Raw genomic sequence first — 122,469 nt, forward strand, 5'->3', positions numbered from 1 at the left:
GACTTTCTTCAATTAAAAATTTCTTCCCTTTTATTGATCCTAGAGAATATAGTAATATATTCTGTAGTAATATAATTAACAGGGAGGGAGAAAGAGAAAGGGAGAGAAACATGGACATGAGAGAGAAACATCAATTGGTTGCCTCCTGCATGCACCCAGACCAGGATCCGAACCTGCAAACCAGGCACGTGCCCTGCACAGGCATCAAACCTAACCAGCTGAGCCACATGGGCCCGCACTCCTTTAGGTTTTTGCTCAATGTCCACCTCTCAGTGAATGATTCGCTGACCATGCAATTTTAACTGCAAACCTTACACATTCTAACACTCCCCCATCTCCCTTCTTTAAAACTATTTTATTTTTTTCTACAGAATTTATCACCACCTAATTACCATAAATTTTACTTATTTTGTTTGTCTGAATGCCTCACTGGACCGTAAACTCCATGAGATTAGGAATGCTGTCTGTTTTGTTCAATATTGTATTTCCATGGTTAGCACATAAGAGATGTTCAATAAATGCTTGTTGAGAGAAAGAGTACCCTCCACAAATCCTCTGGTAACCAGTGTCCGGAACTAGAGGTCTATATAGGTGACCCAGACACTTTCCTCTAAGGACAACAGAAAAATGGCTTCATGGAAGTTTTCTCATTCACTCTGGGGGTTTTAACCCAACTAAAAATAGAGGCATTAAGCATTCCCATAGGACCATCATTCCCCTTACCTCTTTCCTGTCTTATGCCTGATGCCATCACTTTACTCAGAAAGGAATGGTTCCTAAGTACTCTGCAGGAGGAAGCAAAGAAATGTTGAGATGTTTGGCTCTACATTTGTGCAGTCTTTCCTCAGAAAGTTGATAAAATCCACACCCCTCCATCAGGAATTTAAGAAGGGAGATAATAGCCTTTTTCTTCCCCAACTTAAGGAAATGCTTTAACCAAAATTAAAGAATGAATGAATGATCATCATTACCAAACCCTCTATTATATGAAATGTTAAAGGGACTTATTTAAGAAAGAGGAGATCAAAAACTATGAACAGTAAATGACAACAAACTCAAAACTATCAACAGCTGAATCTAAAAAACAAAACAAAAAAAATGAAAACGAAAACAAAAACTAAGCAAACAACTAGAACAGGAACAGAATCAGAAAAATGGACATCACATGGAGGATTTTCAGTGGGGAGGGGAAGGCACAGGGAATAAAAAGCATAATTGGTAGGCATTAAATAGACAGGGAGAGGTTAAGAATAGTATAGGAAACCGAGAAGTCAAAGAACTTATATGTACAACCCATGGACATGAACTATGGGGAGGAAGGCTGAGGAGTTACGAGTGCAGGGTGGAGGGGGGATGAAGGGGAGAAAATTGGGAAAACTATAATAGAAAAATCAATAAAATATACTAAGAAAGAATCAACCAATGAATACATAGATAAGTGAAAGAACAAATCAATGTCTCTCTCTCCACTTCCTCTCTCTCTAAAATCAGTCAATTTAAATAAATAAATAAAGAATGAATGAATGAATGAATACGCTATCCCCAGGAACCTATTTATGGGTAGAGAGAAAATGAGAGCATGTCCTAAGAAATGACAAAGACAAATGACTCTGGACCTTATACCACTTTGGGGGCTCCATGCCAGTGCTAAAGCAGATCATGATATTGTTAGCTTTATATATTAACAGGCTGCTCCCAGAAATTGAACAAGGCTTGTATAGTATGCAGATATAAAACAAAGAGAATGAATTCTCTATGCCAGAAACAACACTCACAGATTTGTGAACTGTCGTTTTCCAGTCCATTTCCTTCATTTGAAAGGCAAAGTACTAGGAGCTTAAATCATTTCTGAAGCTTATCCAGGTACTAGTAGTAAAATATACTATAAATATTACCTGGCTCTCAATTTACCATTCTTTCTTTTCTTTTCTTTTTTATTGTATTTTATTGATTATACTATTACAGTTGTCCTGATTTTTCCCCCTTTGCGCCCTCCCACCCAGCACCCCCACTCCCTCAGGCAATCCCCCCACCATTGTTCATGTCCACGGGTCATGCATGTAAGGTTTTTGGCTCCTCCATTTCCCATACTGTACTTTACATGCCCATGGCTATTCTGTAACTACCTATTTGTACTTCCTAACCCCCTCACCTCTTCACCCCTTCCCCCATACCCCCCTCTCATCTGGCAACCATCATAACCTTCTCTGTATCCATGGTTCTGTCTCTGTTCTTGTTTGCTTAGTTTGTTTTTTAGATTCAATTGTTGATAGATATGTATTTTTGCCTTTTTATTGTTCATAGTTTTTATCTTTTTCTTAAATGTCTCTTTAACATTTTATATAATAATAGTTTGGTGATGACAAAGTCCTTTATTTTTTACTTGTCTGGGAAATTCTTTATTTGCCCTTCAATTTTAAATGATACCTTTGCTGGACAGAGAAATCTTGTCTGTAGGACCCTGCTTTTCATGACTTTGAATATTTCTTGCCAATCCTTTCCAGCCTGCAAAGTTTCTTTTGAGAAATCAGCCGACAGTCTTATGGGAACTTCTTTTCTCTTGCTGCTTTAAGATTCTCTCTTTATCTTTAACCTCTGTCATTTCAGTTATAATGTGTTTTGGAGTGGGCCTCTTTGCATCCATCTTGCTTGGGACTGTCTGTGCTTCCTTGACTTGCATGTCTATTTCCTTCACCAAATTACAGAAGTTTTCTTTCATTATTTTTTCAAATATATTTCCATTTCCTTGCTCTTGCTGTTCTCTTTCTGGCACCCCTATGACGCAAATATTGGACCTCTTGAAGTTGTCCCAGAGGCTGTTATACCATCTTCATTTTGGGGGGTTCTTTTTCTTCTTGTTGTTCTCTGTGGTTGTTTTTTGCTTCCTTATGTTCCAAATCATTGATTTGATTCTCAGCTTCATCCACTCTCCTGTTGTTTCCCTATAAATTGTTCTTTATTTCAATTAGCGTACCTTTCATTTCTGACTGGAGTTTTTTTTATGTTGCTGAGGTCCTCACTAAGTTCCTTGAGCATCTTTATTATCAGTGTTTTGAACTCTGCATCTGATAGATTGCTTATGTCCATTTAATTTAGCTCCTTTTCTGGAGTTTTGACCTGTTTTTTCATTTGGGCCATGTTTCTTTGTCTCCTTATTTTGGCAGCCTCCCTGTGTTTGTTTCTATGTATTAGGTAGAGCTACTTTGATTCCATGTCTTGGTAGTATAGTCTCATGTAGTAGGTGTCCTATAGGGTCCAGTGGCACAGCCTCCCCTATCACCCAAGCTGGGTATTCAGGGAGTACCCTTCATGGGGACTGAGTACATCCTTGTCTTATAGTTGAGTCTTGGTTGCTGTTGGCAGATCAATGAGAGGGATTTACCCAGGCTAGTCAGCTGCAAGGATGGGCTATGACCCACTTACCACCAATCTCCGCCCTCCGTGCATGGGCAGGGTGGCGGTGATCTGACATGGTCTGTAGCTGTCCACTGAGTGCACTGGCCCTGGGGTATCCCAGGTGGTACAGGCCAAGGTCAGCCTCCACCTATGTTTTGCCTGCCTGAGCTATGAAGCAATCTGAGATGGATGCTACTTGTGCTGGGCTTGGAGATTCCCAGGTGAAGCCAAGCTGTGACTCTAGACTGGCTGCCACTAGTGCTGGGCCTGGGGCTCACTGAGGTCAGCTGTTGCTTGTTAGAGAGGATTTAGGAAATTGTGAAGCATGAAACAAGACCAGCCATTCATATGGAAAAACAGCTTGGGTGGGCCCAAAAGTTGGGTGGGGTGGAGTCTTCTGGAGATCTTGAAGGCAAGTCAAACAGTGTTAGCCAGGTTGATGGGAGTCTCAGATATGGCACCAGCTTCCTGGCTCTGTGGGTATAGGGTTTAGAAAAGGGACAATGACCTCTGCTCACCTCGGTGCTAGACACTTCAGTTTCTCCTAGTGTGCCACTGGTGCCTTTCAAGCTCCTACCCTGATGCTGGACCTAAGAGGGAGTGAGTCTGAGTAGGTGAGTCCATGTGTGGGTTCTTTAAGAGGAACTGCTTGGAGCTCCAGCCGTTTCTTCTACCGATAATCACTAACTACATAATTGTCAGACTTCCATTCAATTAAATGTCTGCTAGTTTTGAGTGATGGTTGTTCCATATTTTAGTTGTAATTTTGATATGGTTGTGCAAAGAGGTGAGCCATGTCTGCCTACACCTCCATATTGACCCTTGATTCACTGTTCTTTCATTCAAGCAAGGTCCTCTATAAACTTGAGGGGTCCTCTGACCAGGAATTGAGTCATTCTGTAGCATCTGAGTTTAAATTACTATGTCGCCAAGAAATAAAAAATCTAATTTTCCAATATTATTCCTAAATTAAGTTGTGATGAGTCTGGATGTTATTTTATCCTTTCAATAGTAACTGGAATTAAAGGGAGGAAAGACATTTCATTATTATTTTTATATTTTGTGTTACAAACAGAGAAAACACATTTGCTCCTGAGTATAAGGATGGATTCTGGTGATCAAACCTCCAGGTTTAAGTCCCAGCTTTGTCACTTATTAGTGGAAGTCTTTTTATTCTCTGTAAGCTTTGATTTTCCTCATTTTTAAAAAGTAGGTAACAGCGCTACTTACGTCATTGAGCTGTTGTGAGAATAATGCCCGAAAGCACTCAGCACACGGCCCATCACGTGCACGTATTCGTACTGACAGACCTATTGTCAACACTATGGATTGCAGCCACTCTTACATAGGAGTTACAATCAAACTCCCACCCTTCAGATTTTAGATATGACTTTCTACTTACTAAACTAACCTCCCAACTCAGAGCGCTTGATGATTTGCACCTTACAGCAATTCCTTCTGTCTAGTTCCTCAAGAAATGAAAAAATTGTAACACAGTCGCTTTATGCAATAATTCAATAAGATTTAAAGCCATGAACAGATTAAACTCGACATTAAACAAACATTTTGTAATCTATTTTGGCCAAAACTGTTTATTTTCCCTTACTCCTGTCACCATTACTCAGCGAGCCCGCACCAACCTTACCAAGAGTTCTGGGTGATGCAAGGGCGCCCTCTGTCTGCGTGCTGAAAACAAATTCACAGGTAAATTAAATACTTTTAAAAACTGATGTATTCTCAAGTACATTCTTCATCAACAACTCTAGGAAGTTAACCCTCTCTTTAATCACTGCCATCAGATAATCAGGAAAACGAAAGCCACGTAATTTTTTACAAGAGTGACAGAATGGTCAAGCCTACACCTCTGTCATTTTACCTGGGAATTTGGAAAGGAAATCCACCATATGTCCCTAGAATTTATTCCATATTATTCAATACAATTATAGATGTGAAGCACCTAGATAAGTATATTGATATCTTTGTTTGTCCTGTGCATGTAAAACTCTATACTTTATTCAACGTGCCATTGTAGCAGTCTGCCCAGGAAGGAGTTTCACCAACATTAAATATTTATTGGGTATCTTCTGTGTGCAGGCTCTGCACTATTAAAATGGATGGAAAAAATAAACACATTCTTTATCCTCAAAGAAATAACAATGTACTTTCTCAAGTATTAAAAACAATGTGTACAAAGAAACACAGCAAAATGCCCACTGAAAAAGACATTCTTTTCTCTGTTTGCTGTTTTCTGTGTCACCTCAGGAAAGTTCTTCAACTTCTCGGAACCTCAGTCCCATAGTAAGGAATAAGGACATAACACAGACCTCCAAGGAAAGTCACAGAAGTTAATCGAGAGGCTTGTAAAGGGCTCGACACATAGTAAAAGCTCAGTAATAGGTGGCTCTTTTTATTTATTAATATCATTAAGAGAATAATAGCATCTTACATTCAATTTCACTTGCTTGGAATGGAAAGATGTAAACAAAATATTTTGTATCTTATATTTTCAACAGTAAACATTCATTCTAGTGAAGAAAAATAAGTGATATTGATCAAACTATTGATCAGGTCAATAATAAGCCATTTTATATTAAAATAATCCCTTCATTATTATAATGAAGACTCCTTTATCACTAATGAAATTTAAGAATGTATAAGAATGTGCATTTTTAGTACTTCATATAGCTTGCCTATTTCTCAAAACACCTAAAGCGTTAAAAATAATTTCATCACACTAGAGAGTCATCTACATTTCTAACACAATGAGCAGCCCAAGAACAGAACCATGAACATAAAAAGTATCTTAGTAATATTCTAGTTCTACTTTGGGGTGGTTTTTTTTTGGGGGGTGGGGAATAAGAACTTATGTATCTCTTTAATGTTACAAAGAACTTTAAACTCCATTGGCAAATATAAATAAGAACACAAGCACAGTACAAAATATTTGCTAATAAAAATAATTAAAGCTAGGCTAAAGAACTATATGTAGTACCTCACTTAATTTTCACATCAACTTGAGATAGAGGTTATTTTCTCCATTTACCAGTGAGGAAACTAAGGCACAGAGAGGCTTTGTAACTTGATGAGGTCCTGCAACCAGTACACAGCAGAATCAAATCCAGGCTGCCGCATTCCAGAGCCTACAGCTCAGCCTTTATACATGCTCCCCATTACCTAACAGTAGTAATTTTCTTAAATATCTATGAGTCTATACTGACATAAAAGATTGAAAAATAAATAAATAAATGTGTGTGGGGGAGATTACCTCGTTTTTACAGAAGAACTCCAAATAATAACTGTAGGAACAATGAGGAAAATAACTACCATTCAGTAAACATCAGTTGTTGCAGGCAAGAACCATCAGTGGATTCCAATTTAAATTAGGTGAAAATATGATGAGAAATAGAATATTAGCAACACATGAAGGCATCGCTCCATCTGATATGTATTAATTACAATGAAAAAAAACTAGTAATTTTAAAATGGAGAAACCCAGCAGACCACTTAAAACCAAATAATCGAAGCTGACATCACCACCAGAAAGGTGGAATCACTGAAATTATTGAACATGCACACAGAACCCTTCTTGCAAATAATCTTTACTTAATGACTTAAAGCTATTCAATGCTTTTGCTACCGTCAAGTTCAGTAGTAAACCACCAACTGTGACAAAAATTTAACAAATTGTTTGATTTGAGACTGGGTGCACAGTACACATTTATTTCTAAAACCACTGGAAGCATATTTTTGCCTCTGCAAAAACTGTATGCTTAACAAGTTATGATGAAGCAGGACAAATTTAACTGCTAATATTTCTACTATTGTATAGTAATGCGAGATAAAGTTGTTAGGGAAATTGTATTTAGAGGCTATAGTTTACAAATCCTGAAATTGATTCTTTTTAACTTTTTTTATCAAGGGGAATATGCCATGAGTAAATAAATAAATACCCCAAAAAGTATGTCTACCTTTTTTTAATTTTAAATAATTAAAACTGATATTTTTAAGCACTTACTATGTGCCAGGCACATTTTTTCCTGCACATTATTTCATAACACTCACAATTTCATAAAGTAGACTATATGTATTAGCATCTATCAGAGAAGGAAATGGTTGGAGACATTAAGAACATTGCACAAGGACTAGTTGTCTGACACCATCAATACTATCATTCTTTGTCTAAATAATTTTTCAATTGTTAACAAGTAGGAAATCTAATCTGAGTTTCATTGAAATTCATCTTTACTTCCCTCCTATCCAAGACTTGTTGGAGAAAGATTAACACACAGCAACAAGGCAAATGGTAGATAATTAGTCATCTAAGGTAACTAAGAGTTGGCCATATTGTTTTTATAATTATACTAAATCTTATTTATATATCCTGGCTTTATATCAATTTGAATTCTTATGGTAGTAAACCATGATTTTGATTAAATATAAAACAGGTAGTTAAACTTCTAAATATATGTTTTATAGGAAGCTGAAGCACGTGGAATTACTCAGGTATTCACTCCTGATTTTTTTCTTTTACACACATAAGTCTAGGCAAAATGTATAAATGTAAATATGGTATTTTTAACTTCCTGTTTTCTATCCTTAAAGCACAGATTTCTTGGACCTAGTGAAAATAAATTTTCAAGGAACTGCATTAGAAACTTTTATAACTGATGTAACCATGTATACTGGAAGAATGTCATAATTTTTTTAAAGTTTTTATTATTGAAAATAGTTTTTAAAATTCTTTAAATATGTTTATTGATATGAGAGAGGAAGGTGGGGGGAGAGAGAGAGAAAGAGAAAGAAACATCCATGTGAGAGAGAAACATCAGTTGGTTGCCTCCCACATTCATCCTGACTGGATCAAACACGAAACCTAGGTATGTGCCCTGACAGGGAATCGAACTCCCAGCTTTTGGTATACCAGATGATACTCCACCCAAGTGAGCCACACCAGCCAGGGGCTTAAAAATATTTCTTATTACAGTTTATTTGCATCCTAAATAAAAATAAGTTACTTCATATTGTCTTCTGAATTCCCTATACCTTACCTACAACAAAACAAGCTACTCTGGGTGTCTACTGGATGAGCCACCAAGCCAGAGTTTGGACTTTATCATTGGTTTCAGTGTTATTTTTAGAGGTGGGGGGATACAAAAGAAGTTCTTAATCTGGAGACATTTAAAATGGCTTTTATTTTCTTCAGAAAGAAAATAGGCTGTCAAACTTCCCGACCATCACAGCATCCTTTAAATACAAAATAACTATTTTGTACAAAATGTTTACATTCCTTATCTTAATGATGTATAAAATAACACAGCCCTGGCATCAGTGGAATTTCATGGGCAATGGAATGCTTTAGTAAGCCTTGTCAAAATAGGCGTTTTCCTCCTTCTCTAAAATGTTATAAAGTATACATAATCAAAAGAAAGCAGTTTCTTTCCATGTGTTACTTACAGATAAACTATCATCTAAAAAGCACAAATTTCCTGGGCAAGCCTTTCTCTCCTTATTCTTATGCAAAAAATGGAAAAATATCTTATACTGAAGTCCAAATTACAGGTAAGAAGAAACAAAAACCAAGTGACAGGTGAATGGGGGTGAATTTTCAAATGCCAGTAACTTAAAGAATTTGCAGGTGTTCCATTTTTCATTAGCATTGAGATTTTCTGTTTTCTATAATATATGAACATATTAAATTGAGAACAGTTTTCTTTTCAATTTAAATAAAATACAATAAAATGTAACATTAGATTTTTCTCATTTGTATCCATTTAAAATTCACATTTTCATTTTACCTTAACTTCTCTTTCAAAACAAATCTCAAAAATTAAAAAAAGGCCCAATGGGAAGTTTTATTTACTTGGTAGGAAAATTGAAAGGACAGAAAATGAACACATTCTTTACAATCCCAGAGATGACAAAAATCTGTATTTCAAGTGGCTTCTAGTCTCCCTTAAAAATTTGAAAGTTGTATATAACATTTTATAAAGTAATCTTAACAGCCAGATTAATGTTACTGTGCTCTGGATCTAGTTTTAATTGTATATGTCTTATAATACAATGTAAGGATGATTGATTTGGTCATTTTGAACCTATTGATTAAACTGACCCCAACAAACACTGGTCATTATTTTGGTGGAGATATTTACAAGCATTTACAGTCACTGACTTCTTGGAGTTGTTTCTTGTTATTTTCCTGGTCTTACAATTCCCCAGTTTAAAGGTGTGAGAAAATGAACACCCTTCTTTTCGGGAAATGGCGTGGAGAGAAGACCTGTGGAGTATAAACACAAATGCGAGGTTTTTTAAGTCGACGTCTATAAGATTTTGCTGCTAAGTTTTTGTCGTTTCTCTCATCAAAACTTGTCAGCTTTCCCTTAAAAACTCCACGCTACTTAGCTTTAACCCCACCGGATACGTGCCCACTACCCACTTCTGGCCCCTTTAACTGGCTACTGCGCAGTTTCAGCATCGCAGGTCCCCTTCACCCTCCGCGAGATGGAGCCCGCGGAGTCCAATTGCCCGGGCTGTCGAACCCGGGGTAGCTCGGGACTCCACTGAACCCGCGGGTTGTGAGTCTGGACTGCCGACCCTAGCTAGCTCCAGGCCCTTCTGCGAGATCTGAGGCCTCTCCCAAAACATCCCTACAGGGTTTTCCCTTTGTTCATTCATTCAGCGAACATCTGTTCAATTTCAGATGCTCAGTCCTCCCCTTGTTAGTGACCCAGTGAAGCCAGGGAGAAGGAATCACTACCACTTAGCAAGTACCGCGTAGGATTTACCAAGTGCCGTCCCTCCGAGCTTCAAGCGCCCGGGAGCAGGAGGGTCTTTAGGCCTCGGCCCAGGCATTCTGGACCAAGGGCTGGGAGCGGTCTGGGAGCCAGGTCTCCAGCAGGGGAGGTGGGAGGGCAACCAGATCTCCGCGGGGCGGCTCAAGAGGTGTCTCCGCGGGTTTTCCCAACCGGGTCCTCCCGACCGCACGGCGGAACTACAACTCCCAGCAGCTCGGCTGCCCGGACTTCCGGAAGCCACAGCTGGGTGGGGAGGAAACGCGGAGACTTGGCCAAGAAGCCGGGGGTTCATTTAGCAAGAAAAAGGGGGGCGGGAAGGGCGGTGGGAATAACCTGTCAATTCGCCACCATGAACGTGGTTTTTGCTGTGAAGCAGTACGTTTCCAAAATGATAGAGGACAGCGGACCGGGTATGAAAGTACTTGTCATGGATAAAGAGACGGTGAGTTTGCTTTTGCTCAGCATTTGTGAGGGAACCCTCCTTCTTTTACAATAGCTGGTCCCATTGCACTCTAGGATTTAATATTTAATTAAAGATTTTTAAATGAGGGTCAGCTCTGTACGGAACTGAAAGACTGTATAAAGCTTGCCCAGTAGGTTTTCAGACTAAAGGGCTTTAACCACTGCCAGAGATTTTGTTCTTGTACCTGGAACAATTTCTTGGAATCAGAAATCCTTTTCTAAATGTTTCTTCCAAAAATATGTGAGACAGAGCATCTGAGATGGTCCTGTTATTTCTACTCAGCATTGTGTTTTTAAAGTAAAGCTGTGGGGCTCAAGCTGAGATGACAGATTATTTATTATTTGTTGATCACAGAATTTAAAAAAAACTCTTTAAGGAGATAGAAAAATTTGGCGGGGAGTGGTAGTGGGAGGAATGTATGGATTGTCCATGTTTAGAGAGAGCATCTGGTACATTACCTACAAGTTTTGGATGGTCAGTAAATGTTATTACATATGTCAAATATTTAAGATGCCCAATTAAGAATTGGGCATATTAATGAAATTTTAAGTTTTAGGTATTGTGGCTTGTTTTTATTATTCTGGATCATCATAATATTAGTAATTCTTTTCCTTTACAGACTGGTATAGTGAGTATGGTATACACACAATCGGAGATTCTTCAGAAGGAAGTGTACCTTTTTGAACGCATTGATTCTCCAAACCGGGAGATCATGAAACACCTGAAAGCAATTTGTTTTCTTCGACCAACGAAGGTACTGCATAAACTGAACTGCCATCTGCTCAGGCAGATACAGAACGCTGTGATCTGAAAGCATTAAACAGGCAAAATAAATTTGTATTATCATCATTTGTGGCATCATAATTATCCTGGTTTATCAGAGTTACAACCTTGACTCTCCTTCCCATATTTCAGTTCCCTTCTTACAGCCATTTTTTTCCTTTAAAATGTCTTTTAGGTTTTCAATTACTTCCAAAGACACTAACTACCCTGACAGAAACCCACATCACTTTATTCCTGGATTAACCTCCTCACACTGAACACCAACGCCACTTAATCTTATGTACTATATCAGTGTCTTGAGTCTTTATCATTTCATTCATGTCTATGCTGAGAAACCTATAAAGGCTCAATTTTACTTCTATGATTAAATCTATTCTTAGCAGCCTGGCCCCTCAAGATGCTCCTTTAGCTGGTCTTGTCTGCCCTTATGTATCCAACTCCACTGTCCTACCTCTTCGCCTTCACTACAGCCAACTAGGCCTTTTTATCATCCCTCTGTGTCCTCGTTCCAGCCCTCTATTTGTTTGTCCCTTTATCCTAATTGAGATTCTTTAGCCTTCTGTCAGTTTTTGTCCAACATCCAAATCTTGTTTGAATCCTCCTTTAAAAGTCCTTAACTATTTCAATCTTATTTTGTATATTCTGTTGTTCTTCAACTCCAATGTACTCTTAACACACTTGTACATTGTGCACTTTCCAAAATACAAATCTGATCATGTTACCTCTGCTTGGAATCCTTGAATGACTTCTCATTATTTTTATGATAAAGACAAAACTCCTTAATTGTGCCTGCAAGGCCCCATGTGGTCTAGGTCCTATCATTTCTACAGCCTCATTTCAAACCATTTCCACTTTTTTGCTCTTAGCCACATCAGTGTTTTAGTCCACTATATTCCATCATGCTACAGGACATTTGCATAGGTTCTTTTCTCTGTTTGAAACTTCTTCACTGCAAGCAAATCCCTGACCTTGCTGACCAGGTCAAACCTTCCTGGTATAAGCACTGACAGCACCATCTTCCTTTCTCTATTGCTTGTCACATTTGAAATTTCATATGATTTGTGTGATTAATTAATATCTATCTCACGTACCAGCAGTAAGTTCCATAAGAAGAGAGATGGTCTGTTTTTTCACAGTATTATGTCCCCAGTGCCTGCCACATGGTGGACACTTGATAAACAGTCCCTGAATTAATGAATGCATTAATTCTGTTATAGAAGTTTCTGATTTTTTCACATATATACCTCTTAGAAATGAAGTTCTGGTCTGAGAGGGATCCCAGAGATCATGTAGTGCATTTCCTAACTTGTTTATTAGAGAACCTCTTTCATATAAATATATGTGAGGGTATATACACACACACACAAATGTGTATATGTGTATATGTACACATATATATTCTCAAAATAATGTTTTTAAAAACATTTTCCTTAAGATTGTATGATAAAATTAATTTTAATCTATTTTAATCTAAATGACAATTAAAAAAATTTTTCCCATTTAACAAGCAATGTACATTGCTTACACTACTTTTAATTCTGTAAGAAACTTATGTTTTTTTAACATTCAAATATGCTATTTTATGTCATGTATTGTTTGAGGACCAACTTTATACTGAAATTTAACCCTGTGTTATAGTATCAAAAATAGGTAAGACCTGCATTGTGATCTAATATAACTGAATTCATATGTTTTGACTATATAAAAATCAACTGTTTTTACTTCTAAACTGTATATTTTACTTCAAAATAATGCAATTATAGAAAGGTCTTAGCCTGCTCGTTGCAAATATTTCACAAACACTGCAGTTGTGCAGGCTTAGGTCCCAGTAAGTCAAAAACCAAGGTGAATATAATTAACTATATTTTACCTTTACTCTTGGTGTTTTTTAATATTAAATTTGTTGCAGTGATGTTGGTTCATAGGGTCATAAAGGTTTCAGGGGCACATTTCTGTGATGCTTGATCTGTATGTTATGTTGTATGACTGTTGGTTTTTAAAAGGACTAGACATATTTTGATATCCTATATAATAATTTTCATCAGGTAAATATTTGTAGATAAGCAGCTTGAGGCAGATTTATAGAATTATCAGTTTTATGTTATATTTCAGCATCTGTGTTCTTCGTATATTTTTAATCTTTATTTGGCCAACATAACACAGCTAGTTAATATTGCATATGATTCTTGATCATTATGTTTAATGTATTTCTCTTTCAGCCTGAGGTCTCACCCTCCCCAACAAACACACACTTAAATCTAGACCTCAGCACACAGTAGTAGACTCTTGGTAAACACTTAAATAAACCAATGGATGATATTTATTACTTCTTCACCTAAGCAATTCTCCTATTTTGTTTGTTTGTTCCTTTCTAGGAGAATGTGGATTATCTGATTCAGGAGCTCCGAAGACCCAAGTACAGTATATATTTTATTTGTAAGTATGTTACTTTACCTATTCAGTTATGTAACTATATGCTAGCTAGCTATGTTCTGTTGGCCACTTCGTATCATCAAGAAGTTCACTGAATCCTTCACTAAAAGAGTGTTTTCTTTTTTAATGTCCTTTCAAAGTTTTAAAAGTCTTACAGCCAACATTCTATTTCAGAAAGCTGAATGTAGTTTCCATTCTTCATTAATCACATAGGTAAAAAATTGTTTTTTGTTTAACTATGCCTATCAAATTTTTTTGTAAGTCAAAAGTTGTAAGTAGCCTAGTTTCACAATGGGTATTCTTATTCCTATTTTATGCTTTTGTGAACTGAAGCATAGAAACTGATTTATTTGCTTGGAGGGAAGATATACTTGAGTTTGTTGGAAAGGCAGAGCTTTACTTCACCTACCAAATGAAAATATTCCACTTCTCTTTGCTACTTTATGTAGTGCTTGAAAGTACAAATCATCAGATAGCTGTCTCTTTCTTGTCTAACTTGGCAGGGGGAGTGCAGTGGGGAACAGGGAAGATGGGGGGCAGAGGCCTGGAAATAAACCAGCTTTGTGGTTACTATACGATTACACAGATTTTTTTTTTAATGAAATACCTTCTGCTTTGGAAGTTACATCTGTTCTCCTCTAGATGTCATTACTGATCTTTATAGGTTAGTATAGTTTATTTGGTACCATTTCCAAAACCAAGGACAAAACTTAGTACCCAGTATGTACTGTATTTGAGAAGTTTTAAAGCTTTCTTGAGGCTTTGGAGTCTTAGTGTTTAGACTGTATGTACTTTCTTCAGGATATGCTACAATTTAATAATGGTACCAAAAATTAACAGTTGTGATAAAACTTTGTATTTTATAAAGAACTTTCTTAGATATTATTTCATTTGGCCTCTACAACAACCCCAAGGGGTAAAAATAGAAATTTTATTAATTTCATTATTTTTTGGTTTGGTTAGATTAGGTTTGGTTTGGTTGGTTGATTGTTTTGGCTTGTAGCCACAGGCCTTCTTTTTAATTAAACATCTTATTTTGAAATAATTGTAGATTCACATGTAGTTGTGAGAATAATGCAGAGACCCATGCACCCCTGGCACAGTCTCCCCCAGTGTAGCATCTTGTACAGCTGTAGTACAGCATCGCATCCCGGGTGTTGACATCGATGCGGTTGGGATACAGAACACTTCCATCTCCACGAGGATCCCTGGTATTGTCCTTTTTCTAGCCATACCCACTTCCCTCCCGCCCCGGCCCTCTCATTAATCCCCGGCAACCACAACTGTTCTCCATTTCTGTAATTTTGTCATTTCAAGAAGGTTATGTAAGTGGAATCATATAGCATACAACCTTTAGGAATTGTTTTTTGGTTTTGTTTTTTTTTACTCAGCATAACTCTCTAGAGAGTAATCCAAGTTATCCATCTGTCAATAATTTATTCCTTTTTATTATTGAGAAGTATTCTGTGGTATAGATGTGCCACACTTTAACTCTTTTACTTCTTGAAGGACATCTGAGTTGTTTCCAGTTTTGGCTGCTACAGATAAAGCTGTTAAAATCATTTGTGTGAATATAAGTTTCATTTCTCTGTAATAACTAATGCCCAGGAGAGCAATTGCTGGGTTATGTGGTAGTTACATGTTTAATGTCCTAAGATACTGCCAAATATTCTTTAGAGTAACTGCACCATTTTACATTTCCACTAGCAATGTATAGGTAGTACAGTTTCTCTGAATTCTCACAAGCATTTGGTGTTGTCCCTATTTTTTATTTTTGCTATTCCAGTAAGTGTGCAGTTATTCCAGTATTTTTTAGTCTTATCACAAGCTAGGTATTTAGGAAAATGTAGTTACTTGTGTACTCAGCGGTTGGTAGATAGGTGGGGGGGAGGGGGCGGAGAGAGGCAGAGACAGAGACTGATTCCCTGTGCTTCCACATTTAAATGTAAGTGAACATCCAACAGAATCATTCTTTTGCTGTATCTCTTAGCTAAAAATTGAATAGGCCATGAGGTAAAAGCCTCCTTTCTCCTCCAAAGAGAGTTCATTGATGCAGCAATTAAGATTAATAATGAATAATTACATCCATGTGCAGACTTCCAGCCAAGATGGAGGCATAGTTAGACACACTGTGCCTCCTTGCACAACCAAAAGGACAACAGTTTAAAAACAAAAAACAACCAGAACTGACAGAAAAAAATCAAGCTGTATGGAAGTTCAACAACCAAGGAGTTAATGAATAAACATTCATCCAGACCGGTAGGAGGGGTGGAGATGGGCAGCCGGGCGGAGAGGTCTCACGGCAAGTTGGCAGCTGGCGGACCAGGTGGCCCCACAGTCACCTGCAGATGAACCAGGAAGAACAACTGGGGAGCGAGACAGACTGCACAACCCAGGGCTCCAGGGTTGCAGGGAAATAAAGCCTCAAACATCTGACTAAAAAAACCTGTGGGGGTTGCCATGGTGGGAGAAACTCCCAGCCTCACAGGAGAATTCGTTGGAGAGACCCACAGGGTCCTAGAATGTACACAAACCCACCCATCCAGGAATCAGCACCAGAAGGGGCCAATTTGCTTGTGGGTAGCAGCCGGAGTGACTAACAACTGGCAGACAGCAGAGCAAGTGGCACAGCTCCCGCTCTGACCCCTCCCCCACATACGGCGGCGCCACAACGTAGGTTGCCCCACCCTGCAGAATACCCGAGGCTCTGCCCCAACTACCTAACAGGCACGCCAAAAGAAAAAAATGGCCCAAATGAAAGAACAGATCAAAGCTCCAGAACAAATACAACTAAGTAATGAAGAGATAGCCAACCTATCAGATGCACTAGTAATCAGGATGCTCACAGAATTGGTAGAATATGGTCGCAAAATAGAGGGAAAAGTGAAGGCTCTGGAAAGAGAAATAAAGGAAAAATGTACAGGGAACCAATAGTGAAGGGAAGGAAACCAGGACTCAAATCAATGGTTTGGACCACAAGGAAGAAATAGTCAACAAGAACAGAATGAAGAAACAAGAATTCAAAAATATGAGGAGAGGCTTAGGAACCTCCAGGACAACTCTAAATGTTTCAATATCTGAATGTAGGGATGCCAGAAGGAGAAGAGGAAGAGCAACAAATGGAAAACTCATTTGAAAACATAAGGAAGGAGAACTTCCCCAATCTGGCAAAGGAAATAAGACTTCCAGGAAGTCCAGGAAGCTCAGAGAGTTCCAAAGAAGCTGGACCCAAGGAGGAACACCCCAGGCACATCATAATTACATTAGCCAAGATTAAAGATAAGGAGAAAACCTTAAAAGCAGCAAGAGAAAAAGAGACAGTTACTTACAAAGGAGTTCCCATAAGACCTTCAGCTGATTTCTCAAAAGAAACCTTGCACGCAGGAAGGGCCTGGAAAGAAGTATTCCAAGTCATGAAAGGCAAGGACCTATATCTGAGATTACTCTACCCAGCAAAATTATCATTTAGAATGGAAGGGCAGAGAAAGTGCTTTCCAGATAAGGTCAAGTTAAAGGAGTTCATCATCACCAAGCCCTTACTATATGAAATGTTAAAGGGACTTATCTAAGAAAAAGAAAATAAAAAATATGAATAAAATGATAACAAACTCACAACTATCAACAACCAAACCTAAAAAAAAAAAGCAAACAATTAAAACAAGAACAGAAATGGAGATCACATGGAGGGTTATCAGCAGGGGGATGGAAGGGGAAAAAGGTACAGAGAATAAGTAGCATAAAGGGTAGGTGGAAAATAGACAGGGGGAAGCTAAGAATAGTATAGGAAATATAGAAGCCAAGGAACTTATATGTACAACCCATGGACATGAACTAAAGGGATTCGAATGCAGGTAGGAGGAGGTGTTCAGGATGGAGGGGAATAAAGGGGGGGAAATGGGACAACTGTAATAGCATAATCAATAAAATATATTTTTTAAAATTCAAAAAATAATGAATAATTAATATTTTCTGGTTCTAAAGATTGTTTGATATGAGCTATAACTATGATGTAGAAGGAAAACGTGTGTATATATATGTATACACACACACACACACACACACACACACATACACAATGTAGTTCACACTAAAGCCTGTGAAAAATAGAGTTGAAATTTCTTGGGTGGATCAATCAATTTCACAATTTTATTTAGTTATTTGGATTAAAATAAACTAAAATGTGATTGTATATAGTAATTTTATTTATTACAATACAAACTTTCAGCACGGTTTATTTTAGCACTAAACTTGCCTTCTGCTCATATCATTTTTTTGAATCCTCACCCAAGGGTGCATGTTTTACTATTGATTTTACAGGAGAAGTGAGAGAGAGAAACATAAATATGAGAGAAACACCAGTTGGTTGCCTCCCATATGCGCCCCAGCGCCCCAACTGGGGATCAAACCCACAACTTTTTGGTGTTAGGGGATGACACTTGAACCAATTGAGCCACCCAGTCAGGACTCATATCATTTTTTTTCATAATTTTATTTTTTTATATTCTTATACCTGCTGAGTATTATATGTGCCTTTCAAAGACTATATAAAAGTAGACAGAATAGTATAACAAATTCCAATGTACCCATCACCCAGTTTCAACAATTACTGTACTATGGCCAAACTTGTTTTAGCCATACTGCCACCTATTCCCCCACCAATATGATTTTGAAGGATATCTAAGATATCCCACAATTTTACCCATAGTACTTCAGTATGCATCTCTAAAAGATAAGGACTCATTTTTAAAAATACTATTACCATACCCAAATCAGAAAAAAATAATTCCTATTTTAAAATACTCATTCAGTGTTCAAATTCTCTCATGTCTTTTGGGGTTTTTTTTCCCCACAGTTTGTTTTAATCAGGATCATAGTAAGGTCCACACATTACTATTGGTTGATGTGTTGTTTAACCTTTTCTTTTCTTCTCTTGCTTATCTCTTCTGTGCAATTTATTTGTTGAAGAAACCACATTGTTCTGTTCAAGTTTCCTACAGCCCGGATCTTACCAATTGCATCCCTGTGAGGTATTTTAACATGTTCTTTGCAGTTTAAAATGTTCTCCTGTCTTTCAGTTTCTGTAAGTTGGTACCTGGATACAGAGGCCTAATTAGATTCAGGTTTGATTTCTTTTTGGCAGAAAACTTCATCGGTAGTGTGGTGTGCTTCTGTTGGCCATCTCTTATTGTGACGTTAGCTGCGGTTGATGCTCGATGCCTAGGTCCTTCCGCCGGTTCATTAGGGGTTGAAAAAAATGGTGTTTTAATTCTATCATTATCATTCCTTCTTTATTTTTTTAGCTGGGATGGTTCTATAAAGAGAAATTTCCCTTTACCTACTATTTGCTTGTCTGGTAGTACAGTTTGTGTATAAAAGCATAAAAGCTTACTCCTTTCCCTTTGCTATTTTCAGCATAAGATTTGATTCCCTGGAATCCTTCAATATGTACAGTGGTGGTCCTTTTATAAAAAGTATTATTATGAATTTATGGGTTTAAACATACTTGTGCTACTCCTTCCAGTTTGAAGGTGTTCAACTCTGACATATACTACGGTGTATACTAAACTCCCCTTAGTTATTAGGCTTTAACCGCCAGGCCCACTTATGTCTAATTGCAGCAAAGATGATCTCCTTTTAGTCAACAACAACTCATGTGTCTGTTTCAGATTTCAGTAATGTGATCAGCAAGAGTGATGTGAAGTCATTAGCTGAAGCTGATGAACAGGAAGTTGTGGCTGAGGTTCAGGTAAACATCTTGGTCCTGTAACTCATTTCTTACATTGGCCCTTTTTAAAGATTTGAGTCTAAAAATAGGGAAGGTGCTGTTCACCAGACACGGTAAGTGTGCACTGCACCAGGCTATACTCATATTTAGAAAGTTTGGAAGACACATCAAACTGGATGGGGACGAATTAAAGGTGTCAGTGGGAATAAGGAGACTGGACTGGTGCTGGATCCTACTAGACTGGTAGGAAGAGTTTCACTTCACCGGGTTGGGGACAGAGTCAGGTATGTCCTATGATAGCCGTATGAGCTGCCCTATAAGAATGTTCATCTATAGAACTATGTCTGATTGGGAGAGAATAGAAAGTAAAGCATGTGAATGAGGTTTTTTAAAGTTCTGTTTGTGGTTATCTTGCTTGGGGAATAATAAGCAGATATTGTCATTAGGTTAAAACTTGGAAACTCCTAAACATTTATTCTGCATGCTATATAATACATCGCATTAGAACATACCATGTTACCCCTTCCTTCTTAAACAGATTAGTGTTCTTGAATACATTTATCACAAACGTTTGAATACGTTGATCACCCAACTGAAGAATATTGTCTTCAGGGCTGCAAATAAACAAGTGCTGGCTATTCAGAAGGATGTTCTAAATGAAAATGAATAAGAAAGAATGACCTGTTTTGAACCATGTTCTCCCTCATGAGAGTGCACTGAAAAGCAAAGTTCTTTTGCACCTGAGTAGAACATTGTATATCCCGTAGCAGTGTTTTGTTTTTCACTAATTGATAAGTGTGCATAGAGGTCTCCAGTATGTATGGTATGTATACTTCCACAATTTTTGTTTTATGTGTTTTTAAGATTTATTATTGGTGCTACTGTTTTACAATTATGCTATTAATTCCCCACATTGGCTTTTGTTCATTGATCAATTTTTAGATCTTTCACATTTGCATGTCCTCAAATTGGACCACATCACGTAGTATCACAGCGCATATGAAAACACTACTGCATGATACAGTTGTGGTTTACAGAGTGACTAACCGATCTTGGTGCTTTGCTTGCAGGAATTTTACGGGGATTACATTGCTGTGAATCCACATTTGTTTTCCCTCAATATTTTGGGTTGCTGCCAGGTATGGAAGGAAAGGATTTTTTTTTAAGTTTATTTATCAGGTGAGAGTTAATTCAGCAAGCAAGAAAAAATTTAAATATTTTCTCTGAATATTTAAAAGGGTCGAAATTGGGATCCAGCCCAGCTATCCAGAACAACTCAAGGACTGACAGCTGTCCTTTTGTCCCTGAAGAAATGTCCCATGATTCGTTACCAGCTTTCATCAGAGGCAGCAAAGAGGCTTGCAGAATGTGTTAAGGTACAGCCTTCCCTATCACCACTCGTCCCAAAACATCAAGGTCATTCACTTTCTTATCACATTTCAGAACTAAAGGAATATTTTATCAACAACCAAGGAGATGATGTGTTAGGTTTACTGGTAAAGAGGTAGGTCTTCATAATTCAAAACCAAAAGCAACAAATTAAAGTTAAAATTTTTACATTTAACCTAAGAAACATTTCCAAGCTATTTAACTTCTTTTGATCCAATCAAACCACTTGTAAAATACTTCCAAATGCTATCCTCTTAAACAGAATACTACTAAACTTTTGAATCCTTTTATGGAAGGTCTATGAAGGTGCAAAGAACTTTTGTTAAATATGATTTGCATATATTAATTTCCTGGTTATATCATCTCTATTTGCAACTAATTGGTTGACCAAACCACCTTTCTCTCTCACCTACAGCAAGTGATAACTAAAGAATACGAACTGTTTGAATTCCGGCGGACTGAGGTTCCTCCATTGCTACTTATTTTAGATCGCTGCGATGATGCCATCACCCCGTTGCTAAACCAGGTGCAGAACCCTCTGTTAGCATAACAGAAGGATGATTTCAAGTGCTACTCATCAAAATGCAGATGTGGAAATGAACAGCGTGATCCGTTTATTTGCCTCCTTGTTTTCAGTTATTCTTGTTTTTGCCTTGTATTTCCTGGTACTTTAGTATCACTATTCTTCCAGCCACAGTAATCTTCGACTCTTTCTTTGCTTCATCCTTCCTGTCCCTTTCTACTGCCATTCCCACACCTATCAGGGCAACTTCTAGGTTCTGTAGACTTTACTTTAACAGTGTCTGTTCTTTTCCATTCTGCTGTTACCTTGTTGTAGACCCTAATCACTTGTGGTAATGCTGAAATAGTCATCTACTTCATCCCTACTTTTCATTCCTTCTCACTCTAATATATTTAACAAACACAATGTTGTTACATTAATTTTTCCAAAGCACTGTTCTGATCCTGATTACTCCTGGCTTAAAAATCTTCATTGGCCCTGGCCAGGTGGCTCAGTTGGTTAGAGCGTTGCCTTGTACACCAAATGGTTGCAGGTTCATTCCCCTGTTGGGGTACACATAGGAGACAACCAGTAGATTGATGTTTCTCTCTCTCTCTCTCCCCCCCCACACCTCACTTCCTCTCTCTAAAAAATTAATAAACATGTCCTCGGGTGAGGATTTTAAAAAAAGACCTTCATTGGTTCCCATTTGCCTAATGAGTTAAGCACAGACTCCTGATCTTGGCATCCAAGAGCCTTCACAGCGTGGGCCCAACCTTGCATAACACCTGCAGCTCACAGCGGTCCAGATACGGCACATGGTTTCCTGCCATCATTTTATTCATGTTATAACCTCTGTCTAAACCCGGGAACATTTGGAATACCTTCTCTTCCCAATCCACCTATCAAAATTCTACCTTAAAATCACTCTTAGAACAGCTTTAAGCCATGTTTCTTTTCATCAGGCATGTTCTTTTTTCCTAAAAGTACCAGGGAACTTTGTGTCTTTCTTAGGTATCATGCTGCACTTGCCATGGTAAACCTTTGTTTCCAACTGCCTAGGTTACACATTCCTTCAAGCAGACTGTGTCTTACCATTGTTTGTTCTTTTGTTTTTATTTTACTGCTTTTTAGAGAGAGAGAGAAAAAACATTAATTTGTTATTCCAGTTATTTATGCATTTCATTGGTTGATTCTTGTATGTGCCCTGATTGGGGATCAAACATGAAACCTTGACATACTGGGATGATGCTCTGACCAACTGAGCTACCTAGCCAGGGCTTCCAGGTTTCTTCTTCTGCAAGTACAGGCGCAGAGCTTTATTAGCATTGACTTTAAATTGGTAGGGAAAGGCACAGTCTGCATTTCAGTTCCTTCCCAGCTTATAATAATGTTAGTGCTGGGAAAATCTGTGGCTGTGGAATGTAACTTCTCTATGGTACAATAAGCTTATATTTCTAAAATTCAAAGTAATATTTACTCACTAAAGAAATTTTGATAATATTAGCCCTGGCTGGCGTAGCTCAGTGGATTGAGCGCGGGCTGCAAACCAAAGTGTCGCAGGTTCGATTCCCAGTCAGGGCACATGCCTGGGTTGCACGCCACAGCCCCCAGCAACCACACATTAATGTTTCTCTCTCTTTCTCCCTCCCTTCCCTCTCTAAAAATAAATAAATAAATAAAATCTTTAAAAAAAAGAAATTTTGATAATATTAAAAAATTAGAAAGAGAAATGATTGCCTATACTTCTGTTTCCCAAAGAAAAGCAACCATTCATTCAAATTTCACAAAGGACCTTTTATGTGCCAGATAATGTGATAAGTCCTGGAGATAAAAGGTTAAAAGATACAGTCTCTGCTCTCAAGGAGCTCATGGTCCAATGGGGAGAGAAGCAAACAGATAATTTAATTATAGAGAAAGTGCTGATGGCAGAAGCACGCACAGCATGCTGTCTGTGGAAGCATAAAACATTTTGTTGTGCTTCTTTTAAATCCCCTAATGAAACTTGCTATTTCCAGGATTCATTTGGAAAGTATTTTAGGAAATAAAACATCTTTTATACCTCAAATCATTTCTTAATAAATGTATATATTTTTAAAGATGAAGTATACATACACAAATATTTCTAGCACCAGATTCTAAGTAATTTGCTGGAAAATACTTAGTTTTGTCCAATGGGCCTATGATTAAAAGTAACCATTCTCCGTAAATGGTGAGAAGGCAAAATTTGGGGTTTGTCCTTTCCAGTTTTGCCAAATAAGTTCACATTAGTAAGACTGGAAACCAGTCCTTCTTCACAATTCATATTAAGTAAAAATATAAAGCTTCTGAGTATGTGTTTTCATCAACTCACAAGGCTTTTTCTGATAATATTAGTGTTCCCAGGTTAAATATAGCTCCACTGAGATCTGCAAGAACACACTTCTCATGCTGCAGAAAACCACAGAAGCGTACAGGAAATGGTACAGCTTGTAACTGCAGTACCGATATAGCCCTGTGCGCGAAGCCAAAAATATACTCTTAATTCACAGGCCAAAATTGGAGCTAATGGTAGATATCATTTGTTTTCTTTTTATCAGGAATATTGATCCTGCTGCCCTTCCAAAAGTGTGAAAAATAAACATATTTTGACTTTTGCATGTTTAACCAATTAAGATGACAATCTTAATGCTTAGTATAACACAAAGTATTAATAAAAATTGAACTAAATAGAGAACCTCTGTATAAAGAAGGCTAGTTACAAAGAATGTTACTAGTTTTTGGTTTTCTGAAAATTTACTATTTCCATGTTTTGTCAGTTACCAAAGCTTTTGTCATAATTCTTTATTTAGTGGACATACCAGGCCATGGTCCATGAACTACTTGGCATAAACAACAATCGGATTGATCTTTCCAGAGTGCCAGGGATCAGTAAAGACTTACGAGAAGTGGTCCTATCTGCCGAAAACGATGAATTCTACGCTAATGTAAGTGCTTTTAATTTTTTAAATTGAGTTTAGCTGTTTTATGTAAGAAGGTCAACACTGACTTGTGAGAATTCACATGGAAGGATGGTAGCAGTATCTGTGGATAAACTGCATCTCAAGGAAAGGCAGAAGGTTTGGATTCTGACCTGCTCTAACAACACTTTTTTCATAGGAATCACATACTCTGTTTTCTACTTTTAAAATTAGAACCCAATTTACTTACTTCCCCCCCTTCTGTAGCCCTTTGTGAGAATAATAATGGTATTCATTACCAGTATCCTGACCGATGTCCAGATTTGGTAATTATAGTGGAATTTTCTTGCCCTTTCATTCTAACTGTATTCAGAATTCTTTTCCTCTTCAGTTACATTGTCTAAAAGTCAACCAGTTGAGAGAACTGTGTTTCCAACTTTCATTCTCACAGAATATGTACCTGAATTTTGCTGAGATTGGTAGCAATATAAAGAATCTCATGGAAGACTTTCAGAAGAGGAAACCCAAAGAACAGCAGAAACTAGAATCCATAGCAGACATGAAGGTAAATTGAACGTGTGCGTGGATGACTAACGTACAAGTTTTGGAGCTATTTATATGTAAGCAGTATTTCTGGTCTATTCGGATTCCTACCTGAATTCATTTTGTTTGATTTGAGGTATTTTCTGTAATATTTCTCTGCAGGAAAAGCATAATAAAAACTTCATAATAAGCCCTAAGCTTCTTTCCCATTCTTCAGTCACATTTGGATCATTAAAGGGCTCAGTCTACCGGTTCCTCTCTTCCTAGGCATAGCAAATGCCATGGGGCTGAGCTCTGTAGGTGTCCTTTTCTGAGCAGAACAGTCCCTGCTTTTCCCTTCATACATGCCTCTCCTTGGTCAAGAAATAACAGGACCCCCAACTGATGTTTTCCCCATGGCAGGCCTTTGTTGAGAATTACCCACAGTTCAAGAAAATGTCTGGGACCGTATCAAAGCACGTGACGGTGGTCGGAGAGCTGTCTCGGTTGGTCGGTGAGCGGAACCTGCTGGAAGTGTCAGAGGTTGAACAAGAACTGGCCTGTCAAAATGACCATTCTAGCGCGCTCCAGGTATCTATCTATTCAGTCCAATGTGATGCGCACCTACTACATGTCAGGCACTGTGCCAGGCAGAGCAAGAGCTACAATGGCAAGTAGTCCTTCTTCACCAATATGGAACTTACAGTCTAACAAGGGGTTGAGACAAGAACACAATTTTTATTAAGACAAATACATGATAAGGGCTGTAGAATAATAATGTATAGTCCCAAAGGGTTAAGGCAATTAATGGAGTATTTAGGAGGGCAACCTGGTCTACTAGAAAGAATACTAGACCAAAATCAGAAGATGGGGAATTTTGTGTTTGGTTTGCCACTTGCTGGCTTTGTGACCTGGAGCTGTTGGCTTAATCTCTGAACTAATTTCCTCATTTGAAAAATAGGTATAATGGTAGTTATCTCACAGGTTGTTGGGAATATTTTTAAAGATAAAATATATATTAAAATACAATATCTAAGGTTTTTTATTGCTGAACATCAGTTTTTCATTCCACAAACATGTGAGTGCCCCCTACGTGTGCGTGGTACTGTGAGCATCTAGATGCACAGAGATCAACAGGACACCACGCTTTCTCTCAGAGAGCTCACGTGACTGGGGAGGAAGAAATCCAAACCAGGGTTTATAATGCCGTGCAATGAGTGCTGTTCTGGAGGTATTTCCAAAGGGATATGGAAACACTTAGAAAGGACAACAGTTTTCCCTAAGGTTGAGGCTTCTTAGAGCTGCTTAGAGAAGATGACACTAGGTGTGGTTCTAGACAAGTAAATAAGTAGGGGGAGTGCACCAGCCAGAGAAAAGGGGGGAGATTCTCAGCAGAAAAAATGCAGACCTGGAGGTGTAAAAAATGCATAAGTAAATAAGGGAACAGAATAATTCAGTGTAGCTATGGCAGTCTAGAAGGTGAGAAGTGGTCTTAGACAAGCCAAAAAGACATATAGGGGCCAGGTTATGGCTTTGAAAGGATGTTGGGCTTTAATCTTAAAATGATGGGAGCCAGCCCTGGTTAGTGTAGCTTGGTTGGATGGAGCATCATCCTGTAAACCAAAAGGTCATGGGTTCACTTCCTGGTCAGGGCACCAGTCTAGGTTGTGGGTTCAGTCCCTAGTTGGCACATATGGGAGGCACCTGATCGATGTTTCACTCTCACATCAGTGATTCTCTCCCCCCTCTTTCCCTCCCATCCCCTATCTCTAAAATCAATAAGCATGTCCTTGGGTGAGGATAGAAAACAATGATGAGAGCCAACAGAGAATTTTAGAAGTGACATAATCAGGCTGTGGCCTCAAGAAATTTACAGTCTAGTTAAAGGGACAAGACTGAAGCCCAAGAAACAGTTAAATAGTGTTTTAACGTAATGTTTAATTAAACCACAGTCGTGGTACTATGATACTATAAGACTGGAGGTTGTTAGGAACAGTTTCTGATAGAAGGTGCCACTAAGGTAAATCATAAAGAACAGCAGAGTCTGGGGGCGGGTTTCAGTCAGGCACAGCAGCAAAAGCAAAGACGCGGGAGTACACAGAAAATAGCACCAGTCTGGCCTGTTGAGAATGGGTGTGGGAGAGAATAAGGAGATAACATTGACTCGGTAAGCAGGAACCATTTAAGAAGAAGCTTGAAGCGGTATTTGTACTTACAGAGAAAGGCAAAGAGGTCCAGTGTAAGGTCTTATGTAGAAAGTTGATTATGTTGAAAGCAGTATTTTCGGAAATTTAATCTAGTTGAGATACTTCGGCCATGAAAAACTGAAGTCAGAAAGGCTAGTAGTTTCATAGCAAGAGTAGTAAAAAATGTACAATAAGGGAACATACAAGAGGCATTTCAAGGGAGAAAACAACAATTTAGTGACAGATTGGATGTAAGGATAATAAGACAGAACAAATCAGAGGTAATTCCAAGGTTCCCAAGAAGTGACACCATGTGGCATCACCCACAATAGGGAATAAGAGTTCTTTGGGAAATAGTCATTTCTAAGCCACTTGGTTTAAGAAGTACATTTCCTCATTGATAAGGACCCAATATTCTAAAATTCAGTTTCTTTTTTTCCCTGCTGCGATTTTACCTTGTAAAATAAAGCCAGCGTGGTAAAATGAAAACCAGAAGGCTTTGGAGCCAGGCTCTCCTGGTGAACAGCCTGTCTCTGCTTACCAAAGTCTCTTTGGGAAGATTACTTACTTTTCCAAGCCTCAGGGATAATGATTTCAGACTTTTAGACTGAGGATTCAGGGACATATGTAAAATTATTCATATATGATAGATGCTTTGTAAATGTTCGTTCCCATCCTGTAAGCATAAATTTTTAAATGTATGGCACAACCAGAAGAAAGAAATACATCCACTGGTGGTTGCTCTGGTTATACCAAGGTCTTTACTGGTGTCTATGGTTGTTGGTTTTTAATTTTTTTAAATGCTTATCAAAATTTCCTCTGAAAACACCAGGATCTTGAAAATCATAAAGATGCCGTTTGCTTTATATTTATGAAAAGTATCTTTTTCATCCCTTTTAATTTTATCCCTATGCTCTGAAATCTTCACAAAAACCACACTGCCTTTATTATTTTTTAGTTGTCTTAAATTCTGATTCTTAAATAGATAAGTTCTTGGTGAAAGAGATATATACTAAAAGCTGAGTCTGTTACTAGTTTCACATGCTTCCTTACACTTATTCTGTGTATGTGCAAGCCCTTTTGAATGTCTTTCTCTCTCTTTTTAAGTTCAAATGATACCACACTGTACACATAGTTCTGCATTTACTTTATCACTTAACCACGTACCTCAGAGATGGTATGAGATCAAACCTTAAAGACTAGTCTTTTAAATCACCGAATAGTATTCCTTTGTAAAAATGTGTCACAATCCATTTAACTTGACCAACTTACTTTTACAACAGTACTGAACACAGTTTATAGAAATAAACTAATAGAAATATTTGTATAAAACCTTTTTTTCTCAATAAAACAAATTTTCTTCTCTTACTAAATAAAAACAAAGTTTGGCCTTATAATTAAATTTAAATTTCCTTATCTTTCTTTATCATTTTTTCCCTTTAAAGCAATAGAACCAAATTTAATCACTGGCCAGTTTTAATATCTTTATTTGTATCTCTTTACAATATGGTAAAGAGCTGGAAAAAATTACTATAATTCCTTGCATGATATCTTTTTTCTGTGGGCAGGTAGGGGAATGTTGGAGTCACTTTAAAAGAAAGATAGTACTTTTAAAATATGAATTCCATTTGTGATCCACTTAATATTTTTAAATTATCTTCTCAAGGTTTTCTTGCCTGTGGTACTAGGGTTTTACAGTGAGCAGTTGATTTGTACTCCCCCATCATAGAGAATTTCTCTGGCAACATGATTTAAATAGAGTACAAAGGGCACTTTTGTTAGATAATGAGTGGGTTCCGGCGCCTGACCCCTAGACGGGTATAGCACCCCTGGGCTTGACCTTAGGTGATAATACGTCACAAAGCACCAAGTTGAGGATTTTGAGTAGAGATGGGGTCTGCTTTATTGAATAGTAGCTATAACATGGTGAGGGGGAAAAAAGGTCATATATTGCCAAAATCAACCTATAAATTGCTGCCACTTCTAACCAGTTATTCTACAGGCTAACCAAAATTTGATTTAGAATTTTACTAGAACCAGATTGCCATCTAGTACCACTGAAACATATCCATCGCCTCAGAAAAGACTCATTTGATTAGTAAGGAAGACTTTTTTCTGTACCATGGAGAGAAACATCTTCAGAAAGCGAACAGCTCCCCACCCCACCCCTGCATTGTCGTACCACAACTTTCTATTTGGAAGGAGAAACTAGTCTATTTTATGTCCTCCTTTCCTGGCTTGGGTAAAAGATCTCAAATCAACCTGTTAATGGAGTAGTGGCTAAGAGCTTGGGCCACTTTAATGGCTTGGATTTGAAAATGATTCTTTTTTTTTTTTTTTTTAAATCCTCACCCGAGGACACTTTTTCATTGCTTTTAGAGAGAGAGGAAAGGAGAGAGAGAAACATCGATGCAAGAGGGAAACATCGATGCACATCAATACAAGAGAGAAGCATCTATTGGTTGCCTCCCGTACGAGCCCGGCCCCGGGATGGTAGCACCCGGACCGGACCAGGAAAGATCCCGCAGCCCAGGCATGTGTCCTGACCAGGAATCAAACCTGCGACCCTTTGGTTTGGGGACAACACTCCAACCAATGAGAGCCACACTGGCCAGGGCTAAAGATGATTCTTAGCCACTTAAGTTTTATTCTTTTTGTCTGTAAAATGAGGGAAAATAATAGTACTTTAAAGGTTTTTGTGAGGGTGCAATGAACTAATACATGTAAAGCACTTCTCACGGTGCCTGGTTTGTAACCTTCAACAAGTATTAACTGTCACCATTATCGGTATTATTATTTGATGGTACGTTCTATTTTTTTATGGCATCCAGGTACGTTCTCTTTTTAGCTCAGTCATAACCTTGGATCGCTCCCTGATTTCAGAAGGGTTTTTGTTGTTGTTGTGGTTCTCTTTTGCTTTGCTTTTCATTAAAAGCATAAGGAAATTGTTTGGAACACACAGAACTGGCAATTTTACTTCCATTATTAAGAGTAAAAATGATCCTTTCTAACCCAGTGTTTGACCAGTGTTTCAGAAAGAGTATTGCCCAGGAGATCTAGAGCAAAGCTAAGCTTTATGTGGACTGTTTACCAGTCAGTGGAATTGGGCTCTGCCTACTTTCTGTCATTTTTCCTAGATAAGCTCTTTATAGTCCCCAAATACTGTTCTCTCAAACTGTTAGATTCATTTTTTACCATGTCAGCATGTTGAAGGCTTCTGCCAATTCCATCTTGCTGTTCTAATCTGTTCAATGAATAATGCTATTCATTGACTGTTTTACTACATTGATGTGATTGTAGAAAAAAGGTAGAGCTCCTGTCCTTTCTCTTAAATTAATGCAAAAAATGGAGCATTCTTTATTATAATCTTCATCTATAATTTGTGCAATGGTTTCAATCATAGTATGTCATTATTTTTTCCTGCAGTGCTTCATCATAGTTTTGATAGAAGAAGTCATAAAAGTAATCATCCTAAAACAATGGGAGTATCTCTAAATATCAGAAAAGAATTGTTTTTTTGTCTTCTAAGTGACTATTAGCTCTTTTTTGAAACTTGACCTCTGAAGACAGTGTTTTTGCTTTTCCTATTCCTTGATATGGCCTATACAAATGTTAGAATTCAGTGAAAGATTTTTGAATCTTGTCTCCTTAAGCAAACAATAGTTTTGTTTAGTCCTGTACTCTGCCACTGTTACTATGACAGTGTGTCTCCTGATAGTCTCAAGGCATATGGAAATTTTAATAAGAAAAGGGGAATCAACAAGTTTATTACAAAATTCAGTCATATTTCCAATGTATAAATGCCACCATGTAGCAAGCACCTGCCTTCTATGTAATTAGAAATCTCTCCAATTCCTTCTTCCCTCTTCTCTGATTAGTACCCTGGAATCTCACTATAATGCATGCCACTGTGAGTAAAGTTAATGGGTCAAGTAGCCGTGAGGGAAATACGTAGTTCCAAAGTAAGTCAAAGAATAATGAGATCCAGGCAGACAGAAATGCCTTACTTCTTTAAGGACTTGCATAGCTGAAAAAGCAGAAGGAACTCAGCTTGTCCCCACAGGCTTCTCTCCATGGTGAAGCAGATAAGTCTAGCGAGAACATTACCTGGGCCATGGGTTGGGTTCTGAGGGCTCAAAAGTAAGCAAAGTAGTCTGCTCAAAGTAATCTTAGATCAGCTCTGGGCCAGGTCCTCGAGGGAGAGCTGAGAGTCCAGCCAGGGACTGGAAATACCACTGTCACATCTCAAGGAGCAGAAGTGTGTTCTTCAGTGGGAAACAGCCCAGTGAAATCCAAGGGAACGCGATTAGAAAGGAGGAAGGGTAAAACCTGATCACTGCAAATAGTCTCTGACTGTCCCCATGCCAGTCTTGTGGGTCTGTGGTTACTTCAGTATCTCAGATTTGTCTAAAAGTACAGAGACAGGTCAGCCAGAAATTGAGTAGAATTGAGGTAAAAAGAGTGACTGCAAGGGCAGAAAATGCACCGTTGTACCTGCAGGAAAAATGACAACAGAGATCCTAGATAGGTGTTTTAACTTAGGCCAAGTTAATCGAAATACATGTGAAATTGGGTATTTTACTCGATAATAATTTATACCCTGAAACTTCATTTTGTAGTAAAAACTAGTGGAACATTTCAACCGATGTTCTAAATAGGTTCTATTCAGTGACTGTCCTGTGGAAAAGTTACCACAAAACAAAAAAAAAAAAAATAAGGGACTTCTTATACTGCAAGGTTTAAATCTATAGAAGAGAAATTTCTTCCTTTGTGATCCCTTAAGAATCATGGTAGTGGAAAGTTCGCCCTTAGAGAAGCAGCAATAGGAACCCTCCTCAGAGCACTTTCTACTTGAGAGTTGTCTGGGGGGCTCCTGGGAGGGTTCTTAGATGCTCGACCTGGTTGCTGTTAAGTACTGAGAAGGTAACCTGTGTGAAAGCATCTCATAAGTTGTAAAGTGCCATACAGATGTTAGTTCTTACGTCCTCAGAATCCGGTGCCCTCCGGACTCTTACCAGTCTTCCAACCCCACCCATTTCTTTCTCTGATTTCCATATTTCATTAATAGTGTCTCCTTCAGTCTCTCAGACTAATTCTAACATTCTTTAGGGCATTTTGCAAATGTTGTCTCCTTCATGAAGTTTTTCTTGATTATTCAGCAACCAGACACACTTCACTTTAGGTCCCCTTCCCCCCGTTGCACTGATTTTCAGTTTTTCACTTTTGTTTTGTTTTTTGCATACATGTGTTTCTGCTGTAATGCCACATTTGTGTTCTGTACGCGTCACATTCTGCAAAGTCATGCACTAAAAACAAGCAAGGGTTATGAGAAAATTGGGTTATAAGCAGATCTGTTGAAGTCTATATAATTAAAAAAAGAAAGAAAGAAATTTATGTAACTTTGTAAGCAGAGTCCAATAAAAATAATAACAACCCTAGTAAAAATACTAGCACTGTTAAATCTCCACTGGCATTTGCACCTAGAAACATAGTCAGTCCATCCTTGGAGGCCTTAGTCATGGGGCTCATGTTTTATTCTTCAAAATATAAGGTCTCAGAAACTTCTACTTCTCATAGAGGCTATTTTTTCTCCTTAACATATTGGTAAAATATGTTAAAGAAAAAACATTTCCTTAAATGTTTTAAGGGAGCTTGTCCCCAGTTTCTTTGAAATATTAACATGCTGGAAAAATTACATATAAACCAATATGCCTTCTGAGTTAAACTGACACTATTTCCATATTTACCAATCTCATTGAGCTGAAGACCCACGCTTTGTAGCAGAAGGAGCTATGCTTTTTTTATCCCCTGCATCCCATTATCTGGGAATTCACTGAGGACAGAAACTGTGTGTAACTCACCCCTGTATCCATCCCCTCCAGTGCCCCGCATAGTGTCTTACACTTAAAAGGGCTCAAGCAGTATTTGTTGGCTTGAATTAATTTGTTCTACATAATAAATATAAATCTACATGTATCTCTTAGTGTGAGGATTGCCAAAACCTAAACATGACTTTATCTAGCTTTCTCTGCTGTCAGTACCTGCCCATTTGAGATCATAAGTATTTGATTTAAAGATTACATGCTGTTTACGCATTCATATCCCTGTAAACTATGTTGAGACATTTTGTTACAGCTGATGCTTCTTGGAGGTTAAGCCCAGTTCTTCTTTGTAAAGTGCTACAAATTTGTCTCCATCTCACTAGTCAGTCACTAAGAAAAAACTACAATTTTGCAAATCAGCTGGTTAGTTCTGTTGTGTTCTGTAGTGATCGAAGCAGTAGAAATAGTATATGTTGTTCCTTGTTTCAGCAAGGATATCACAACCTCTCCTACGTGAAGCCTTAGGCCGTCTCGTTCAACAAAAGAAAAGAACTATCCACAGTTACTTCATGTTTGTCCTAAAGCAATCAGCATGGGGATTTATTGCCTTATTTAATTAAAAAAAAGTTTTAATTTATTATTAGAGAGAGGGGAAGGGAGGAAGAAAGAGGAGAGAAAGATCATTGCATGGTTGCCTCTTATGTGCCCCCTACTGGGGACCTGGCCTGCTACCGAGACATACACCCTGACTGGGAATCAAACTAGTGACCCTTTGCTTCACAGTCCTGCACTCATTCCATTGAGCTACAGCAGCCAGGGCTCCTTATTTAATTCTTATCTTAGGCAAAAGGCATCTCATTTTCTGTAGTTGCGTTGCTAAACCTGAACCCTGTACATTGACAGCAGTAGTAACCTTAGTCATGAACTCAGATGCATCACTGCCATTCAATAATTATCACATCCGAGATCTTACACATCGCTCAAGTGAGGGGAGATAAATATCAGTTCTCTCTCTCTTCAGAATGTGAAGAGGCTCCTGCAGAACCCCAGAGTGACCGAGTTTGACGCTGCCCGCCTGGTGATGCTCTACGCCTTGCATTATGAGCGACACAGCAGCAATAGCCTGCCAGGACTGATGATGGACCTCAGGAATAAAGGTGTTTCTGAGAAATACCGAAAGGTAACCAAATTTATACATTAATCCCACCAAACAGGAGCCAACTTTATTATTGTAGGTTTTCTCTGGCAAATGATACCATACTGTTTTATTCACAGAAATGTATAATTCTGTTCTCTCATATCTTCATTTCCTTAATAAAGTTATTTTCTTGTGAAATGAGTTTCCTGATCCCTAAGCAATAAGAGGTGATTTCTCTGTTTTTCTATAGCTTGTGTCTGCAGTTGTTGAATATGGTGGTAAACGGGTCAGGGGAAGTGACCTCTTCAGCCCCAAAGATGCTGTGGCTATCACCAAACAGTTCCTCAAAGGACTGAAGGTAGGCATCTCTGTGCTGTCCTGCGTGAACAGCAGTGGAAACCCCTGAGGCCGAGAGTGAATGCTTATGATCAAAGTAACTCCAGGATCGCTGCTGATTTAGTGAAATTAAAGCAGACAGCCTCCTGAAAGCTTTTTTAAAAAATGCATTCTATATTGGAGCAGCGTCAGCACCGGACCAAATAGCTGAGCAGAGAATAACGAGATATTTCCAGGAAATACCCAGGAGTAAAAAGACAAAAAAGACAGCTCTGTTAGTCATTGCTATTTTACCCCATTTGTTTATCATGTGAGATTTGTTAGGTAGTTTTTCTCTGAAGGAAAGTAAAAATGAAGCAAACAGTTTTTAGATCTTTTAAAAATATGGACCTATCTTCTTAAAATTATCAAAAATTAGTTCTAATCTGCTAGCCTGTTTTATGTTACCTGAAATTTTTCCATTTTCCTGATACGTCTAGTCTCCTGTACTATGTAATTCTTTCCCTTTATTTTTTTTTTACCTATCATGTAATACTTTCACAAAAAAGATGAGAGTCAGTGAATACATGATAAAGGATTTAGCAAGTCCATTTTTAAAACTCCTTTATATAGCTAGCCTTAAATTACAGAATGTTATTATGAGATTTCTAATTGATGAATATAATTTTTAAATTATTTAACCATAAAATTCTCCTAAAATTCCTATTTGAATCCATCTCGTGATCTCTATCAAGTACATGTCCTTTTCGGGAAAGCCATTATATTATGAGTTTCCTAACAATGACATAAGAACTATTTTCCCCTGTCTTAGGGAATAGAAAATGTATATACTCAGCATCAACCTTTCCTGCACGAGACCCTGGACCATCTCATCAAAGGAAAGCTTAAAGAAAACCTGTACCCTTACGTAGGCCCCAGCACACTCAGAGACAGGTAAGATGTAAAGATATTAATCATAAAAACCAGAAACACTAAGGAAGTAGAAAATTTAGAGTAATGTGAGGGACTACAACTCCAATTATATTATTCTACTCCTCCTTCCCCCGTTGTTTCAGTTCTAAGACTGTTTTGGTTTCACATGTGTCAAGTTTAGATATGAATTCACCTGCTAAACCTGAAACATTACTTCTTTTGGAATAAAGAAGCAGGTGTTTGGAACAACCCAAATACTTACATTCTGTCCTTTGGTACCAGACCAGTTTGCTTATGCCATTTAAGGTTCAGTTCCATGGCATCTAACATTTGGAGTTTCAAACATTAAAGCCAAAAATAGATCTGCTGCTTGATTGCCAGCCGGAGCAGGTTGTTACTATTTTAGGTAAGGGCCGGACTTTGCCAAATGTGGCCAGCATACAAACCGAGACCTAATTAACGAAGACCATTTGTTACACAGAAGAAAAGGATGGCTTTCTTTGGGGGTATTAACTGAGGGAAGCAATTAATTTTTATTTTAACCCAGTGTTCTATTAGTTTTAATAAAAACAAAACTTGTCCAGAACAACTTACTTAGGCCACCCTGAAATGTTAAGTATATACTCTACCTAGTTTTAAATTATATTTTTGTGTAACTTTTATTGGAACCACATGTTATAAAGAACCTAATATATGTTGCTGGGTCCTGTTGGATAAATTGCTGTAAGAATTTTCACCGTTGGTATACAACTTCCATAATTTCAGCTAATCATAATCTAAAAGCCTTGGAGGAATAGAATTTTAAAATATAATTAATTTCTGAGAGGAGAAAAATGTTTTAAGGTACCTAGATGACTGTTTTATATATTTTTTCACTTTATTTCTTTTAGTAAAAAACTCCATAATTTGGTAATAGAACAGAGAACAAATCTTTTTAAAAAGGCAAGGTCGAGAGGCAGAACATCTGGAGTTCAGTTCAGAGAGTGCACTCACTTCAGTAAAATGTCTAAGGATCTTGGCATCAAGGTGCAGAAATGCAGGCTGAGTGGGAAGAATCAAAACCAGTCCAGAGCTATTGACCTATCTTAAAGGCTTTTTGTAAAGCATCATAACTCCATTAAATAGTCTTCTGATTGCTGTGATAAAAGTACAAATATTAATTTTCTTATGAATTTTATATGAGAATCGCTGAACCAGAATTTAGCTATTATTGCTAAAGGGCTACCAGAGACCACCAGAAGAGTATGTCGCATACGATTAGTTCATGACAGCAGACCTTTCTAATCTGGCTGATTCCTTTTTCCAGACAAAGCTCAAATGCACATTTGTTGTCAGCATCTGTTAGCCTTTGTCATTATTGCATAAATACATTTGTAGTTAATCATTCAATTGCTTCATCCCTTTATATAACAAATATTTATTGAGTGCCTTCAGTATGTCAAGAACTGTTGTAGATGCTGGTGAAGTAGAAGTGACAGGAAAGACCCGTACCTGTCCCCAAGGAACTTACACGATGGAGACAGACAGTAAACTAGGGAGCAAGTAAAGGATATCATTTGAATGAGATACTGAGGAAATAAATAGGGTAATAAGTTACAAAGTAACTTTGTAGAGGCAGGGAAATCTACTTTAGATGGAAAGAACCTCTCTGAGGAAGTGATCATTAAGACGAGTTTTGAATTAAAAGGAAGAATCAATTACATAACGATGATGAGAGAAAGCATCCCAAGCAGAGGGAACACCAGAGCAAGGGCTTTCAAGAAAGAGAGAGCCCAGCAAGTTCATGGAACAGGAAGAACCCAGTGTGGATGGAGTGTAGTGAGTAAGGAGGAAAATAAGAATTCTAAACAGTAAGTATGGGCTAGATCACATAGAGACATACAGGCCTTAGTAAAGAAGTTTGTTTTAAAGTCATAGGAAGCCATTGAAGAGCTTTAAGCATGCAAGTGACATGAACTGAATTACATATTAAAAGATTACCTTGTGGGGAGACTCTGTTATTGAAGGCAAAAATAGAAGCAGGGAGACTACTTAGGAGGCGGCTGCAATAGTCCAGGTAAGAGATGGAAGTGGTTTGGATAAGGAGCCTGGGAGAGAAGGTAGAATCAATGGACTCATTTAATGGAGTAGATTGATGGGACAAAGTTAAAAGAGAAGACAAGAATAACTCTCAGGTCTTGGGGGGAAATCAGGAGTTCTGTTGTTAAGTTGCAGATATCTGTTAGATAACCAAGGGAAATGTTAGGTACTAAATTAGGAGTCAACAAGATTTCGGTGATATTTAAAGCCATGGCGCCAGATGAGATCACTTAGGAAGAGAACGTAGAAGAGAAGAGGAGAGAGCCCAGGACCAGGCATTGAAAAGCCAATGTGGAGCCAGAAATGAGACTGAGGAGGAGACAGAAAGGTGGGAGGAAGGCCAGGAGAATAAAGACCCAGGAGCAAGCAGTAGCTGGACTCCAGTCTTCTGAGATGTGGATAAAGCGAAGACCGTGAAGAATCCCTCAGACTTGGCAGCATGAAGGTCTTTGTGGGTCTTATTCTTCCCCAGCTTCAGTGCAGCTGGACACCAAATTGGAAAGGGTTACAGTACACAAGATAAAATAGAGGTAACAGATGTGTATAACACTTTTTAAGAAGTTTTTCATGAAGGGGTTAAAGAAGAGGAATGATAGCTGGCAGAGATTATGAGCTCCAGGGAAAGAGACTCAAGAGCACATATGTAACCTGATGAGAATTACCCTAAAGGAGAAATAGGCAATGCAGAGGAGGAGGAAGAGCTGCGGGAGTGAAGTCTTAGAGGGCCCAGAGCACAGCAGGGGTTCCGTCGGGAGGAGCAGAGGTACCACTTTCATTTTACTTTTTGGGTTTTTTTTACTTTTTTTTTAAATTTTATTTTAATCATTGTTCAAGTACAGTTTTCTGTCCTTTACTCCCATTCCAGCCCATCCACCCATCCCCCCCACCTCCCTCCCATTTCCACCCCCCCCCCAGTTTTTGTCCATGTGTCCTTTATATTTGTTCCTGTAAACCCTTCCCATTTTATGTTTTGATGGTGAGAACATGGGGGCCATCGTGTCTGATTTTTCTCAGTCCAGTATGTCAAGTTAGCAACTAAGGTTGAGGGGGGAAGAGAAAACATCACAGAACTGTCATCTTGTAGGTTAGAATCAGATTTACTAGGGGAATGTAAGTAGGACTTATAGGAAAGTTTGAGTGCCCATTTTGAATTTGTGGTCATTAATTTAAAGTATAACCCATGAGCCTAGTTGCATGATTTTCTCCAGCAACTGTTAGCTACACTAGCTTAAATGAGAAGGCCGATAGTTGAATTCAGCCAAAACTTGGGGAAATGAAACAGGAGGAGGGTATTTGATAGTGAAAAGAGTATTGGAGGTCTTGATGAGGCCCAAGAGTTAGTGCAGTAGGAGTGTGACTGTAAGTGAATCAGATGAAGTAGTTGTTGGAGAGCAGATCTTGAAGTCAAAATTTCTTAGTGCAGATTTACTTGTAATAAGAAAGTTTGTTATAACCACAGTGATTATGAAGGATGGAAGAACAAAGCAGTGTGGGTGGGGAGAGCCGGATAGGCGATGGGTAGTGCACATCGATGTTAAAGTCGCTGAAAATCTTGAAAGGAGCAGGAGTGAAAAGGAGAACAGTAGACAAGAGCTGAAGTCTCCAGGGAGTGAGAGTGACCAGGAAAGGAGGTCAAGGGAAAACAGTGCAGCTACATCATGAGCTTCTAAGATAATGGAGCTTTTAAAGAAGGCAGAGAGAGGTTAGGGATTAGAGTGGGGGCCCACCTCCGGGCCCTGCCTACCAGAAGGGACAGACCTACTGAGCAATTCTGCCTCTAAAACTTTGCCGTATGGATGAACTCGTACATGCACACATATAAACAAAGCTATTTATCAAAACATTATTTGTAATAGTGAAAAATGGAAAGAAGCAATATATCCATCAATGGAGGCTGGTTACCTAAATTACAGTACAATACTATGCCTTCTCATTTAAAAAGTGGCATAACTCTCATGGGGTGATATCAAAACTTTGTAAGAAAAGCAAGATATGATAATACCCCTTTTGTGCAAAAAATTGTATATAACCATAAATGTGATTTTGTGTGTTTAAATAAATCTGCTTGACTAGACATATATGCATATGTATATAGCATGTGCATGCATATGTATGCTTCTGTATTCAGTAAATAGTTCTGAAAGAGGAAACAAGAAATTGTTCATAGTGGTTACCTCTGGCTATTGAGATAGTAGTTGTATGCATATCTATCCTTCCCATTAAGTATTGTAATCTTGAAGTAAAAAACTATGGTAATATTTGGATTTTTCACAATATTCCACACAGTGCTTAACAAATAGTTATTCAATAGATATTTGTCAAATTTATTATGTAGGCATCAGTAACAGTTGATATGACAAGATTTACATTGGAAAATTTAAACTAAAGAATACATTTGGTTGACGTTACCAGGAAATTCAGATTTTTGCAGTTTGCCGGTAACCCTGTGCCGTGTTTTGGTTCTGCATCCTCCTGCCCCCCTGTCAGCTCTCGCCACTGCCTGGGCTCTAGATAACCCCACTGAGAAGGGTCGTTATTTTCGTCGTCTTTATGATAATTTAAGTCTTTGTGTTGTTATCATTATAATATTAGAAAGTATCAAAGCAGAAGTGGCAAGAACACAATTTTGCAAAACCAGGACACTTCTAGCAATGTTTTAGCCCTTAGCCATTAAGTTAGTGGTTAACTGTTTGGTTGTGTAGCTATGTCCACAAATCGGATTTGAGCTTTCCCTGCGGATGGGTCTCCCACATACCCTATTTGTCAGGTTAATTTTCTTTTCCCACTCCAGAATTGCTTCTTGTCCCTGATAGAAACAAGCAACTTAAACGTTTGGTAATAAAGTGGAACTATCTGGTCATGCATTCCACAATCAGTTAATTCAAGTAGAAGTACTATACTTTTTCACATTTACACAGATTTGGTAGAATCTTGTTACAGCAGCTCATTTCGTTTCTGTAAAAGCAGCAGCCCTTTTTTATTGGCCCTTTTTCCTATGGTCAGTGCTCATAAAGTCTTTACAATCTGCAAATATATTAAAGAATTTGAATTCCAGTCATAAGAGTCATAGGGGACGCCCTGGCTGGCGTTGCTCAGTGGATTGAGTGCGGGCTGGGAACCAAAGTGTCTCAAGTTCGATTCCCAGTCAGAGCACATGCCTGAGTTGCAGGCCACAGCCCCCAGCAACCGCACATAGATGTTTCTCTCTCTCTCTCCCTCCCTTCCCTCTCTAAAAATAAAATCTTTAAAAAAAAGAGTCATAGGGGATAAATGGTGATGGAGGGAGACCTGACCGGGGGTGGTGAACACACAATGCAGTGTACAGATGATGTGTGATACAGCTGTACACCTGACACCTATGTCATTTTATTGACCAGTGTCACCCCAGTAAATTCAATTTTTAAAAGTTTAAATTTTTCCATTTAACTTACCCATGTACAGAAGAAATAATTTCCAGAAATATGAAAACATTTTATTTTTCTAACAAAATAAGATGTAAAATGGTTGGGTTCTGAAGATGTCCTTGCATCTGTATACAGCCTGAACTGTCCGCTGTTTTCTAACGTTGGCTGTCTGCATTAATTAATGCTTTTGGTTGCTATGGTGAATCACAGGGCACAGGAAGATGTGTACAAAGAATTGAACTTGCGTGTTCCACTTAGCTGCAACCATCATAAAAACGTTTTGCTATATATTTTACTGTTGACCTCATCAGAACATCTGCTTTTATAATTAATTGGGGAAAGGAAGGAAAAGAATAAATGTCAGGGATTTTTTAAATAGTTTTCATCAATGCTCTTCCTTAAGCCAGCTGGAGTAAGTGGTAGGAGGCTCAGGAAAACATGTATTAATGTTTTCATAACCCAGTGTGACACGGTCGTATTCGTTAGGTGCACAGTTGAGCCAACCTCTGAGAGCCTATCCCTGTAGCCAGGCTTTGCCCTTTCATGGAGGCAGCCCACATGCAGTTACCATCCATGACATTTTCTTCCCTCTCTCGTCATACTCTGGCACCCTCAAATTATCAGACTGGGGGATAGTGTTCTCTGGCTGTGCCAGAGACCCACTTGAGCTTATTCCCCCCCAGTTCTGGCCTTTCTTTCCTATAAGAGCCAGATGTACTCTCAAGGCAGGTAACAGGCAGAGGGCAACTGTGGAGAAGCAACCTCATTTTCCAGGATGATCCTTATTAGTCTGTCCAATTGTTCAATCGACTTATCAGATAAGGAGCTCAGAACTAAAGTGTTACTGTCTGTTTCTTCTCATCAGTCACTGCCCCCCGGCAGGGAAGAAGCTTCCCTCCCTTCTTAATGAAGTCATCCTCGCAATCCGTGAGTGTTTAGTTTACTGGAGATAAACTTCGTAAAGGGTGTCAGGCCAGAGTTGTCCCTCAGTGTAAAGAGCATTGCACATGGAATCTTTCTGTAAAAAAAATACTCATTTTCTGAAAATATAGTTTCATTTCAGTTTTGAGGATTGTATTATTTCTGAGCACTGTAACTGCTTTTTTCCCTATTTTCCACCTAGGCTGACCCTTAGATAGTTACACCATAAACCAAACTATTGGTAGAATATCCTCTATCTCCTTGATGACACATTCTTATAACATTGGATTTTTTTCCCCACAGAACTCGTTCTTTATACCCTTTAATGAATGTCAAACCAATTATGACTGTTTTTGAGACGCCATTAATTATCTCAGATCATTGGTACATATAGAACTAATATAGTGGAAAGAATAAAAAATGTACTTCCTTATAAACTTAGTGTTAAAAAGAAGTTGTGTATATCAATGAGGGTAATACTATGATAAAAGTTACAGGGTTTTCATTAGTTCTCAAAATTACAGCCAGCTGTAGCTTATTCAGTCCCCTTCCTTATGAAATATGTCCCTCTACATTTTGACAAGAACTGAACTTGAGTATTAGCTGTTCATATTTCTCTCTGCCTTCTATGGTAAGAATTGAAACAACTCATATCAGTTGGAGAAAAAGAAGAGACTGTGTATTTTGCCTTAATATTCAGTCCCTGAATAATTGAGAGTTCCCCATACTTGGTAGAAAAATATTACTATCATAATCATACAACTCTTCCTAAGCACATGACCTTTCACAGGAAGAAAAAAGTTGGCCAGTAACTGGAGGCAAGGACTTGAAGGGAAAAAACTTGATAGTGTAGAAAATTTTAGTATTCTTGGACAGTGGTGGTAATGCTTTCCTCTAAGTTTGAGAAGAACCTTGGGTGTGTAAAGCACCAGATTAATATTGGATTAATAACTTAGACTTAACGCTCGTATCTACCTCTTTGTGCTACTAGAGGAAATCGAACTATAGATTAGAGAAGTCTAATTGCAATAGATAGATAGATAACATCTCTGAAAGGAAACTGGGGTACAGGAAGACCGAGGTGAGAGGGAAACTTACTTTTTTTGGCAATATACTCTTTTGTATTTTATACCATGTGCAAATATTTATCTAGTCAAAACCAAGATATTTTAAAATAACAAAAAATAATTGTAACATATAAAATAGTGTGTAACCCTTAAAGCATTGTGGTGCCAAGTACATTGTTTCAGGTGGGTAGTCTTGAATATAGCTTATTTTGTCTTTTAAAAAAAGTAAATTTAGTGTTTCAGAGGCATGATTTTATGTTCCAGGTTCACATAGAAATGTCATAATTGACTCATCTAATTAATTGCAAAATACCATCTCCTCTGTATTGAGAGGCTTCTCCTGGGCATCTGCAATCTAGAAATTATCCGAACATTTTTCAATAGACAGAATATCTGATTCTGTTTCCGAAATGTCCAACAAGAACAAATACTCTTTCGGTTAATTCCTTCAAGGATTTTTAAGAAAGGGACAGAGAAACAAAAAGAAAAGAAATGTAAACAAACATGATTTATATGTAAGCCTGTATATATATCCTCTAGTTAAAGCTGTTTCTATTTAGTTTTGTGCTATAACCTCCAACATGGTTGCCTCTGCTTGATATAGTTTTAAATAATGTCCAGTAAGTGATTTAACAAAATTAGTTGCCTGGTAAGGTTAAGTAATTGTATCTTCTTTTGATGGCATAAAAGAAGAAAAACAAGACAAATTTATCAGTTTTGAAAATATGATCTCCTTCTTGTTGGTATCTATAGAAGGAGCTTTAGGAGGACCTGTCATTTTTGTCATGAAACCGTTGTGGTAAAGACTGACACACTGAAACCACGCGGTGCTGCCCACGTGGGGCTAGTGACTGAGCTGGCGTGTCAGCATGTCTGGTATCAAAACGACACCCCCAGGGCTTTTGTTTGTTTGTTTCCATGGTTTCTTTTTCCTGGTATATCACAGGATTCAGGAACAGAGATTTTAAAAAGAGGTGGAGTTCCTAGAAACGTCATTATTTTCTGTGTCCCATTCTTTTTTTACACTCAAAGTACTAAATGTTTCTAGTTCCCGTGTTATGGGACATCCAAATATACCAGTACTTTCCAAAACATGCTGAGGTCCCTAGACAGAGGCCATCGTAGTGACACTGAACTAAACATTTGACAAAGGTCTCACACATGAAAAGAGATGTGTAGTACAAGCACAAGTTACTGCTACATTGATATGTCACAGTGAAGTACTCTGCAGCCTCTTAAATAAAAAAGAATGTTTCTACATTTGGTTCCAGCAAACGCTATTGTGCTATTCTGAAATCCACAGCACAGAAATTATAAGACATCCGCTCATAAACTGAAAGCAAATCACTGTTCAGCATTTCTTGCTCTGTTTCCTGCCAATTTCAGATAATTAAAACTTTTTTAAACCTTTTATTCTATTTTGCTTTAATTTTGCTTCCTCCACGAAAAAAGACGGACTCAGAAGTTAAAACTACATATATAACAGTAACAACAAATGTTTGCCTCTTTCCCCTTGCCCTGCGATACTAAATGTCGTCATTATTGCAGACCCCAGGACATCATTGTGTTTGTGATTGGAGGAGCCACCTATGAAGAAGCTCTAACAGTCTATAACCTCAACCGCACCACTCCCGGGGTGAGGATTGTCCTGGGAGGAACCACGGTGCACAACACAAAAAGGTAGGGGAAAACAGCGGTCCTACGACTCTGTCCCCTTCCCAGGGAGAAAGCTTAAATCCCCTTTCTGTGGGAAAAGTCAGGTCAGTGCTGACCAAACTGCTCAAGACCAACATGCATCAGTTCATAGAATAAATTTGAGTTTGTGTGAGATGAAAGATCTGTACTCCATGAGGTTCATAAATTACTTAATTAGGTCAAAAACTTAAAGAGTAAGGACCTGCCTGCACTTGTTAACAATATACATTTCCTTTCTATGTTCAGAGAAGGAGAAATCTAATTGCCATATTACTGGCACTTTGAAAATAGCTAAACATAATGGTATTAAATTCTGCGAGTTTTTCTATTTTGTTGATTAATTACATTCACCCAATAAGTATTTAGAAAGAAGAATACAAAGATGAATAAGGTAAAGATGCTATCTCAATTAAGTCATTGTCTATTAGGAAAAAAAGAACATTAAAAAAGCAGAAAATAAGTACCTGGAGTGACAGATAAAAGAGCCATAGCTTCTCAGAGTGGCTAAAAGAAATGACCAGTGTTTCGTGGCGAAGATGGTTTGTAAGGTGAGCCTCGGGGAGAACATGGGGAACGCATTCTGGGCAGAGGTGATGACTGTGAACAGGCTATAGAAAGCCGTAGGCAACGTCCGTGGGCAAAGAACAGCAAGTGCTCATGTCTCCATTACGTTTGCTGTGTCTGTAGTTGGCTGTGCGTAAATCTGCCCTGTCCTGTTGGGGAAGATGGCCTTTCAGCTGTATAGCCAAGGACATTTGGCATCTTCTGGTTTCTTAAGGTGTTATCATACCGTTTTTGTAAGAGGAGTGTTATTTTTTTTAATTGTTTGGTAAACATTTTGACAAATTACCTTCTGAAGCAGCCACAACTTAGATAGATAATATCAAAACGAAGGTGATCTTTTCGGTTTTTAAAAAGATCCAGCCAAAATAAGGTGTGAATTTGTCATGCTGTTAAATTGAAATTGGTAACAAAATGTATGTATCCCCTTCCAGTTTGCCTTTTTCAGTTTTAGAGAAATTGAAAATTTTATATTATTATACAGAGTCCAGCACAAATAATGCCCCTTTTTCTTACAAAATCATAAGCATGTAACTCTGTAACATAACAATATCACACTCAAGCACACCATATGACATTTTAGGTGAAATGTTCAAATTAAAACTATAAATTATTACAGCCATATTATCACCCTACCAACCACACTCAAGAAGGCCTTACTTCTGCTGGACCCGTATTTTAAAATAATTTCTAAACATGAGCAGCAAGACTGACTGTAATTCCAGTTTTTGATTTTCTAAGGACAGACTTGACCAACTGGAGACCCTGCAGCAGGATTTCCCAAGTTGTAGAGTGAGGATGTTAGCTGTGCCAGAGGCCTGTATGTGCTGCACATAATTCGTACATCAAGTTTTGTCTGTGTAAATTGGGTACATGAACAGTTCTCCACTTTTCTAGGGGAATGCAATAAATGTAGCATTGTGAATAAATATAACTTTTATTATTAAAAAAAACCAGCGAGCCGTCAGCTAGCTGGAATGTGCGTAAGAAGTGGAAGGTTGATTGTGACAGCAGTGTGCTGGTCACCAGAGGGATGGGGGTGGGGGAGGTAGAACAGGGTAAATGGGGTCAAGTACGTGCCAACGGGGGCAGACTTGACGGGGTGGTGAGCACACAATGCAGTGTACAGATGATGTATTATAGAACTGTGCACTTGAAATCTATATAATCTTATTAACCCATGTCACCCCAATGAAATTAATTTAAAAAATGTTTTAAGGTTAAATTGAATGTCATAATTGTAGAAAGCCTTGAATCCCAGGCTGAGGAATTTCTATAGAAAATGAGGAAGGATTGAAAGTTTAAGCAGTAAAAGTACAAGCGGACCACAGGCTCTTTAATCTAACTACCATTACATTCTGATCCTTTCAGACCTTTTCCTGAGCCTGTGTAAACGTTTACGTGAGTGTGTGGGCAGAAGGGGGTCTCATTGTGCATTGTTTTATAATGTGCATTTTGCAATCTATGATGCAAACATCTTTTAGTGTTGAATATATAATCTTCATTCTTCAAGTATTCATTGAAGGGTAAGATTGCCTGGATTTGAATCCTGACTTTCCCTCTTACTGTTTTTGTGACTTTAAGCAAATTATTTCACCTGTTTTTTTTAACATTCAACTATTACTTTATTTATATTACTATGCTCAAGTTACATGGAAAGAACAAGCAAGCAGTTCTGCCCCATTTCAGGAAAAGTTTCCAATCAACACCAATTACTTGGTGACAAATAACTAGGAATGGTGACATCTTTGGGTCAAGACTGACAAGGAAGAACGGGCTCTGGTGCCCTGGCTCATCTGCAGCGAGAACCTGGCACAGCGGCCAGCACGAGCCATGCTAACACTGAGCCTTCAGTGCTGGTCGCATGTTTGGATGCCTTTTGAAGCTAGCAAACCAAGTAAAATAACTGGGTTTTTAAAAAGTTATTTAAACTGAAGCCCAAAGAAGTTTAAAGTATGCTTCTATACACTATTGGATGGAAAATAGAAAATTTAGAAAGAAAAGTATATAAATGATAAGCAAATAGCTCAGTGTAATATCACAAAGTGAATATATCTCTATAACCATCACCCAAGTCAAGTAATATTGTACAGCATTACCAGCAGGTCCAGAAGCCTCCCTTATGACTCATAGCCCCTTCTTGTCACAAGTGATTGCTACTCTTTCTGTTACCATAGTTTTACCTGTCCTTAAAAGTGACTTGTTGAGTGAATGAAGAAATAGAGGTTAAAACTAATCCATTTCTACCTTCCTCACAAATAAGACATGAATCCTAGAATGACCTTCAGAAGGATTTCTAAACACCTTTCTCCCAACTTCCAAGTATCATTATTCAGCATTTTGGGTCCACCTGGTTTTTATAAGCCCCAAATTAATCGTTATTATTATTTTCAATAGTCTGTTTAGATTTATTCACGTATTTGCTCTCCCCCTGTCTCTCATGTGACCCTTTTTTGTGATCCAGTTTTCTTCTTACTAAAGAACTCTTTGGTAGTTCTTTCAATTACTGGTCAACTTGATGTTTTTTATCTAAAAATATCTTAGTTTAGCCATGTTTAGAATTCCAGGTTGATAGCTTTTTCTCAGCATTTAAAAGTCAGAAGACAACGGAATACTATTTTCTATTGCTTTTAAGAAGTCTATTCTCAATATAATTGTTTTTCATTTGTAGGCAATGATTTGTTCTCTGATTCTTACTAAGATTCTCTTTTTGCCTTTTCATTATTTATTTCAGTATTATGTATCTAAATGTGGAATTATTTTTATTTATACTAGTTGGTGTGAAAATTCATATTTGGCACAATTTCTGGAAATTTTTCAGTCAATATTTCTTTGACTATTTATTGCCTCTTTTCCATTTCCCCTGTCTTCTCCTTCTGGAACTCCTATATGTTAGGCCTTCCTTCATTTATTCTTCATGTCTTTTAACCTCCCTTTTATATATATTATCCATCAGTTATCTCTCTGTGCTGCCTTCTGTGTAATTTTTTCAGATCAGTATTCCACTCCAATAATTCTCTCTTCAGCTATGTCTAAATCTGTGTTTAATTTGTCATTTGGTTTTTAATTTTAAAGATTATATTTACATGTGTTCTGTAATTTTGGATTATGAGTTGTCTTAAATAAGTTTTTACCTATGGGACTTATTAGGGACCTAAGTTGAAGATATATCTCTTTTGCATAGTTTTCCTTTCATTTAGGCCAGGTACCCAAAACGTATCATTAGTTTGGAATTATTTTTTAATGTTAATCTCTATCCTACAGTGTTCAAGTTCACTTGTTATCTCTCCATTCAGATAGAAGATTTTTGGCCTTCTGGTCTACCTTTTCAGTGAGGGCCTTTACATTAGGTAGGAGTCTCCAGTCTGATTCCCTTTCTTACTGAGGCCTAAGCCCCCTGACCTTCTGTGGCTGTTAAATATAGTGCCCTTGTTCATGAAAACTGGCACATACCTATTGGGCAGTCACAGCATCAGTCTATGCTTATGAACCTGAGTTTTGGTTTTCTTTTTGCAATGACTCTTGCAGATTTCTCTTACTTTCTTAAGAGGTTAGCTATTCATTTAAAAGGATGTTTGTCATTTTTTTTATCCAGAATTTCCGTGTGTTTTATTGTAAGAGAATTTTCACTTAATCTAGTCTTCCTTTTCTCCAGAAATGGAAGTGTCCGTGTGGTTATCATATCTGGAGAGGAAAAAATGGTACCGACATTCTGTGACCTTTACTCTCAATTGAAAACTATTAGCTGATACTATTTTGAAGAATAGCCCTGTATCCTAAAAGGTCAAACTGAGGTTTTTGTACCTCATTCAATAGTCAGTGGGTTGTCATTGAATATTTTTGAGCACAGGAATGACATAATACTATCACAACCATTTTATTCAGGTTTCTCCCTTTGTACCTGCTGCTGCTAATAAAAATTATATTCATATTTAATATTTATTGAGCATCTATTATATGCTAAGCACTCACTGTACTGAGTACTTTATATTTATGTATATTAAGTCATTTTTTATTGTTGTTCAGTTACAATTGTCCTACCTTTTTCCCCATTGCTCTCCCCTGCCCCAACTTTCCACCCCTACCCCTGCTCCCACAGTCAATCCCCACCCCATTGTCTGTTTCCATGAGTCCTCTACTCATGTTCCTTGATTTGTCCCTCCCCCCTTCCCCTATAATCCCCCTCCCCCCTTCCCTCTAATCACTGTCAGTTTGTTCTTTATTTTCATGTCTCTGGTTCTGTTTTGCTCATTTGTTTGTTTTGTTGATTAGGTTCTACTTATAGGTGAGGTCATATGGTATTTGTCTTTCACTACCTGGCTTATTTCACTTAGCATAATGCTCTCCAGGTCCATCCATGCTGTGGTGAAAGGTAGGAGTTCCTTCTTTCTCTCTGCTGCATAGTATTCCATTGTGTAAATGTACCACAGTTTTTTGATCCACTCATTTACTGATGGGCACTTAGGCTGTTTCTGCACTTGGCTATTATAAATAACACTGCTATGAACATTAGGGTGCTTAGGTTCTTTTGAATGGGGGATTCAGAATTCTTAGGGTACAATCCCAGCAGTGAGATCGCTGGGTGAAAAGGCAGTTTCATCTTTAGTTTTTTGAGGAAATTCTATACTGTTTTCCACAGTGGCTGTACCAGTCTGCATTCCCACCAACAGTGCACTGGGGTTCCCTTTTCTCCTCATCATTGACAGCACTTCTTTGTTGATTTGTTAATGATGGCCAGTCTGACCGGTGTGAAGTGGTATCTCATTGTGGTTTTAATTTACATCTCTCTAATAGCTAGTGATGTTGAGCTTTTTTGCATGTGTCTATGGGCCCTCTGTATGTCCTCCTTGGAGAAGTGTTTATTCAGGTCCTTTGCCCATTTTGAATCAGATTGTTTGTCTTCTGGTGTGGAGCCATGTGAGGTCTTTATATGTTTTGGAGATCAAACCCGTGTCTGAGGTATTATTGTCAATTATGTTTTCCCATACAATTGGTTCCCTTTGCATTTTGTTGATGTTTTCTTTAGCCATGCAGAAGCTTTTTAATTTGATGCCGTCCCATTTGTTTATTTTTTCCTTTATGTCCCTTGCTTTAGGGAATATGCTGGTAGAAATATTGCTGTGTGGAATATCTGACATTTTACTGCCTATGTTTTCCTCTAGGACGTTTATGGTGTCATGACTTATATTTAAGTCTTTTATCCATCTTGAGTTTATTCTGGTGTGTGGTGTAAGTTGGTGATCTAGTTTCATTTTTTTTTTTTTTTGCATGTACCTGTTCAGATCCCCTAGCGCCATTTATTGAAGAGGCTGTTTTTACCCCATTATTTTAAATCATCTCAATTCTCGTTTAAGGTACGAACAGCTATATATGTGGAAACTAAGACACAGATAAGTTAAATAATTTACTCAAGTAAATATGGCTGGTAAGAGATTGAGCCAAGACTTGAAGTCAGAGTCCATGCATTTCCTTCATAAATACTACTGGAGTGCCCAACACTATAGTGCTCTCTATGTAATATTTAATAATTCAGGGTTCAAAAGGTTTTCTTTGTTACCTTATTATTTTCCTTATTACTTATGTAGAATTTTATTTTCTTAATCTTAATGAGTCCCCTCATGGATGTATGTATAATTACATACATGGTGGGTTTTTTGTTTGTTTTTATTGTTGTTCAAGTAATAATTACATACATGTGTTTAAATAGGCTTTGATTTGAGAATTCAAAAAGACTAGCTGACCCTTAAAGAATCCTTCTGAGAGTTAATGTTTCCCACTGAGTATTTGTAGCCAGATGGCCAGTGCCTAAGGACTGTAGCCTCTTCTCTTTAATTTGAGACATTAGAAGTTGCAACATCTAAATCTCAATTTTAAAAATTTGGGGGGACCCCTGGCTGGGTAACTCAGTTGGTTGGAGTATCACCCTGTACACTAAAAGGTTGCAGGTTCGATCCCTGTTTGGGGTACATTAGGGAAACAACTGATCGATTTTTCTCACTTCAATGTTTCTCCCTCTTTATCTTTCTGTCCCCTCCTCCCTCTCTCCCCCTCTCTTTTTCTCCCTTCCTTTCTCTCTAAAAATCAATAAACATATCCTCAGGTGTGAAGATTAATAAAAAAATTTTAAATATGTTGGATTTAGGCAGAAAAATAGATTAGCAAAGATTTTTATATATTTCTTTGTAACTTAGTCACATTACATTCAAACAAAAAATGCATATATTTTTAGATGTGTTTGGCTAATTAATACTACTGTGAATAACACTGTATTTTGCTATTTAAAAAATGGAAAAAAGAATCCTAAACATCTAGGTTTTTCCTTAAACTAATGCCCCAGTTTCTGAGAAAATCTTTGGTGTAAAAATCAGAAAGTACAGCAGTTTTGCAAAATCTTTAGACTAGATTCGTCTAACTAGCCAGCTTTGGTATCTCTTTGTATTTATTGTCAATGAGATCTTGAGTGAATCATTCACTGGCTCCTGACCAAGGAAACTTTTAGGAAGAGGGAGTTGCCATCCTGGAAAAAATTAAAAATTTGATGTTTGCAATACATAAATGATCCAATATAAGGTTTTTATAGTTTACTTTCATAAATATATCACCTCCACCCAATAAGTAAATAAAGAAATGAATCACTGTCAGTAAAAATATTGTGGAATTTGTATTTCAGAGGTCAGTTATTTTAAAGGCTTAAGTATAATTGGAAACAACATAGTTTCAGCTTTTAATGGAAATGCTCAGTTAGGCTACCTTGGGTATTAATGTATTGAGTAAGTTCACAACTCTTAATACATATTGAAATCTTAGATTCTTGGTAAGTAGAAAAGTTAGGACTTCCGGCAAGATGGAGGAATAGGTGGACGCACCGTACCTCCTCGCACAACCAAGAACAGAACAACAATAATTTACAACAATGATTTGCAGTCATAATATCAGAACTGTCAGAGGATTTATCTAAATGGAAGTCGGACAGCCAAGAAGTTGAAGTAGACCCGTACATCCAGACTGGTAGGGGACGACGAGCTGAGCGGGCGCAGGTCGCAGGCACGCGAAGGTCGGGGGAAATTTGGCGCAAAATCGGCGCGACAGCCATCCAGGGCGCAGGAGCGCAGCGGTGATCCCTGAGTACGCAAGCAGCAGCTGGGGGAATCAGTGGGGCAGCGATTATGGACCAGGGCGGAGCTCACGGCCCAGAAGCCCAGGGAAATGTCTGGCTCCAGGAGTACGGAACAGTCGCCATTGATCCCTCCTGTCCCCGCTCCCGCCCCTGCCCCCACATATAACGTCACAATCTAGTGACTGGGGCGCCCAGCCCCAGTGAACACCTAAGGCTCCGCCCCCTACCATAACAAGAGCGACCAGACCGGAGAAAAAATAAATAAATAAATAAATAAATAAATAGGAGAGATAGGGAAAGACAGAAGACATGTTTCCAGCAGAACAGATCAGTCCCCCAGGACTCATCCTTTTGAGTGACCAAGAAATAGCCAATCTATCAGATGCACAGTTCAAAACACTGGTGATCAGGAAGCTCACAGAACTGGTTGATTTTGGATGCAAATTACATGAAAAAAATGCAGATTACCATAAAAGGGATGCAGGAAGATACACGGAGGAGAGCCAATAGTGAAAGGAAGGAATCTGAGCCTCAAAACAACACTGTGGACAAGAAGGAAGATAGAATCAACCAAGCAGGAAAGCATGATGAAATAAGAATTCAAAAAATCGAAGAAAAGCTTAAGACCATCGAGGACACCTTTAAACGTTCCAACATCCGAATTATAGGGGTACCAGAAGGGGAAGACCAACAAGTGGAAAAGTTATTTGAACAAATAATAAAGGAGAACTTCCCCAAACTGGCAAAGGGAACAGTCTTCCAAGAAATCCAAGGAGCGCAGAGAGCCCCAAAGAAGTTGGACCCAAAAAGAAACACACCATGGCACATCATAATTACTTTAGCCAAGGTAAAAACAAAGGAGAGAATCCTAGAAGCAGCAAGAGATAAGGGGACAGTCACCTACAAAGGAGTTCCCATCAGACTGTCAGCTGATTTTTCAAAAGAAACCTTACAGGCAAGAAGGGGCTGGAAAGAAATATTCCAAGTCATGAAAGACATGGACCTACATCCCAGATTGCTCTATCCAGCAAAGCTCTCATTTAGAATGGAAGAGAAGATAAAGTGCTTTTCAGATAAGGTCAGATTAAAGGAGTTCATCATCACCAAGCCCTTACTTTATGAAATGCTAAAGGGACTTATCTAAGAAAAGAAGATAAAGAAAAGACATGTATAGTAAAAGGACAGCAAACTCACAATTATTAACAACCACACCTAAAGCAAAACCAAAAGAAACTAAGCAAACAACTAGAATAGGAACAGAACCACAGAAATGGAGGGCACATGGGGGGCTAGCAGTAGGCGTGGGAGGAGGAGAGAGGGGGAAAAGGTATAGAGAATAAGTAGCATAGAATGTAGGTTGAAAATAGATAGGGGGAGGGCAAGAATAGTACGGGAAAAGTAGAAGCTAAAGAACTCATAAGTATGACATATGGACATGGACTAAAGGGGGGGAATGTGGGTGGGAGAGGGGGTACAGGGTGGAGGGGAGTGAAGGGGGAAATGGGACAACTGTAATAGCATAATCAATAAAATATATTTAAAAAAAGAAAACTAAACCAACAACAACAAAAAGTAAATAAATAAAATAAACACATTTGAAAGAAATGAAAAAATTAAAAAAAAAGAAAAGTTAATAATTTTGAAAATCAGCTGGATATATATAGTAGGGCTGCTGTGAGCTAGCAGTAAAACCTCTTGTGGGGGAGCAAAAAGTTGTGTGATTTGTTTCTGTGAAGTGTTTCTTTTTTGTGGGGAATTTGTTTGAGCAATTTCCTATGTAACACGTGGGTTTCTTAAGGAAAAGTCCCAAAGAATATATGACAAAGACTCAGCCTTGACCTCAAGAGCTCTAAGCACAGAAGCACTATTATTTTGAAAAACCTTGGCCATCAGGAAACAGAGTATACTACTAGATGTGCCAGGATGAGTTTCCTCTTTTTATGCTTGCAGTCATGTAAAATATGGTATGGCGTTTGGATTAGTGCGTGTCCCAATAAGCAGGGAAGAAACAACATCTGGTGGCTGGGGAAGTAATGCACTGACGTAGAAGCTACTACCCTTCCAGAGCGGCAAATGCCTGTTGCAGGATATTTCTGGGATACAGGTCACGTGATTTCCTTGATCTCTTAAATAAAAGTTGAGATCACTATAGATTTATTTTGCAGTCAAACCCCAGTACCACCACTTACTACTTTATGAGTTGGGGCAAGATACTTGACGGTCAAATTAGTCTCCTGCACACTAGAAAGTTACATGAACCCTTACCTCTCCTGTAGCCGTTTTCACCACCCCCACCCTGGGATGCCTTCTATCTCTAACATCTAGTGCACTGAGATGGACTTTTCTGTAAATTGAAACAAAATTGTACTTGTCGACAGAAAGAAAAGAGTAAAAAATTCTTTCCTTCCCTCCCTGGTATATTTGCAAAAATGAATGTAACTTTTGGTGATAGAATAGGACCTGTGTATAAGGTGCATCTTAAGCCAGAACGTACTTGAAGGTATATATTCCTTAGATTTTTTAAAGGAAATATATAGAGTTGAATATGAAATTCAACTTACCATTCACAGTTATTTAAGTTGCTCTTTCTTAAGCACTTTATTTCTTTAACACAGGTCTTTGGTGACAATAGTTTTCAGTGAGTGTAGCACTGGCCACATGAAGCAGAATTCTGCAGGCCTTCTGCGGTTAGGTGACTCGCTCCCACAGGGCGGGCCTGCTCTCAGGCGGTGTGATCATGACTGTCCTTGTTTAGACTTAAACATGATTTAAAATGGAAGGTGGGGGGAGGGGGAGGGGGAATAAAGTATGGGGGATAAATGGTATGGAAAAATATAATAAAAAGCAAAATAAATAAATAAAATGGAAGGTGTGTATTTGCTGCTAAGACACCAAGGAACATTGCAGAAGCTACAATATTATCTCCTTAGCAACATCCTTAATAAAATTGCCTTCTGAGTAAAGGCAGGCAGTCAGTATTTCCCTTCCTCCCCATATAAAGTTTAATATGAAATTTTTATTGCTTTCCCTTCTCCTTTTGTACATAATACAAAGAAATAAAAGCTAGTGATTACTGGGACCTCTTTAAGGCACAACTCCTATGATTTTTCGAAGGCAGAGAAATCGCCCTGAGAAAGGGTTTGCTTCAGCAGCGCCCACCCGGGCAGGCAGTCCGTCTGTCTCCAGGGTCCGTGCAGGGTTGCAGTGTGCGCACGTCATCTCCTGTCTCAGTGTGTGCGCTTCTTAGGGAGTCACTTCCCTCCCCACTTACAGCTTTTCTCTTCTCTTGTCTCCTTAGTCATACTGCCCTAATATATCCTGAATTAAGGAGGAGTAAGTCACATTTCAATGTCTAGGAATTATATATGACATGAATTCTATAGTACCACAAATACCTCCACCAACATCTATGTGGAAGAGTCAGAAATCATATCACCTAGTTATGAGTTCTAGAATAGAGAAATAAATAGCTATTGAACAAAGAAGAACAGCATAGTCAGTGGTTAATTCATTCCTCCCTCAAACATTTACTGAGTATTGAGATACCTCTGAATAAAGTAAAGATCCAAACCCTTGTGAGGCTTACATTTCCATATAGAGGGAGACAGAAGTAAACAATAAACTCAATAAGTAGCAAATGGGATATTAAATCAGAAGGTAATAGCACCATGGACAAAAAGCACAGCAGGGTAATGGGAAATGGGCAGTGGGGATGAGGCACACCACCCAATGTGGTGTCTGGAAAGGCTGCATTAGAAAAAGGTTTGAGCAAAGATGGGGGAAAGCACCGCAGGCACAGCAGAGTTGTGCCCGAAGGCAGGTTCATGCAGCGTGCCCAAGGAGCCTGGAGAGCCTGGGGTGGGGTGCGCCAGAGCACAAGCAGAGGGGACGCAGGCAGAGGTATCTGGGGCCTGGCGGTCTTGGAGGGCCGTAGAGACCATGTGAGGACGAGTGTTCACTGTGAGTTAGAGAGCATTGTGGGATTTGAGTCTTTTTTTAAACAGCTTTATTGAGGTATAATCCGCATATCGTACAATATACCCCTTTAAAGTATGCAATTCAGTGGCTTTTAGTGTATTCACAGACATATGCAACCATCACCACAGTCAATTTTAGAACATTTTCATCAGCTCAGCAAGAACCCTCCTCCCCCAACCCAGCCCTAAGCAACCACTGATCTACTTTCTGTCTCTGTAGATTTCCCTGTTCTAAACATTTCATGTAAATGGAATCAAATAACATAATAGTCTTTTGTGAGTATCTTCTTTAACTGAGTAAAATGTTTTCATGGTTCATCCATGCTATAGCCTGTATTAATACTTCTTTTCCTTCTGTGGCTGAATAATATTTCCTTCTGTGCATATACCATACTTGACCCATTGTCAGTGGTGGACGTTTGAGTTTTTCCCACAGTTCGGCTGCTGTGAACATTGGTGTGCCAGCTTTTGTGTGTGTTGCAGAGTTCAGAGAAGAACCGTGACAGCTGGCTTGTATTTCAGCAGAATCACCCTGGCTATCAAAGCTAATATGAACTAAGAGAAATGTTATTTCTCTTAAATGTTCAAAATGAACTTGTATTGTCAAGAAGAAAAAAAAAAAACAAGTTCCTAGATCTATTTAAATGAACCCCACCCATTATTTATTCACCCACAGTAGACTGAGCTGTTACCCTAGTTGTGTTTCTGATGCACATGATCCTACCTTGCAAACAAATGAGCATCTTGGTTTGCGTTTGGAGCTAGCTTGCCTATCACTTCACAAGTTAATCAATATTAAAGCGTTCTAGTCCCTGCTGGCAGCAATTGACACGTTAAGTTAGCTGTGTGAGCTGAGCGGCCAAGAAACAGATCCATATGGCCGGAATCGCTCCCGGGGAGGAGAAATCCCTCTGCCTTCAGGAGCTCAGGATGGAAGGGGAGAGGAAAGGGAGGTGAGGCCAGCGTGTTAGCCGGCGTCAGGGCCTGAGCGCCACCTGAGCCGCCTAGTCGGTGACACGGGCACTTCCGGTCTTCAGCGTGGTCAGTTCGGTGCTTCCTAAGACTTTTGACAAGGAGGGTGCATCCTGCTAGAGGGACTCCAGATAACAGTCCTCTCACTGCCATCCTCCTTTCAAAACGACACATAGTATGTTTTCTGGAACACTGCGGGATTCAGTTCCAGTCTCCTTAGCTCTAAGCCTGCACAGTCACTAATGGTCCCATTTTTCAGTTGTTTTCTCTCTAGGTAGCAAAGGCAAATGCAGGAAAAGAGGCTCCCCCTACCCCAGGTAATTCATGCTTATTTAATTAAAAAAGTCAACTATGAAAGTCAAAATCATTCATAATACCACAACTCAAAGTTAACCACTATTACTATTTTTTTTTCACTATTTTGCATATTTCCTCCTAATATTATTTTTGTACCTAAAGGTTTTGGAGTTTGGTTTCATTTTGTTTTTGACATAATTAGGATCACGTTGTCTATATAGCTTTGTACTTGTTGTTCTCACTTTTAATTATATTGAGAGCATTTTCCCATGTAATTAATAATTATTTAAAATAATCTTACTTCCGGCAAGATGGAGGAATAGGTGGTCGCACCGTACCTCCTCGTACAACCAAGATTAGAAAACCAATAATTTACAACAATAATTTACAGTCAGAATAACACCCAGATCCGGCAGAGGATTTATCTGAATGGAAGTCGGGCAGCCAAGAAGTTGAAGTAGACGCGTTCGTCCAGACGGGTAGGAGAAGACGAGCCAGGCGGGCGCGGGGCTGGCCCGGGTTGGCGGCGCGCGGAGGTCGGGGGAAGGTTTGGCGCGAAATCGGCGCAAAAGCCATCGGGCGCGTAAGAAGGCAGCGGTGATCCCTGAGTACGCAAGCTGCGGCTGGCAGACCCAGAGGGGCAGCGATTGTGGACCAGGGCAGAACTCGCGGCCCGGAAGCCCAGGCAAGGGTCTGAGTCCAGGGGAACAGAACTACCCCCATTGTTTGCTCCCGCCCCGCTCCTGCTCCCGCTCCCGCCCCGCCCCCACTTATAACGTCACAATCTAGCGACTGGGGTGCCCAGCCCCTGGTGAGCACCTGAGGCTCCGCCCCCCACCGTAACAAGAGCAACCAGACCAGAAAAAAAAAAAAAAGGAGAGACGGGGAAAAAAAAAACATGTTTTCAACAGAGCAAATCAGTCCCCCAGGACTCATCCTTTTGAGCGACCAAGAATTAGCCAATCTATCAGATGCGCAGTTCAAAACACTGGTGATCAGAAAGCTCACGGAACTGGTGGATTTTGGACGAAATTTAGATGAAAGAATGCAGAGTACCATAAAACAGATGCAGGAAGACACTCGGAGAAGAGCCAATAGTGAAAGGAAGGAATATGAGTCTCAAAACAATACAGTGGACCAGAAGGAAGATAGAATCAACCAAGCAGGAAAGCATGATGAAATAAGAATTCAAAAAATTGAGGAAAAGATTAAGAGCATCCAAGACACCTTTAAACGTTCCAATATCCGAATTATAGGGGTACCAGAAGGGGAAGGGGAAAAGCAACAGATTGAGCATGTATTTGAACAAATAATAAAGGAGAACTTCCCCAATCTGGCAAAGGGAACAGTCTTCCAAGAAATCCAAGAAGCTCAGAGAGCCCCAAAGAAGTTGGACCCAAGAAGAAACACACCAAGGCACATCATAATTACATTAGCCAAGGTAAAAACGAAGGAGAGAATCCTAGAAGCAGCAAGAGGTAAGGGGACAGTCACCTACAAAGGAGTTCCCATCAGACTGTCAGCGGATTTCTCCAAAGAGACCTTACAGGCAAGAAGGGGCTGGAAAGAAATATTCCGAGTCATGAAAGACAAGGACCTACATCCCAGATTGCTCTATCCAGCAAAGCTCTCATTTAGAATGGAAGGGCAGATAAAGTGCTTCTCAGATAAGGTCAAGTTAAAGGAGTTCATCATCACCAAGCCCTTATTTTATGAAATGCTAAAGGGACTTATCTAAGAAAAGAAGATAAAGAAAAGACATGTATAGTAAAAGGACAGCAAACTCACAAATATTAACAACCATACCTAAAGCAAAACCAAAAGAAACTAAGTAAACAATTAGAACAGGAACAGAACCACAGAAATGGAGGGCACATGGAGGGTTAGCAGCAGGGGGGTGGGAGGAGGAGAGAGGGGGAAAAGGTATAGAGAATAAGTAGCATAGAATGTAGGTTGAAAATAGATAGGGGGAGGGCAAGAATAGTACGGGAAATGTAGAAACTAAAGAACTCATAAATATGACACATGGACATGAACTAAAGGGGGAAATGTGGGTGGGAGGGGGTACAAGGGGGAGGGGAGAGAAGGGGGGAAATGGGACAACTGTAATAGCATAATCAATAAAATATATTTAAAAAAAGAAAAAAAATGGAAAAAAAATAAAAATAAATAAAATAATCTTAATGCCTATATAATGTCAAAGTGTGCCTTTAACTATTACTATTTACAATTTTTGTTTGCTATAAATAATGCTGCAGTAAACATCTTCTACATTAATACACCCCTGTCCCATCTGATCATTTCCTTCAGACAAAATGTGCAGTGAGGCAGTCTCAAATATGGCTAGTAGAAGTACAAATTGGCTAATAACTCTTCTGGAAAGTGATTTGGCACTATGTATTCAAAGGTATGGGTTGGCTTCATGTCTCGTATTGCTGTTGAGGCTTTGCTAGTTTCTTGATTTTTAAGAAGCCCTGGCTCAGGTGATGAAAATGTCCTCCATCTTGATTGAGGAAGTGGTTAAATGATTGTACACATTTGTCAAAATCATCAAACATTATACTTAAAATTAGTAAATTTCATTGTCTATGAATTATATCTCAATAAAATTTTTTTAAAAGCACTATAGTACCAAACTGATAACTTTTTCCTTGATATAGTCAGAAAGATAAAAAGATGATTTAAGAAGGAGGAGTTTCTCACTGAGTAATTCAGTGTGATTCAATGCCGTGCCCTAGAACCTCCTGGTATTAGCTGGTGCTATGAGGCACACGCTTTCAGAAACACTGATCTGCAGCTTTTCCTAAGAGGGGGTTATGATGATACTGAGAACTAGCATTTATTTAGCACATACTATGTGCTAGACACTGTTTTAATACTCTGCACTTGTGCAATCCAGTGAGGTAGCCACTGCCCACGTGTAGCTCTTCAGCACCTGAAATGTGGCTAGTCTGATCTGAGGCGTGCTGCAAGGATAAACATATACTGGGTTTCAAAGACTTAGTACCCCAAAAGGTACAAAATATCTCATTAATAATTTTTAAGTTGATAATGTTTGGATGTGTGGGTTAATTCATATGCTATTACAATTAATTTTACTTATTTCTTACCTTTTTAATGTGTTTATTAAAATAATTAAAATTATATAGCAGCTGACATATGTGACTTGTTTTATATTTTTATTGGGTAGTGCTGCTTTCCCCCTCTAATTTTGTAACAAGGTCGATATTTTTATTATTATCATCAACCTCATTTTTCAGATGAGGAAACTGAGGTATAGAGGAGCACCTGGTCCAGAGTTACCGAGCTAACAAACAGCCAGTATGCGAAGCCTTCCGCCTCCAGGGAAATACTGTAAATGAAAGCAGGAGGGGAAAAATGGTACAAAAGTGAGGAGTCATTTAGTTTTGTTTTAAGATTTTTGCCATTCAAAGACAGTTAAGAATGAGGTTTATCACAGTATTGCTCTTTGAATAAAAAAGAACTTGATTAACTACTGGCTGCTGTTAGTTTCATCACTACCCAAGACGATGCCTAAATGTTGATGATAATACAGTTCAGAGAAAGTCAGTAATATTAATGCTTTTGTAGAGAGTACTGATTAGGGCTTAGAAAACAGTTGGCATTTTGAATTTCTCTAAATACATTTGAGGCTGCGAAAGGGCTGAATGATATCATTGACAGGTACTTACAGATTTCTACCTAAACAGGTAACACTAGAAACTTGGACCTTCTCCTGTAACCACGAGTTGGTACGATCTCTGAATTATTTACAGAAAAATTAGGATCCTGTGACAGACTTTGCATTTCAAAGGGTCAGGAATCCAGAGAAGACTCTTCTTCACTTTTGGGCATGTCAGGATCAGCCTTGAAACTGTGGGAACCATCACCATCTTCGTAGAGATTCTGGGGGGCGTTTACTTTCCTCCTGTGATGGAGCGCATCGCCTGTCACTGGCCAGCGCGTGTGAGTGCTGAGTGTGAGGCTGTGTGCAAGGTGCTGGAAAGATGGTGCATAGTCTGTGTCCTTAAGGATCTCAGTGTCTAATGGGAAAATAGGCATATAAATGAATAACTCTTAATAAGATGCTTTTTAAAAATTTTGAATTTAACCCACAATTCAAATATCATGTCCCCTGATTCTAACTTATTTGTGCACTGGAACATTTTTTTCAATTAAAAATAACTTTTCATTACAAAAGCAATGCATAATCCTTGCAGGAAAAAAGATTTAAATACAGCTAAGGAAAAAAGAAGATAAAAATATCCATGCTGTTATCATCGCACTATAGGAAATGTCGACATCTTGATATACAGCCTCTTAGACCTTTTTCTATTAATGTAAAAAGAGAGAGAGAGAGAGGGAAAGAAACATCAATGTGTGAGAGGTACATCAATCAGTTGCCTCCAGCACGCCCCCAAAGGAGACCTGGCCCGCAACCCAGGCATGTGCCCTCACCCGGAACTCAAGTATTTGGTTTGCAGGCTGGTGCTCAGTCCACTGAACCACACCAGCCAGGGCCACTTATATTTTAAATAGAAGGGAATATACTATCCATGTACTTCCAATGAAAATACTCATATGTGTCATTTTTAATAACTGAATAGCATTCTGTTATCTATTGTGCCATAGTTTATTTAACCATACCTCAGTTTGTTGTTCACTCAACAAATACTTATTGAGCACCTACTGTATTCCAGGAGCTATCTTGAGACTAGATATACAGTGGTGAACAAAACAAAAATTGGTTGATGTTCAGTGTTCATAATTTCTCACTCTTATAAACAGTGCTGTAAGAAACATCATTTTATGTAGATGCACTGTATACTCTTGTTCAGTTGTTCACTGGTCCAGTTGTTTACTGGGGATCGTAATACTTGAGCATACACTGTAGTCCAAACAATGTGCTGACTGCGTTACACAGGTTAACTCATTTAATCTGCACGACCCAAGAGGTGATATTGTTGTGATCCCAGTTTTTAAACGAGAAACTGGAACGTGGAGAAATTAAGTGATTTGCCTTAAGTCATAGAGCAAGGAATCCAAGCCCCAGTTTGGGTGATCATGTGCCACCGGCAACGCTGAGACGAAGTGCCTGCGGCTGTGAGATGCTAAATTACCGATTTGCTTGCCAGAAAAGTTTTACCATTTCACACCTGCACACCACGCCCTTGCCAAAACTGAGGTTAGCTGCTCCTGATTCTTAAAAATATATTTAAATTTAAGGGAGGGGAGAGGGTGGGGCTGGGTGGAGGTGGGGAAAGGGAGAAAAAATGGGAACAACTGTAATAGCATAAATGTTTTTTTAAAAAAATGAAAAAAAAAGAAAAGCATATTGAAGACTAAAAAAAAAGTAAATTTAAAAATCATCCATTTATATGGAAAAAGTTGGTTTAAAAAGTTCACTTCAACTCAAATGCAGAGCAAAAAGATAGATAAACAGTGTGAAACTAAAAGTGGCCAAGAAACGAGAGAGGCAGCAGTAAAGACTGCCTGGTGTCAGGGCAGCCCCAGCTCCGGCCCGGCGCTTCCCAGGCACTGATCTCCCCGCTCAGGGACAGACCCCCAGCCCAGCCATCTCGCCATCTAGGGCACTTTCTTGTTTGGCTTAATTAGCAAGTTTGAATGGGTTTCTGTTTCTTGCAGCTGGAATGTTTTGTGTTTTAGGAAAATTGTCTCATCTCTTACAAGGTTACAGGATACCCTTTTTTGTGTAGTATGTAAGACCCAATACAGCATTTGTATATTTGGATTTGTTGAGTTAAACAATAAAAATTTAAAAATTGAAAGGAAAGCTCCAAAATGCTGTATAGTGACACAAAAGTGACTCATTTACATCATTTCCTATATTATCTAGAGTCCTAATTTTTTATGATCGCAAAAAATGTTATACAGATTCTTAAAAGTTGTCAACATGATGCCACTGAGATTATTAAAGAGCAAAGCATCGAGTTGATTGGCCTCAGCGCACCCTGAGGTGCCACTCCTCTGCCAAAGCTGTACCGCCTCCCCCTCGAGCGATGCATCCGCCAGGACCCATGTTCCCCACTCGCATCAGCGTTAGAGCTTTTGGGCAGCACAGGATCTGTTATTCATAAACCCCCTCTGGTACTCGGGTCTTTTAAGAGGCAGTGCAGCATAGCAATTAAAAGCCTGGGCTCCAGTGCTCTTCATTGGGATTTTTTTAAATCCCAGTTTTGCCAGGTATCCACTTGCATGACCTTAGACAAATTACAGTCAAACTCAGTCCCCGGGGGCTTCAGAACTCATCGGACCTGGTACTCATGGCATTGTGAGAAAAGATGCGTCATCCGTTGCCACTAGCTCACCAAGGTACCACTGTGTTTAACTTTCTGTGCCTCAGTTTCCTCAACAGTAAAATGGGGTGATAGTGGCTACTTCCTATCACTATTGTGTGACTGGAAGATTCTGTACATGTGAAATGCTTAGAGGAGAGTTTGGCACAGGGTACGCACTCAATCAATGTACTGCTGCCGCCACTACTCTCGAATTTGGGAGAAATAAAGTAAAAAAAAGACTGGATATTCGTCATCACCACCTGTGTCAGCACGCATACTTCTGAATCACTTGTTTTGAGAACGCTCACTTTCACATAATTCCAGAGCAGAACTGTATTACTATCCCAAGTAGGAATGTGCAGGGGCAGTGATAAAATGTACTGTGAAGGCAGTCCGAGTGCCAGATGACTTCTGTGGTCTGTGAGGAGACAAAAGCGTAGTAGCTCAGTTTCCATTTGCGCTCACTTAAAATTTCCCTTTGAGGCCCTCAGAGCCAGGGCCTCTGTAATTCACAGACTTGCATAGAGTCTCCAGCATCCAGACTTTCCACAGGTAGGTTATCTGGGGCTTGCTTTCTTGTACTTTTTTACGGTAGTCACCATTTCCATTCCTGTAGTTGCGGTTGCTCTGACAAGTTGACGCAGTCTCTCATGTTCCCAGTGGTGAGAAAGTACATCTGTGGCTCTTTTCGTTCTCAGATGATAACCTCCTTTCAGACCTCTGTGTGGCCAGTGGCCTGAGGAATGAGTCTCTTGCCCTGTGGACTGCGAAGGCAGCCCTCTCTGCCCTCACGGTGCTCCGAGCAGTGAAATGTGCACAGCCCTGCACACGTGCAGAATCCCACTGGTTGCTCTCTTTGTCCTATTTCTTCTCAGTAGGGGAGGAAATGGGGCAAAGGGCTGTATTGATTTGTTTTGCTTTGCTTTGTTTTTTGTTTTTGTTTTTTTTTTTTCATGAACCAGGCATCCAGTACTAAGGTGGGAACTGGGAAGGAGCAGCTGTATTTTTAGCAGGTAGTTAACGTTGTTGGTAGGAAAGCGTCATAGGATGAAATAACCTCAGTGAAATTGGCTGTAATCAAGGAACCATTTATTTTATATCCTAATTTCATGTTTTCCGAGGTCTCTTCCACAGAAATTTTGTTTGGAAAGTGCTATATCCTTCTCGTGAAAATTCACAATTCACATTAGCATATTAAAGATTCCAGGAACTCCAGAGTAAAGAAACCCATTCAGCTTTTTCTTTATTGGATTCTACTATAATGTTTCATATTTATAAAAGAATATATGCAACATATGTTAGTCAATATAATAAGGAAGAGCCTAGAATCTTTCACCTAACCCAAGAGCTAGGATATTGCCAGTAACATGGATCTGTCTGTCAGTTTCCCTCTGATTAACATCCCCCATCTCCCTGCAACATGCAACCAGCATCCTACATTTTGTGTTTAGTTCCCTTGCTTTACTGGGGAAGGGGGTGGTGAATATTTTTATCATTTACCTTTGTATTTCTAAATGGTGCGCTGTTTAGTTTTGCTTATTTTTGAGCCTTATAAAAATAGTACCTTTTTTTTCACTCAGCACTGCTTCTAAGGTCCACCTGTATTCCGTGTAACCGTGTTCACACATTTTCAGCGCTGTGTAACATTTCCATTTTGTGAGCGTACCACAGCTTACTTCTCCATTCACTGTCCACAGGGATTTGAGTGGTTGGTTTTTTGTGGTGTTTACTAGTACTTTTGCTTCTATTAAAGAGCAGCAAGAAGAAGTGTGAGCCAAGGAGATTAACTGAGTGTTATAATTATGTTGTTAGCAAGAGGGAAGATATTTATTAAGTAGCTGCTTTATACAGGTTACAGTTCAAGGGAGTGACTGAAATACAGAGAGAATAAGAGGTCCCTGTCTTCGGTGACCTAATGGTCCAGCTGGGAAGCCAAGCAAATGTGTATTTCTCAATTTAGGGTACGGTTAGTCCCCGGCACTCAGGGAGGCACAAAATGAACGTGATACATCTTTTGGAGTGTCTATTTTCATAAAATTTGGGGGCATTTTGGGGGTAGAATTAAATAACTTAACTGATAAGTACCTTAAAATATATTTATCTCAAAATGTAAAGGTTCCTTTAGGGAAAATAAAATTGGGTATTTTTTAAAACAAAACACCAGACCACAAAGAAAGATGTAAGCTGTAAACTAATTTGGACCCTCAAAGAGTAATCCATTCTCTCTCTTCTGTTGTTAGGGGCTTTTAGGTACAAAAATTTGAGAAGTGTTAATGTATGTAAGTTAAATAAAACATGTCCTAAATAGAAACAGTTAATTCTGGCACAGTAATCCGGAAATGCTTCACAGAGAAGATAGCGTTGGAGCCAAACCTCAAAGAAGAAGAAGCTGGATTTCCATCGGAAGAAAGAGCGTGGGGACTGAGGGAACAACACAGCTAAGGACGGAGGGGAAGGTGGTACGGCACGTTTGAGAAGTAGTGAGAACTTCTTTATGGGCACAGTAGGCATCAGTGAGGGTGTGAGGTTCCTACAATTCTCAGACATAGATGTTGAATGCCAGCCTTTTTCCTTGTTCCTGATGAAATTGCTGCTGGAGTAGCCTCCGGGTGGCTAATCCCAGAGGCAGCTTTTGGCGCTCATTTCATTTGACCTCTCAAGCAGCTGATCAAGCAGGTGATCAGTCCCTTCATTTTGAAACAATTTTATCACTTAGCTTCCAGAAACTAAATTCTGCTGGTCCTCCAACCTCACGGCCACTCCTTTTCTCTCTCTCTTTTGCTCATTTCTCCTATTTTTGGGATCCTGGACTATTGCCTTCACACTCCCCTCCACCTCCTTCCTTAACATCTCTCATCTCATCTCCTCCTACCCAGCACCCATTCACTTCACTCAGCCACACGAGCCTCCTGCTGTCCCCGAACCCGCCAGGCCTTGCACTCGCTCTTCCTCCAGGTTACGCTCCGTGGCCTCGATCAGCTCTTGGCTCAGGTGTCAGCTGCTCTGTGAGGCCTCCCTTGACCACTAGGTTTTAAAATCTCGCACCACCAACCACACCTTCAACTCTCCTCCAAACCTACCTTATTTGTGTCTGTCGCCTTGTCTTCATCTGACATGCTACAGCCAGCCAGTGTAGCCTCATGGGGAAGAGGACATATGGATGGTACTGAATGGTACACTAGAAATGTACATAATCCTAGTAACCAGTGTCACCCCAATCACTTGAACATTTTTTTTCCTTTTTATTGAATTTATTGGGGTGACACTGGTTACCAAAATCATGCAGTTTTAAGTGCACACACAATTCCACAACACATCATCTGTACACTGTACTGTGTGTTCGCCACCCCAAGTCACTCCTTTGTCCATCGCCATTTACCCGCCCTGCACCCTTCCCCACATGCCCCCGACCTCCCTAATAATTTTTTTTTTAAGAACTAAGTCTGAAGCCAGATTTTCTGGGTTTGTGTCCCAGCTCTCACTTTCAGGATGCAAGACCTTGACCTCTCTGTGCCTCGGTTTCTTGGTAAAGTGCCGTAGTTTCCACCTCGTTAGGGCAGTACCTCGCGTACGGTGAGTGACATGTGTTCACCGTTGTTACATTTTAATTATTAATTTTGTTTATTTTCCCTCCCCCATTGGTACATAAATTACTCGAGGGCAGATTTTTTATATACTTTGTTTATTAGTGCATTCTCAGCTTCTAGAACACTGTCTGGCATGTAGCAGGCACTTAATAAACAATTGTTGATCAAATTGTTATCTCTGGAAAGAGTCATGGGGAGCAGAATTAAGATTTGATCTCTACATGTACTATTTTTAAATTTTTACAAAAGGATTGTATCCCAGGTAGCGCTTGTGCCCCCCAAAACTCATAGGCTTATGTGAAAAATGGGCATGCAGACAAACGAATTCCTTAGGGGAGCCAAAATGTAGAGCTGGGTTCGAAAAGACGCAGTTTCACTACATAAAGCGCGAGGGGTGGCACAGCCTCCGGGGCAGAGGGAGGAGCGTCACGCAGAAGCAGAGGGTCTGAAACACAGTAGAGGCTCTGCAAACTGGAAGCAGTAGGAATGGAGAGGGGAGTTTTCAGTCTTTTAAGCTAAGAAAAGTTTTATCCTATCCTTCTCACCCATTCCCATATTCCAGCATCTCTAGCTCAGTGTGTGGTTGTAATTAGAAGGCTTATTACTCCATTAAAGCAAATATGTTGAGGTTTATTTTTTTCTCATTATTTTCCCCAAAATCTTTTTCTACCTTCCTGCTCCCCAGAAATTCCACTCATTTTTTTTTCCACGGTAGCACTCTTCAGATTTGAGTCCAGATTCCCTTGGTGTCCTTGGTATAATAAGAAAACCCCGTGTGATTTCTGTCTGTGGAGTATAGTGACAAAATAGGAAGAGGCAGACAGTTTTTGTCCTGTTGTAGCTTTGTTTGGGAACACAGTTGTTCTGCTCAATTACTTTAGTAACTAAAATTTTAAATCCTGTGTCAGTCTCTAGGCTCTTGCAAAGACTTAAAAGTGAGATTTGTTTTTCTGTGTGGGATGCAAGACTTTTTTTGAGGTTGACTTTTAAAAATCAGGGCTTTCATCTGCCCACCTTCCTTCTTCCCCCCGCACTGGGAAAGCACCCGTGGTGACGGCACAGACCAGCACAGGCATGGGCATTAACCCCTCAGGTGGGCGCTTGGTGCCATCCCTATTCTACCAGGTCTTGTCAGGTCGTGGTTGTGTGTCTGTCTCTGACTGAGAGTCCCTTAAAGGAGAGCATCACAAGCGTTCATTCGACCCCCGGCTCAGTGCCTGCCTCATAATGATGCTCAGTGAAGACCTGTTACAGACTGAGACTTTGGATTGGATTATAGCACCACCGGAGAAGGGGGTTTTTGAGTTTGCTTTTTAAGTGAGACTGACTTAAGGCAACCCTAGAAAAGAAAAATCCTTTTTTGTTGTTGTTGTTAAACATGGTCTAAATTTGGGGTACAGAAGCCAATATGTTCATCGTCCGTAATTGTTAAAGCATTCTGCCATGACTCATCAAAGGCCCCAAATAGATACTTTTTAAAAAGCCACGATGGCCCTGGGAAACAAAATCAGGCTTGGAAAATATAAAGTGTTTTCCCTGCAGTTAAGAATGTGGGGTCTTGCTAATACACAGAGGAGGGTCTTTATGTATAATTTCAGGGAAGTTACTCCTTTCCTTCACCATGTAGCAGATTCTGAAGTGAAGCAGAGATCACCTGGGAAATTCCTATAGTGTTTCCCATCACATGTGTTTCATTCTTACTAAAAGTCATTTTCTGACCTCCAAGTATCTCCAGCCCAACTGGCCAAAAAGCCAGGCCAGATTTGCTTCTACTCCTTTTCCTCTATCTCACCATTTTCTTTTCTTTTGCAAATGGGTTTGGACCTTAAGTCCTGTAAGCTCAGCATCTTCCAGGTCTAGAACTACGAAGCAATGGTATTAACAAAGTACCTGGTCACTCCTCCAACCCTCCGTCTGCTACAGATCTGCCTCCTGAGAGCGAGTCCAACGTACTCGAACATGCTGCCCAGGAAACTCCTGTCATGGAGACGGCTCTCTTGCCAGGGGGTAGCTATGTTGTTTAAATTCATTCAGTCCGAGCACCTCTAGTGAGCACCTACTAGGTGTCAGCCTCTGTGCTAAGCCCTGGAGGTCCAAGCTCAGTAAGTCTGAGTTCCGCCCCCAGGAGCAACCGTCCCACTCTGTTGTGACAACAGTGACATGGAGAGTCCCTCGTCCATAGCAGTACGGTGTTAAAACAGCACTAGGGCCAAGTGACCATCGTGATGGGCATGATTCGCCCAGCATGCAGGAGTTTGGGAAGGCTTCACAGAAAAGGTGACTTTTAATCCTCAGCTTTAAAGAAAAAAAAAAGGATTTCACCCACAAAGGGTAGTCTGTCATTTCGGACACGGGGCACACTAAGAGCAAAAGCGTAAAGGTATGACAGCTCACAGCATGTCTAGGGAACCATGAGAGGCTGGGCACAGGTGGCACATAGGCTGCTCGGTGGGAGTCAGAACCAGCCAAGTGAGAGGCGGTATCGTGTGGTGCTGAAGGGCACGTCTTCTACAGCCTGGGTTCGAATCCCAGCCGAGCAACTTAGCTGTTGTGGCCTTGGCAGTCACTTAACCTCTCTGTAGGTTGGTTTCTTAATTTTGTAAATGAGAGTAACAGCCTCTATTTCATGCATATACACACGTCCACATATGGCTGAAAACGGTTCTCAGAACAAAGTAAATACAAGTATTAGTTATTATCATGCCACAATATGAATGGCCTTGATTTTAATCAGTACATTAGTCTATAGACAAAAAAGAAGGTTTTAAAGCAGGAGAGGGGCAAGTATGCAACAGGACATATTCTGCATTTTAGAAAATTAACTCTGGTGCCGCTTAGGAGAGAGGACTGAATAGAGAAGAGGCTGGCGGCACAGGTTCTGGGGCAGGCGCGAGAGAATGTGTAGCTTCCGGGGGCCGTAAAGCCGGGAGACCCTGGGCGGCCGGGCCAAGGACATGGGGTCTCACTGTCCCTCGACCCCTTCCACCCTCCCCTGAAGGCCCTCAAGAACATGGTTTGGTTCAAAATAATAATAATTAATAATAGTAAGAGGTGCTCATGTAACATGGTTCTGAGTTAATACAGTAGCCTTGTGCTTAAACATTCCGAGTCCCTAACTAGATATTTCAAACTCGAAATATTAGTCTTGACAGCTCTCACGAGTTTAATGCTAAAAGACGCAATGAGAACTCGGGGAAGAGCGCGAAGAGCTCCCCCTCTGGTCAGCGCCGAACGGGTGCTTCCACCCCACACCCAGACGTCAGACCAGGACTTCTTGCGTGAGAGTCATATCTCCCCATCTAGTTAGATGTCATGAGCAAGATATTCTGTTTGGAGAGATGCTTTCTTATTTTTTCCTTTGAGTAACCTCCAATCTACTGGTTAGTTTCCTAGAGGAAGTCCTGTCTTCTGGACTGCACAGCCGAAGCAAGGAGAGCTCTCAGGCTCCGTCAAGGTCAGCAAGCAGAAGGTGAGCCGGAGATGGAAAGGCAAGGAGAATGGCGCAGCTTCCGCTCCTGCCTCGCCGCAGGCTCTCGCACTGACCGGAGGTGCTGGAGGAGAAGAGCCCCGGGTTTTGTGCTCGCCCCTATAACCCACCTCCAGGCAGCCCGCTGGCTCCTGAACTGTTGGCACGGACACCAAGACGGAATTCCGGTGATGAGCTGAGAATACATCTAAGCCCAGCCCAGCCCACTTTTCTCATGGTTTCTTTACCAAATAAATAAATAAATGTATCCCTTGTATTTAATAGCACAATCTCTTCTGTTTCTGATGAATTTGTTGGGATCTTACTTGACAAAAGGGTTGAGAGAGCTTGGAGGTGTTTTAAAAAGCAATCATTTGATGTACATGCTACATGTTCTCCCTCCTCTTGACCCCTTTACTTGGCACTAACCACATTCCTGCACAGGACATTTCTGAAAACTCACCATGTTTTGTAGAGAGTCATCCAAAAATTGCATTTTTCTGTGGCACTGAGAAACGTGTATGACTACAATAAAAATCCACTTTGTGAAAAGATACACGTGATTTGTTTTTGCTTGGGGTTAATAACTGCTTCTGGGAATTCAGGAGGTGAAGCGTGAGCTGGCTTTACACCAAACATAGAGAAGCCATTGCCTCTACCCAAAGGATGTTTAAAGTGTATCAAGGCAATAATAAACTCTGGTGTCAGTTTCACTTCTCTTAAAAACAATGGAAAGTGACAATGTCATTAACACCAGGAAACAATGGCATCCTCAAGTCATAGCAAAAACACCACAGCACAATCGCTTCTTGGTAAGCCTTTTCTATTTTTTTTTACCTTTCTTTTGTGTTGATAAACATTCCCAAGCATCAGCTAGCCAAGACTCAAATCTGTATCACAGTTATGTGGCTTTGAGAATGTCATTTAGTCTCTTTGTGTCTCAGTTTCCTCATATATAAAACAAGAGTAATAAAGTACCTTCCTCATAGGATTGTAAGGATTAAATGAGATCAGATAGTACATCTGGAATACTATGCAGCACAAAGAAAGAAAGAGCTCCTACCCCTTGTGACAGCATGAATGGATCTGGAGAACATTATGTTAAGTGAAATAGGCAAGGTGGTGAAACAGAAATACCATATGATCTCACCTATAAGCAGAACCTAATCAACAAAACAAGCAAGCAAGCAAAGTATAATCACAGACATTGAAATGAAGAACAAACTGACAGCAACCAGAGGGGAGGGGGGAGGGGATAATGGGGGGGGGGAGGGGGAAGGGTCGTCGAGGAACATGTATAAAGAACGCATGGACAAAGCCAAAGGAGAGTAGGACTGAGGGTGAGAGGTGGGGATGGCTGATGTGTGTGTGGGGCAGGGGGTGAGATGGGGGGGAAATGGAGACAACTGTTCTTGAACAACAATAAAGAAACATAAAAAAAAAGAAATAAAGCACTTAGAACACCAAAGCACTCAATGAAATTAACTAATAGTAGCAAATACAATTGATTCCTTCTCCAAGTTGGGGATACAAAATCACCTCACAAAATGGTTGGATTCCCGTCAACCCTCCCACCGCGTTAATCAGTTTCTTTACCTTACACTCGGGAAGCCTCGGGGGGTGTCCAACCTTTGGCATCTCTGGGCCACTTTAGATGAGTTGTCTTGGACCACACATTAAATCGTTAAATACACTGAAACACGTAATCACAAAAAAAAAAAAAAACCCTCAATGTTTTAAGTAAATTTACAATTTTGTGTTGGGCTGCATTCACAGCCATCCTGGGCTGCATGCGGCCCATGGGCCGTGGGTTGGACACTACTGCCCTAGACTTTCATCCACATTACAGCTGAGAGTTAAGCTCTAGGTTGTTGGGGTTTTTTTTAACATTTATTTATTTTTAGAGAGAGGGGGAGGGAGGGAGACAGAGAGGGAGAGAAACATCAATGTGTGGTTGCCTCTCATGCACCCCAACTGGGGCCCTGGCCTACAACCCAGGCATGTGCTCTGCCTGGGAATCGAACCCTGGACCCTTTGGTTCACAGACTGACACTCAATCCACTGAGTGACACCAGCCAGGGCTAGATTGTTTTCTTTGTGTTGCGGTCAATATAGGTACTTCTTTAAAATTCTTTTTTTTTAATAATGATTAAAAAGTGAGACTTAGGGAGGCAGTATTTTGAATGCAACATTTATAAGTTACATGGTCCTTTCAAACAGACAGGAAACTGCCCCTCCGAGCCTGGGCACCTGTGCTTCCCTTCCCCTTAACACAATAACTCTGAAATAAGAAGGATAAGAACAGAAACTTTTCTTATATCATTCTCCTTGTCATTTGCCTGCTTCCATTATGCCTACTCAACTAACAATATCAAGGAGTCTAAGAAATGAGTCTCACACTCAGATATTTGATACCAGAAGTAAGCATTTCTTTGTATAAGGATCAAAGACTTACATTTTTATTTAAGATTTACCAAGCTAATTACGTTATTACTGGCCCTTTATTTTTCCCTTTAGAAACATCATTTTAAGCCCTGGCTGGCGTAGCTCAGCGGATTGAGCGCAGGCTGGGAACCAAAGTGTCCCAGGTTCGATTCCCAGCCAGGGTACATTCCTGGGTTGCAGGCCATAACCCCCAGCAACTGCACATTGATATCTCTCTCTCTCTCTTTCTCTCTCTGTCTCCCTCCCTTCCCTCTCTAAAAAAAATAAATAAATAAAATCTTTTAAAAAAAGGAATAAAGAGAAAGTAACAGTAGAAAAATAAGTAAAATTTAATTTAAAAAAAGATCATTTTAACTAAGGTCTCATATGATTTTGACGACATCTCTTCCATCGATTGAAATGCCCTAGTCAAAATCTCTACGTTCCATTCATTCTACGAAAGCCAAGGTACTTGTTTTTAGCTAAACAAACGTTTGGATAATACCTCCTGTCCAGGAATCTTGCAGGCAGCCATTCACAAGCCCTTATCTCTGTAGCTCCCTTCTCCCTCCTTTATGTGGAATTACTTGTAAAATAGTCAATTGAAGAATAAAGCTACTGGGCGGGCTGGGTGAAGGTAGGCAAAGGGTGGGGGGAGTGGGGGAGTTCTGTAATAGTGTCAACAATTAAAAAATAAATAAAGCTCCTTACTGTCGGTTGTGTCTTATCCATGGTGATGAAGTTTGGGAGGAAACCACATCTTGAGTTCTCTCAGTATTTTATCTCCACCGAAGGAAACTGGCTCGAGTTATTTTTGTGGTTTGTGTGTGCGGCGTGTTGAGCTCAGTGACAAGACAGTGATATGAATATGTGTAAAGGAACCCTTAAACCTCTTACACTGAGATTTCTCACTTAAGAATTGGTCTTTGGAAACAGTAGAAATTCATAGATTCTAATTCAGGTGCCTTGAGGTTCACCCAGTGAAAGAGAAAGCAGCTGGAGAAGAGTATGGAGTATGGAAAGAGGGGTGAGTATCAGGACAAAGGATGCCGAGTGAATTAAGGTAGGGGCAGGATGATGAGGCAGTGCAGCAATGCAGGTTAATGAGAGAGAGACAGAGAGAGAGAGAGAGAGAGAGAGAGAGGGAGAGAGAGAGAGAGAGGGAGAGAGAGGGAGAGAGGGAGAGAACAAGAACAGATTTATGTAACATCTTAAGGAGCAGATAGGCAGGGAAGGTTCTCCAGCCCACATGCATCTGTTCTGGAATCTGAAAATTACTTGGGAGGCTTTTGATATTTTAGCAGGCCTTCTCTCTGTCTGATGTTCCACAAGCTCCAGCTCCTGCTTTATGCAGCATATTGGCACCTCACAGATAGGAGGCACTCCTATTTGTTGACTAACGGGAAGGCAAAGGAGGAGGATGGGGCAACTCATGAATTACTTTTTCCCCCCTACACCAGAATCTATTGAAACTATAAATCCAAGCCACTCCTATCTTTCTGGCCAGCAAACCCTCAAAAGATCACGCAGGCTTTTTCTCATTGGCTCACTGAGGCATTTTTCTTCCTCCCTTATGAAAATATCCTGGATTTCCTCATTCTTTTAAAATCACTTTATAGATTGACTTCCAGCCAAGATGGAGGTATAGGTAGACACACTGTGCCTCCTCACACAACCAAAAGAAGGACAACAACAGTTTAAAAACAAAAAACAACCAGAACTGACAGAAAACCCAACTGTATGGAAGTCCGACAACCAAGGAGTTAAAGAAGAAACATCCATCCAGATTGGTAGGAGGGGCAGAGATGGGTGGCCAGGTGGAGAGGACTCACAGGAAAGTGGCAGCGGAGGACTGGAGGACCGGGGTGGGCAAGGTGGCTGGCAGACCAGCAAGGCAGCAGCTGGTGGAGCGGGCGGGCAAGGTGGCTGGCAGACCAGCAAGGCAGCAGCTGGTAGAGCAGGTGGTCCCACATTCACATACGGATAACCAGGAGGAACACCTGGGGAGCGAGACAGACCTCACCACCTGGGGTCCCAGTGCGGGGAAATAAGGCCTCAAACCACCAATTGAAAACACCTGTGGGGGTTGAGGCGACAGTGGAAGAAACTCCCAGCCTCCCAGGAGAGTTCATTGGAGAGGCCCACAGAGTCCTAGAATGTACACAAGCCAACCTACCTGGGAATCAGCACCAGAAGGACCCACTTCACTTGTGGGAAGTGGGGAAAGTGACTGAAATCTGGCAGACAGTGGAGCAAGCGCCATTGTTCCCTCTCAACCCCTTCCCCACATACAGTTTCACAACCCAGCACGTAGATGCCTCTCCCTGGTGAACACCTAAGGCTCCGCCCCTTATACATAACAGGTGCACTGAGATTTAAAAAAAAAAAAAAAATGGCCCAAATGAAAGAACAGATCAAAGATCCAGAAAAAATAAAACTAAGTGACGAAGAGCTAGCCAACCTATCAGATGCACAGTTCAAAACACTGGTAATCAGGATGCTCACAGGATTGGTTGAATTCGGTCACAAATTAAGTGAAAAAATGAAGGCAACGCTAAGTGAAATGAAGGCAAATGTACAGGGAACCAACCGTGATGGGAAGGAAACTGGGACTCAAATCAACAGTGTGGACCAGAAGAAAGAAACATTCAACCAGAAAAGAATGAAGAAATAAGAATTCAAAAATATGAGGAGAGGCTTAGGAACCTCCAGGACATCTTTAAACATTCCAACATCTGAATTATAGGGGTGCCAGAAGGAGAAGAGAAAGAGCAACAAATTGAAAACTTGTTTGAATGAATAATGAAGAATTTCCCCAATCTGGCAAAGGAAATAGACTCCCAACAAGTCCAGGAAACTCAGAGAGTCCCAAAGAACTTGGACCCAAGGAAGAACACACCAAGGCACATCATAATTACATTACCCAAGATGAAAAATAAGGAGAGAATCTTAGAAGCAGCAAGAGAAAAGAAGACAGTTACCTACAAAGGAGTTCCCATAAGACTGTCAGCTGATTTCTCAAAAGAGACCTTACAGGCAAGAGGGGGCTGAAGAGAAGTATTCCAAGTCATAAAAGGCAAGGACCTACATCCAAGACTACTCTATCCAGCAAAGTTTTCATTTAGAATGGAAGGGCAGATAAAGTGCTTCTCATAAGGTCAAGTTATCATCCAGCCCTTATTATATGAAATGTTAAAGGAATTTATCTAAGAAAAATAAGATAAAAAATATGAACAGTAAAATGATAGAAAACTCACAATGATTAACAACCACACCTAAAACAAAAACAAAAGCAAACTAAGCAAACAACTAGAACAGGAACAGAACCCCAGAAATGAAGATCACAAGGAGGGTATCAGCAGGGGAGTGGGAGGGGGAGAGGGGGAAAAGATGCAGAGAAGAAGTAGCATAAATGGTAGGTAGAAAAATAGACAGGGGGAGGTTAAGAATAGTATAGGAAATGTCGAAGCCAAAGAACTTCTATGTATGACCCATGGACACGATCTAAAGGGGGGAAATGTGGGTAGGAGAGGGTGTGCAGGGCAGAGGGGAATAAAGGGGGGGAAATGGGACAACTGTAATAGCATAATCAATAAAATATATTTAAAAAAATAAACTAAAGTCACTTTCTAAACAGAGAGGATGGGAAAGAAATGGTGGGAGGGGGAGAGGATGGTAGGAAGGAGAGAGAGGGGTGTGTGTGTGTGTAAACAGTCTAAACAATAGACTGGAGTCAAAAATCTGGATTGTACTCCATTTAGCCAGTAACATGCAGTGTAAACTCGGGCAAGGCAAGTTGATTTGCATGCCCTTATTAGTTTCTATATGCCTCACAAGGTAGCACTAAAGATTCAAAGAAATAAGATATGAGTATTTTGAAAGGATAAATTTCTACATTGGTCCAGCATAGAGGAATGATTTGGATGAAAATGAAAAGAGGTTAACAGGCATATTATTGAATTAGGGGGCAAGCAGGCCTTGGAAAAGAGAGGTGTCCCCTCCTTCATTCAACAGACACCAGAAAAAGCCAAGACCACGCCACTCCTCCAACCTCTAATTTGACCATCTTTTCATCTTGAGATACTACTGAGAGAAGGATTCTTCCTTTTTCCTTTGGCCCTCCGAGTCAGGGATTTTATTCATTTTGTGGTTATTGTGTGCCTACTCCATGCCAGGCAATGTGTTGGTTAGCTTTTTGTTACTAAATAATTAGCCTTAGAGGGCAATACTTACATTTTCAAAGGACTTTTACAGGCCATCTCATACATTGCCCTGACTTCCCTTGTTGGTGGACCTGGCAGGTCACCCCTCACTGTTTAATATCGGAGGAACTGAGGCCTAAAGAAATGCAGTGACTTGACCAAAGGCCGCTGAGCAGCAATGAAACCAGTATCCAAACCTAGGTTTCCTGACTCCCCTCTTCCCATTAAATATGTGCTGGGAAAACAACGAAGTCACTAAGATGCTGCTCTGTAGGCTCTGAGGCAGACTGATGAAGGAGGGATCCCCAGTCAGGGCCTCCTGCGGGCATTGAGCCCTGCACTCCAGTGGACTCGAAGAGGTAGATGGGATGCGATTTTTCCACGTCTATGCACCAGGGAGAGAACCCAGGTATAGCTAAAGCCACTTGGTATAATGATCACACTTTCGAGACAGGATTCTATTCCTGCCCGCACTTATAGTTTGTGTCTGCAAATCGCTTAGCCATTCTGTCTCACTTTTCTCTCGGTGCAATGGAGCTCATTAACATCATCCTCAGGGTTATTCTCCTGAATAACGGGCCCGAATAAGGCCTGAGCTTTGTAAGCCGGGAGAAGGGTGTACTAACATTAACCTTCTCCCACCGCGGGCCCCTAAACACGGACACCCTCAAGTATAAAACTTTTCCCCACCATCTGACCTGCCCAGGCCACTATCTCTACCACCTCGGGAGTGTGGATTCCAGACGCCAGTCCTGGGTGACGCGCCCGCCCAGCTCAAGCGCTTGTTTTTTGTTTTGGATTAGGAGACGCTCTGGATCTGGGTTACCCCCGGTCTTCATACACCTCTCTCTCCCTATTATCCACTCCATCGGCCTCCGCCGTCCCCCAAGCCAGGTCCGCCTGGTCTGTCTTTCCCGGCCCCACCTCTCGCTCTCCGGTCTGAGTCTGGGTCTCCGGCTGGGTTTGGGGCTGTCTTCTTCACCCTCAGTGAGTGAGAAACAAAGGAGGGCGGGGGGAGCGCAGTAGCTTGGGCTCCGCGATTCGCCCTTTATTCTGAACTCGCAACGTCAGCGGCCCCTGGATGGAACCGCGGGGCGCGGGCCGGGCCTCCCACAGCGCGCGGGGCCGGGGGAGCGGCCGGGCCGGGCGGGCGCTCGGGGACCCGGACCGCGTGGGCGCCGGGATGGAGGGCGCCGAGGGGCGGGGAGCGGGCGTGCGCGTGTGTGCGAGCGCCGGGGAGGCCGGCCCTTAGTGTAACCAGAGCTACAAAGGAGGCGAGTCCGCCAGGGGGAGGGAGGGTGGAGCGGCGGCGGCGCCGGGGGCATCTCCGCCACCCTCCCCGGGAAGGAGCCCCTGGCCGCGGCCCCCGCGCCCGCACCCCCTGGCACGATGAAGAAGAACAATTCCACCAAGAGGGTGAGTGCGCCCGCCGGCCCCGCGCCCGCGGCCGACTTTGTGCTCCAGGGACCCCGGCCCGTCGGGGCTTCGAGCCGCCGCGCGCTCTGCGGGGTGGGGGGGACCCCCACCCGCACTCCCCGGCCGGTCCCCCGGCCTCCGCGGCCGGGATGCGGCCCCTCGTGGGGGCACCGCGGGGGGGCTTTTGTTTGTTTACTTGGGCGCGGGTGTCACTTGGGGTAGTTTCCGCCGACCCCCCGCCTCGCGTGCCCCGGGCGGCCGGCTGCCGTGTGCACCGCGCTCTGCGGCGGCGAGGAGACAATGAGAAATAAAACAAAACGCCGTTAATCCGACGCTGCGTGGACGGGCTGGGGGCGGGGGCGGGGCCCGGCGGCGATCCGGAGGCCACCTCGGCTCGGGCCTCTTTCTCCCCGCAGTTGCAGTTGTTTATTTGGGGAAGGGGGAGGAGAGCGATGGGGGGAGCCCCTCGGAGTGAGAGCCTCCTAGGAAGTGGGGAGCGGGCGTCGCGCTCCGCGATTCCAGCCTTCGGAGGAGCGGCCCCTGAAAAGAAGGGGTGAGGGCGACGGAGGAGGGTCTCAGGGCTCCAAGTGGAGAGAAGGAAAGGGCTATGGTCACCTAACGGCCTGGTCTTCTCTTGCCCCCGGGGCAGGGGCCTCAGGATGGCAATCATCAGTCCGCGCTGCCGGAGAAGGTCGGCTGGGTCCGGAAATTCTGCGGGAAAGGGATTTTCAGGGAGATTTGGAAAAACCGCTATGTGGTGCTGAAAGGGGACCAGCTCTACATCTCTGAGAAGGAGGTAGGTGCCCTCTCCCTCCAACTCTCCCTGTTTTCTCATATCCCCCACTGTGTCGCTCCACTGGGGCCTTCTCTGCCTTAATCTCCCTCTTACCTCACCCCCCATTTTGTTCCAAAAGCAAGTTGGTCTCTACCACCATCCTGTATCTGCTGGGAAAGGTCACCCTCTGGTGAGAAGACTCGAGTTAGAATTAGAAGTTGAGTGTGCATCTTAATTTAATGATTTTTCTTTGCAAATAAATGTCTTGACTGCAATGATATCCCAAGATGTCCCAGAAGTTCTGTGTCCCCTGCTGCCCCCTACCCTATCTTGGCCTGTAGCTGAAGTGGAATGGTTTTTTTCTTTGCTGTTGCTGCTGAAACACTCTGTGAACAGTAGCTTTTTCAACACCCCTTCCTGTGCCCCCAGCCCGGCTGGCCCCCCCTTTCCTGTCTCTAGCAGGGGCAGGCAGGTCACAGCAGCAGCCCCGCTGCCCGGAATCACAGGAAACACACACACAGCCCAGGTTCGGGCTCATATGACCTCAGGTAGAGCATGAGTGCGTGGCAGACCGTTACTGCTGCTGAAGCCAATGAACCATGCTTCGGTTTCCTGCCCACCCCCAATTCCACTGAAAAAAAAAAAGCAAGGAACTTGTTTTTCACCCCCTTCCTGCTCTCACATTTGTATCAAGGGGAAAACACAGAGTTACGAACCCCCATATGTGTCTGCGCCTCTGGCCCTACAGTTAAAATGAAAACCACAGTCCCGGTTGAGTCAGAACCTGAGTGTGGACCATTGAATCCAGACTCCTCTCCCTTTTGTCTCTCATTCTGGGGATCAATAATATGAAGTTTGAAGCAACTGAAATTGCCCTTCCATAGGTTAGAAGTCACTCCAGTCCCTCTGCGACTGGGTCAGCATAGCCTAGGACACTGTCCTGTGCTCCCTGGAAGGGTGGCCCTTCCTCCCCGCCCCCCCCACCCCCATTCCGTGTTCCCTCACCAGGGGCCAACTGGGAAGTCCTCCCTGAGTTCTAACCTCTTCTGCTTTCTACAGTTGACTATATTTAAGTAAATAAACCCTTTTATGGTATTGAAACCGATCCACACACTGTCCTAGAGAAAGTCTGTGAACAGAACATCTACTGAGACAACTAGGGAGGAACTAAGTAGTGCCAGGGCCTAAGAGATTAGGCCCTCTAATCCGGGTGTCTAAGCCCTGCTGGTTACAATAGGCTGAGAACTTGGTGGTGGAGTGAGGTGAGAGAAGACTTTGACAGGAAGATTTATTTTATTTTATTTTTTAATCCTCACTCGAGGACATTTTTTCATTGCTTTTAGAGAGAGAAGAAGAGAGAGAAACATTGATTGGTTGCCTCCCGTACTCACCCCAACAGGGGATCGAACCCAAAACCTAGCATGTGCCCTGAGCAGAAATTGAATCCGAACCCTTTCGGTAGTTCGCTGAACCCCCTCCAACCAACTGAGCTGCATGGCCAGGGCAGGAGGATTTATTTTTAAGGGTTAACTCCACCCAACCCCAATCTTGCAGAAAGTTTTTCCACAATGTGCGGGCTTTCTAGTTTAAAAGAAAAACAAAGGAAGCTCAAAGTGTATCTCCTGTCTCCCCCGAACTTCATAATGGCAGGAAACTCCAGTGAGCAATCAGGGAGAACTTCCCACACGTCAAAAGAGGAAACCTGAGAGCAGTGAGAGGGTGGAAGGAGCAGGACATTTGCTTTGTTTGTATTTGTCCAAAAAACAAAGTCTGGGGGTGAAAGAGCGTGGCTGATCTTGTTTGTGGAGGAAGGGGCACAGAGATGGTGGAGGGTGGAAGCCCTCAGCCTGGGATGCGGGGCGCCCTGTGCGTCAGGAGCACCTGACTAGTCATGGGGCCCAGCATGCCCTGCTGAGAAGGGCCCCGGAAAAGGGGGAACAAGCCTGTTGAGGCTCCTCTGGAGCCAGTTTCCATGCTACAGTGGCCTTGACTCAAAAGTGAAACTGACCGAGGACTCCACGCTTTATTCTGCCCATTCCCAAAAGCTCCAGAGCCCATAGAGTCAAGATTTTTTAAAAAATGCAAAGTGTAATGTTTGTAACTGACATGTTAATGTAAGAAAATCCCTAATCCCTCCCCTAGAATTTGCAACAGCCCTTTTTGTTACTTCCACTCATAAAGGCAGGGTCCCCCAAACTGTCTTTATCAAAGAAATCTTTCTGTATTTGTTGTTAATAAGTTTTCCCCTCATTTTCAGTCAAAGGCTGCCTTATGGTCACAGGAGCAGAAACTAGACCCTAAGAAGACCTCATGGTGGAGGGAAGGGGGTCTGGGGCATCTTTTTTGGCAAGCATATGGGAAAAATCCCTTCCTGTGGGCCAAGGACAAAAAAAAAAAAAAAACAGTGGAAAGGAAGGGTTGAGTTTGGAAGATGGGTTTGAGACTTGGGGAATCGATGGGGAAGAAACAGCAGAGCGGAAAGCAAGGGGCTTGGAGCTGTCGGTTTCCCGGGGTCTGGAACACACTTGTCCACTCAACTGAGCTATCTTCCACCCCTGCGCCGCCCAGCACAACCCCCCAGCGTCCCCTGCCCTCCAGAGCTCCTTATCGGCTATGTCTGAGCCAGATGCCCTCTCCCTTCCCTTCCCTTCCCTTCCCTTCCCTTCCCTTCCCTTCCCCTAAGGAAAACAACAAGTAGCTCTCTTCCCTTGGCTACAAATACACACCCAGCACTTTCCTCTCCAAGATGTCTGGCCTCTTCTGATAGTCTCAACTCCAAGGAAGGAGGGGGAGAAGAGGAGTGAGGCCTCATCCTACATCCTTGCCCATGTTTCTGGGAATTGTTCTGGGATCCTCCTTGCCAGCATCTTGTTCCCTTCTACCCATAATCCTTCAAGGCGTCTGGTCCCTTTCCAGCCCAAAGCCCAGGAGCCCTAGAGAAGGGAGAACCCTGGAGGAGCCCCACCCTGCAGAAACGGAGTGATGTAGTAGCAGCCGTCCACCTGAATGGGGCTGGGCGGTCGGCTCTCGTCACCTGTGTCCGCTCCCGGGTCCAGCAGCAAGTCAGAAGCATGGGCAGATACAAGACCAGACACGGGCTGGGGGATAGAAGAAAAGAACCGCTTCCCTGCTTCCAGGCTCCTGAGGACCAGGAGGGTCGACGAAGTCACTCACCTCCGCATACACTATCCTGTTTCAGAGCTTGAGAAGTGCAGACCGGAGATTCTTGTGAAATAATCCCAGTCAGGGAGAGTGAATGTCTTCCAAGAAAGACATGCAGCTACTTTTATCTGTTTAATTTTAATGAGACAAGTGCTGGTCTCTCCCAGGAAAACGGGACCAGCTCATTGCCAGGGTCTTCCAACCCCCGGCTCAAGCGGCAGAGGGTGAATGGGTTTCCTGGTCAAAGGCTGCTTCGTCTAGGCCAGTGACTTAAGTCTCCTCTCCTCCCTCAAGCCCAAACAATCCATGAGCCACAGTTTCTGAGAACAGGGACCGTGCAGAATACCTTAGGCAAAAGGAGAAAAAAAACTCTCAGAGGTTTAAAATGGACCTGGGGAGAAATGCTAATGGAGTTTGCTCTGTGGCACTCAGAAAATGCTGGTTGGGTCAGAGGATGCAGATAAGAATTGTGGTCTCTGGTCAGCAGACAATTCAGCACGAGAGTTAACACCCAAGTGGTGGGTAAATCTGCTAAGGATGGAACCAGGGTGCAAGACAGATACTGCAAGCAGGAAAAGCTCAATTTAGACACCAGAGAGGACTTCCTGGCAGTAAGGGGATTGAGCCTCTCAAGCTGGAGTCATGGAAAGAGGTGGCAGAAGCCTTTTTTCCCTGTCTGAAATTTAGTCCTCCAGGGAGACTGGAAGTTCATCTTGGCTTAGGGAGAAGTGGCTCATTGAAACGGCTTTTCAGGCCTGGAAGAGTGAGGTCAGGTTGTCACAGTACCTTGGGGGGAGGTGGGAACCACAGGTATATTTTTCAGCTCGTCTGAACAAACCGAACCCAGGGGGCCGCTGCTCCTATGGTGCTGAAACTCCTGAAATGAAGGGGGCAGGTGACTCTCTTTATAGTAGTATATATCTGGGGAGAGAACCTCATAGGTAGGGTAAGAAAACAATGGAACAACAGAAATGTACAAGGGGTGGGGGCAGAGGTGGCCCTTCATGGCCCACAGACATCCCCTGACACTGGCTGGCCCTGCCTCCATCTCCTCCCTCTGGACAGTCCAGGGCCATCGGGGTTTGCCTACTTCAGGATGATAGGATTCACCTGTTCGCAGTGTAAGCCTGGCCTTTGAAAGGACAAAGTGGAAGTCATGGTGAATGGCGACTCTGGAACCAGCAGCTTGGCTATGGACAGTGGGAACGAAGAATGAGGAGTCAGGACTGAGGCGGGGACTGTCCCTGTGCTGGCCCCGGCCTCCGGCCTTCGCAGGCCTTGGGTAGGATAGCGCTTCCCTACCCTGTCACTGCCCCCTCACTGCAGGCTTCCGCTGGTTCCCAGACTGATCTAAACTAACCACTTGCGGGGAGGGACTATGTCATTTTTCCCTCATCACCTCACCCCCTACTGTCCCCTAGGTGAAAGATGAGAAAAATATTCAGGAGGTGTTTGACTTGAGTGACTATGAGAAGTGTGAAGAGCTCCGGAAATCCAAGAGCAGGAGCAAGAAAAATCATAGCAAGTTCACCCTCGCCCACTCCAAACAGCCCGGCAACACGGTACGTGTCTCCTGCCACCTTGGCCATGGGAACACCGACCGGGTCAGGGGTGCAGGGGGCAGGGAAGAACACCTTCCTCCTCCCAGTTCTCCCCCTCAGCCCTCTCGGCTGCGAGGCCCCGAACTATTACTCTCCTGCCAGCTTTTATTATTTAACCTGAGAATATTATGGCCATTTCTTTCCCTCCAGGCAAGCCAGCCTGCAAATGAAGGTCATATTCTGCCTTTCCTGCACATACACACCTGGCGTGCCCACACGTCTCTTGGGAGAAAAGTCACTTTTCCCTGAACCCTGATAGGTGGTTGAATTTCTGAATCTGATTTCTGTGGGCTGAGGGAAGCCATCCCTATCACATTGTATTTCTTCAAACATTTAAAAGTGTTTATTTTAGCACTGCCCTTTCCCAAACCACCTGTGACTACTTCCAGTGTTACATCGATACCCAACGCCCCTCCTACCTCTTGTTTGCTTATTTCTAAGACAACCCCAAGCTGTGGCATTTTGCAGGAATAAAGTCTGGTTTCCTTAAGTTATGGATAACTCTGGAAGCAGAATCTCTCTCCTTCCAGGAGCTGGGTCTGAGGGAATGAGATTATAATTTCTTATTTCTTCACTGTCAAGGTGAGACACCAACTCTAAAACCCTGGCTGAAACGAGAATCTTCCCCTCACAGGCACCCAATCTGATCTTCCTGGCGGTGAGTCCCGAAGAGAAGGAGTCGTGGATCAATGCCCTCAACTCTGCCATCACCCGGGCCAAGAACCGCATCTTGGATGAGGTCAGGGCTCCTTGTGGGCAGAGGGACACGGGGGGGCAGAAGGACCACCCCGACTCACTAATGCGAGCGGCCCTGTTTACTCGCCGCCTCACCAGCTCCCTTTGGAAAGCCTTTTCCCCTCCTACCCTCTGTGTCTTTCCTGCTCATTCCTCTTTCCCCACTCTGCAGTGCCTGGGCCAGCCTTGGGCTGGCCGGAGGAGCACCTTAATGTCCAGTAAAACCCTTGCCCTCAGATTTGCTCAGCAGCAGTTCATGGGAAGGTTTATTTCCAAGTCCAGGCATGATTAGGCCTCAGGGGATGCTGGGTTGGGACAGAGCTCTTCTCTGAAGAGCAGTCACAGACTCACGATGTCTCTCTTCAGGTCACCGTGGAAGAGGACAGCTATCTCGCCCACCCCACTCGAGACAGGGCAAAAATCCAGCACTCCCGCCGCCCCCCAACTCGGGGACACCTGATGGCTGTGGTACGTGAGACTGCCAGAAAGCGCACATCGCTGAAGGGCTGATCCCACATCAGCCGTCTCAGACAGGACTCGCGGAGAGCCCCACAGAGGCATTCGCGGGTGCCAAGTTCAAAGACTGGGAAGTTCCGCTGCCCCACCCCCTGCCCGATCCCTCCCACTCAAAAATATTTACTCAGCACCTGCTCTGAGTTTAAAAGTCCTTGTCCTCAATAAAGGCATCATCCTTTGGGGAAATGAGGTACACCCACAGGGAAAGTGACAAAGGCACTGTAAGCTACGGTCTGGTCGCCAGCTGTGCAGGCAGCTACCAGCCAGGGGAGGAAGGGTGTCCGTGAAGCCCCATAACACACAAAGTGGTGGCTTCTCTCTACATCCCAGGAAGAGGGGCGGTCAGGGAGAGAGGAGGCAGGCTCTGGACTCAGACAGACCCGGGCTGGAACCGAGCTCTGCAGCTGACTCCCGGGTCCTGGAAGCTGCGAGTGCCCGCCTGTAAAGTGGGCGGGGATTGTGCGAGCCAGGAAGGGCTCCTGTGCGCGATGGCTGGAACGACATACGTATCCATACAGCTGAATACCCTCATCACTTCTTTAAGTCTGAGTATTCTGGAAACCAGAGAACAAGTTTTGTTGGAAGGAGAGAGGGGTTCTGAGTCCCCCGCAGCAGAGAGGGTTGAGGAGGGTGGCTCGGAAGGTGCAGCCAGAAAGGATGTGCTGTGTGGGACACCCCGTGGGTGTCGGGCCCGGCGTGATGCTTAGAGGCCCCCATGTGAGGAAGAGGACACTTTTTAGGAAGCTCTTAGTAAAATGGAGAATATGGGAAACAAGCAGGAGAAGTTACTTTTAATCACAAAAAAATAAGTTCAAATCACTACCAAAGGAATAAGAAATAGCAAACAGAGTCGAAGGACTCAGCTGGGAGGGAGGGCTTCATGCCCACCGACGACGACTCACCCCCTTCCTTCCGGCCCTCTCCCTCTCCAGGCTTCGACCTCTACCTCGGACGGGATGCTGACCTTGGACCTGATCCAGGAGGAAGACTCTTCCCCGGAGGAACCAACCTCCTGTGCCGAGAGCTTTCGGGTCGACCTGGACAAGTCGGTGGGCCAGCTGGCGGGCAGCCGGCGGAGGGCAGACTCGGACCGCATCCAGCCCTCCTCAGATCGGGCGAGCAGCCTTCCCCGACCTTGGGAGAGGCCAGACAAGGGGGCCACCTACACCCCCCAGGCACCCAAGAAGTTGACCCCCACGGAGAAAGGCCGCTGTGCCTCCTTGGAGGAGATCCTGTCTCAGCGGGACACCGCCCCAGCCTGTGCCCTCTCCCTGCGGGCTGAGGACCCCCCAACCCTCATCCCACCCCACCCGGGGCAGCTGTCCCGGATCCAGGACCTGGTGGCAAGGAAACTGGAGAAGACTCAGGAGCTGCTGGTAGAGGTTCAGGGACTGGGAGATGGGAAACGGAAGGCCAAGGACCCCCCTCGGTCTCCTTCCGATTCTGAGTCAGAGCAGCTGCTGCAGGAGACAGAGCGGCTGCTGGGAGAGGCATCATCGAATTGGAGCCAGGCGAAGAGGGTGCTGCAGGAAGTCAGGGAGCTGAGGGACCTGTACAGACAGATGGACCTGCAGACCCCCGACTCCCACCTCAGACAGACCGGTCAGCACAGTCAGTACCGAAAGAGCCTCATGTGAAGGAAGGGGACAGGGTCTGGAACTCAGGAGGGCAGGGGCCCGGACACTTATCTCCAAGTGTTGCAGATAAAGCTTTTTTATTTACCTCAGTCAAAAAAAGAAAACAAAACACACTGAAACTCGTGGCTCTTGCTGATGCCCAGCCCTTCGGCAAACCCTTCTCTCCCAACCCCTTTTCCTTCCTCACCCCCACACTCGCTCTGAGACCGGACCCGGGTTTGAGGAGGAGGTGACCCTGTGGCATTGCCTGGATGAAGAGAGAGAAAGGGTAGTAAAGGCACAGTCTGCCCATTTTCCGCATGCCACCTTCTGAGACATAGTGAGGGGTGCACTCCTGCTCCTGAGGGCATGTAAAGGCCTTGAAGTTGAGGGGAGGGGCTGGTTCTCATATCTGGTTCCAGGTTTGCAGCCTGAAGGTGGAAGTGTGGCTGCCCAGCTCTAGCCGCGGGGATATGGAAGCCAGTGCCCCCTGCCCATGCACACAGAAGTGAAATCGGTGGCAGGCCCGAGAGGGTCTGGGGAGTTAAAACCGTCCCTGCTAGACACACTTCTGTGTGGGCTCTGACTGAGACTGACCTGCCACCTTCATTTCCTGCAACCCTTCCTGGCGCTGAGTCAGAGTAAACGATGCACAGTGGGTGGAATTGGACTGGTCATTTGGCTAAGGGGGTCCTGGCACAGTGGAACTAGGGAGAGCTGACCCCAATCAAAGAACCAAACGGAATGAAACTGATTTGTGATGCAAGCTAGGTCGGATGAAGGGGAAAACCGAACATGTGCCCAGGTTCCTCTTTCGGCCGAGCTAGGTTTCCTGTAGCCTCCCCCTCCTTCCTTAAACGAACACTAACCAGACTCCGATTTTAGAAAAACAGCTCAGCTCAGGCTCCCTGGCATTCTCGTCCACAGTAGGTCTTGCACAGCTCATTCTGTTTGCTGCTTTCCTCCGAAGTTTCCAAGATCAGGTTTAGTAACAGGAGAGTTAAGGTCCAGAGAAGAGTTGTGAAGGCAAGATATGAAATGATTTGGGGGAAGAAGGGGACAGAGCTCCATGAACTAAGTGCATGAAGGGTTCAAACCACTTGGAAGCATACCCCTTGCTGGCTTCCTGATCTGCTTGCTTCCCTAGCTCCCAAGACCTAGCGCGTTACTGGAGAGAGAGGGAAGAAGGGGAAGACAATGGGGCCGTGGCTGCTAGGGCCTGGCTGTGAGGCTGCCCCAGTGCGGTGTGCAGGAAGACAGGGTAGGAGGCAAGGAAGGTAAATCCTTTGGATGAAATGCAGACCCTTCAATTCCTAGTCTGCTCTGGCGCCATTACTTCCACAATCCGTGTAAGCAGGAGGGGGGGTCTCTCCACGTTAAACATCTCTAGGGAAGAGATTGCTGTTCTCTTAGTCCCCACCACTCAGAGCCTTGAAGACTTCCCTAGACCTGCTCTGTAGTCACCTAAACCAGTCTCTGCCCTGAGGAACACACTCCTACGGAGCGCACCAGAGTGTCACCTCTGAGCCATCCCCAGAGGCTCCTAGGGTGGCAGGTGAAGGAACCTGGGACTCCAGACTTTGTCCTCCAAGCAAACGGCAGACTCCTAAACTAGGCATGGTCAGCAGACCGTTGTCTCAAATACTGGAGGCCTAGGTTAAAATGCTTTCTTTTCATAAGTCTCCATCTTTGTATGAATTGTATCTTACTGGCATTGTTCCTCTTTTCCTCCCTTGCCATCCCCACCTAATGAAGGAAAAGACATAAGCCAGAACGGCATGTGTATCCCAGCGTGCCAACTGTCTGTGGCTCCCAGGGGAGCCAGAGGATGGAGGGAGACACGGGAAGGGAGAAGGACAGGTGAGAGGAAGCAGAAAGAAAGCTCGGGGGCCACCAAGAGCTGGGCACCAAGCCCCTGGGGTCTTCAGGCACCAGTTTTCTGAGAGTCAGTTTTCTCATCGGTCAAAACAGTGTTACTGTGGGGCGGGTAAAGACAAGCCTGTGGACAATGCCTGACAGCTGACGGTGGCCACCGCACCCCGCAAGGGGCAGGTGGCTGCTGCAGCTGCGATTACCAGTCTGACTCAGCCAGCTGCGACGCCAGCTCAGGTAGCGGGAGTGCATGGGGTTGAATCACTGTCACTGTGTTCTAGTCCAGAAACTGACCCGTCCACAGGCTGTGCCCATAACGCCCCCTTCTTCAAGGGGAGAGAGAATGCCGGGTACTGTGCTAAAGGCTAGAGACAGATGGAGGGGGTCGCGTGACCCCCTGTCTTCGAGAATGTCTGAGTTTAGCACAAAGCCCCGCTTCCCGCTAGACAAACAGCTGGAAGTGTGCCCTGACGGTGGGTGCCGGCATGACTTCTGTGGACAAGCGTGAGCACGGGCACTCTGAATGGAAGGTACCAATGCTGTCGCCAGCTCCACCGCCCCCCACCCAGCACCCCGAACCTCTCTTTCCAAACTCCATCAGTCCGGTTTTTTGCCAAAGTAGTTTCCTCCCAGTCACTGTGTTCTGGGGTAAATTGGTAGATGGAGTGGGGGGTAGGGGGGCAACTGGCTTACTACACAGTTGCCAGTAGACATTTTTCGGGATGAATATTTATTCTCCTTCCCTCCTCTCTCCCAACAACCTTGCTATATTCTATTCTTACACAAATAAACTGGAAAAGGCAAAATCTTTTGGGAGGCCCTAGGGTGGGGAGATGAGGAAATCCAGGACCCAGAGTTCAAACATGGTGAGGGGCAGAGACAGGTAAAGAAATGACATTTCATAGTTCAGTGACATTTCCCTTGACTTCTCCTGCTCTTCCTCAAGAAATTGTTAAGGAGGGGGCTGGGGGGACAGGGACGGGTTTGGGGAACGAGCCCGGCCTTGCTCCATTAGGAAGACTGTCCAAGGCATTGGCCCAGAAAGCCGATGAGCTCTGCTGCATGCTATCTCCTATCTCCACAGCAGAGCTATAGGTTGTGGAGGGTGAGAAGAAAAGCGGGGAGAGGGACCCACAAATTACTCTAACTCCTGCTCCAGCCTTCACAAGCCGTGTTGTGCTGAGCCTAGAGCTCTGACCCCAGGGAAACAGCTCTTGCGTCCTCTCCAAACCCCTCTGCCAACAGTATATTCTACCTCATTCTCCCCCAAAAGCCAGCCCCAAAGACCCTCTCCCCTTTCTAGATCTCACAGGCAAGCGGACCCAGCCCCATTCTGCACCCTCAGATCTTGGCTAGAGGCCCCCTCCCTTTTCTCACCCCCTTCCCTAGCCTGGCTCATTTCTTTCTCTGCTTCCTGCCTACCTCCCAGTCTCCCAACGGCAGCAGCCAATCCCCAGCTTGCTCTAGAGCCACACCATATATGGAGAAGTTGGAAAGAAAGCCGAGTAAATACGGGAGGGAACAACACACACACACACACACACACACACACACACGAGAATTTGAGTGCCTTTCTGCACCTGACCCTGTGTCTGTCTGAGCGTATGACACCAGTCCCACCGTTCCCTGTCCCTGGCTCACCCAACCCACAGAATGGGGAACCTGTTTGCTATTTCCTGCCTGTGTTCATGCCCCTTGAGACCATCACTCCAAAGAGTTGCCTCTGACCTAGATTCGCTGCACTAATTACAAGCCCAACGAGATCTAACAAACACCCAACTTAGCACAGCCGAGACCCTCGAGGTCAATTAGTGCAACCCGGCTCAGCCAGGAAAGACGAGATGGAGCCAGAAACGCTTTTATGTGCCTCCCCCATCCCCAACCCAACCCTACCCTGTGCTTCCTTGGAAGCAGGTATGGGGAGAACGCAAAAATTAGTAGGACCACTTTAAAAATAGGATCTTGAAGAATCAACAACTGTGGGAGAGCTGGTTTGAGGTTGGGGAGCAGTTGGGGAATACAGATTCCCAACTCTTCCTGAGCTGTCAGAAGAGGAGAGGTTGGTGCAGCTACAAACACGAGGGACATGGGCAGGTCGCAGTTTCGTAAAGACCGGAACCCTCCATCTGCATCCGTCTCCAGCTCTAACCCCTCCTCCTCTTTGCTTCTTTCTTTGGACAAGTTGGGGTTATCTCCCCTGTCTTTCCTGCTGGTTTGGAATAGTTCTAAAATCACCTCTTTCTTTCAGAAACACTAGACTCAACCTCATTCTTGCTTCTCCTTCTTCCAGATATTAAAACCATGACAGCAAACAGCCCCTTCCTCCCAAGAGACACAGAAAAATGTAAAATAGGGGTGATCAGGTTTGGGTAACAAAGTGTTGTCATCACTCTGGGATGATGCTCAAATAACTGCCTTCTCGATGAAGAAAGAGAGGGCGGAGGTGTTAGCAATGGGAATCTGGTTGCTTTTGCAAAGTTTTCCTACCCAGCGGCAAATGCAACACAACATAAAGAAGATGGAACAGGGCAAGGTGCCTCGGTCCCCATTTTTCTGGGGTCCTTTCTTTAGGTGGCAAAACAAGGCAGTGAAATGGTTTCCTGTCCTACGTCCTCCGCACAGGCCATGCGTCCTAGCCTCACCCTTCAGCCTGTGGCCTTACAGAGATGGGAGGTGGAGGAAGAGGGCCCGTGGCATGCTCTCTGCCCCAGTGGGGAAGTGGATCTAGAGCCACCACAAGAACAGCCTGTTTCTCTTCCCCAAGCCCCCAGCCAGCTCTGGCTGCCGAGGGCCACACTGCGAGCACACTGCCTCATCCACAGTGCAGACTTCTGCAGGAACCAGGAGAGGCCGTCACAGAGCTAGAAGCATGATAGTGACCGTCACCATCAGTAGGGGCAAGGTGGTAATAAAAGAAGCCAAGGGTCACAAGTATCTTAATAATCAGCAAGGCTGAAGGGCCAGCCAAGGGAGTTTGACCCACAGAGATCTGAGCTGGTTAATAAAACACAGTGTTCCTAGACACAAAATACAGGGGCAGCCCACGAGAGCATTGTTTACTATGTAATCAAGGATGCAAGATTGGATGAGCAGGAGGCTGAACACTGTTGTCCCAGTAAAAAATTAGGATCCCTTGATGTGGAGAAATTGGAACCTTAGTGCACTAGTGGTGGGAATGTAAAATGGTGCGGACACTTTGAAACAATATGGCAGCCCTGGCTGTGTGACTTAGTTGGTTGGAACACCATCCGGTGCGTCAAAAAGGTTTCAGGTTTGTTCCCCCGTTAGGGCACACACCTAGGCTGCAGATTCAATCCCCAGTTAGGGCACATACTGGAGGCAACCCATTGCTGTTTCTCTCTCACATAGATGTTTTTTTCTCTCTCTCTTTCCCCCTTCCTCTCTCTCTAAAATAAAAAAAAAAGTACCCTCATGTGAGGATTTTTAAAAAATGGCAGCTCCTTATGGAAATAAATTCCCAATGTTCCTACTGGTGTGGCTCAGTGGATTGAGCACCAGCCTGCAAACCAAAGGGTCACCAGTTCGATTCCCAGTCAGGGCACATGCCTGGGTTGTGATCCAGGTCCCCAGTAGAAGTCACGAGAGAAACAACCACACACTGATGTTTCTCTCCCTCTTTTTCTCCCTTCCTTCTCCTCTCTCTAAAAATAAATAAAATCTTTTAAAAACTAAAATAAAATTACCATATCATCTAGCAATCCCACTCCTGGCATGTTTCCAAAAGAAGTGAAAGCAGGATCTGGAAGAGGTATTTGCACGTCCGTGTTCACAGCATTATTCACAATGGACCCGAGGCGGAAGAATTCAAGTGTCCAGTAAAGGATGAATATATAAACAAAATGCGGTACGTACACACAATGAAATATTATTCAGCCTTAAAGTGGAAGGGAATCCTGTCACATACTACAACATGGGTGACCCTGCTTGAGGACATCACGCTAAGTGAACTAAGCTAGTCACAGACAGACAAACACTGTATGTGTCCATGTACATGAGGCATTTAAAGGAGTCAAATTCACAAAAAGTACTGGAGCTGGGTTGCACATATACGTGCATTTTACGTATATTGTGAATATACGTAAAACTACTGAACTATATACACTTATAAGTAGTGATAGATAATGTTATGTTTTTTACCACAGTTAAAAATATTTTTTTAAACATTTTGTAAAACCTCATGATCCTTCGCCCAGTTCCTGGACCTGAAATTGTTTTCAGACCTAAGATATATTGAATAAGAAGGTGGCTGAGTCCCCCGAGAGAAGGACCCTGCAACATCACAGCATATACACACTAGAACGATTCTCGAGTCCTTCTCCCAAAGGAACCTACAGCCATTTCCTTGGGTGACTGTACACCAGGGGAGGGGGAATGTCTGGTAGGACACAGTGTCTGAAATGCTACTGACATTCAGAGACCTGAGATGTCACTGTAGACACCCATTAGAGTGACGGGACCTAAGCCAGGTCACAATGGAGTCCATCTCAAAGTGGATCTACTGGGTCCATGGCCCCACCTGGTGGCCACTGCCCCACTCCCTCAGTGTGTAACCAGGGAGGATATATTTTGCTGTTGAAAAATGCCCCACATCCGGTCATTGGTTTATGTGCTAAGAGCTACCACAGCAGGGAAGGTCAAATCGAAGAAGCTTGTGAAATCGCACCTCTCCCCCCACTCCCCTAACTCCCAGACAAGATGGTAAATGAAAAAGACAATATCCCATTTTGGAGGGAAGACAGAAATCAGTGCTACCCTTAAGGACCTCTAGGTCCCTTAAGGATGCGGGGATAGTGGTTTCTCTCATAGGTGCGTTTAGTTCACCAGTGTGGTCCCTGCAGAAAACAGACGGATCCTGGAGAATGACTACATTGCTGTCAGCTCCTCAATGAAATATGAGTTCATTGCTAGAACATATAAATAGTACATGCCATGTGGCCAATGAACTCTCCCGTATCCCAGTCAGGAAAGAGGTGCAGAAACAGCATTCACATGAACTGAACATTTAGTTTTGCTCCCGGCTCTGGTCACTCTCCCAGTCTGTGTCACGATGTGTTCGGAACAGACTGGACCATCTGGACATCCCACAGATCATCACGTGGATACACTGCATCAGCGATGTTAGCCTGATCAGAGAGAATGAGCAAGAGGTGCCTGGCCCCTGGAAGCCTTGGGAAGACACATGCGCTCACGAGGGAGAAATATAAACTCTATGAAGAGTCAGGGAGCTGCCCCTTCAGGAAAGCTTTTTGGGTCCAGTGAGAGGTCAGGGGTGTTCAGGGGTGTGGGACATTCCCTCTAAAGAAAAGACAAATCTCCCTGGCTGGTGTAGCTCAGTGGATTGAGCACGGGCTTCGAACCAAAGTGTCACAGGTTCGATTCCCAGTCAGGGCACATGCCTAGGTTGCAGACCACGGCCCCCAGCAACTGTACATTGATGTTTCTCTCTCTCTCTTTCTCCCTCCCTTCCCTCTCTAAAAATAAATAAATAAAATCTTAAAAAAAGAAGACAAATCTCTGCATCTTGCATCCACTAAGAAGTAAACACAATGTCTGCCAGATCTCTCGGTTCTGGAGACAGTCTGTTCCACAGCTAGGAGCACTGCTCTAGCCCATACACCGGGTGGCATGCAAGGCCGAGGCTTTGCGTGAGGCGGGGATATGGAGCCTCATCAGCAACAGGAGGTGGCGTTGCTGCGCAGCAGGGCAGGAACACTCAGGAACTCAGGGAATCCCCTTGGCCACCTCTCCATGCTGCTGCGCAATTGTGACATGAATGGCAAGTGCAGCCCAGCCTGGAACAGGTGAGGTTATCAGGGGCTCCGACCGCCCCCCCCCCCGCAAGAATAAAGGTCTGGATCACCCCACCAGGCAAGCCATTAGGACCGGCACGGGTGACAGGGGAGTCGCCTCTAGTGAGAGGCAGAGTAGAATTTAGAGTGGGCAATGGGACTGCCCCGATCACATCACTCTGTTTGCTCCCTCCTGATGAACGCCACAGTTTAATTATTTGCCTTCTTATTACCTCTCTCCCTGAGTAGAATATAAGGCCCCCAGGGGCAGGGTCTTCACTTGTCCATTGCCATCTCCTCAGCACTCTGTACATAATACAAACTCAGTGGTTTTTGTGTGATGAATGATTGAAGAGTCTTACCTAACCCACTCACACCTACCATTTGGTTTTGTTGTAATAATATTAACATATTTTGATGGCCCATTACAGTTTTTAAACAGCATATTCTTATTTGCTACTAGTAGTTTTTACACACATTATTTATTTGGGTTTTGATCTTAACAATTAACCCTGTGAGGGGAATAGGACAGGAATGACCCCCAAATTAAGAAGCTGAGAGAAGCAAGCACGCTGGAGAGTAACGAGATCTTCCTCTGCACTCGGGTGTGAGAAATGCAGTGAAGTCTGACACCAGCTCCCGGGGGCAGGAGAAGGGTACAGTCCTCCACGAGGCTGTCCTCACGTCAGACACCAGTTACAAGTTCAGGGCTCCCGCTACCCCCTCAAGTTGACCATTTGCTAGAACTTCTCGCAGAGCTCATGAAAGCACTGTGCGTACAATTAAAGTTTTATTATAACAAAGGATACAAATCACAGCCCACCAAAATAAGACACAGATGGGGTGAAATCTGGAGATTTCCGTCATCTCCTCCGGGGTGGCTTTACCTCCTCCCGGCTATGACGTATGACAATATTCAAAAGTGGTGTCAGCCAGGGATGCTTAGCTGAGCCTTTGAGGTCCGGAGTTTTCTACTGGGGTTCAATCGCATACCACCCACATCGCTGACCTGTGGTCTCCGGTTCCACTGGAGGTCAGAACTGGCATGGCACATTCCCCATCGTAAGTCAAACTGTTAGACTGTGCAGTGGCCAAACCCCAGCAGGCAAACCAGGCCATTCCTGTCAGACAGGGTGTTTTGGGGGCACAGATATCACCTTCCAGCAGCTGAGGGCGAAGGCCAGACCTGTCTTTGGGTGAAGTTAATTTTTCACTATACAGGGGAGCATTACTCTTCTTTTTTAAAATCCCAGATCTAGTGCTCTAAGCACACTCTTCTGTTGAACCTTTGGTCTCAGAGTTTTAGAGTCTGCTCCGGTCCCACGTGCCCTGCAGAGCCCAGCAGGGTGAGCGGGCCAACAAGCGATTACGGCCCCCCAAAAGCAAGAGGACAAAAGGAAGCAAAATCCTTATTATCAGATAAGAAATGTGCTCTTTAAAAGGAAGTCATTACACATTCTCTTCTTTTTTGACATTATGTTGAAATGTGAACGATTCAGTGCATCCGTAAGGAAAAGACCAAAACAATGCTGGGCAGTGACATTGAAGGAACACAACACTGTGATCTACCTGACATTTTCTGGTGACATACCACGACACTGCAGCCCATCGTTTCCTGCAGGTCAACATGCCGAGGAAATGTCAGCGACCTGAAGGAACACAGCATGCGGGCGCCTCACTGACGGGGGCGTCACATGCACGGGCATGTGCAGGCGTGGCTTCTTCCTGCCAGTCTTCACGAGAGTTGTCAGTTACTTACTTTGGAGTAAAAATTGTCATCATGCTGTCATTAAAAACCACATATTAAGTATCCAAATCTGCAAATTAAAGCAAAGGAAATTGCAAATGTACCTTTGATTGTAACCATTTGTTTACTTACCTTTCTCCCAATTAGATGGTGAGCAATTTATAAGGGTACTTAATTAGCGTTTTTTAAATGAATGTCTACACAAGGTTATGTAATTCGAATTTCAAAAAAGAGAATTACACAGCACAGTAAAGTCGCAGTGAAGGCATCACAACAATAGGAAAGTGTGAAGAGGCATTGAAGTTGCCGGCCAGAAGGCTGGGTTCCCGGTCTGGCTCTGCTCCTCACTGGTGGTTGACTCTGGGCAAGCCTCAGTTCCTAAATCTGTTTCCTCATCTGCAACATGGAATTAAACATATTTGCTCTAATACTTCCTAGGGTTATTGTAAGAATCTAATGAGTCCATGAATTTTAAGATGTTTTGCAAACTGCAAAATATCTGTAATGGTACTTACTTCTTCAATGAAAAATTACTTTTAAAGTGACATACATTTTACTAGAAGGTAAAATATGATTGGGGAAACCGACGGAAGAATTCCAAGCCTAGGCAGGCTGAGAGCAGAGAAGCTGCCTCCCACCTCCTCCATCCTGTAGCAGTCTAGAGGGGTCCTAGTCCTGCCCTCGGCTGTGTATTATTCATGTGTCTTCTCTGGGTCTCAGACTCTTTATATTGATCTCTCTGAGCCTCAGTTACACCAGCTGTTTCATGGGAATAAAACATGCCTTACTTACCCGACATGGTTTCCTGGGAGGCTCAAGTTAGATCACGGTTGCTAAGGACTCTTTGTCAGCCGAGTGCTATACAAATGTAAAGAAATCTGGTGGCATTTTCCTCAAGGGATGAACTCTCGGGAATGGTTCCAATAAAGCGCACAGGCTGGGGCTGTGGGAGGCCTACACCGGCAGGCACATCCAGGAGAAGACAGAATACGCTTCACTGTCTTGGGTTGGGTTACATATTGCCTTACGAACTCCCTTCTGGCAAGGCCTTGGAAAAGGGAAAACAAAACACAGGCCCTTTCACATCCACTGGTTTGTCACATCTTCCAACACTTGTGCGGACCAGGAATCATTACGCCTGTCGCCTGTCTTGCACTGCCGGGGAAGCGCGCCCAAAGGGAAAGGAGGAACCACTGGCAGGTGGCCGCGCACGGCAGTCCCTTTCCCCGTCCTCCCTGACACCACTTTCTAGTCAGGCCATCCAACCTGTGTCTTACTTTTACAATTACTCCGAGTATCTGGATACGGCTAGGGTGCCCAGAGAAGCAGTTCGGTAGCAAGGAGACTTAGGACCCAATGGGTGACAGCCACGGATGAGCAGGAAGGCATTTCTCTAGGAGGGGAGCATCGTCAGAGCTCACCGCTGTGGCGGCGTCCTCCCCTGAGAGACTTTAATTGGTGAAGAAGTGGTTGTGGTCAGCCTTAGGCCATCCTTGTTAGAAACGCCCAGTTCTTAAGTCACATCCCAGTTCTACACATAGACTCAGAGGTCTGTGTGAACCCCCTTCCACCCTCATCCTATGTTCAGCCCACGGCTTAGGCAAGTCAAGAGAAGTTCTTCAATCACAAAAACGCCAGTGGGGCCCTGCGTGTGGACAGACCTTTTTTCGCCACTTAGAATTTTCTCTTCATTAATTCATGTCTCCTCTCTTATTTAAAATCTAATTCAAATACCAAAAATTGGAAACAGCCCCAATGTCCATTGGTTTGAAAACCAATTTAAATAAATGATGATAGCATATTCACACAGTGGACTATTAAGCAATCATTAAAAAGAACAAAGTAGATGTGGCGAGACGGCCACAATATAATGTTAGGTGAACTAGTAAAGGGAAGAGCAGGGTGTGTAAGTATGTTCCCATTTTCTTTTTTTTTTTAAAGATTTTATTTATTTATTTTTAGAGAGGGAAGGGAGGGAGAAAGAGAAAGAGAGAGAGAGAAACATCAATGTGCAATTGCTGGGGGCCATGGCCTGCAACCCAGGCATGTGCCCTGACTGGGAATCGAACCTGCGACACTGTGTGTTCCCATTTTCGTAAAAATAAAAACATTAAATAGTTTGATATTTATTTTAATAAATAATAAATACTAATTATTTTATAAAAATAAAACATAAGCTTACAATGCACAAAAAATTTCTAGAAAAATACATAGGAACTATTAAAAGTGGTTAACTCTGGTTAAGGAGACATACTTTTCATTGCATGTCTTTAGTATAGTTTGAATTTTACCATGGCCTGTATTATTCTTTCAATTAAGAAACAACATCTTTAAAAACAAACTCAAAAGCTTTTTCTCTCAAAAGTTTTCCTTGTCCATCCTACTTCTTAAATATCTCCTGAATCTGATTCCTTCCTTCCCTCCCTCCCACTGCCTCTGCCCCAGACTGTGCTGTGCCCCCTGAGACAAAAGTCTAGAGTGGGGGAGATTGTTTTATTTACATAATAACTTTTTCTAAGTGGCAAAAAAAGTTTATACATAAACAGGGTCCTCCTGGCATTTTTGTGATTGAAGAACTTCTCTTGACTTGCCTAAGCCTTAGGCTGAACATACGATGAGGGTGGAAGTGTGAGAGTAATGGGTGTTTACACAGAACTTTGAGTCTATATGTAAATACAGACTCGAAGAATTACACCTGGTTACCAGGAATATTTCATTACACTGAAAGCTGTCGGAAGGCACATCACCAGTCATACCCATTTGCAAGACTTATCTTGAATTACAGCGTTCTTTGAAGGTCAGTTTTGAGTTGTTTACCCTGAGTGCCAAAATTGTGATTCGTGGCTCCGCCCCCACAGGTTCAGGCCATCAACCCTTCTCTTTTCAACTACTGCCAGTGTGGTAACAAGTCTCACTGACTCCGCTGTTTCCTATCCTCCTTCTCCCAGGATCCACCCCACACTGCAGTCAGAGGGACCTAAGTTTATAAAGTCGACAGGCATATTCCCCATTGCCCTGGAGTTAATGTCTCCTTTCTTTCACTCGGTTTAGAGATCCCTCTGGATTCCTTAGCCTCCCCCTCCCACTCCTCCCTCCCCTTAGAGATGCTTCAGGGCCTGGTGCTCTGCTCGGAACACCAGCCACACTGCAAATGCACTGAACTTTCTGTTCCCAGTGCTCTCTCTGGCCTCTAATTCTCATCTGCTGTTTGCTCTTTGGGGACCCCCAACTCCTGAACTTGACTGCGGAACCGTGACCAAAGTACGTGCACTGCCACAGGTCTTCCTGTCTTTCGCAGACCCTTCTCCTGTGGGAACAAGCATCCCTTCACTTGAAAGGAACGAATCTCTTGTTTAAGTGGCAGATGGTTAACAATGTTACTTTTGGTTTCAACAACCCTCTGAAAAGGGAAAGGAAACCTACCTGGCATAGAGAGTGATGAGATCAAATACATATTAAGCCCAAGAACTAATTCCTAGCAGCCAAGGGGTGTGGGGGAGACTTGAGTTCTTTATCTCAAGACCCCCACGAGGGCCTTCCCTGTCATAGCGCGCAGTTCTAGCAATCTAGACTCATCCTCACGTGCGTGGTGGCCTTTCAAAGCCCACTCAGAAATCTGGGAACCACTTGGACTCCACTTTCCTTCCTACGCCCTCAACCTCCCAACCCCCTGCCTGGCTCTCATTTTGATATTCACCCAGTGAATTTCCCGGATGCACGTGGTCCAACAGAAAGCACACTTAAAGGCTTCACACTCAGACTGGAGAATATGAACTTGTTTATATATGTCCCCCAAAACACAGAGCAGAGACCAGGTTTTTTCTGGTTCTTTTATAATATTCACACCATACCCATTCTTCAAAATCTGCCACAGTTCCAGGTAACTCCAGTTAGCAATGAACTCTCCCTGCATGCAATGTGACTGATTATTCAACTTATACTTAATTATATATTTTCTTGAATTGTCCTCTAACAATTACAAGGCACTTCTGACAACGGTCGAATGGAAAAATGCCAAACTGGAAGCAAAGAGGCCCAGCCTGCAGTCAGCAGTCTGCCACTAACTGAGTAATCTTGAACAAGTCACCTTTCTAAGGGCCTCGGCGCTCCTGTCAGAGCAAGGGTGGGCTGCTGACCTCTCAGCACCTCCCACAGTCGATGGGGCTGTGACTCTGAGCTCCTCCAAGTTTGGGGAGCACCGTCCACATCTTCTGTCAAGGCTAGACACATGGGAGCGCTGTTCATGCTTCAATGAAAGCCGTCGTTACAGAGGTTGCCTGGCCCCTGACCTTCTCTACCAAACCAACATGCCACAGGTGATTGTGTCTTCCCTGAAGAGCTCTCTCCAAGTCTGCAGTGTCACTGCTACAAATCTAGTATCTCTTCACATCCTGTTCCACTAGAAAGTTACCCAACATAAACTTCAGACTCTCCAGATCAACCTTTTTCAAGAAAACTGAGAAACTATCGATAATGGTTTAAGTCATCAGCTTCAAACTGGCCTTATTCCCCCCACCCACTGCTCCTTTTTGCTGCAGCATTTAGATTTTAGCCCAGAAAACAAATGTGAATGCTGGACCACTTTGTATTTGGGGACACGGCCTCAGCCGAACCGTCCGGACCCCCAGGTTCCCACTAAGTAAGACAGATGGTGCATCACAGACTGACACCTAAATACAATAGATAAACAAAAACAAACACCTTTTCAGGATTTTCACTTAGAAAACCCAGGATAGTGGGGGGATTAATTTTTTAATTTGGGGGACATTGTGGAGGGTGTAGAAATCGTGATAGCTGGTTTCCAAAGGGCACTGCATACCAGACAATGTGGTACAAGGGCCCACCGGCTGGTGTGTCAATGAGGCCTTTCAGGCCGTCCACACTACTTCGCTTGTTCCTTTAAAGGAGCACTTTCTGGGAGCTGCTCTCAGCTGGCGAGAACAGTGAACCCTGCGCCATTTGTCTATCAACTTCTTTAAAAAGAAAAACCTCCTGTACAGCTGTCTTGTTTTGCATTTTCTCTTCTGCACATAATAACAAACAGAGGAAGCAAGAGGGCTCTTTTAAAATTGCGAAGAAAGAAGAAATAAAAAAGTGCCCAAAAGTCTCTGCGTTCAGCTACTGGAGAAAAGTTTGCAGCCCATGGAAACCAGTACTGGCTTAAAAAAGAAAAGAAAAGTAAAAAGAAAAGGTCAGCCCTGAGCATTGGAAATTCACAGTAAGGCACTCTTCAGGTTTGGGGGAATGAAAATAAGGGTGCATAGCCCATTCATCCTTTCAAGTCAAAATACTTAGCTTTCCAAAATTTGAATGTAAAAATCTTTTCCTGTGTGAATTTCACCTCAGTACAGTAATTTCTTTAAACCCTCACCAAAGGACACATTTTCATTGATTTTAGAGAGCAAGAGGAAGGGGGGGGGGGGGGGGGGAGGGAGAGAAGGGGAGATAGAGAAGGGTGGGGGTAACAGCAATCAGTTGCCCCTGACCGGGGATCAGACCCACAACCTAGGTATGTGCCCTGACTGGGAATTGAACCCACAACCATTTGGTGTATGAGCCAATGCTCCAACCAATTAAGCAACCCAGCCAGGGCTAAATAAGGTAATTTTTTAAAAAATCTTTTCACATACAGTCAATTCCACTGGCACCCTATAGAAAAACGGTTGGAGCAGATAATCCAAAGCAGTAAATATTCCCAAAAGCATTTATTTTCCAAAAGCATGTTTTTACTTCACATTGCTATATCCTATATACAATTTACAGAAAATTGATCTTTGTAGTTGCATTTTTCTTAAAAAAAAAAAAAGCTTAATGACCTGGACAATGTCTTAGTTGGATGGAGCACAGTCCCATACCCCAAAAGGATGCAGGTTCAATCCCCGGTCAGGGCGCATATGGGAGGCAAGCATCAATGCCTATCTCTGTCTCTCTCTGGCTCTCTGGCTCTCTCTCCCCCCTTCTTCTCTCTCTAAAAGCAATAAAAAATATCCTCAGGTGAGGATTAAAATAATAATAATAATTGCTTAATATAAGCAGTTTTACCACTTGAGCCCACACCCATTGACAGCATAAGGAAGTTCAAAAGACTGCCTAAAAAGGACTGGAACTAAATCTAAATGTTTTCATCAAATAATACAAGAAAATCTTACATAACAAAAGTGTTCAAAGGAATATTATTTTAAAAGAACTATCAACACCGTTCATTTAAAACAACAATTATGCCTTAATACATCAAGCACTCAAACTGATCAGAAAAATCTGAGGAAAATGACAAATAATAACACATAAATAGGAAATAAATATATAAATCCGAGGAAATGTTAATACTTGATAATAGTAATCGAAGAATTGATATTAAAACAATAAAGTCACATTTTTGTCTCCAACTTAGCAAACAAAAACAAACAAGATGACCTCAGGGCTGGTGCCTGTGTGACACGGGCACTCTCGCCAGCACGTGAGGGAAATACCCTTCTGTAAGCAATTTGCTGAAATACGGCAGCAACCTTACAAAATGTTTATGCTCTCCATCTTGGCAGCTCCACTTCCAGGAACTGTCCTTAAGGAAAATAATCCTGAATATGAGAAAGAGCTTGTTCACAAAAACGGTCACTGACGCATCAAATATGGCAAAATGAAATAAATGTCTAACCATGGGGGACGGCTGAAAAAATTATGACATATCACACTATTGTCACGTAGACATTTTAAGCGATACTTTTTGTTTATTGATTTTTATCTATTTTTTTTGAGAGAGAGAAAGGAAAGAGAAACATCACTTTGTTTTCTCCACTCATTTATTCATTCATTGGTTGACTCTTGTATGTGCCTTTACCGAGGATCAAACCTGAAACCTTGGTGTATTGGGAGAATGCTCTATCCAGCTGAGCCAGGGCCTTAAATAATATTTATGAACATTTTTTAAATGCTTATAATTTTTAAGAAAAAGCAAATAAACAATTATATTCCATGATCACTTATATTTTTAAATGCATGTAAAAGAATTGGAAGGAAATATACAGAAAAGTTGTCTTCTAGATTTTGAATGAATTTTTCCTTTTTTCATATTTTCCAATTTTTAAGGGTCCTTTCCGTAACAGGAAAAATGGATTAAACTTAAATTTAAAACTTACTGACTTTATAGTGTGCAAATAATGCCAGCCTGACTGCTAGGATTAAATGACGTTGTTTTTGAAAGAACTAGATTAATTCATTTTAACTCAGGATCCCAGATAAACTTTCTCCCTTTCTGCATTTCTAGAAGCATGAATTTAAGCACTCTGGGAATTTAGCACTTTAGGGTTACAGTTTAAAGTTCATACTAAATCTCTATACTAATACTACTTTGTCAGTAGATTTCCAGTTTATCAAGAGCCAAAATCATGTGGGTGTTTTTTTTTTTTTTTTGTAGTAAGCCTACTTCTCCACTCCCCATCCCTTCTGCACATAATCAAAACTTCTTGATTAGAGCCCTGGCTGATGTAGCTCAGTGGATTGAGCGCAGGCTGCAAACCAAAGTGTCGCAGGTTTGATTCCCAGTCAGGGTACATGTCTGGGTTGCAGGCCACGGCCCCCAGCAACCGCACATTAATGTTTCTCTCTCTCTCTGTCTTTCTACCTCCCTTCCCTCTCTAAAACTGAATGGGATCTTAAAAAAAACATATATTAAAAAAAACCTTCTTGATTACTATTTGTTTCTCTAATTGGTAAAAGACAAATAACTAGACAGTGCGGCTAGTGAAATAATCAAATATAATTCACACCAGAACCTTTCATTGCCCTGAGGCGTGACAAGGGTATATTGTATGTAATTACTACATACAGTACATACCACATTTTGCCATATATAATGCACACCCATGTTTCTGGCTCAAACTTTCAAGAAAAAGACCTTTCATTTTCATTTTTTTCATTCAATTTTGTATTTATTTACATTTAGATACTTCTTTTTTGTATTATAAAGGAAAGTTAGCATTTATGTTTTAACGTATCATGGTACAAGAAATTTTATATAACAAATAACTACCAACACAAGAACAGATACAAGGTATTTCAGATACTACCCATGCATAAGAAGCATCCTGATTTTTCCCTCAAAAATTTGGGCATAGCCCTGGCTGACATAGCTCAGTGGATTGAGCACATGCTGCAACCAAAAGTGTTGCATGTTTGATTCTCAGTCAGGGTACATGCCTGGGTTGCAGGCCATGACCCCCAGCAACCGCACATTGATGTTTCTCTCTCTCTCTCTATCTCCCTCCCTTCCCTCTCTAAAAATAAATAAAATCTTTAAAAAAATTTTGGGCAAAAGGTGCGCAGTATACACAGCAAAAGACAGTAACTCCTCTTGCCATACTAAACAAATAAATGCCTGATGACTAAATGAACTTCAATTTAGAATGTGAACAAATAACTTCTTGGTGATTAAAATCAGATAATTTGAAGCCTACTTAGTGGTTCTAGAGGATTTCATGTTACCCCTGTATTTCCACCGATCTTTCCTGGTTCTAGAAACTTTCATTTATGGTCAACCCTGGCACCACTCCCATTACCTCCAAAACCATAAGATTTCTAACTATATCGGTGAACCACCCAACTAACTGCATGACTTTGGGCAAATTGTGTACCTTTGAGATTTAGATTCCCTCTTCTACTAAGAGCTAAGTAGCTTACTCTAAATAGCTATAGTGGTGGAGACTTCCCGTCAGACGGAGGTGTAGGGTAGACACATTTCACCTCCTTGCACAACCACAGAGAAATTACAACTAACCCTCAAAACAAATAACATCCAGAACCATCAGAAAACCAAACTGTACTGAAGTCCAACAACCAAGGACTTAAAGAAACCACATTCATCCAGATGAGCAGGAGGAACAGAGATGTGGAGATCGGTGGGGAGGCTAGGAGACAGTGTGGTGCAGAGAGGCAGCAGTCGCAGCAGAACAAGCATTCCTACATTCAGGTGTGGCAGATACAACTCAGGAGTAATACCTTGGGAGGGAGTGACCCCAGCCCCAGACTGCACAGCCCAGGGTTCCAGAGACAGGAAGACAAATTCCTGTAACTTCTGACTCTACAATCAGTGGTGTTGGAACAGAGGAAGAAATGCCGGATGATCAGGAGACTCCAACTAAAGGGCCCACAGGTCTTAGAATGTATGCAAACCCACTGACTCTGGGATTCAGAACCCAGGCAACAACTGGAAGGCCACCAGTTGCACACAGGGAGTGAGTGAAGTGATTGGAAACAGCGTGAGTGCTGGGCAGGCCTCCAGAAGCCAGGCAGTGGCACTGTCTCCTCTCTGAGCCCTCCCTCAACACAGAGCAACAAAGCAATGAAGTGCTTTGACCCACCCTAGCGATTACCTAAAGGTCTACCCTACACAATTTACAGGTGCCTTTTCTAAGACAGGGAGTCAAAGCTGCTCTACCTAATACACAGAAGCAAACACAGTGAGGCTGCCAAATTAAGGGAGCAAAGAAGCATGGCCCAAATGAAAGAATGGCACAATATCCCAGAAAAAGAACTAAATGAAATGGAGATAACCAACAAATCACATGCAGAATTCAAAACACTGGTGATCAGGATGCTCAGAAAACTCATTGAGTGTGGTCACAAAATAAAGGAAGAAATGAAGGGTACACTATGTGAAATAAAGAAAAATATACTGGGAAACAACAGTGAAGGGAAGGAAGCCAGGATTCAAATCAATGATTTGGAACAAAAGGAAGAAATAAGCATTCAACCAGAACAGAAAGGAGAAACAAGAATTCAAAAAAAATGAGGATAAGCTTAGGAACCTCTGGGACAACTTTAAACATTCCAACATCCAAATCATAGAGTACCAGAAGGAGAAGAGGAAGAGCAAGAAATTGAAAACTTATTTGAAAAAATAATGAAAGAAAATTCCCCTGATTTGGCAAAGGAAATAGACATATGAGTCTAGGAAGCACAGAGAGTCACAAACAAGTTGAACCTAAAGAGGAACACACCAAGACACAACATAATTAAATGCCAAAGGTTAAAGATAAAGAAAGAATCTTAAAAGCAGCAAGAGAAAAGCAGAGAGTGACATATCAAAGGAGTTTCATAAGACCATCAGCTGATTTTTCAAAAGCAACCTTTCAGGCAAGAAGGGACTGGCAAGGAGTGTTCCAAGTCACAAAAGGCAAGGACCTACATCCAAGATTACTCTATCCAGCAATGCTGTCATTTAGAATTGAAGGGCAGGTAAAGTTCTTCCCAGACAAGGTAAAGCTAAAAGAATTCATCACCACTGAGCCATTATTACATGAAATGTTAAAGGGACTTAGCTAAGAAAAAGAAGAAGATCAAAACTATAAATATTAAAATGACAACAAACTCACAACTATCAACAACTGAATCTAAAAAACAAACACAAACTAAACAACCAGAACAGGAACAGAATCATAGATATGGAAATCATTTTGAGGGTTATCAGCTGGGAGGGGGAAAGAGGAGAAAAGGAGAAAAGGAGAAAAGGTGCAGGGATTAAGAAGCATAATTAGTAGGTCCAAAATAGACAGGGGAGTGTTAAGAACAGTATGGGAAATGGAGAAGCCCAAGAACTTACATGCATGACCCACAGACATGAAATAAAGGAAGAGATTAGTGGAGAGAAGGTGAGGATCTGGGTGGAGGGGGGCAAAGGTGGAGTAATTGGGACAATTGCAATAGCATAATCAATTAAATATATTCAAAAATAAATAATAAATAAATAAATAGCTACAGTGGTACACAGGAAATATGGGGCTATTGGGCACTTGAAACGTACCTTCTGCAAATTCAATATGCTCCGAGTATAAAATGCACGCCACATTTTAAAGACTTAGTATGACCAAAATAATGTAAAATGTTTTAATAATTTTATATTTGACTGATATATTGATTACATTTTAAATCATAATATTTTCTATACAAGGTAAAATAAAATACATTATTAAAATTAATTTCACCAATTTTTAAAAACATGACTACTAGAAGTTTAAACTTTTTCTTAAAGCAGCTCATGTTATCTTTTTAATACGTAGCTTGACTTAAAGGGTTGGAAACTACAGGACTTCAGAGATCCCTCCTTCCAGGCTTACACAAAATTCTTCTAAATTATTCAGGTTCGTAACTGTGCTCTGCCACGTACTAGGTTTATGACCTTAGGAAGTTCCTTAAAGTCTCCTTGTTTAGTTTCCGCACTGGTAAAAATGGAGATGATGATGATTGTGGTACCTACCTCTGGGTTAGCATATAGGTTAAACGAGTGCATGCATGGAGTACACGTAGGACTGTGCCCAGCCCTTCATCACTAGCATGACTTGTTTTCATTATCATTGTCATTGCCATGGAGAGCGGTATCACAAACTAGGTCCATACTGTATAAAATTCCTAGATGAAGTGTCGCAGGTTCGATTCCCAGTCAGGGTACATGCCTGGGTTGCAGGCCATGACCCCCAGCAACCGCACATTGATGTTTCTCTCTCTCTCTCTGTCTCCCTTCGTTCCCTCTCTAAAAATAAATAAAAATAAATAAAATCTTTAAAAAAACACCATTTCTTAAAAAAAAAGCAAAGTGTTTAAAAAAAATTCCTAGATGAAAACGGGGAGTATCTTGCCTAATTCCAAACACAGTATTGTTTAGTATTAAGTGACATATTATGAATATTCAAGAACTGTAGTTCAATGAATTTCAAGCTTCCATTCAGATGGATTGTGTTCTATATATACATTTATTCAACTAACAAGTATTTCTTGAATATCTGCTACAAGCATAGACAAAAATTGCTGGCTTCATGGAGTTAGCATTCTCGTAGAGGGCAGTAAAGCCAGTGACCAGTAAAGTCCATCTGAACTGCTTGGATCATTTTATTTATTTTTATTTATTTTAAAGATTTTATTTATTTTTAGAGATGGGAAGGGGGAGAGAAAGAGAGAGAAACATGAATGTGTGGTTGCCTCTCATATGGCCCCCACTGGGGACCTGGCCCACAACCCAGGCATGTGCCCTGACTGGGATCGAACCTGAAACCCTTTGGTCTGCAGCCCATGCTCAACCCACTGAGCTACGCCAGCCAGGGCATGAACTGCTTGGATCATTTTAGATGACTTATTCTTGGATAGTTAAAAGAGACTTTAACAGTAAGTTTAAAGATTATACCAGCCCGTTATTTTCCGGGTCTTCTCCCATTCCCAGCACCCTCTCAAAAGAAAGACAAACTTAAGCAGTATCTGCACCACCCCACCAATTAGTACCCACCCCAAGTGCGGGGCAAAGACACTGCAATGGAGATGTGCTCACACTCATTGTTGAAACCAAATGAAAGAGTAAGATTCAGAGCAATCTTTTCCTATTTTTAAAAAAGTTTTAGAAAATATACAATATGATGCAACAAATTATAGGGTTTTGTACTTTTTTAAAATTTGGTTTCATTTGATAATACAGTAAAAATGAATATGTGCTGTGCAGCCATTCTATATTACACTTCTACACTAGAGCAGGGCCCAGTAAACATTTCTGGCGAAGGGTCAGACAGGAAACATTTCAGTCTTTACAGGCCGCCCAGTCTCTGTCGCAGCTACTCCCGAGGCCTGAAAACAGCCACAGGCAGTAACAGGTGGAAAGCGTAGGCCCGGCCATAGTCTGCTGATTCCTGCCCCAGAGAACTCTTCCACAGGCACAAAAGCAGCTGATATATGAGAACTGACATAACACTATGATTTGTATTAGCAAATAATTGGAAACAACCTAAATATCTATAATAGAAAGATGATAAGTAAATGTTGTCATAACTGGAACACCTTGTTATCACCATGGATAAATTTTACGAACATAATGTTGAAGGAAAAACACAAATTACAGAATGGTTACCTGCCATTTATATAAAGTTTTAAAATATGCAAAAATTATATATTACTGCATATGTTTAACATGTATAATGAAAGTATGAACAAATATTCAGGAATATTAGACCTCAAACGCATTTCCCCGGGCGTGACAGCAGCACAGGAGGCAGGAGAGAAGCATGCAACTGGAGAAGGGTGCACGGAGGGCTGCAGCTGGGGTTTTTTCAAAGCTGAATGGCAGGTTCAGGGATATTCATTCTTTATACCATGTTGTACACCTTAGATATTTAATAATAAATTTAAAAGATTGTGTAGTGTTAATGCGAGTTTACAGGCCGCCCAGTCTCTGTCGCGGCTACTCCCAAGGCCTGAAAATGGCCACAGGCAGTAACAGGTGGAAAGCGTAGGCCAGGCCATAGTCTGATAATTTATCCCATTTGGGGGGATGGGGCTCAATTTTTTATTAAAATGCCCAAAAACATAGGCTTCAGCCTGGATGTCTCATATAAAAAGGGAAAAAATTGTTTCATTTTTAAAAACTGAACTGAGCCTTAGAAGAAAACAGAAAATTGAACTGCATTCTTGCATAGTTAGCTAATGTAAATATCTCTGTGCAATAAACTTATTGTTTCTCTGTTTCAGAGAATTAAAGAGCTGAGTCAGACTCTAAGCTTATCTAATAATTCAGCCGGCTTTGCCTGTCTGCTCTAAGTTCCCGTTGCAGACACAGCCTCTGCGGCATTACAGTGACCGCCCTAGGAATAGCGACTTTCCAACACCTGCTTCACAGAGCAAATAGAAGCCGAAGTGGCAATGACGTGAGTGTTTCTCTGTGTGAAAACCTAGCGTGAATTCTCCCCTTCCTCTGGCAAAGGTTCACAAGTCATTATTATAAAAAGAAAAGAAAAAGCCCTGCTCGCTCCACTTTACTGACTTCAGAGACAGTCATCATTAAAACTATCTTTTGATTTAGAGTCACTTAAATAGTTTCTTAAGGGTCTCCTACAGTCACTTAGCTTCAAGTTACCTAAATCACAAGCTCCTTTTCAACTTCTAAGACCACCCAAGTAAAGTAACATCAGTTTCATCTGTTGGGCAGGGACTGCCCTCTAGTGCTTATACTTTAATAAAAAAATTTTTAACTATCATTTCTATTTTTATATTTTTAGTATATTTGATTATGCTATTACAGTTGCCCCAGTATTTACCCATTTGTCCTCCTCTGCCTGGTACCTCCCTTCTCTCCAGTATCCCCTACTCTTAGTTCATGTCTATGAGTTGTGCAAAGTTTTTTAGTTTCTCCATTTCCTATACTAATCTTAACATCCCCCTGTTTATTTTGGACCTACCATTTATGCTTCTTAATCTCCATACCTTTTCCCCATTCTCCCTCTTCCCCTTCCCAGCCAATAACCCTCCAAATGATCTCCATATCTATGATTCTGTTCCTGTTCTGGTTGTTTGCTTAGTTTGTTTTTGTTTTTTAGATTCGGTTGTTGATAGTTGTGAATTTGTTGTCATTTTAATGTTTATAGTTTTGATCTTCTTTTTTTTCTTACATAAGTCCCTTGAACATTTCATGTAATAATGGCTCAGTGGTGATGAATTCTTTTAGCTTTACCTTGTCTGGGAAGAACTTTACCTGCCCTTCAATTCTAAATGACAGCATTGCTGGATAGAGTAATCTTGGATGTAGGTCCTTGCCTTTCATGACTTTAAATTCTCCTTGCCAGTCCCTTCTTGCCTGAAAGGTTTCTTTTGAGAGATCAGCTGATGGTCTTTTGAAACTCCTTTGTACGTCACTCTCTGCTTTTCTTTGCTGCTTTTAAGATTCTTTCTTTATCTTTAACCTTTGGCATTTTAATTATGTCGTGTCTTGGTGTGTTCCTCTTTAGGTTCAACTTGTTTGTGACTCTCTGTGCTTCCTAGACTCATATGTCTATTTTCTTTGCCAAATCAGGGGAATTTTCTTTCATTATTTTTTCAAATAAGTTTTCAATTTCTTGCTCTTCCTCTTCTCCTTCTGGCACCCCTATGATTTGGATGTTGGAATGTTTAAAGTTGTCCCAGAGGTTCCTAAGCTTATCCTCATTTGTTTTGAATTCTTGTTTCTCCTTTCTGTTCTGGCTGAATGCTTATTTCTTCCTTTTGTTCCAAATCATTGATTTGAATCCTGGCTTCCTTCTTTTCACTGTTGTTTCCCAGTATATTTTTCTTTATTTCACTTAGTGTATCCTTCATTTCTTCCTTTATTTTGTGACCACACTCAATGAGTTTTCTGAGCATCCTGATCACCACTATTTTGAACTTTGCATCTGATAGGTTGGTTATCTCCACTTCATTTAGTTCTTTTTCTGGGATTTTGTTGTTCTTTCACTTGGGCCATGCTTCTTTGCTTCCTCAATTTGGCAGCCTCCCTGTGTTTGTTTCTATTTATCAGATAGAGCTGCTTTGACTCCCTGTCTTAGTAGCATGGCCTATGTAGAAAAGGCACCTATAAATTGTGTGGGGTAGAGCCTTAGGTAATCTTCAGGGTAAGGCAACCCACTTCACTGCTTTGTGATTCTGTGTGTGTGGTGGGAGGGGGGCAGTGCTTGGAGAGGAGACAGTGCCATTGCCTGGCTTTTGGAGGACTGCTTGGCACTCACCTTGCTTCTAGTCACTTCATGCACCTTCTGTATGTGATTGGTGCCACTCCAGCTGCTGCTGTGTGGTTTACGTAAGTTCTCAGTCCATATAGACCCTTTAAGCAGTAAAAATCTGGCAGTTTACAGCCAGAGGTAATGAGGGTTTATTTTTCCAGTGCTGGAATCCTGGGCTGCATGGTCTGGCCTGGGGCTGGGACTGCTTGCTCCCAAGGTGTCCCTTCCTATTTTTACCCACCACACGTGAATGTGGGACCATCTATTCTGCCACCACTGCCACCGCTGCCTCTCAAGACCACACTGCCTCTCTGCTCCATCTCCATGACTCTGCCCCTCCTACCTATCTGGGTGAATGTGGCTTCTTTAAAGCCTTGGTTTCTGGACTTCCATAAAGCTCAATTTTCTGATGTTTCTGGGCGTTATTTATTTTTGAGATCTACTTGTAATTCTTTCTATGGTTGCAGGAAGAGGCAAAGCATGTGTGCCTACACTCCATCTTGACCAGAAATATTTTGTAATAAAAATTTTAAACACTATCTGACATCATGTCCCAGGAAGCCTGTCAAAAATTAAATATTATTCGCCCTGGCTGGTGTAGCTCAGTGGATTGAGCACAGCTGCAAACTGAACCGTCACTGGTTCAATTCTCAGTCAGGGCACATGCCTGGATTGCAGGCCAGGTCCCCAGTGGGGTCCACATGAGAGGCATCCACACATTGATGTTTCTCTCTCTTTCTTTCTTTTTCTTTCCCTTCCCCTCTCTCTAAAAATAAATAAATAATTTTTAAAATTTAAATAATATTCCCCATCAGTAAATGAGTGGATTAAAAAACTGTGGTACATTTACAAAATGGAATACTATGCAGCAGAAAGAAAGAGGGAACTCCTACTTTTGTGACAGCATGGACGGAACTGGAGAGCATTATGCTAAGTGAAACAAGCCAGGCGGTGAAAGACAAATACCATATGACCTCACCTATAAGTGGAACCTAGTGAACAAAACAAACAAGCAAAATAGAACCAGAGCCATGGAAATAAGGAACAGACTAACAGCGACCAGAGGGACAGGGGAAAGGGGATAAGAGCGGAAAGAAGTTGAAGTGTCCAATCAAGTAACAGGTGTGAGCCATGAACATGGAGGACAGGATGAGGATAGACTGTGGGAGTTGGGTAGGCAGGGCAGGGGAGAGCAACAGGGAAAAATTGGGCCAACTGTAAAAGCATAACAATATAAATAAGTAAATAACATTCCATTCACCCAAGATTTTTCAACTTCACCCTATTAATATTTTGGATCATTACTAAGACTTTGCTGTGGGGACTGTCCTGTGCATTGTTGGATGGTCAGCAGCCTCCTCGCCCTCTACCCACTAGAGCCAGTAGCCCCACCCACCTCACCCCACCCCTGCCCCAGCAGCCCCAGTTGTGACAAAACACTGAACCAAAACCAGCACCCAGGCGCTGCTAAACGGCCCCTGGAGAGCAAAGTCGCCCTGGTTGAGAATCACCATATTAGTCTACAGGTAATCCAGACATTCACATTAGTCCTAAAAATTATAAGCCAAAAACTCTTCCTCTTTAGACTAATTCCTTTGAGTGAGATTCTCCTTTCAGAATTTCATTTGTGCATGAAAAACAAAAAATAGGAAATTTAGACTTTCAGCCCCTTGCCCTGCCCAAAGTCCTGGCTAGTGGGAAATTCTGTATATCTTTAACTTTCTGTTCCAGTTTTACTTCTTAGACCTGTTCACTTCCTTTCAAAGTACTTAAAAAACAAACCTTGCCCTTCTAGTAGAACACAGGTAATATGGCAGGAAAAGAGTGGGGGGGAGTATGAGTGAGTGCACTGTATTATCGCACAATTCAGAAGGTTAGCACAGACAAGACCGGCAACCGAGAATCTGTATTGATTGTAAACATAATATGAAAGTGTTACAAAGTATCAGAAAAAGTTTCAAATCTGGATTTTAGAAAGTTACATCAGGAGGGTTTATTCAGACCTGCTATGAATGATTATCCCTCGTGTAAATACATTATGTTTATGAATCCTGATTCTATAAATTATAAAGCCTACAAATGACTGAGGACTAGATATTTCAAAATTTTTAAAAACTCATTGGACTGGCACTGAATGTAACTTTCTCCTCTCATCAAGTTTCTCACTGACTTAACTGGTTTCACTAAAGAAATAAATAAGAAATAAGAACAAATAAACAGCTTCAACTCACTTATATGATTTAAAACATACCACTTTTCACTAACTCATTCAGAACTAATATTTTATTTTGGGCAATTGAAAATATTATAGCTATACAGTTGTTGAGCTCTTACCAGCAGAACCTGGGAATGGAAATCTATTTTAGCTGCACAGAGCAGTTTGTGATCACTGCCTGGCTTCCTCTGAGGGTCCACTGCTTTACTAACTCTGTTTATATTTGTTTCATCCTATCTTCTCTAGATAAATTTGGTTATAAAGTCTTCTAATCATATAATAAAGCAAGGCACAAATGGGTTTTAGGCTTTAATCTTTTAAGGGGCATCCAAATGAGGAGTGTCCAACCTTTTGGCATCTCTGGGCCACACTGGAAGAAGAGTTCTCTTGGGCCACACATTCAATACATTGAACCCTGGTTGGTGTCGCTCAATGGATTGAGCACGGGCCTGTCAACCAAAGCGTCGCCAGTTCAATTCCCAGTCAGGACACATGCCTGGGTTGCAGGCCAAGGTCCCCAGGAGGAGACACATGAGAAGCAACCACACATTGATATTTCTCTCCCTCTCTTTCTCCTTCCCTTCCCTTCTCTCTAAAAATAAATAAAATCTTTAAAATAAATAAACAAATAAATAAATACATTGAGACATGAAATCACAAAAAACTCTTATAATGTCTTAAGTAAATTTACAATTTTGTGTTGAGCCACATTCATAGCCATCCTGGGGCACATGTGGCCCATGGGCCGTGGGCTAGATACCCCCAAAATGAAAAGTATATTTAAAACTGTAACACAGAAAAGTTACAATGACTCAGATCAAAGTAAAAAGCTAAAGGAAAACACAAAATCTGGAAAGATATCTGATCAGAAAGGTAAGATGTATGTGATCCAGTGATACTTTTTGAGAGTTATTCTGTATACCTTTTTTCAGTTATACAAAAAGTTCAAGTTATTCTGTAAAATTATCTGCAATTATTTTAGAGCATCCAAGAGCTTTTTTAAAGGCAAATTATTCTATAACTTAGTTTATGTATTCATTGCTAATTTCACAGCACTTTAAACTGCTCAGCAAAGAAAAATACTTCCTTAGGTTTTGAGAGCAAAAAAAAAAAATATATATATATATATATATATATATATATATATCTTTTGTTTAAAGGAATTGTAGACAAAATAACCTCCCACCCCTCCCCAGAAGTCCATGCCCTAACCCCCAGACCCTGTGAAAATATTACCATACACAGCAAATGGGTTTTTGCAGGTATTATTAAATTAAGAATTTTGAGAGGGGAAGGTCATCATGGATTATCTGGCTGGGCCCAATGCCGTCACAAATGTCCTTGTAAATGAAGGAGGAAGAAGGAAACTGGAAGGAGATATGATGGTAGAAGCAGGTCAGAATGGTGCATGGCTTTGAAGTAAGGGGCTCTAAGTTCAGGAATGCGGGCAGTGTCCAGAAGCCAAAAAAGGCAAGGAATGAATTCTCCACTGGAGCCTCCTGAAGGAACACAGCCCTGAGACACTTTGGTTTTAGTAGCCTGAGACTCATTCCAGACTTCTGACCTCCAGAATTGTGAGAAAATTAATTTGTATTGTTTTAAGTGACTAAATTTGCGGTAACTTGTTATAGCAGCAATAGGAGGCTAATACAAGAACATTTAATTAATCTTTTAGGACTTTTAATATCCTGTTAAGTCAGAATTTCAGCATTTGAATAATTATGTCTCATCATGGTTGTGTTTTTAAAACATGTTCTCTCTTTCTCTGGGTGGTATTAACTCTCATGCTTTCACTAAAATATACTTGCTATTTGCCTTTAAGTAAATAATATGTCCCAAGATTAAAACCAGAAGGTCTAACACCCCACAGTGAGGAGCATCCCCTCCAGCGCTGCAAGGTGAATCTAGCGGACGTGACGCGTGGACTCAAGTGCATGGCAATGGCTACCTGTCAAAATGCAAGGAACAAAATAACTCCAGTAGTCCAACCACACTGGCTATTAAACAGGTTTAAATTTGACTCAGAAAATAGAATCTGACCCCAAAAAACAAAAATGGTAAAGTTAACAATGCCATTTTGATGTGACCCATTAGCAGAAAGCTGACCTTTATAGCAATTGTTATAAACAACAAATTGAGTGTCTGTAGGAGAGAGCAGAGCTTGATAAACTGTGAAAAATGGTTTTTAATATACATATGAAAAATATATGTGTACATTGTTTGTATATATGTATATGTAGATATGTATACACACAGGGTGGGGCAAAAGTAGGTTTACAGTTGTGAGTACACAAAACACAGAGTTAATAAAGCTATTATAGTAATCATAACCTGCATGTCTTTTTCCATACAAGTCACTGTGAACCTTCTTTGGCCTAACCCTGTATTCTCTGTTCATTGAAAGGGTCTCAGAGGGGCCAGCTCCAATAGCAACAAGCACACCGAGCATCTATTTTCAAGGGCTCCTTGGAGAAATGGCTGATTCCAGGGCTGGGGAGGGACAATACAAGATAAGCCAGAATGTCTTGGTGTGCCAGAAGCAAGGACATACTGAAAGACTGACAGGGCCTGTGGCAAGAACACAGGAACTTAGTTTGAAGGGGCTCCAATGGGAAAATCTGAAAACAATTTGAACACCAAAATAAGGATACTAACTCAGTGACTAAAATAGGGAACCATGAGCTCATAGATATAAACAAGCAAACTGAAAGTATTATGAGGAATATGATCAAGCATATACTTAATGACAAAGAGAAGACTAACTTTACCATGGAGAAGCTTGGAAGATACCATCTACATCAAGCGATCAAAGGAAACACTATTCTGAATGAGACAAAGCGGAATTATTTGCCACCTGATAATATGCAACTAGAACACGGCATCACTAATATTGAATGTCAACTGTAAAAGAAAAATTTTAAGTACAATTTACAAAGAACACAGCATCACTTCTGTGATATTCCAGTCAAAATGTATTGATTTTCCAGTCAATACATTTTATGTAATTATCTAGTTTTTTGGTTGTTTCACCCAGGAGTATCTATGAGGGCAGGAATGTTTATCTATGTTTTATTCACTGCTGTGTTCCTGAGTGTTGAGAGCATTGCCTGGAGCATAATAAGTGCTCAATAAATATTTAATGAATAAATAAATGGCTAGCCTATTAAATAAGCAAATGTTTTAAGGAAGATAATATGTAACCATTATAAAGACAAGTAAGGTAAAACTATTGCTCTCATCATCAATGACAGTTTGTTAAAAATCTTTCTGGAAAATAATTTGTCAACTAAGAGTCATATCCCTGGCCAGTGTGGCTCAGTTGGTTGAGTGTCATTCCACCAAGTAAAAAGTCACCAGTTCAATTCTCAATCAGGGCACTTGCCTGGGTTAGGAATTCAGTCTCTGGTTGGATGTACAAGAGGCAGCTGATCAATGTTTTTCTTTCTACCTTTCTCTCCAAAAATAAATAAATACAATAGCTTTTTAATGTCATAGAAATATTAATATGCTTTAACTTAGAAATTCCACTTCTGGGAATTTATTCTAAGGAACTGTCATAAGATATGAGAAAGCAATGGCAGTGTCGAGTTGCACACTGCAGTGTTATTTATATCAAAAAAAGAAAAAGAGAGAACTAAATATACAAAGACATTGAGTAAATTATCCCACCTCCACAGAGGAAAATTCTATTTCCTTTTAAATTCTATTTGTTTTAAAATACCATTTCCTTTGAAATTCTAGTAAGATGGGAAAATTCCTTTATGTACTATGATTCTAACTAAATAAAAAATGCACTATAATAAGCAATTAATGTATTGTGGCAATTTTTATTTGCTCTATTTTCCCAATTGGCAATATGGTTATAATTTATATTCTTAAGATACATTTATAATAAATATATATTCATTTTTTAGGCCATGGGCGGGTAGCTCAGTTGGTTAGAGTATTGCCCAATGTGCCAAGGCTGCAGGTTAGATCCCTGGTCAGGACACATAAAAGAATCAACTAATATCCCTGGTTGGTGTGGCTCAGTGGATTGAACACAGGCCTGCATACCGGAAGGTTGCCAGTTCAATTCCCAGTTGGGCATATGCCTGGGTTGTGGGCCAGATCCCCAGTGGGGGGCTTATGAGAGACAACCACACATTGATTTTTCTCTCCTCTTTCTCCTTCCCTTCCCCTCTCCCTAAAAATAAATAAATAAAATCTTTTAAGAAATCAACTAAAAAATGCATGAATAAGTAGAACAACAAATTGGTTAGTCTCTCTTTCTCTCTTTCATCCTTCCTGTCTTTCTAAAATCAACTTATATATATATTTTTTTTAACAATACATTATGAACAAAATTAGCCAGATTAAAAAGTACTAACCCATGAAAGAAAGTTTTAAAAAGTTGTTTTAAGCCCTGGCTGGCGTAGCTCAGTGGATTGAGCGCGGGCTGGGAACCAAAGTGTCCCAGGTTCGATTCCCAGCCAGGGTACATGCCTGGGTTGCAGGCCATAACCCCCAGCAACCGCACATTGATGTTTCTCTCTCTCTCTCTCTATCTCCCTCCCTTCCCTCTCTAAATAAATAAATAAATAAATAAAATTTAAAAAGTTGTTTTAACCTGTTTGAATAAAGTATGTTAATAGAAGACAGTGGTTTACATAGAATTAAAAGAAGAATTTGCCCTGGTGTGGTTCAGTGGATCAAGCGCAGGCCTGCAAACCAAAGGATCACAGGTTCAATTCCCAGTCAGGGCATGTGCCTGGGTTGCAGGCCAGGTCCCCAGAGGGTGCGTGAGAGGCAACCACACATTGATGTTTCTCTTTCTCTCTTTCTCCTTCCCTTCCCCTCTCTCTAAAAATAAATAAAATATTTTTAAAAATAAAATAAAAGAAGAATTTGACAGTGTATTAACCTAGTACCTCTGAAACAAGACATGTACAACAAATACTAAAGCCACTAAAAAGATATACCCTATTGTGGATCAGGGTAGGGTCATCACGCTCGCCAGGCCAATAAAATATCCCTCAAGAACATCTAGCACCCTCTGTTCTGATTCCATGCTCATCAGAGAGCCTTCTGATTAGTCCTGCCCTCCCAATTACCTCTTTCTCTAAAGGAGATATCCTAGCCTTCCATGTAGCCACATGAGTACTCAAAACATGGCTAGTCCAAACTGAGATATGATGTAAGTGCAAAATCCACTATCCCAGATTTTTAAGACTTTGTATAAAAAAAAGGAAAATAACCTCAGTGATAATGCTATATTGATTACACGCTGAAATTGTAATATTTGGGGTACACTGGTTTAAATAAAATATATCATTGAAATCAATTTTACCTGTTTCTTTTTGCTTTTCTTAATATAGCTACTGGAAAATTTTTAATTATTTTTGTAGCTCATACTTGTGGATAGTATTATATTTCTATTGGAGAGCACAGATCTAAACTATTGAACAAGAATACTTCAGTCCTGCCCTGGCTGGCGTAGTTCAGTGGATTGAGCTTGGGCTGCAAACCAAAGTGTCGCAGTTTCGATTCCCAGCCAGAGTACATGCCTGGGTTGCAGGCCATGACCCCCAGCAACTGCACATTGATGTCTCTGTCTCTCTCTCTCCCCCTTCCCTCTCTAAAAATAAATTTAAAACTTTAAAAAAAGAATACTTCAGTCCATGTAAATATACAATCTCCCTGTAAACTGATAAACTGACACAACTGGTTTAGACAGGCACAAGTCTGTCCATCAGAAATTGATCGACATTCCACTAACAAAATCAAAGTCTGCTAAGCAGAATATCAGACCTTCACTGAAGTGAGCAAATCAAGGCTCTGGCATCTCTGAGCTTCCCGGGCACAAGCTGTCTACCTTCCCTCATTTTTCTCTTGGCTCATAATCTTGTGTTTAGACTGTGTTCTTCAAGGGATAGAGCTGAGTATTATTTATCTTTGTTTTCCTAGCACTTAGGTGCCTTAAATGAAGGTATTAAAAAGTCTATTAAATGAACATTCTTCCACACTTTATGGCTTTGATCATAGCTATAGGCCTCCTTACCTTGAAAGGGGTTTGTACATAACCTCTCAATTTCTTCTTCATCTGTTAATTGTAAATGCTGGTAAAGATTGTACACAGGAAAACCTGTAAAAAATTAATTTTTAGTCTTGTGAACCAAAAATAATGGAGTAAAAACACATAACCATACAGCACACTGTATTTTATTATCAAGGACAGAGCTTAGAAACAGATCACAGAATTGATGTTTCATCACTATGCAACGGCTCACATTTTATGACCTCTTATTTGTCACTGAATTCCAACAGCAACCTCAAGGCTGACACAGAATAGTGGTGGAAGGGAAAAATAGATGTCACAATAAAGGAGGTTTATCATAGGATTAGTATAATGCTTTGGCCTCATAACATAGACCAGATGGCATAACCCCTTTCTCAGCAAGTAGCTTCTCATGTCCTACAGGTTTTACAGGTTGTAAAAAGTTCACTATCAACTTCTCTTGCTAATAATTATTTTTTAATACTATGATAGCATCAAAACAATGCTGGAGACACACAATCCCTCAATATAAGAAGAAAAAAAAACTGTAAACACTTACTCTGTTAAAAGGAAAATCCTTTTCTGAAAAATGACATTATCCAACAAAAAATCTTGGCTTCTTAAAATATAGGTATGTTCTCATCTCTTATTTTAAATGAAGTAAAATGGCTTTCATTTTACCTGATTTTGTGGTTGTCTTGTAAAAGCCATTGAAAATGCCTGAGAAACTATTGACCTTCATTTCACTGAAATTAAATATTTACACTTGCTAATTCTATAGAAACATGAACCCATCCTTTAATATTTTTCTAAAAATTGTTTATACAAGAATTCAATTGTCTTCTCCACCTTCCAAAGCTACAAAGAAGACTGGTGTCAAAGACAAAATGAAACAAATATTCTCTAAAAGGTGACTTACTGATTTCAATAAAAAGTGTAATTTGATGACATTTTTCTTCAATAATTTGAGACACTTCTAACAAACTACAAATTCACTTGCCCTAACTAAAAGAAAATAATCCTAAATTGGCAAGCTGTTCTTTACAAAATTTCCTCAAGGAAACCATTCTTTCACGAAAGAAAAGAAAGAAGAAAAGAAAAGAAGAAAAGAGAAATCCTACATACGTTAAAGCTATCATTTTACATGTGGGCTGCATGTCATTTTTCAGTGACTTCCCTCTAGTTGGTTGCTCTATGTATTTTGCAGAATTGATTCGTCCCTGGATACTGAGTTGACTGGACGATTGAGACTCAGATCAATCCAGCCATTCTGGCTTTAAGAGAGGCAATAGGAACAACACAGAAGAGCAGGCTACAGACAAGAAACAAAGGTCACCCAAGTACAAGCCTGAACCAGAAATGGGACAAACAAGAGGGAAAAGCTAAGTGGCCTCAGGCCAATGACATTTCCACCTGATCTTTCAAAGACATACACTGCCACTCCTAGTTGCTAAATTGGATGGTATTCTTGAATGTGAAACAGAATAAGGCAATATTTGGAATTAAAAAGAAAACAGAAGCTCTAAATCCTTAAGCGAGGGTTTCAAATGTATAAGACTGACTGAAGACAAGGTCCCCAGGTCCTCACAGTCGAGTTTGACCATGCATTTGCTGGGCGGAGATGGGGAGAAGCAGCGGGAAGGCCGAGGGCGCCTCATGCGGACCTTCAGCACCAGACCTCCAGGGGTGACAGCACCCGCCTCTCCCCGCGCCTGCGCAACTCGCGGACTGAGAGTAGCCGGCGCACGACTGCCCTCACGCATAAGAGGGGGGCGCGGGGCGGGAGCACGTGACCGGGATTGCAGCTTTTCTGGCCCAATCCCAGGCGTTTCAGGAAGCGCCCTTGCGGAGCAATTCGGTCAGCCTGCGTTTGTCCGCAAGCCTGACCTGTTTTTAATCTCCCAGCCTTTCGACTTTGCCCTTTTGAATGTAAGAATTTGGTTTGGCAGGCCTATTGCTGTCTGTCCCCCGAATCAAATTAGGGGGCCTTGGGCAAATGAGGGGACTTCCGGTCGCAGTGGTGGAGTGAGCAAACATTCTGAGAAGCTGAACAATTTGGCCAGCG

General features: G+C 41.7%; 2 protein-coding genes across 2 annotated transcripts; both read left to right on the forward strand.

Annotated features, from left to right (window-relative positions):
- The first annotated feature begins 10,432 nt into the window (after positions 1–10,432).
- On the forward strand, positions 10,433–71,335 carry VPS45 (vacuolar protein sorting 45 homolog). The gene is made up of 15 exons (XM_028502891.1): positions 10,433–10,629; positions 11,270–11,404; positions 13,809–13,869; positions 19,533–19,612; positions 20,662–20,730; positions 20,830–20,967; positions 21,396–21,506; positions 24,314–24,448; positions 24,873–24,986; positions 25,367–25,534; positions 33,973–34,131; positions 34,340–34,447; positions 35,237–35,358; positions 44,357–44,488; positions 70,699–71,335. Exons 1-15 carry the CDS (start codon positions 10,537–10,539, stop codon positions 70,784–70,786), a joined length of 1,713 nt encoding a protein of 570 aa, XP_028358692.1. The 5' UTR covers positions 10,433–10,536; the 3' UTR covers positions 70,787–71,335.
- A 7,205-nt stretch (positions 71,336–78,540) lies between these two features.
- PLEKHO1 (pleckstrin homology domain containing O1) lies at positions 78,541–87,360 on the forward strand. Its single transcript, XM_028502857.2, has 6 exons — positions 78,541–78,821; positions 79,471–79,617; positions 84,180–84,320; positions 84,994–85,098; positions 85,461–85,562; positions 86,543–87,360. Exons 1-6 carry the CDS (start codon positions 78,795–78,797, stop codon positions 87,245–87,247), a joined length of 1,227 nt encoding a protein of 408 aa, XP_028358658.1. The 5' UTR covers positions 78,541–78,794; the 3' UTR covers positions 87,248–87,360.
- The last annotated feature ends 35,109 nt before the right edge of the window (positions 87,361–122,469 follow it).

Source organism: Phyllostomus discolor, chromosome 14, assembly GCF_004126475.2.
Source record: "Phyllostomus discolor isolate MPI-MPIP mPhyDis1 chromosome 14, mPhyDis1.pri.v3, whole genome shotgun sequence".
NCBI lineage: Eukaryota > Metazoa > Chordata > Mammalia > Chiroptera > Phyllostomidae > Phyllostomus > Phyllostomus discolor.

What these genes read in the sequence shown, in the direction of transcription:
- PLEKHO1 (XM_028502857.2), top strand. Translation starts at nt 78,795, where the DNA reads ATGAAGAAGAACAATTCCACCAAGAGG. An exon ending in TCTACATCTCTGAGAAGGAG is followed by an intron (nt 79,618 to 84,179) that starts GTAGGTGCCCTC and finishes ACTGTCCCCTAG; the next exon opens with GTGAAAGATGAGAAAAATAT. An exon ending in GGGGACACCTGATGGCTGTG is followed by an intron (nt 85,563 to 86,542) that starts GTACGTGAGACT and finishes CTCCCTCTCCAG; the next exon opens with GCTTCGACCTCTACCTCGGA.
- VPS45 (XM_028502891.1), top strand. Translation starts at nt 10,537, where the DNA reads ATGAACGTGGTTTTTGCTGTGAAGCAGTACGTTTCCAAAATGATAGAG. An exon ending in ACCATTCTAGCGCGCTCCAG is followed by an intron (nt 25,535 to 33,972) that starts GTATCTATCTAT and finishes CTCTCTCTTCAG; the next exon opens with AATGTGAAGAGGCTCCTGCA. An exon ending in ACGGTGCACAACACAAAAAG is followed by an intron (nt 44,489 to 70,698) that starts GTAGGGGAAAAC and finishes TCTACTGGTTAG; the next exon opens with TTTCCTAGAGGAAGTCCTGT.